At 40.0% G+C, this 144179-nt stretch overlaps 1 protein-coding gene across 1 annotated transcript; it reads left to right on the top strand.

Moving 5' to 3' along the window:
• Positions 1-30151: 30151 nt before the first annotated feature.
• dnajb14 (DnaJ heat shock protein family (Hsp40) member B14) lies at positions 30152-116594 on the top strand. The gene is made up of 8 exons (XM_051897005.1): positions 30152-30404; positions 63826-64003; positions 102088-102233; positions 102341-102517; positions 103945-104030; positions 113783-113892; positions 115961-116133; positions 116282-116594. The coding sequence occupies exons 1-8, from the start codon at positions 30269-30271 to the stop codon at positions 116404-116406; spliced, it is 1131 nt and encodes a 376-aa protein (XP_051752965.1). The 5' UTR covers positions 30152-30268; the 3' UTR covers positions 116407-116594.
• Positions 116595-144179: the final 27585 nt, after the last annotated feature.

The raw sequence follows: 144179 nt of genomic DNA, 5'->3' as shown, positions 1-144179 counted from the left end.
TTGTTTTAACCGCTTGAGGTACTAATGTCAGCATCCTCTCAGCCTCGACGGCAAACATACTACTGTTCTCCACTAATGCAGCATCTAGTCAACAAACTAATTACTTTATAATGATATGAAAACATGTATTGTAGCTTACACTGTATAACATACCGTTTTGTAGTCTGTTTTAAATTCGTTTTTGAAGTGTCCCGTTCTGTGCAGCGCGCAGCCTCACGTCACGTGTCAAAACAAACTCTACGAGGCATCAGTGATAGTTTTTATTTCGCCTCTAGAGGCCGCTCTTGTACTGTATAATTAATGACAGCGCACTCTTCTCAGCCACTCCAGCAACGAACGCAAACCGGAAAATGAGATCAACCGCGGTTGTGCGAGCACTTGTTTGCACATGCTTGCTTGCAGTCTGTGTTCTTCCGACTTTATTTTGTAGTAAGTAACGAAAATGTATCGGAGTAAAAGTATACATTTTATTTATAAATAAATACATTTATTTATAAAATGTAGTGGAGTAAAAGTTGACAGAAATATAAAAACTCAAGTAAAGTACAGATTCTCCCAAAAAAGTACTGTAACGAATTATTATTACTTCGTTACATTACACCACTGAAAATATGTAACACAGAACATTCCCTAAAAATGCATTCAGATATGTTGTACATGTCTACAGTTCTCTGGGGTTGTATGTATAATTGTTACTTTGACTTTTAGCTACGTGTCGTTCAATATATACCGTGGTGACGTCCTTTACACGTGCATTTATAGTCCATCATAACCCTCTATGCAATCCTTATTAAATTAAATTTAATTAAATTTGTGCTTAAACCTCGGTTAATACTGCAATAATTAATTTAATTGCTCCAAGTAGTTTTTAAGAGGTTGTGAATAGACGTCCACTGATGTCCTTTAAGAAAGCAGGAAATCTTTATGAAATACACAATCATTTGTATTTACATCTTGTTTAATGACAATTATATTCACAAAGTGCCCTGTGTGGTTAAGTGATTGTGTGCACTGCATTTTAGTCATTATTCGACCCATTTTCCGTACATTACAATTTTGTGATTTTATTATTTATATGAAATTTATGCATATACATATAAAACGGATATACAGGTGCTGGTCATATAATTAGAATATCATCAAAAAGTTGATTTATTTCACTAATTCCATTCAAAAAGTGAAACTTGTATATTATATTCATTCATTATTGTCACGAATGTGGCTCCCTCGGCCCTTCCTCCGGACCACCGGAGGGAGCCATCACCGGAATACTGATCAGTTCTCATTCGGACTACGTTTCCCATGGGCCCTCATTCCTGGGACTGATTGCACACACACCTGCACCGCATTACACTCACACTATTTAAGACACACACACTCACACATCGCGAAGTCTTGATTTGCCTTGGTGATCATTTCTGAGCGTTTTTCTGTGGACTGTTTACCTGTTATCGATTGGACTGTTTATTCCCTGCGACCCTTTGCTGCCTACCCTGATCTTTGCCTGTTTCTTGGACTGTGATTGTTTTGCTGCCTGCCCTGATCCTTGCCTGTACCCTGATTCTGTTTGTCTGCCGCCTGCCTCGACCATTGCCTGTCCCTGTTTATGCCTCTGCCTTTGCCCTGTCTATGCTGTAAGTCCTTTTAATAAAATAGCTGCAAATGGATCCACATTCTGTCGACCCATCATTACAGAAGACTTCGCCACACAGCGATCCAGCAGCCCTCATGCAGATTTCATCTGAATTAACTGCCCAGGCCAACCAGCTTGCGGTGCATCAACATCAACTCAACCGCTTAACTTCCCTTACTGAAGAGCTGGTGAAGACACTTCAAGGCCTCCGATTCAGTCCTGCCGAAACCGCCACGCCGCCGCCCGCTGCTCCCGCCAATCCAGGCTTCGCGGCCTCCCCTGCAGTTAATCCTCGCCTAGCGCTCCCAGAAAAGTTCGACGGCACTCCAGCCAGATGTAAGGGGTTCCTTCTCCAATGTTCCCTGTTCATCAACCAGCAACCGTCTCTGTACCCCACCGAATCCAGTCGGATATCATTTGTGTGTTCCTTGCTCACTGGCAAAGCACTGGATTGGGCCACCACGGTGTGGAGAGATGACAGCCCCGTGTTTTCCACTTTTCAAGATTTCTTGCGAAACTTTAAAGAAGTCTTTGAACATCCCGAAGGAAGCAGAAGCGCTGGCGATCAGTTACTTTCTCTCAGCCAAGGTAAACAAACAGCAGCCGAGTACGCGCTGATATTTCGTACTCTGGCCGCTCAAACGAACTGGGTTGAGGACACTCTAAAGCTGTTGTTCCGAAGGGGTCTAGCACTGGAACTGCAGGCCGAACTCGCATGCCGGGATGAGGGAAGTTCGCTCAACGCTTTCATTGAACGTGCCATTCACATTGACAACCTACTACGAACCCGACGCCCCGTCCGGCAATCCTCCTCAGCCAGTCCCGCTCTGGAACCCATGCAACTCGACTATACCCCACTACTTCCCGAAGAGAGAGAAAGGAGACGACAACTACACCTGTGTCTCTACTGCGGCCAGGCTGGCCATGTCAAGATCAATTGCCCCGTACGACCTCAGTCTTCCAATCCCAAAGCGGTGAGTTCTCCACATCACTCTAACTACTCTTCCAACTGCTTCAAAATCCCAATTCAAATTACCGTTAATGGCCAAAATCTATCCACTCACGCCCTACTGGATTCTGGAGCCGCTGGGAATTTCATGTCAGACTCATTCATCAAAGATCATAACATCCCTTTAACAGACTGTAATTCCCTGTTGACAGTGGAGGCGCTAGATGGGAAGCCCATCGGTGGAGGCAGAGTAGTCCATATCACCGCCGAGCTCGCTTTGCAAGTAGAAGCTCTTCACCATGAACAAATCCGCTTCTATGTTATTCACTCACCCAACAACCCAGTGATCCTTGGTCTACCATGGCTCAGAACCCATAACCCTCACGTTTCCTGGAAAGAGGGCCAGATTGTGCAATGGGATGCTAACTGCCATAAAAGTTGCTTGAAACAAATCACCCCCCTGCCAGTTCAAACTGCTTCACTCCACGATTCTGACACCGGAAAACTTAACATACCCGAAGTATATGCTGATCTGGCTGTGGCATTCAGTAAAAACAAATCCACTGAGCTACCTCCTCATCGACCCGGTGACTGTGCCATCGACCTGCTGCCTGGTACCACGCCTCCCAAGGGCAGGATCTTTCCCCTGTCACAACCCGAGTCGGCAGCAATGAAAACCTACATTGAGGAGGAACTAGCCAAAGGGTTTATCCGCCCGTCCACATCACCAGCAGCATCAGGGTTCTTCTTCGTGAAGAAAAAAGACGGCGGTTTAAGGCCCTGTATTGATTACCGTGGATTAAATGACATCACCGTTAAGTTCCGGTACCCTTTGCCTTTGGTTCCTCCAGCCCTTGAACAACTCAGACAAGCCGCATACTTCACCAAGCTGGACCTCCGCTGTGCATACAACTTAATCCGCATCAGAGAGGGGGACGAATGGAAGACAGCCTTTTCCACAGCCACTGGTCATTACGAGACCCTCTTCATGCCGTTCGGGCTGTCCAACAGTCCCTCTGTTTTTCAGTCCTTCATTAACGACGTCTTCCGTGACATGCTCAATCGCTGGGTCATAGTCTACATAGATGACATCCTCATCTACTCCAACTCTTTTGAGGAACATGTTCAGCACGTACGGGCGGTACTTCAAAGACTGATACAACACAACCTATATGCAAAAGCCGAGAAATGCGAATTTCACCAAACCTCCACAACCTTTCTGGGTTACGTTATCAGCCGTGAGGGTGTGGCCATGGATGACAGTAAGGTGAGGGTGGTACTGGATTGGCCACAACCTCGCACACTGAAGGAATTACAACGGTTCTTGGGGTTTGCCAACTTCTACAGGCGATTCATACGGAACTTCAGCGGCGTTGCAGCCCCATTAACGTCCATGACCAAGCGGCAGTCCTCACGTCTCATCTGGTCCTCTGAGGCAGTACAGGCTTTCCAGGAGCTAAAGGAGCATTTCACTTCAGCACCCATTCTCCGTCACCCAGACCCTGAACTCCCTTTCATTGTAGAAGTGGACGCCTCCAGCACGGGCATAGGGGCTGTCCTTTCTCAGTGCCAAGGTAACCCAGAGAAGATGTACCCGTGTGCCTTTTATTCAAGGAAAATGTCGGCGGCTGAACGTAATTACGATGTGGGCAATCGGGAATTACTGGCTATGAAGGCAGCACTGGAGGAGTGGCGTCACTGGCTGGAGGGAGCAAAACATCCGTTCACCATTCTCACAGACCATAAAAACCTGGAATACCTGCGTTCCGCCAAGCGTCTGAATCCACGGCAAGCTAGATGGGCCTTGTTCTTCACACGCTTCCAGTTCTCGGTAACTTATAGACCAGGCTCTAAGAACACCAAGGCAGACGCGCTGTCACGGCAGCATGAGGAGATGGAACGGACCGAGAACGCAGAGAACATAATCCCTGACACTTTACTGCTTGCTCCAGTTCAATGGGACATTATCACAGAGATCACACATGCTAACGAACAGACCGCTCCTCCTCCAACATGCCCACCTGACCGCACCTGCGTCCCAGCACAGCTCCGAAATAGGCTACTTCATCATGTGCACGACTTCCCAAGCTCAGGTCACCCAGGTGTCACAGCCACCTTCCACCTGCTACAAAACCGGTTCTGGTGGGACTCTATGCTATCCGACACCACCCGCTTTATCTCTAACTGTTCACTCTGTCAGACCACCAAAGCATCACATCAAGCGCCAGCTGGTTTGTTACAACCGCTACCCATTCCCCAACGTCCCTGGTCTCATATCGCCATTGATTTCGTCACTGATCTCCCCGAATCCCAGGGCCACACCACCATTCTCACAGTCATCGACCGACAGTCATCTCAAAAGCCTGCAGACATATACCACTGGCCAAGCTACCCACAGCATTCGAAACGGCCGAGCTTCTCTGCAATTATGTGTTCCGTTTCTATGGACTACCTGAGGACATTGTGTCAGACAGAGGCCCACAGTTCACATCTCGAGTCTGGTCCTCCTTCTTCAAAAACCTCAATGTCAGCCTCACTTCAGGGTACCATCCAGAGTCCAATGGCCAAACAGAGCGCATGAACCAGGAATTAACACGTTTTCTACGCACCTACTGCCAACGCAACCAGACGGACTGGAGTCGTTATCTGCTCTGGGCGGAGTATGCCCAAAACTCCCTACAGAAACCCGCCACTAGTGTCACGCCCTTTCAATGTGTCCTGGGCTTCCAGCCTCCATTATTTCCTTGGTCTGGGGAACCATCCAATCTACCATCTGTCACTGAATGGATGCAAAGAAGCGAGGAAACCTGGGACAAAGCTCATCATCACTTACAACGCGCCGTAAGAAGACAGGAGATGCAGGCCAATCGTCACCGACGTCCCAATCCCCAGTACGCCGTGGGTTTGGCTGTCCACTAGAGACCTCCGGCTAAGGCTTCCATGCAGAAAACTCCCAGTCCCAGGTTTGTAGGGCCCTTTCAAATTATCAAACAAATAACTCCAGTATCATTTCGTTTAGATTTGCCTGTTAATTACCGTGTCTCTCCCACTTTTCATGTTTCGCTGTTGAAACCCGCCGGGGTTCCGAGAGGGGAGCCAGAGGGAGCCGAGGTCCGCTCCCCCCCCTCCCTTGTTGATCGAAGGCGAGGAAGCCTATCAAGTACGAGAGCTGCTCGATTCCAGGCGCCGGGGTAGGAGACTACAATACTTAGTCGACTGGGAGGGGTACGGCCCGGAGGAGCGATCCTGGGTCAATGCGGATAATATACTGGACCCCTCACTCACAGAGGAATTTCATCGGACGCACCCGGAGAGACCGGCCCCTCGACCATGTGGTAGACCCCGGCGTCTGCTTCCTCGCGTCTGGAGCCGCTCACAGGGGGGGGGCTCTGTCACGAATGTGGCTCCCTCGGCCCTTCCTCCGGACCACTGGAGGGAGCCATCACCGGAATACTGATCAGTTCTCATTCGGACTACGTTTCCCATGGGCCCTCATTCCTGGGACTGATTGCACACACACCTGCACCGCATCACACTCACACTATTTAAGACACACACACTCACACATTGCGAAGTCTTGATTTGCCTTGGTGATCATTTCTGAGCGTTTTTCTGTGGACTGTTTACCTGTTATCGATTGGACTGTTTATTCCCTGCGACCCTTTGCTGCCTACCCTGATCTTTGCCTGTTTCCTGGACTGTGATTGTTTTGCTGCCTGCCCTGATCCTTGCCTGTCCCTGTTTATGCCTCTGCCTTTGCCCTGTCTATGCTGTAAGTCCTTTTAATAAAATAGCTGCAAATGGATCCACATTCTGTCGACCCATCATTACAATTATACAGAGACTGATAAATTTCAAATGTTTTTCTTTTTATTTTGATGATTATAACTGACAACTAAGAAAAATCCCAAATTCAGTATCTCAGAAAATTAGAATATTGTGAAAAGGTTCAATATTGAAGACACCTGGTGCCACACTCCAATCAGCTAATTAACTCAAAACACCTGCAAAGGCCTTTAAATGGTCTCTCAGTCTAGTTATGTAGGCTACACAATCATGGGGAAGACTGCTGACTTGACAGTTGTCCAAAAGACGACCATTGACACCTTGCACAAGGAGGGCAAGACACAAAAGGTCATTGCAAAAGAGGCTGGCTGTTCACAGAGCTCTGTGTCCAAGCACATTAATAGAGAGGCGAAGGGAAGGAAAAGATGTGGTAGAAAAAAGTGTACAAGCAATAGGGATAACCGCACCCTGGAGAGGATTGTGAAACAAAACCCATTCGAAAATGTGGAGGAGATTCACAAAGAGTGGACTGCAGCTGGAGTCAGTGCTTTAAGAACCACTACGCACAGACGTATGCAAGACATGGGTTTCAGCTGTCGCATTCCTTGTGTCAAGCTACTCTTGAACAACAGACAGTGTCAGAAGCGTCTCGCCTGGGCTAAAGACAAAAAGGACTGGACTGCTGCTGAGTGGTAGAAAGTTATGTTCTCTGATGAAAGTAAATTTTGCATTTCCTTTGGAAATCAGGGTCCCAGAGTCTGGAGGAAGAGAGGAGAGGCACACAATCCACGTTGCTTGAGGTCCAGTGTAAAGTTTCCACAGTCAGTGATGGTTTGGGGTGCCATGTCATCTGCTGGTGTTGGTCCACTGTGTTTTCTGAGGTTCAAGGTCAATGCAGCCGTATGCCAGGAAGTTTTAGAGCACTTCATGCTTCCTGCTGCTGACCAACTTTATGGAGATGCAGATTTCATTTTCCAACAGGACTTAGCACCTGCACACAGTGCCAAAGCTACCAGTACCTGGTTTAAGGACCATGGTATCCCTGTTCTTAATTGGCCAGCAAACTTGCCTGACTTTAACCCCATAGAAAATCTATGGGATATTGTGAAGAGGAAGATGCGATATGCCAGACCCAACAATGCAGAAGAGCTGAAGGCCACTATCAGAGCAACCTGGGCTCTTATAACACCTGAGCAGTGCCACAGACTGATCGACTCTATGCCACGCCGCATTGCTGCAGTAATTCAGGCAAAAGGAGCCCCAACTAAGTATAGAGTGCTGTACATGCTCATACTTTTCATGTTCATACTTTTCAGTTGGCCAAGATTCCTAAAAATCCTTTCTTTGTATTGGTCTTAAGTAATATTCTAATTTTCTGAGATACTGAATTTGGGATTTTCCTTAGTTGTCAGTTATAATCATCAAAATTAAAAGAAATAAACATTTGAAATATATCAGTCTGTGTGTAGTGAATGAATATAATATACAAGTTTCACTTTTTGAATGGAATTAGTGAAATAAATCAACTTTTTGATGATATTCTAATTATATGACCAGCACCTGTATATCCGGTCACGATTTGAAGTCTGAGTTGTAACAAATTTCACGATTTAGCAAAATCCTGCGATAGGATAGAATATCTCTCGAGAGAGCGTTAACGCATTTTCCCGTTTTTTTCTACGACGACGTCAGAAGAGGAGTAGAGAGGACATGACATGAGGAGGGCGCTTCATTGTGATGAATTATTAAAAATCTACTGTTGGGTAAGTACATTTTGTATTATTTTATTAATGTGGCTGAGTTTTGCTTGTTTGACACGAAGGAACCGAAAGAAATGATGCGCACATTGTCAACTGAAATGTAGTTTGAGTTTGGCTAAAATTAGCTAGAAGGCTAAAAGTTAATAGGGTTAACATTAGGCCTTACCCTTAAAAGAAACTCTGCTGGCATGAGTTCGCAAGCATAGACCACCATATTGTCTCTACACTTGAGTTGTGAAATTGGTGGGAAATTGGTAGCAAAATCACCAAGCCCCCAAACTGTTTGCGTTCGCTGAATTTCGTGTCGCTGCCTAAAAAAACAGTTACATCTAAGCTGAGCAATTTCGTGCTACTGCAAGAACATAGATAGTGTAATAGATCAGGGGTTCCCAACCCTGGTCCTCAAGGACCCCTGGCCTAATTGTTTTCCAATTATCTCTGCCCTACCCACTGCTGGTTACCTGGATCAGATCTATTCAGTCAATCAGAAGCTGGAATTTCATTTCAGATGAGGTTGGAGTGGAGGAGGGCAAAATGAATTATCTTCCAGCTTCTGATTGTCTGAACACACCTGATCCAGGTAATCAGCAGTATGTTGGGTAGGGCAGGGATAGTGTGAAAACATGCAGTGCAGGGCATTCGAGTACCAGAGTTGGTATTCCCTGTAACAGATGGTGGGACAGGCATAGTAGAGGTGCTATTGTAACTGCTAGAACTGGAATTTAAAACAAGAAGTACGTTTAATACTGTCGAGCCTTATGCTCTGCATAAACACAAAAAGTGTGACATTCAGTTTAGAAATTTTTTTAGTTATGTGTCTAGGTGTGTGTACATATTAATGTACTGAATTTTTCTTTTAGGATTCCAAAGGAAGGTGTTTTCCATGCTGTTCGGTGCTGAACTTCAGTGAATAGCTGGCATTCTGGACCCTGGCAAGTCTACATCTTCTATTGAGATCGGATTCAGAGAGTGACCTAAAATCCTTTAAAGAATACAACATAGCTGATGAAAAGAAGTGGATCAGCGTAAGTTTGAAATGTGACATAAAGAATATGTATGAGTGGGTGTCTCCCTCTCTCTCTCTGTATGTACATACACACACAAAGAAAGAGATAGAGAACTGTGCCATTTTTAAAAAATCATATTACATTATTTCGATAGTGCTGTCACATTTAGGTTCAGGAAATGTCCAGAGTTGGTGGATCTTCTGTCATGAACAGGTAAGTATTTACCTTGCATTGTTTGTGTGTATTGCTGCATAATATTTCATTAAAATTTTTTATGATTGCCACAATAAGAAACCCAGCCTTTGATATTACTTGAATTCAGGATTTAATCTGTCACACACCATTATATCTCCTTAAATACATGCCTGTTTTCTTGTTCAGAATTTAAGATGTCCGTACTGACTCAGACAGTCAGCTAGACTGAAAACAAGAAATCAAAATATAATTCCAGTGTAAGTCATGAATGACAGTCATTACTTGTCACAAAAACTGTGTACATGGATAAGGACATAGTTCTTAGCACTTGTTACATGATAGATGAGTGGTTGTGAAAGTGTATGTTTTAACATTGCATGTAATTGACACACTGTACATTACTGTTAATTGTAATATTGACCTTACATGGAAATTTTTCTGAGGTGAAGTAATCCTGAGTAATTTCTTTCAAAGAGTCATGTCAAATGTCTTAATGGCAAATTCAATATGAGGAGTGGTGGCCAACTTGAAAAGAAGCCATTGAAAGCTACAGCTTTATACTATATAATTCAAGGTAATTTTGGCCTTGTGACATTCAAAAAATCTCTTGTTCCTTGTCTATTATTTATGTAATTTTTATTGGTACCCTTTATCTATTCAGGGGAAATTCTCTAAAACACCACCTGTCTTTATCAGAAATGTCCTGTTCACTTTCACATAGTTACACACCTAGTTAATAGGGCTGTGTATTGCCAAGAATCTGGCAATACGATACGTTATGGGGTTACGATACGATATATTGTGATATATTGCGATACTGTAAGAAAGGCAATATATTGCGATATTTCTTGTTTTTTTTAGAAAGAGGATCTAATTTTAGAAAAAACTGTGATAAAGAACACACCACCATATACATGAAACCTGACAAAATATTTTATTTAATCAAGACAGTATTATTTGCATGTATATCACAAATCACTATTTTGTGCAATAATTAAAGGGAAAATAGTAAAGAGACTGCAGGATTATTTATGTGTATATGTTTTAAAGGTTCACAGAATAGCAGAATAGTTTTTAATTTCTAAAGTATTTAACAACAGAAAGTGCATAGTCCATTCCATGACTTTTTCATATTTAATACTGTAAAGCTGCTTGCTTTAAAGTAGTCTTTCATATAAAGAAAAAAATTTTTAGTACTTTATTTATAGGTATATTTTATAGTATACAAAGAAAACCAACAAAAATAAACATAACATTCCACAATACTTCCCATTTCCCATTTCCCATCGTGCGGCTTTGCTATAGGAACACATAGCTAACAGTACAAAGACATCAGACATTCAACACAACAGATGTGTAGCAGCACTGTGCATTTACAAGGTATAAAGTACATACATTATAAAAAGTATAGCAATAATAAAAATAATTAAGAAAATAAATAAATAAATGAATGAACAACTCAATTAATAAATGAAAGGACTCAATGACCTTATATCTGCCTCAAACTGCCCAGTTTTCCAAAGTTGTAACATGAAAGGTTTTAAAACAAAAAGTAACATATCATCAGAAAAAAAAAAAATCACCTCACAAACAAAATATAAAGAAAAGAATAATATAAAATATGTAGGTGCACATGTGGTCAGGTGTTTAAGAGAGCCCTCCCTCTGAAAATTGCAAATCATCAAAATATACTAAGAAAGGTGACCACGTTTCAAAAAACTTGCTTTTAGAACCTCGGACAGTGAATTTGATTTTTTCCAGCTGGATATAATACATTACATCTTTAACCCATCTGCTATGTGTTGGGGGCTCAGGTTTTTTCCAATGAAGAAGAATTAAGCGTCTTGCCAACAGTGTGGTAAAGGTGATTACCTTATATATTCTTTCCTTAAGCACAGTATTTTCAGGACTAGTACCAAAGACAGCTAACAGGGGGGTCAGGGTCAATAGAGACACCATACATATCACTAAAAGATTTAAAAATATCTTTCCAAAACCCCTCCAGTTTTGGGCATGACCAAAACATATGGGCTGTTGTGGCTGGTGAGAGTTGGCATCTGTTACATGCAGGACTAATAGTAGGATAGATCCTAGCTAATTTTGAATTTGTGAAATGCAACCTATGAAGTATTTTAAATTGGATGAGGGCATGCCTGGCACAGGATGACGATGAATGTACTTTGTCTAAAATACCACTCCACTCCATATCAGTAAAGTCTCTACCAAGGTCAAGTTGCCAAGAGTTTTTGACAAAATCTGTGCTTTGTGGACCTATGGTACTTATAAGAGAATATATGCGGGAAATTAATCTTCTGCCCTCTGGTTTTAAATCCAGCAATGAATCCATAACTGAAGGAGCAGGTAATTCAGGAAAAGACTTAAATAATGACTTAATAAAACTCCTTATCTGCAAATATCGAAAAAAAAAAAAATTGTTTTGGGCAGAGAGAAATTGTGTACATGCTCCTCAAAGGAACAGAAAATACCATTAAAAAATAAATCTTTCAAAAATCTAATTCCCTGCCCCTCCCATGTCAAAAATGCAGTGTCTGTATAGGATTGGGGACATAAACAATTAGAGACAATGGGACCAGCACTTGAGGCAGTCTATAAGCCAAAATGTCTCCTAAACTGCGACCAAATTCTTAATGTATGTACAACTACTGGATTAGGTGATGTAATGAAACTCTTTCCTGAAATCGGAAGTGGTGCACAAATCAAGGACTTGAGAGAAAATTTGGTACATGCTTCCTCCCCTTGCACCCACACAGGAACAGATTGCGAGTCCCAAACTGGCATCCAATGCACTATTTTTTTAATATTGCTTGCCCAGTAGTAAAATAAAAAATGTGGCAAAGCCATCACTCCATGGCACTTAGGCTTCTGCAAAGAGGATTTTCCAATACAAGGGGATTACAAGGGGATTTTCGAATAACAAGGGCGAAAGCGGGCAACCCTGCCTTGTCCCTCTCTGTAAAGAGAAGTATTCTGAAAATACATTATTTGTGCAAACAGAGGATAATGGGGTGGAGTATAAAAGCTTAATCCAGGAGATCATATCTTCAGAGAAGCCAAATTTTTTGAGAGTAAAAAAAAGATATAACCATTCAACGCGGTCGAATGCCTTTTCGGCATCGAGAGAGACAATGCTTTCTGTATCCGAGTGTGAGTGAGTATACATAACATTAAACAAATGTCGGAGGTTGTTAAAGGGGTTGTGACCTCGAATAAATCCTGTTTGGTCATTGTGAATTATTGCGGGCAAGATAAAGTGCTATTTAAATAAACATGCCTTCACTGAAGTGCTGAACAGAGCTGGTGCAAACATATCCACATCGCTATGATCAGATGCTTTCTTTCTGCTGTCATTTTTGTTGTGTTTATTTTGTGTGCAGTACATGTTACATATTCTATCGAAACGCCTCTCAGCAGTGTGAATGGCGTCGGGATGTTAAGTGAGCTCTCAGATTCAATACGTTTCCCGAGTATTGGATTTTAACATGGTCTATTTTGCAAACAACATGACTCTCTTGTCCTTGTGGTTTCTTTATAGTTGAAGCCAAAATGAATCCACATGAGCTCTGTACACCGCGGTGAAAGCCGGAATAATTTTATCATCTTGTGAGCTGGGTTTGCTAATGCTAACGCCAGTGATGCACGCGCCTTGTGCTTCCCAGTGTCAGTTTACGTTCTAAGATAACATTGCCATGTAGCGACTAGTGGTCGGGATTAAACCAAACACAAAGCCATGAATCTTGGAAGTAAATAAATAAATAAATATCGATACAGTATCGCCAAACATAATATCGCGATATTGACGTGTATCAATATTTTCTAACACCCCTACTAGTTAAGGGTCTTTCTCAAGGGCACCACATTGGTATTGAAGACAGAGGGGACAAATGCTGTTTTTTCACTAATCTAATGCACATTTAATGCAGAACATCTTTTGATTATTGTACAGTAAAATAACATGTAATACATGTTGATTACCTTTTTCTAATGCTTCATTTTTGAAATGGACACAACTTGTTCCATTGTATTTGAAATTTAGTTGTAGGACCATAAAGACATTTTCAAAATAAGTGCATGTCATTTACCTCAAATTTTGCCTTTGATTTTTTTTTCTACTATTTTTAATCTTAAATAATCATTTTCTCTTCCCTCAGATGCTGTGAAGCCCAAATGCTACAGACGCAGACATTGATGCAGAAATGGCAGAACACCTGAAGCATGCTCCGGGAAGAGCTGAGGGTGGTGGATATAAAAATGAGCCATAAACAACTTTCACAGACTCTACTGTGTTAACCATAATCCATTATTTTTGTTGTTTACTTGTTTGATTTATGGCTGTTTAACAGTAAGGCAAGACTGTTTGGAAAAATATGTAGTACTGCCACAGCTCTGACTTCCATGCATCAATGGTGGAACACACGAATCACTTCTGGAAGAGCTGGTGGTCGTGGACCAAGAAAATGAGAGTAAATATTTTATAATTTTTTTTTTTTTTTTTAAAGACTCTAAAATATTTACACGTGTTAACTATCATCCTGTACTTTTGTTATTTTCTTGTTTGATTAATGGCTGCTTAACATTAATGTAAAGCTGATATACAGGTGCTGGTCATATAATTAGAATATCATCAAAAAGTTCATTTTTTTATTATAAATTATTTTTAAAAATGAAACTTTCATATATTCTAGATTCCCTACATGTAAAGTAAAACATTTCAAAAGTTTTTTTTTTTTTTTTAATTTTGATGATTAGAGCGTACAGCTCATGAAAGTCCAAAATCCAGTATTTCAAAATATTAGAATATTTCCTAAGATCAATCAAAAAATGGATTTGCAAAACAGAAAAGTTCAAGTTCTTTAAAGTATGTTCTTTTGTGCACTCAATACTTGATCGGCAGGACATATTACAGCAAATGACTTGCTCCTAGCACAAATTACTGCATCAGTGAAGTGTGGCATGGAAGTGATCAGCCTGTGGCACTGCTGAGGCACTATTGAGCCTTCAGATCATCTGTATATTGTTGGATCGACTGTTTCTCATCTTTCTCTTGAAAATATCCCATAGATTCAGGTCAGGCATATTGGCTGGCCAATAAAGCACAGTAATATCATGGTCAGCAAACCACTTGGAAGTGGTTTTTGCACTGTGGGCAGGTGCTAAAGTCCTGCTGGAAAAGGAAATCAGCATCTCCATAAAGCTTGTCAGCAGATGGAAGCATAAAGTGCTCCAAAATCTCCTGGAAGATGGCTGCATTGACTTTGCACTTGATAAAACACAATGGACCAACACCAGCAGACGTCACGGCCCCCCCAAATCATTATTGACTTCAGAAACTTCACACTAGACTTCAAGCAGCTTGGATTCTGTGCCTCTCCAGTCTTCCTTCAGACTCTGGGACCATGATTTCAACATGAAATGCAAAATTTTCTTTTATCTGAAAAGAGGACTTTCGACCACTGTTCACTGTCCAGTTCTTTTTCTCCTTAGCCCAGGTAAGATGCTTCTGACATTGTTTCTGTTTCAGAAGTGGCTTGGTAGTCCTTTTCCTGAAGATGTCTGAGTGTGGTGACTCTTGATGCGCTGACTCCGGCTTCATTCTACTCATTGTGAAGCTCTCCCAAGTGTTTGAATCAGCTTTACTTGACAGTATTCTCAAGCTTGCGGTCATCCCTGTTGCTTGTGCACCTTTGCCTACCCAATTTCTTCCTTCCAGTCAACTTTGCATTTAATATGCTTTGATACATCACTCTGTAAACAGCCACCCCATTCAGTAATGACCTTCTGTGACTTACTCTCTTTGTGGAGGGTGTCAATGATTGTCTCCTGGACCATTGCCAAGTCAGCAGTCTTCCCCATTAGTGTGGTTTCAAAGAACAAAAGATACCCGGAATTTATACTGTAGGGATGGTCATTTAATGAAACTCAAATGTAAATATTCTAATATTTTGAGATACTGGATTTTGGACTTTCATTAGCTGTACGCTCTAATCAACAAATTAAAAAAAAAAACCTTTTGAAATGTTTTACTTTACATGTAGGGAATCTAGAATATATGAAAGTTTCATTTTTTAAAATAATTTACAATAAAAAAATGAACTTTTTTTACGATATTCTAATTATATGACCAGCACCTGTAGTAGCAGTTTAACAAATGGAAGACATTTTTCAAAAACGTGATGTTCACAATAAAATGTGTTGTGCTAAATTAGATCTCTAATTTTTGCTTAAGTCCATAAATAATGTGTTATTGTTTGCGATGTACACGTGATTAAAACAGTTTATAGATGTTCAGGTCTGACTGGACTGATTTTTAACCTTTTTAGGACTTTTAGTGTAAACTTCAAGACATAATTGATTGCCTTTCACGATGTTACACAATGGGTGTATGATTATTTTATATGCAGGCTTATATATACACACACTTAAATTATGCAGCAAAACACCTTACAAACATCCAGAAGATAACACTGTAACAATGTTCAAAGTATATAGAAGGAAGGAGACAAGGTCAGCTTGCTGAGACTTGTGTGTTTATTGGTATTTTTACTCACAAACAAAAGTCGCGCTAACAGCGCTTTTAAATCAAAGTCAATCTCTCTGCACAGCAACACTTGCCAGCTCTCCAGAGCTTCCCGCAGATGTCCACACGAGTCTTCAGCTTCTCTCTCTTCCAGCTTCCTGTTTCCAGCTGGCTTTATCCGGTCTCCCCATGCCAATTACTGCAACGAGACACAGGTGTATGTCATCCAGCACTTGACCTACTTACTCACCGCTTGTCAACTGTTTCTCTCTCCCATTGCAGACTTTGATGAGCCACGGCCCCCTCGCCACATAACCCCAACCACCAGGGAGCCATCCAGCCTGCAGCTTCCCCCTTATTTGTTATAAAACAACACATATTTTTCAGAGAGCAGGGGAAAAAGCACTCCTTACTTTTTTGATGTCCTTAACATGAATAGCAGAATGCAATAAAGTTGAAGTCTAAAAATCTCTCTCTCCAAGTAACTTCATGCAACCGCGCTGTGAAAACTGAGACAGAGAGGGTGGATGAAACATTGTTTTGTCCATGCTAACTTTTATTTCAAAGCATAAATTTAAAAGTTTAAATTACATCTTTTAAAAAGTCTTAAGTCAAATCTTCCTAGAAGACTGATTATCTGACTTAAAACCTAAAGTATAATTTTTATTTATCAGTGTATGTGTAAAATGTTGGGGTCTCACACATTGTGTAACATTTTCAATAATTCCTTAAGAAAAATCACCACACATTTTCAGAAAGAGAACATGTGATGTCTCAGGCTGGTTCTGTAAAAGGAACTTATCTCTATTTTAAATGAAATGATTCTAAATAAATGTGTAACATCAAACATAATGCTAAAAAAAAAATATTTAAACAAATTAAACATAGTTTAGTTTTGGCTAAATAATTATAAATATGAAAACACCTTTCATTTTCAGAGAGCTGAAGAAGTAGTTCTTGATGATAAAAATAAAAAGTAAATAGTTTAAGTTGTATTATAAACAAAACACTCCCAGATCTGTACTGTACTGTATCGGGATAATATCTGATGCCCTACAGTTGAAATGATTTTGCCTGAATTTAACCTAAAGTATTATTTATATGTATGTAAATAAGTATTCCATGTTTCAAAGTTTAAAGCAAAAACTTTATACTTTATCTAAGATACTTAGTCATCTTAGATCTCAATAATACAAAAAATATTCAAGCAACATTTTTGCCCATGAGACACACAATGTTTTAAGAAATCTGTATGTTTTTAAAATAAACTGCAAATATTTAATTTGATTTTAAAAAAAATCCAAAAGTGAAGGTGTCTGTGTGTTTGAAGCCTCACAACTCGCACATAACTCAGAACGAGGGCTCAACATCACATGCTCTTGTTTAGTTTAAGTCATATCTTTAAAGGTCCCATGGCATGAAAATTTCACTTTATGAGGTTTTTTAACATTAATATGAGTTCCCTTAGCCACATGAGTTCTAGCCCCCAGTGGCTAGAAAAGGCGACAGGTGTAAACCAAGCCGAGTATCCTGCTTTGCCTTTGAGAAAATGAAAGCTCAGATGGCCCAATCTGTAATCTTCCCCATATGTCGTCATACGGGGAAAGGTTACCTCCCCTTTCTCTGCTTTGCCCGCCCATGAGAAAATGAGCTACTACCGTGCGAGGCGAGCGCAATATTTTTTTTCCCTCGAGAGACATCAAGGCTTGCATACGAGCGAAGCATGGCAGTTGCTCAGTGTTTGGATGTACAAATGAACACCGAAGTATTTTTTTAGTTCCTTCATCCGAGCCTATGAAGAAACAGTGGGTTAATTTTATTTTATTTTTTACGTTTTACAGCAGAAACGACTTTTGCAGTTATCTGCTTTTGCTAAAAACAAACTTTTAATATATATATATAATAAACAAACTTTAAATGAAATTTAATTTTTTAATTTACCTGTATTTTTTGGAGTTATTATTAGCCTACTGGAGTTTTTTTATGCACAATAAAAAACATGATTTGTGAGAATTAAGAAAAATGGAGTTAACTGTTTTTGCAAATGAACTCTTCATATATATGTATACACGATAGCAAATCAGAGCAACATGAAAAGCCAACAACGTAGGCTAGCATTAGCTACATGATAATAACTGTAACAGCATACATAAACCAACTAAAGTACCGTATCCAGATACAATATTTCAAACTAACCATTCGGACACGTCCTGCTGTAGCCGCTGAGTTACAGCTTCTTCATCCGGTGCTTCTCCATCCGGATCAGATTCTGGGTCAAACTGAAAAGCTTGAACAAGTATCTATGGGCTTTACCCCAGGGCCGTGCACAGACCTTTTGAGGGGCATGTGCTGAAACTGAAAAAGGGCAAAAAAAAAGTGAAGACAACGTTGTACTTATTCAAACAACAAGATATTTATTTACCGTTGCAAGACGTTCTGCTGCTCTGCTGTGGAACTTCAGTTCGCTGCACTCAGGGGGGCGGAGTCAAGAGGTTTGACTGACAGTTTGAGCGGATCCAAAAAGATTTTGTCACAAGCTCTTTTTAATACCTTTAATTGGCTAAATATATTTGTAAATCAGACAGACAGACGTAAAGGGTAACCAATAGCATTGATTTATTGAAGAAAAGAAAATAAAACACCTCCAAAAAAAAGGGCACTTCGGAGTGTAAGGACAAAAAGGGCATGTGCTCTGCACAGGTTGAGCCCTACCTGTGCACGTGCCTGCTTTACCCTATGGTTTTACCTGATCTCTGATCAGTTTTATACATTTGTAGATGTTTTAATTAGACATTAGAATAATTAAAATGAATAATGGTAGTTATTAATCTCTTATTTGCCTGTTTAGCTTGAGCCATGGAACAGAGAAGCCCTGAAAATTGATAAAAGAACACATATTATACAGACACTCTATATTTAATCTTATTAGATGATTAGTTAATTGCATAGATTTTACTTTCAATAAAACTTTTGCAATACATTTGTAAAAGGTGTTTTTATGCATGTTTGGCCTGAGTTTTGTTGCATTTACACTGTTCTGACCACTAGGGGTCACCGTGGAGACGGGTGTCAGATTGTTTCGAAGCCTCGACACATTACGGCACATTTGCTTCAACTGCTTCAATGTTTCGCGAAGCTTCAATCTGCCCATTTTAAAATTTTATTATTGAATTCCATTTTTATTTATTCCTTCTATCATATTGTTCCATTCTTACTTCATATACTTAATACATTCAAGAATCACATGAGGTACCACATAACCAAATTTGGAAGTTTCCCTGTAATTTTACGTGTGCTCTTTAAATTTGAATGACCTTAACATTATTATATTATGAATAACTTATTCTTTACTTAATTTACCTATACATTTTATCTTTTGATTTATTTTATTTATTAAGCCGTAAAGAAATCTACCCCTTTCCCCATTATTCCACTTTACTTGCCATTCTTCACTTACTTTACTCCAAATTAAAACCTTAATCTTTGACTTACTTAATGGAACTTGAATGAACTTGTGGAATGGTTTCTCGCTTCAACGCTTGTTTCGCTAATTTATCCACTTCTTCATTTCCCTTTATTCCTATGTGTGCAGGAACTCATATAAAACTGACTAAAATATTATTTTGAACAATTCTTGACTGCATTTGTAAAATACTAAAGAGAATTTCTTGGTGGCTAGATTTAAAAGATCTCAAACTCTTTAAGACTGATACTGAGTCAGAACAAATTAAAACATTCCCAGGTTTATGTTCCTCCACCCACTGCAATGCCAAGAGTATTGCTACCATTTCTGCAGTATAGACTGCCAAATGATTTGAAGTTCGCTTTATTCTATTGATTCCACTGCCTGGAACTAAAAAAGCAGCCCCAGCTGTCTGATGCTCTGGATCTTTTGATCCATCTGTATATACTTGTATATACTGGGGATATTGGTTTCTGACATGCTGAAAATGCAGATGGCAGGTTTACTTCTCTTTCTGCTTTTTTGACTTCCAACAGATGCAAATCTGTTTGAGGTGTCACATAAACCCATGTTTCATATTCCGAATTAAAACTGTTGGGCTTACCTTGATACTATTTACCTGCATTTCTTCTGCATATATTTTACTACTCCACACACTTTTGCTTTCCAAGAAATATGCAGATAAAGTATCATTATTTTGCTTATTACCTATATAATAATGTTTCAATGTATCAGTGTGTTATTTAATGCTAAGTTAAACAGGAGTTTGTTAGGAGTTTGCTTTTTTTATTTTGCAGGGTTTTTTTTTTTTTTTTTTTGAGGTGGAGGAGTTAGCTATTACAGCTTCCAGTTAATTATGCAGACAATAAGATAGGACAAAATAAGTCAAAATAAAGAGTTGTCTTTTAAAAGTTGCCTTTTATTTATTAATATCACACTATAGGTTAAAAAATAGGCTACATAAAACTACAATACTGTTTAAAAGCATTTATTAAGTGGAAAAAGGTCTGGAATATAACCATTTCATTTTACACGGAATTTCCCCATTAACGTTGATATTTATGTAAGACAGGCTTTTCTTTTATTATTCAGAATGAATTGGCTCTATAACTCTCAATTTTCACCTACAGCTGGTGTGTGGTGAGTTCACTGGCGCCGTTGTTCTGTGGCTGCCGTCGCATTATCCAAGTGGATGCTGCACACTTGTGGTGGTTGAGGAGAAGACCCCTGATATGATTGTAAAGCGCTTTGGGTGTACAGTAGTACATAAGAAAGCGCTATATAAATGCCTCATTCATTAATTCATTCATTGCTAGTGGTGGGAAACCAAAGCTGTCTGAAGCCAAAAAAAATGGTTCATTACTCGAAACTTTTTAACACTGTGCACAATAAGGACATCTTGTGGTCAAAACGTGGAAAAGCTGCCTTTGTATGGAGCCAGAATAGACTATAATTCACACACACAAAAAAAACATGATTCACATATGCGTAGCCAATTTCACATAGCCTACATGAAACTTAATTCACGTGCACATAAAACAATTCACTTGCATGAGAAAAAATACATTTACAAAAAACAATTCACGTGCGCAAAATAAAATTATGTTCATAAAAATACATTTCACAAATGCCAAACACAATTCATATTCAACTGTGCACAAAAAGTTGTGAATGTTCAAAACTTACGAGTTTTCACATTCACGTTTGTATCGCCTTAGATTTGTGTGTGTGTATTTTTGAGACCTCCCTGGCAGTGCACACCTCCCACTCTGGGCATTCGCACTCTTTAGCCAATCAGATTGAAGCTTATCAATCGACCAAACTATAGGCTTGTTTGAGATGCGTCTAGCCTCGCCTGAAATGTAGGCGAGATTAGGCGGCTGAGTGAGAGGAGTGAAAAAAGTGCAGGCAAAACAGACAGTTCTCTGTTCATGTTCATAGACATGTTTTTATATAGGCCTATATTTTTTATAAATGACAACAATCACATAACCCATAGAGAGATCGCACTGTCAGAGAGTTTGGGAATATTCGCACATTATTTTTACACATAAAAACATGATATTAGAGTTTTAAAATCAAATATTTTAAAACAGATCAATACATCACAGTTGTTTAAACCAATAAGCATAAAGCTGTGTCGTCATCAAGTCGTTTCCCATCGTGCTTTTGGTCAGCGCAGTCGGTGGAGAGCAACTGCGCTCGACCAAAGAGCTTAGAACCCAACAGGCGACACTTTGATATTTTTTGGGTAACAGCCACAAGATGGCGCTCCGGTAGCGCGGCCGCCATTATGGGGTGAAAATATTAACTGGACCATAGAATCCTTCACATCCTACGCACCCAAAATCGGTGAATTTTACTGCCAAATCAAAAGCGCAATAGAACAGTTTTTTTTAATTAAGTCACCAGTAAATTGTATGGCTCCCACAGTAAATGTTGTATTGTCTTATATATGTTTCATTTTACCAGTTGTGGAATCCAACCATTCAACCATCTGACATAACGTAGTTAGCCTACTTTATCGAGTATTTCCATTTTATGCAACTTTACTCATTTATTAATAGTAAATTAATAATTAATACATTTAAGATCATGTTTGCAGCAAACAATATATTTCAGACCAAGTGGAGTAATAGTAATAATGTCTAGGTCTGAATTGAAATATATATATTGTACGTTTTAATGGATCACGCTACAAACATAACGATCTTATAATACATGATGCATTGCTGTGTCTGTTATCGCACAATTCCCACTTTTTGACACTTTTGCTTTAGCGGACATTAGACAACACTGCAAAATCAAGCTGTTATATTCATATATTTATCGTCCAACATTCCCAGTTTTTCTGATGCATGTCCTTAATTTAATTTCATATGTTGGTAATATTTCAGTGTTTATAAGCCTTTTAAAGAATTTTAACCCAAACTGACTGGGTTTCTAGAGAGCAAAGGTTTTGTGAAAAAAGTGGAAGACTTAAAAACAGAGTGTGTAAAATAAACTGTAAAAAGGATTTGATGATCACTAGTGATAGTATTTTATTCTGTGTTGTCATCATTCAGGTCGGATTTCAGCCTTAAAGTACTGTTTTTTTTAACAAAGCAGCTGATATTGCCATAGAAGTGGACTGCCGACTCGCTTTCAACCCAAAATGGCGGAAACGCTGGGCGCCGGTGTTTCAATGGAACGTTCTATTAAGTGTCGCTTCTTGTTAGTGTATATTCTTTGGCTCGAATGCAGAATCCGACGAGGCCGCCTCGCCCTCGCGAGAGGTTTTTGACACACGTCTATGGGGGGCGGAGCGTGCCATTGATTACCAACCATAGACTGTAAAAAAAGATGGACGACGCGACGACGCGACGCCGCTTCCTGCCATTGTAATGAATTGAATGTAAAACTTACGACGATGGGTGTTGACATGTTACGCAAAAACGTCAGTTTGGAGCCTGGGCATGCGCAGAAGGAATCGTCAGTGGAGGCCGGAGGCGGAGTCGCGGTATCAAACTTCTGCCCAGACGACTGCGTCATCATTGATGTATTTTAAATAGGCTTTTATATAATATATAATTTATATAAGTTATACACAATTTAAAATTCTACCTATAAAATAATAGACTATTCTGTTTCTAGAGCAATAATATTTTTGAAACAGCAAATTCAGTAGATAAACTCAATATAATATGCCACTAGAAACAACTCTAAAATGTAGAGTTTAAAACTTAAACTAAACGAAAACTAGAAATGTTGCCTTGTCAATGTCATTTCGTTTCCCCCCTGAATTTCAACCGACGAGATCATTATCTTTTCATTAACCGACATGGTAAAATAAAATTAGAATTAAACGAAATTACAATGGATACGTGTCTGTGACCCATTAATAAAATCCCAGGGGTTTAGTTTTAGCCTACATTAACAAATTGCAGAACAACAGAACATGAGGATTCATCATCATCATCATCATCATCAGGCACCTGCAGCGCTTCTGAATGGAGAAAAACAGGATTAAATCCTATAAAAGGAATAAATAGCATATGCGCAAAATTTATTTCACCTAAATAATAAACATATTAACAAAATGAAAGGAACAAAATGCGACAAGTAATGGTCTAAGCTATATCTATATGCTGAGTTTCGGTTCATTTTTGAGAAGTTCACAGAAAGGAAACCGAGACGGCAGAAAATTCTTTTTGTTTTCTTTATTTTACACGCAATATTTTGTTTTTAATTGTGAGTGTACAAAAATAGGCCTATTTAACCCTTCACAGATTCGAAATGTGTTACATAAATGTGACCATAAATGTCTGAGTATTTTAATTTTTTTCCGCTTTTATAAGAAAATGTAAGTGATCACGCCGGCGTATCACGCGCACACACAACATAATTTTTTTTTTTTTTATGACTGAGCACTGTTCTTAATTCACTTACCCAGCAACATCACCCAAAAAAAACTATAATAAATAGCTTAATGTATTCAGTGACATGTTTGACCAAATATAGCCTAACTAAAGCTTAAATATAATAATTCAATTTATTGCATCAGACAAATCGAATGCAAGCACATAAGAACAAATAAATAAGTCTACTAATAATAATTAATGCAACACACCTCAAACGAGTGTGTAACCATGCAATATATTTGTTAATTTCGTTGTGCTAACCTTAAGGGTTTTTATGCCATTGCAGCATTGGTTTGACCGTCGAGCTCGTCTCTGTTGTGTTTTATTTGTTTAGCTGCTTCAAGCCAAGCGCGCACTTGCAGTGTTACCATGGCCACTTATATGCATCTTTGGGCTTGTTAATTTTTTTATTATTATTATTATTATTATTATTATTTTCCATATTAAGAGGTGAAGGCCTTCAGCTGGAATGGCCCTTGTGCCGGTATGTCCTTAAAAAAGGAGAAAAGTCAGCTGTTAATGCGGTGCTTGCGCAACAGAGGTGGCCGGAGGAATGGCCAAGCTTCAATCAGGGAGACGGATTTGTAATGCTTCCTCCAACTTACGAACATTTACACCTTAAAGCTTCCTTTGGGCAAAATAGGAATAAAGGTAAAATATTATCATAAATGTTATCCACACATACATTATCCAGACGTTAGTCCACATGTACGTTATTCAGGCGTTTATCCACACGTACGTTATCCAGGCGTTTACCCACACGTACGTTATCCAGACGTTTATCCACATGTACGTTATTCAGACGCAAAGTAAAAAAAAAATATACTTTCTCAACTACGTCGCCGCCATCACCGCCGCGCACTTTGAGCGCAGCTCCAACACGTGACCGTGACGTCTAACGTCTCAAATCTTACGTCTGACGCCTGAATACTATGGGATTTTGGCCAGACGGCTGGCGAGCGTATACACGTTAGTTCTCCTCTCAGTTTGCTAAGCAATCATCAAATTTTGTAGAAATCACCCCTCATAGTCGTTTATATATTTACCTTGCTAACTAAGCAATCAGTCGTGTCGATCGTCGCGTACCTTGCCGTGAGGAGAAGCCGTGAATAATGACGTGTGATAAGAAGCGTGACACTTTCGTCGCCCCCCTTCTCGCCTGAGAAGCTGCGTGAGAAGCTACGTGACGTCTGCGCCGTGACATCTTAAGTAACTTTTGCCAGTTGTTATTTTGTAAATTGTCTGAAGTTCTGTAAATTAGTGTTTTTGCTTTGTTTTGAGCAAAAAAAAAAAAAAAAACATTTAACATTTTAGCACATCAAAATCGCTGAATATTTCTCCATTCCTAATTTTGTTTAAATATGTTGACGAAAACATGACCTACACCATTAGCCAATCAATGAACTGACATTAAAAGATGTGCTATTGCTTAATTTGAAAATGCCTGGGCTTAAAGTCCTAAAATGACAACCAGAGACAACTAATCAACACATCTCTCCTCTCATAAACACTACTGTACAGATAACGACAGTATTATCCAAGTAAAACATGTTTTTCAGAGTTTTGTCCCCCATAGAAACCCTTTATAAGAAAAGTGCATGATGCATTAAAGACAGTTAAATTAAAAGACCAAATTCGAAATTAAAAGATTAATTCAGAGTGCAAGCAATGGCCTATTATCAAGTAAACAGTTTAATCATGTAATATTTTAATAGAAATTATAATATAGTAAGCTATAGCCTATATAATACTGGAAAAAAGAAATACACAGAACAATGTCATATTAGTTAAGACAGCATATTAAAATAAATAAAAATAATTATTCTTGGGATAAGCATTTCACATATGTCAATGTACAGTAAAACTATATTGTCAGAACATGGTTAAAGAAATTTAATTACATTTAAATTTAAATACATTCAAAAGTATGGAAACAGATAAGCTTAAAAATAAGGAAGATAAGCTTAAAATATTCCTTATCCTGTGGCTCCCTCTATTGGACAACATTTTCAGGTGAACCTCTTTCAGATGAAATGCTGATCGAAGAAATTGCTGTTAGCTTCTCGAGCATAAATAACTGTAGGTTTATTGGCTTCGATGAGTCTGAGACTCCCGGCCTGAGATTGTGTCCCAGACGGCAATAAATAATTTGTGAATATTTGTAAATATTCATGGCTTAAACAGCTGGAAAATTGACTGTACTGCAGTTCTGTGGATGTTTTTCCCAGGCAGGGTTATTATAGTTAACTAACAAAAACTAAAACTATTAAAACATTTATGCTAATCGAAATAAACCTGAATATAAGAAAAAATAAATATTAGTTAAAAAACTTAAACTAAACAAAAACTAGAAATGTTGCCTTGTCAATGTCATTTCGTTTTTCCCCCCTGACTTTCAACCGACAAGATCATTATCTTTTCATTAACCAACAAGGTAAAATAAAATTAGAATTAAACGAAATTACAATGGATACGTCTGTGAACTGTTAATAAAATCCCAGGAATTCTGTAATGTAACAGAAAAACAGCAAGACTCACTTTTGATGCATTATGTGTCTTGTGACGGCTTCATAAACAGACCAGAAAGATGGCCTAAAAGAACATTACAGTTTTAGTTTAAACACTCATGTAGTAGGAGTATCATTTGTTCATGTTTTCATTATTTCCTGGGAGTAGCTGCATGTTTGACCAAACTCAGAGAGCAGTCTTTATCTAAAACTGTACATATATACAAACTAATAAAAATTGTAAACAGTGTCATCTGCTAGTGGAAAAATTGCATTTACAAATTACAATCTTTTGCAATAGATCAGAAGAGAGGATTTCTGTATTATGTTTACATTATAGCTAAATGTATCTTATATGTCGTACACACATAGTAAATTGTGTACGTATAATACCTGTATAATGATTGTTTGAATTTCTTCTTTACAAGGGTATGCAATGTTATAGCTCTCAAATGAGCTTGCATTACAACAGCGTGGCATAGACTCTAACAAAACTGTATACTATAATACACATATTCTTTAACGTCATGCTGTGATGTTGAAAGAAATGATTCATTAAACAGAATTGGTTTTGTCAAAAGTTCAGTCATACATCTAAAAAGATGTTTAAATGAATGATCTGTGTTCATCACACATGTGATGATTTGCAAAAACCTACACTGAAAGCAACCAGAGAGGAGTATTCGGCTAAAAACATATACAGACCGACAAATAAAATGCTACCAGTGATCTTGATAGTCTTTATAATGTGACTAAGACTAGTGAAGGGGGTAAAAATGCCTTTCACAGTAGATCAAGAATGGACTTCTGTATGCAGTATAACACTTTTCTTACATGATGTCACTGCTTTCTTAGTTACTAGGCCTCTTGAATTTAGATGTGAGAATTTATTGTGCTCTCATAATTTGTACAAAGATCATGAGATGTATCTATAGGTTTACTACAGTGTGTAACTTTGATTACCCTCCTCAAACTGAATGAAATCATAGCTTTCAGCTTCTGATCTAAAGCTTTACTGAAACCTTTCAAATGGTGTGAATAATGGGTACTAACGTACAAATATCGTATAATACATGTTGAAAGTGTGTATAATACATGTTCACAAGTGAAAATGACCTATTCTTTTCTTTGTTTATTATGAAGCTTCAGCAAGATCTTTGTATCGCATGATTGTAGCATGTCTGAAACTTTTAAATAAGTCCTATTCCAACACCACGGGAAAATAATTTTTGTCTAACAGTCTGTCAAAAGAAAAAAATAATCTGGTTTAGTCGTATTTAAAAACAAACAAACAAACAAAAAATCTTAAAAACATTGTGTCAAAAGTATTTGGTAGCGTAATATTCTTGTTTCATCATGTATTAACTTCATATTTATTAGGCTGATAAAAGTAGTATGAACCCTTGTAGAAATAATAAAAGCACATTTTATAAAACAATGAATGGCATTGTGTCAGAACAAACGGGTATGAATATATGTTTGCTTTTAACTTTTTATTCATACTTTAAAGCAAGATTATCTTTAAAAAATGTAATACAGTATTTGATTTTTGGTAAAACTGTCTTACATATGTAGTGTTTTCACCCATTGTCATGAGCCTTTGGCTATCCTTAATGGTTTCATTGTGTGAGGAACTGTGTAATATCTAATTGTTAAAAACACTGCAGCAAATTTGTCAACATTATTCTTTTGTTGTATATTTACTAGGAATTGAAACTTTATAGAAATAAGAAAAGCAAAATCATATAAATCTATGAGACATGCGTCAACTAAAAATAAATAAATAAATAAAAATGCAAGTTTAAATGTATGGTTTTTAAAACACAAAGAAACATATTTAACAGATATACTAGGTTTTAACAGCAAGGACATTTTCTACCACAGAGTCTGTTGCGGACATGCCTGGTAGGGATTTGGCCTAATCTTTGGTTTTTAATGGAAATTAAACAATCGCAGGGGACCGACTGACCCTGTGGAGTCACATCTTCTGAAAGACCCTGGCATGTGTGGATTCACTCAGTTGAAAAAATGTTGTTTGTAGGGTCACTTTAAATCATTGGGGGTCAAGGGGCATCCTTCCTGTTAATGTCATCAGTGTGACACAGATATTTCTAAAATTGTACATATATTTTTGAGTAGATAACCGATATTATATATTTTTGTATATTTTCAACTTGTGCCTTTCTAGATCATAGATACAGAATGTCAGATGCAGAGTTCAGGCACAGCAAAATAGTATGACAACATATGACCACTTTTTTATTTGAAGTTTAAAGTAATATCATACTTTGAAATAAGATGAGTAAAATTAAATATTCACTCAAGATACATTTTTTCATGGGAGCAACACAGAGGAACATCTGATCTCTCTCTGAAAATGTGTGATTTTCTTAAAGGTCCCATGACATGCTGCTTTTTGGATGCTTTTATATAGGACCTAAGTGGTCCCTAGTACTGTATCTTAAGTCTCTTTCCCAAAATGCAGCCTTGGTGCAGAATTTCAGCCACTACGAGCCAGTCCCACAATGAGCTTTCCTTAGGACGTGCCATTTCTGTGTCTGTAGCTTTAAATGCTAATGAGGAGGAGAGAGGCGGGGCAAGGTGAAGGTTGGGTGGGTGGGTGGGTGGCCTTAACCAGCTTGCAGCCACGGTACCATTAGTGATGGGCAGATCGAGGCTTCGCGAAACACTGAAGCAGTTGAAGCAAATGTGTCGAGGCTTCGAAACAATCTGACACCCGTCTCCACGGTGACCCCTAGTGGTCAGAACAGTGTAAATGCAACAAAACTCAGGCCAAACATGCATAAAAACACCTTTTACAAATGTATTGCAAAAGTTTTATTGAAAGTAAAATCTATGCAATTAACTAATCATCTAATAAGATTAAATATAGAGTGTCTGTATAATATGTGTTCTTTTATCAATTTTCAGGGCTTCTCTGTTCCATGGCTCAAGCTAAACAGGCAAATAAGAGATTAATAACTACCATTATTCATTTTAATTATTCTAATGTCTAATTAAAACATCTACAAATGTATAAAACTGATCAGAGATCAGGTAAAACCATAGGGTAAAGCAGGCACGTGCACAGGTAGGGCTCAACCTGTGCAGAGCACATGCCCTTTTTGTCCTTACACTCCAAAGTGCCCTTTTTTTTGGAGGTGTTTTATTTTATTTATTTATTTTCTTCAATAAATCAATGCTATTGGTCACCCTTTACGTCTGTCTGTCTGATTTACAAATATATTTAGCCAATTAAAGGTATTAAAAAGAGCTTGTGACAAAATCTTTTTGGATCCGCTCAAACTGTCAGTCAAACCTCTTAACTCCGCCCCCTGAGTGCAGCGAACTGAAGTTCCACAGCAGAGCAGCTGAACGTCTTGCAACGGTAAATAAATATCTTGTTGTTTGAATAAGTACAAAAAAACTGTGCTTCTTTATATTTTATCATGCAGAATGTAATGTGTGCGTTTTAATGTGTGTTGAGAGGGACATCCCAGTGGATCACAGTGAAGTCAAACATCTTCAAGCACATGGCTCACAGAAGATTGCTGTTGTAATTAGTTTTAAAGAAGCCCTAAAACCCTGTATATCTATTATCTATATAACTGTCATTAATAGTGAATAAATATAAAGCTTTTGAGAATATTATTTTTTGTTATTTATTTGGAATTTCGAACTGTTTTGAAACGTTTCGAAACAGTGATGAAGTATTAAAGCCTCGTTTACTGAAATCACGTGACCTTGGTCGTTTGATACACGCTCCGAATCACTGATTCGAAACAAAAGATTCATAAAGCTTCGGAGCTTCATGAAGCAGTGTTTCGAATTCGGCCATCACTATTCTACAGTCCGGAGCAAAAGGTGGCGGTAATGCGCCTATTACTCTGGTTTCCAGCCACCGTTGAAGAAGAAGAAGAAGAAGGAGGAGGAGAAGAAGAAGGAGGAGGAGGAGAAGAAGAAGAAGAAGAAGAAGAAGAAGAAAGCGAAAGTGTTGTTCTGAATCGCAAACTGCTGTTTGTCAGCTGATGAAATGATGGAAGGAAACCGGGATGAAGCTGAAAAATGTTTAAATATCGCTGCTAAAGCCCTCGAAGATGGCAATAAAGACAAGGCTTTGAAATTCCTCTACAAAGCAGAAAAACTGTATCCAACCAAGAAAGCAAAAGGTAAATTATGAATGTCTTATTTACAAACGGCACATGACCTATAGTCTAGCAGATAGAAGCTAGCCGAAGATCTGTTTATCTTTTTTAAATGTTATTTACAAAATCAAGAAATATACTTAAACGCTATTAATACACAGCATATGGAGAACATAAACATAATAATAGACTATCAGTTAACATATGTATACAATTCCATAAATACGTCATTAATACACATAGGTTAGCAGAGGGTCGGAACACAAACACGCATCGAAGTATCATTAAATAACACACACACACACACACACACACACACAGACAGAGGAATAGGAATAGGTCATTTGTTGTTTATTGTGTTTAATGATGAAAAATGACAAATAATAATAAAGTAATCAGGACGTGTAGGGTTGCCAACTTCAAAGGAAGATAAGGGACAATCTTGGTTCTTTATAGGAAAATAAGGGATACTCAAAATATTTGTACTGTGCCACATAGTGTATGTCACTTCAGTGTCTGCAGTTGAGTATGAGTATAAAGTTTTTTGTTGTTGCCTGAATTAAATACTAAAATTATTTTCGAACATAAACCATTGTTTTGCTTAAACAATTTATGCACAACTTAACTATAAAAAGAATTATTATATAGAGCTACACCGATGACCCATGCAAATATGTGTACAAAAATTAAATAAAAAGTCAAAACATTTATATATCCTTGTATCCAAATATCCTTTGTTTGATTGGAAAGACAAGAGGCTACTTATTAAATAGGCTATTAAATAAAACAATGGAATGGCATGAAAACATAACAGGCCTTACAACAACTTGCAATAACATGTGATATGAACATTTTACATTTACATTACAGTTATATTCCATTCACGAGATATGATCAAAATAAAATATCAGATATTCTATATCAGTTTTCTATTAAAATGAACTTGCACAAAGGCCAAAAAAATAAAAAAGTCAAAATCTTCCAGAAGCTCAAATGTGCTGCGTAACCAATCAGGTTCATTCTCGTGTGTTCGCATTTGCAAGATCTTTGTTTTTCGTGCATCATTCAGGTTTGGTTGAGCTTTTTTGTTTTTGTTCGCTGATCAGTGTTTATATGCGAGTAAAAGCCTAAATTAAATCTGTTCATCTTAGAAAGGAATTGAGTCTCTTTAGAAAATTTGGACTAAACCACTCAATTCATATGGATCAGTTTTCAGATCTCTTTATGAACTTTTTGAAGAGTCAAGTTGGCAATTGTGTCGGCTGTCAATGGAGCGACAGACAGCTCTCAGATTTCATCAAAAAGATCTTCATTTGCATTCCGAAGATGAACGAAAGTCTTATGAGTACGAATTTTCATTTTTCAACTAACCCTTTAAAACCAGGGATGTGAGTACTATCTGAAAAGTGTGGGAGATGCATTTTAAATAGGCCATCAACCTCCCTTATTTTATTTATTTTTTTCCCAAGGTACATATAATTTGAAAGCCTAACAATTTAATGTCTAAACATCAGTCAATAAAGCATTTTTTTTTTTTTTAAAAACAGCGGCATTTCAAAATTAGAACCCAAATGTTGCAACCGTAGAGAGTTAGGGGCCGTTCACACAGAACACGTTTTTCCATTCCACTGCAATACTTTTACAGACGTATTGGACCATTGCGCTCATGTCTTCTGCAGCGTCTGATGAATGACAGCGTTCTAAAAACGCAGCCCTCAAGTTAAAATAAGTTCAACTTTTAAAGGGGGGGGGGTCTAATGCTACTGTTAAAGAGTTGCATTCTTATGCTAAACATGGCCAAAATTTCAAAACACGAGTTTGACATATGAACGGAGTATTTCTGTGCCAAATACACTCCTTCCGGATTCTGATAAGTTTTCTTGAGTATGGCCCTGTATCACATCATAAAGGGCGGAATTTCTTGTATGGGCACTTCTCCCTGATAAGCATGCGCACACATCACCCAGAGCGAGAGCAAGAGCACACCCATCAACACGCTTTGTTCGTGTTATGGAGGCCGAAAAAATTTTGAACAGTGTCACCAAAGAAGTGTGTTTTTGGTTGTGAGGGAAAGATAACCTTTTTCAGCTTCCCAAAGAACCCAGCATTAAGGGAATAGTGGATGCAGTCTGTTTTTCCGGGGTAGCAACGTAGTTGTGCACGTATGTTTGTTTGCTCCCGGAATTTCGGTGACAAATGTTTTGTAAACAAGTTCCAGTTCGACGCTGGATTTGCAGATCCCAGTTATAGATCCCGGTCATGAGTCAGAACTGCAGGCGGTGAGTAAAACTGCATCAAATGTCTGTGTTTTGTTTGCAATTGGCACGCAAGTGCATATAATGTAAACAACACGAATGTTTTTGTTTCCTTTTTATTTATAATGATGTCGCAGCTTGCAGACGATCACTACGCAAAAGCTGTGCATGCTCGTGACTCTAGCTCTGCCAGCGGCACGCCTCCAGGAGCTCAGCTTTTTTCGGAAAGAGTCGGTACAGCGTATCCATATTTTATAAATATGATAAACAAAACTAAAGACTTTTCTGAGATATGAAGGATGCAATACTACTCTGTAGGTACTCAAGATTAACATGAGATTGGCGGAAACTGTGTGTTGTTATGTACCCTTTAAAGAACGTGTTTCAAAACCTTGCATTTCCCCCCATTCCACTGCCCTCATCTTGCGTTTTTTAAAGCAAAAACGTGTTGTGTGAACCAGCCCTTACAGAGAATTAGTAGGGTCTGCTGCCTCCTGCTTGGTCTTAAAGCCTTCCTCGAAGGGCTATGTTCGCAAATCAATGATTGTTCAAAAAAAGTCAACGAAAGTCAACTGCGAGAGCAGTGCAGCACCCGGAGAGTTTACAGAGCGTTCATGCTTGCAACGGGGGAAGCATTATGAATGAAGTTTAGGCTACTTGACAACAACAGTTCATATCAATATCTTAACCAATAGAAAATAGCTTTAAATAATGTACATTTACCAGCACACATCAAGCTTTTCTTGCGATCTTGCCGTGTACAGGTAATTTTTAGACAAAAGAAGCGCATTCAACGTTGTTGAGCAAACTGTTTTCTGTGTTAAGGAACAATATCTGCCTGTATAAGTGAATGAAATGGCGCTTATATATTTCTCAGATCCAGCTGATAATCACTTCCTTTGATTCTAGACGTCTGTCAACTTGACGCTCACATAAAACGATCACATTTTAATGATGCAAAAGATGCGCACGTTCACACCATGTGAGGGATATGAAAGGCTGAGGCTTAGAGTAAAATAATGCAGTTACAAGGTGTGTATAATTTAAACTACTTTATTAAATAACTCACAACTGATTGGCACTAACAGTAGCTGCTGTTCAGTTCTCGTGCTGCTGCTCTTCTGCTCTCTTCATGAATTCTTCCCTCTCTTCATTAAAGCTCCAGAGTCCAGGATTGCCAGATATCAAAATAAAGCAAAACAAGCCCCTTAAACCACAATATAATAAGCAGACATGGCAAAACTGTACCAGGGGAACAAATATAAACAATATAACTAGTATTACCAATATCCTACAAAGTTAAAAGGCACGAAATGTAATATTATGAATAAAATAGTTTAAAGCTCTGTAACTTTTGGCGCTCTACCGGTTGATAACTGCATGCGTCTTGCAGAAGAACATTGTAGCTGGAGCTACTTCTCTCTGTTTATGTCTGACGAGTCATGGAGGTACTGTGCTGACCCGACCGGTCTAAAATAGTCCCAATATAAAGACTTATTATTGGTGTACTGTAGTGAATCAGGATAAGACAAAAACAAGGTTAGGAAAATGGATTCGTGATGTACTCGCTCATTGTATACATTTTTGTAAATTTTGAACACACACACACAAAAAAAGTTACGGACAGCAGCTTTAATATAAAATATTTAGATATTATAAATTGATTGATTTATAATATATAAATATTGCACTGCACGTTGGTTGAACTAATCCTTTAAATTAAATGAATCATTTCATTTCCTTTATTTTTTTTTTTCCAGTTTCATTTTGAGTTCAAATAAAATTCAAAGTTCAGAATCAAATCTAAAATCAAATCTATACATATAGTCCATATCAAGAGTTGAGACCCCAAGAATCGATATGAATTGAATCGTGAGATTCCAAAAGATTCCCACCCCTACTATTTACAGCATGGTTTTGAAGCATTGATCAGTGTAGCCAATCACAGGCATATCGGTTGAGCATGTGAACACAATGGTCAGTGCTGGTATCATCACATTTTTTACATTTCATTCCCAACTTGGCTTACTTTTGATCTTGTGTTGATCTAGGGTGCATTTCCCAAAAGCATCATTAGCAAATTATGGTCTCTAGTTCCGTCTTTACCAATACAGTACAACGATTGTTCCTGAAGAACATTATCAAACAACATTGCAAAGTTGTGTGATGGGAACTACAGCTATCGATCTTAGAAACATTGTTTCTTGTTAGTATGACGTGGAGTTAAATAGATCATACTATTAAGTAGGGCTGTGCGATAAATCGTAATTTATTTTTTGATTTCGATTATGAAAACAAGATAATCAACGTAAAATGGTTATTGTGCCGCTGCCACATTCTGTCCAGCATACCTTCCTTTCCTTCACAGTGGTGTGCTTTCGTTCCTCCCTAAGCCAAACTTAACATCAAAATCAGCCGAATAAGTGAGTGTTGTAAAATGCAGTCTACTGTTGCTAAACTGCGGGACGTGCTTGACCGTGCTTTAACCAGTGTTGTTAAAGTGCCCCTATTATGGGTTTTTTGGAAAATTACCTTTCATGTAGTATGTAACATGGCTACTGTAGTTGGTACTTTTGACAACTCTTGACAAATTTTACAGTTTTGGTTTAAGGAGCCTCTTGTCACTCTACTGCTGTTTGGTCTCTGAATAAATGTACTCAGAGGTTCAGGAGCCAAATTATTGATACACTTAAATAACAATTTGAGAAAACATAAATTGCTGAAGCTTTCAAAACTTAATAAATTATATTTCTTAAGAATGTGGCAGTGATGAAAGCAAATCGGTTTTCTATCCATAATTTTCATTGCTTGGTTGTAAAGTGAACCAATGCGCTTTGTAGCTGAGGGAGTTGCCTGGGCCCATGCTGTCAGCTATTCATGTTTGTGCTCGGCTAACGTGGGAGTTTACAACATAGCTGTGGGCCTGGTTCGCTTACATAACTGTTTTTTCCTCTGCGTTTTTATTATTATAATAGAGTGGAGCTATATCTGTATTGTAATAGGATGTTAAGATGCTAGTCCACGCTAACTAGTTAAAGTATTCTCTCTGTAAAGAGTATACACACCTATTGTAATGTCAAACAATGATAGGTAATAGGGCTCAAATTGATACGGTAAAATCAATGCCATCTTTTCTGGCCATACATTGTATACAATGTCTTGCGAATTGATAGCTGTCATTCAGTTATGACAATGGCCATTTTGTTTCCAGCACGCAGTCCGCGCAGTAGACCAATCACAAAGGATTGGGCCATCTGAACAATCAGAGCAGTGTAGGCTCATGGAAAGGAGGGGTTTAGAAAGACTGTTTCTTCAAACTGCTTCTAACAAATTGTTTTCGAATCATTGAGAACTGAGGTGAAATTAAATGTATATTATGAGAAAACGAAAGTGTTTTTTGACCTTGCATGCATGTAAACCTGTTGTAGGAGACTCCCGAAACAATATTAGGAACCTTAAAAAAGGCATAATAGGGGCACTTTAAGCTGCGAAGGAGATACTGTTCCCTAGGTGGCTTTCTGTGCTTGAGCTCTGAGACAGGGGCGGAACACGCATAATTCTGGGGCCACACTAAAAAAACTAAAGTCTTATAAGATTTTCAAAATTTGAGAGACCACAAACATGACAACAAGAAATCATAGATTTAACTGTTCACAAACAACCAAAGTCCTGCCTGTGAAGAAGGGAAATATCGAAAAATCTCTGGCATCAAACGTGACTTTAAAGTAAACAAACATGGTGGACAATCTGCAAGAAGAAATGGTGCCTATAGTGTATGGACAGCTTTTTACAGAAAATTAGTGGATGAAAAAATAAAAATATTTAGATGAAGTCGTGGAGACTGTGAACATGGACTTTACATGATGAGTCTTCTGTCAGCTCGCTTTCTGATTGAGTATTGTTTCGTTTCACGTGATAATCTCCAGGGTGTGCACGCGTTTGTCCTCTGCATTCCCCCCACACAACAGGATTTCTGATTGTAAATGTTCAACATGTTGAATATTTATGATTCGAGATTGGGGAGGCTCCAACGTTCTTCAAACAGATTCAGTCACTCTTAACACAACTCACACCACAAGAAAATCTGAGAAGATAATCTGTAGAACCATCAAGATAATTAGGACTTTACCTGGGATTGTCGGAAGGGGGAGAAATCAGTCCAAAATTGGCCCGAATATCTTGTTGTGTATGCCCAGCTTAAGGGAAGTATACTGTGGGCTTCAGATACGTGCCTAAACGGTCAAATAGCCTACACACAAATATGTCAAATTTTTTGGTAAGTGTCCTTGTAAACACAGTTGGTTATATCTTAAGTGAATGTAAACAGTTGAGAAAGAAAACGCATGTGTAACAGTATATTGGATCCGTGCAGCTCTTAAAGTGACTGCAGCCTAATAAATCTGCTGCAGTCATTATTGTTAATCAAACCACAAAAGACAAAGATAAAATCACTCACTGCTCTTGAATAAATAACTTTAGTATTTTTAAAGGGTTAGTTCATCCAAAAATCAAAAAATAATGTCATTTATTACTCACCCTCATGGTACTCACCCTCATGGTCAGGTACTAAAAACATATTTAAAACAGTTCATGCGAGTTCAGTAGTTCTACCTTAATATTATAAAGCGACGAGAATACTTTTTGTGCGCCAAAAAAACAATATATTTATTGTTTTTTTATTTTATAAGTAATGCAGATGACTCCTGCGCTTGTGATAGGGTGCATGTTAAAGGGGTCATATAATGCCACTTTTACAAGATGTAAAATAAGTCTCTGATGTCCCCAGAGTGTGTATGTGAAGTTTTAGTTCAAAGTACCCCACAGATAGTTTATCACTTAAATTTGTCACTTTTTGAGGGTGAGCAAAAACGCTCCATTTTTGTGTCCCTTTAAATGCAAATGAGCTGCTACTCCTAAGAGGGCGGAGATTCAAGAGCTCCTGTTAGCAGCGGCAATTACCTCAGACTCACTGAAAATATCAGAAACTGTTCAGCTTTTTATGATCAAACTGGAGTTGGACAATGATGGAGAGACTCAAGAAGAAGTGACAACATGTAGAATGCAACAGGATGTTTCTGAATGGTTAGTCTATGAATTTATGTAGCTGATGTGGAGTTAACTATCTTAAAGTTATTGATTGCATATTCTGTCATGATAATCTATAAATCGCTCGTGTGGGAACTGTTGTAAGATGCCTACAGAGTAGGGCTGGGTATTGACACAATTTTCACAATTCGATTCGATTTCTATTCACATGCTTTCGATTCGATTACGATTTCGATTTGATATTGATTATTTTAGATGTAGTATATCAGTTACAGTACATGGCAAATTTTCTAAAAAAATCTCTCAACTAATGCTGTAAACTACACATGGGAGTCAGTTGGTAGGCTACTACTTTACTATAATATTGAAGGTTAAAATTTACTTATTTATATACAAACACTTAAATTAAACTCAATTATGTTTTTTTATAATAAATAAAGCTTAGAATTACATAATTATATTTCTACTCCCTTTTTTTTTTTTTTTTTTTTTTTAAATATAAACATTTAAATCGTGGCTGTCATATTCAAACATGCATTCAATATTGAAGAAAATTATAAGGAATATGTAACGGTGCATAGCTATATTTATCAGAATGCTGCTCTCTATAGTTCATTTTTCTAGCTGACTAATGAGTTTATGGTCACTGAATATGTTTTTCTGAGGTAAATGTGACGTTACGTGACATTGTTTACAAGCTGTTTTATTGACGTCTTTCCGCGGTTGAAACACTGATTGAGGTATTACACGAGACATGATACTGATTTCAGTAAGTTGTACTGTATATTTTAACATACCTTCAGATGTTTAGTCATGTTTATTTTGCGCTGTAACTGGTATTAATGCGGAGGAGAGGATGTTCACATGTGCGCGCTGCCGCTTCTCTGTAACTGAGGCGCTACAGCGATCTGTCACGTCACATCAAACAGTGCCAAAACGGTATTTATTTTTTGATTCTAATAATAAGATGGACGTCATTTGAGACTTTGCGTCATATCAAAAGTAACAAAGCACAAAGATTATTGCGATTTATTGAATGGGTGGCGCGCTACATGTTCTGTTCATTCATCAACTGAAAACAGACTAGACTAATCGATTCTTGGGATTTAAGAATCGATATTGCTTCGTAAAAATGAGAATCGATTAAAATCGAGAAATTGATATTGTTTACCCAGCCCTGCTACAGAGCCAGAGAATAGATGCTGCATGAAGATAGAACAGGTATAGTTTAGTTTAATTATGGTTATAATTTGTCAAGTTGTCATCTTGCTTTTATGACATACTATTGCATTTGTGTTGCGTACTGTATTGCAATAACATGGCCTCACCCCATTGTTGCATGCTGGGTTTATGTGAATTTTAGGGTTAGTGATGTCATCAAACCTGGAAAGAAGCCAGTTGTTGTCCCTACCAGCCCTTTGTTGTAGTCCTTAAACAGAGAATTCTTTAAAAGAAAATATTTCCCTTTGCATTGAACTTTGAGCGTCCTAACTTTGCAGACATTGTTTATGCTCTAACAGCAACATCACACACTAACTAAAGTTAAAAAAGTGAAATCGCAATGAACCACCCCTTTAACTGATGGAGAGAACAAGCAGAGAGCCAGTGATGAAGTGTTTTCTGTGTTGACAAATCTTTTGCGACTTCAACAGCCGGGATTTGCACACAACGCGTCCATGACTCATTTGAATTGATTCATTTTAATGAATGGTTAAAACAACTGATCTGGGGTGTGTTTCCCAAAAGCGTCGTTAGCCAACTAACATCACAAGTTCCATCGTTACTAACATAGTTCAATGGTTTGGTGTTTTCCGAAACCATAGTTCAAACAAACGTTCGCAAACTGCATCACAAGCTTGTGTGGTTGGAGCAACAGCTCTCGAACTGTGGTTATAAGCATAGTTTCTTGTTTTTATGACGTTGACTTAATCATTATCTTGAGCAAAATAACCAAGCTGATATTAAGTGTAATGTATATATTTTATTTAGAATATATACAAATGTCATTTATGTATTTTAGTTTGTCAAGAGATTTTAAGCACTGTTTTTGAAGAGTGCCATGTGCGTACGTGCTCTGGTACGTAATAACAAGCCTATGATTGAATCTGGAAATAAAGCAAAATAATTGTGAAAAATGAGAATTAGTCCTCAGATTCCATGTCAGTAATTTATAGCAAAAAATCTAGCATTAATTCGATCTCAAACGGATTCATTTAAAGAAGTTATTTCTCCACCACCTGCGTGACATTCACCAATGTGGCTGAATGACAGGTTTGCGACAATAGTTTCGAGAAACAGGCGTGACTAGCTAGTTGATTTGTTCAACGATGCATTGTACTATGGTAGTGAAGCAGCGAGTTATGTTGTTGTACGAGTTCAACACTGAACTCACGAGACATCACTGTCTGAATCGGTATATAACATATAATGTACTCAGAACACCTCAGAAATGAGAACGTAAGTGTGCTTACCCCATTTAGCAAGAGTGGGTGGTAAGATTTAACCTTAATAATCCACAGTATTTTCAGGTTATTTATATGACAATATGTAGTAAATTACCTATAAAATCAGTTAGTTTAGACTGGACTGAGGTGAAACCAGAACAAAGCAAGTTGTTAGCTAGGTGCATTCAATTGTATGTGGTAGAAAATTAGACTATTAGTTAAAATAAACTTTTTAATGCTACTTTTTAATATTGATTATTAATATATATATATATATATATATATATATATATATATATATATATATCTATATATGCAAACATGCATGCAAACACATTTTATATGAGACAAGATACTAGACCTTGCATACAGGGCTAAGAAGAATCAACATATGATATAAGATAGTATGTCTCAACTTTTGGAGATGTGGCAACAAAAATGTTGGATGTTAGAAATCAATAGAGATATTAGAATGTTAAGAAAAAAATACATGTCATTGAGTACATCTTCAGGGCAAATGTTGACTAGATGTCTGAATAGGATATATGAACTATGAGTATATGATATCAAAAGATAAATATATATCAACCCTCGACACACACCTTGGCAATAGAATGTGTGTGTGTGTGTGTATATATATATATATAATACATCTCAATAAATTAGAATGTTGTGAAAAAGTTCATTTATTTCAGTAATTCAACTCAAATTGTGGAACTCGTGTATTAAATAAATTCAATGCACACAGACTGAAGTACTTTAAGTCTTTGGTTCTTTTAATTGTGATGATTTTGGCTCACATTTAACAAAAAACCACCAATTCTTAATAAATTAGAATACTTCATAAGATCAGTAAAAAAAGGATATTTTAAACAGAAATGTCAGGCTTCTGAAAAGTATGTTAATTTCTATGCACTCAATACTTGGTTGGGCCTCCTTTTGCATGAATAACTGCATCAATGCGGCGTGGCATGGAGGCAATCAGCCTGTGGCACTGCTTAGGTGTCATGGAAGCCCAGGTTGCTTTGATAGCGGCCTTCAGGTTATCTGCATTATTGGGTCTGGTGTCTCATCTTCCTCTTGACAATACCCTATAGATTCTTTATGGGGTTCAGGTCAGGCGAGTTTGCTGGCCAATCAAGCACAGTAACACCATGGTCATTGAACCAGCTTTTGGTACCTTTGGCAGTGTGGACAGGTGCCAAATCCTGCTGGAAAATGAAATCAGCATCTCCATAAAGCTTGTCAGCAGAAGGAAGCATGAAGTGCTCTAAAATTTCCTGGTAGATGGCTGCGTTGACTTTGGACTTCAGAAAACACAGTGGACCAACACCAGCCGATGACATGGCAGCCCAAATCATTACTGACTGTGGAAACTTCACGCTGGACTTCAAGCAACATGGTTTCTGTGCCTCTCCACTCTTCCTCCAGACTCTGGGACCTTGATTTCCAAATGAAATGCAAAATTTACTTTCATCTGAAAAGAGGACTTTGGACTAGGCCTGGGCGATAAAACAGTATCGATATTTATTGACGGTACGTCTTAATCGATAACGATAGAAAAAATGTTCGATATTACTCTCGATAGTTTCACTTAAATGCGTTAAAATGTAAACAGACATGAAGTTCGGTTGCATGAACAACTCTCAAGTTCGCTCAGTCCCAAACAGACGCGCTAGGAGTGACACGAAAACAAGCTGCTGTGGAGTTCAGTTGTGCAATCGCCACATGAGATCAGAACACACAAACACATGAAAATGAGTGCTGTACCTGCCGGCAACGAGGAGATTGTGAATAAAAAAGGACATATCAGCTTGTCAGTGTGGCAGTTTCATGGTTTCCTTACGTCTTACAGTTGATCTACTTCAAAGTTCATCTTGTTGTTTGCTTTAATTAAAAATGCATTGGTTAAATTCAAACTTTTTTTTTCTACTGTCCTTTTTATGAAAAAAGTAAATTTTTTTCAATAATTATTGATACCGAACAATATGAAACATTATATTGTGATAATTTTTTTTAGCTGTATCGCCCAGCCCTACTTTGGACCACTGAGCAACAGTCCAGTTCTTTTTCTCCTTAGCCCAGGTAAGAAGCTTCTGACGTTGTCTTTGGTTCAGAAGTGGCTTGGTACGTGGAATGTGACAGTTGTAGCCCATTTCCTGAAGACGTCTGTGTGCGGTGGCTCTTAATGCACTGACTCCAGCTTCAGTCCATTCCTTCTGAAGCTCTCCTAAGTTCTTAAATTGGCTTTGTCTTACAATCTTCTCAAGCCTGTGGTCATTCCTTTCACTTGTACACCTTTTCCTACCACACTTTTTCCTTTCAGTCAACTTTCCATGAATATGCTTTGGCACAGCACTCTGCGAACAGCCAGCTCTTTCAGCAATGACCCTCTGTGGCTTACCCTCATTGTAGAGGGTCTTCATTATCGTCTTCTGGACAACTGTCAAGTCAGCAGACTTCCCCATGACTGCTGTTGGGATTACTGACCTAAACCCAGTATTTATACCCTGAGAATGGTAATTTAATAGAACTTGAAATTAAATATTCTAATAATTTGAGATACAGATTTTTTGATTTTGATGAGCAGCAAGCTGTAATCATCAAAATGAAAACAAAAAAGTCTGGAAATATTTGACTTTGTCTAATAAATCTAGAATATATTTAAGTTTTACTTTTTGAATTAAATTACAGAAAAAAAAAAAAACTCTTTCACTTTTTCATGATATTCTAATTTATTGAGATGCACCTGTATATGTATATTTATGTGTGTGTGTGTGTCAAAGACGAAAAAAATAATGACTATAATACTTTTTTTATTTTTTTTTAAATTTATTTATTTTTTTATTTACCATGATTTAAAGAAAACACCCACTACAATGTCATTCAGTGTAACATTATTTATATACCAAAAAAATGTTAGGCATATTTATACAAGAATGATGTGATGACATATCAAAAGACTCTATTTAAGGATCACAGTGCAGCCCTCAAATACTAATTAATTGTAATTTTTAAATCTTCATACTTTGCCACTATCCTTCAAACCACTAGGTTTAACACATTTGTCAACAAGAAGTTTTTGTAAGGAAGTGAAAGTCATTTAAAATATAATAAAATTTAGTATGATCACACATTCTTTAATAAGAATTTACAGGTCAAAATAAGTATATTGTTGAATTTTTTACATGAATATTTCTGTTACACTGAATGACCATGGTTTGTTACTCTGAATGACATTTTGCCCAAAAGGGAGATAATATTGTCATTGTTTCCATAATTGCAATGTTTTTAGTATTGGTCTGTATCATTAAATTAGTTTTAATAATATTCCTTTAATATCATTTTGAATATAATAATTTAATAGTATTAAATGACAGTAGAAGCTGATGTTGAAAAATAAGCATTTTATTCTACTGTTCTGATGCTCCTGCCATGCTTGCTTAGCTTGTCACTTGATTTCTGACTTGCTCTGCCCAAAAAATTGCAGCATGTAGCTACGTTTATGAATACTTTTTGTTTGCCAACATAAATGATGTTAGGATGAGTATGAGTATGAGTATTCTTGGCCCATTCACACTAAGTATGATAACTATAATGATAAACATATAGTAAAAAAAAAAACATTCTAAATATAAAAGAATAGCAGAGTCTACACAACAACTATAATGATAGTGGCTAGAGGTCGACCGATATGGTTTTTTTTCTCTGGCCGATGCGATATTTAGAAATCAGGGCAGCTGATGGCCGATATATGATGCCGTTTTATTTTATTTATTTATTTTTTTGGCCGGTATGTTTGGCCGATTTTCTCCCCCCCCCAACACAAGCCTCAACAACACAAGCCTCTCCAATCAGTGCACTAAAAAATAATGTATATGTTAAATATTAAATACACAAAACAGGTAATCAAAAATCTAGACTTTGTCAAATAAACTTAGTAGTAACTTAATTCCTAGTAATAATACATGGCCCAACTTTTTAAGCACCTTCTCAAAACTGTTCTGAGGCATGCTTTTTTTTAATGTTTGTTGACAGACACTGCTTTAAGTCAAATGGCCATAATCTAAGTGATAACAAAATAAGAGTTCACCCATATTACACAGCCTGCTGCTCATAACTGCATAAGAGTGCACTGCCCACGAGCGATGATGTCATGGAGGCTACGTTGGACCCACAGACACATTTAATGAGTATATAAAAAAAAAAATAAATAAAAAAAAAATTTAATGAAGAAAGTTAATGTCCACATTTTAGCCAGAAGTTTCGTCTGAATTGCACGTGTTTCTACTTTCTCATGCAAATGACTTGTTGCACTTATGATAAGCATGGTCGGCATCAATTCTAGTAGGCTACAACGTAATTACGCTTTAGAAACGGTCTGTTTTCCCCTGCCATTGTTAGCTAAAGCTGTGTGTGAACAAGGCACGGCTGCAAAGTGTGAGTTGCCCCATCTCACACGCAGCCTCAGAGGGAGAGAAATTCTCCAATAATGTACAGAGACAGAATTAATAACATCAGAGCTTATCTATACAATGCAGGCTAATATAATAATTTAGCCACTGGGCATTACCAGGTTTTGGTACCAATGTCTACCTATAGCCTAAACTAAAGCTGGTTGAAGGCAATCCGCGAACAACAGCACATGTGCGAGTGACTTGAGTGCTTGAAAACAGGTTTGACTTGGCCCGAGCACCGATGGTGTGAGGACCCTATTGGAATTGCTCCGTTTATTATTAGCGCCCAAGCCACTAATGGCGCAGGGCCCTCTTGATCCCCTAAGAATTATTATTAGGGCCCGAGCACCGATGGTGTGAGGACCCTATTGGAATTGCTCCGTTTATTAGTGCCTGAGCACCGATGGTGTGAGGACCCTATTGGAATTGCTCCGTTTATTATTAGGGCCCAAGCCACTAAGGCGCAGGGGCCTATTGTTCTCCTAAGGATTATTATTATTAGGGCCAAAGCCAAAGGCTGAAGGCCCTATTGTTTTCTTTAGGATTATTATTATTATTATTATTATTATTATTTATTATTTTTTTCTATGTTTTTGGCACTTTTGGGGCCCTTAACATGTTTGAAAACTCTTGAAACTTTGCACACATGTCGGAATCCGCGGCCATCAGGGCCGGGCAGAAGCTGGTACCTGGGCGTGGCAGGGGGGCTCGACAGCGCCCTCTTGAACGGGGTCTGAAAACTTGGTCCATATATCAAACGCGCTTGCACGTATTAGTATGAAACTCGGTACACATATAGACCTCATCGGGCCTAACAACTTTCGTGCTCTAAGTTATACGCCAGTTCAACAGGAACTCAGCTATTATGGTTTGTTTGAAAAATGCATGCTCTGGAATTTGATATACTCCTCCTAGGTGATTAATCCGATCACCACCAAACTTGGTCAGCATGAAGTCAAGACATTGATGAAAAATTGCCAGCAGATTTTTGATATCTCTAACAGTTTGGCCGTGGCGAGGCAACAAATTTATGGTGAGAAAAGTGAATCAGGAAGTGTGTTATAACGTCTGCATACATTGATTGATTTTTATGAAACTTCACCAGTGTGTTGGTTGTAGGAGTCTGATCACATGGATGTGACTATTGTGAGTCAAAGTTATAGCGCCACCAACTGGCAGCAGGAAGTGTAACTTTCAAAATGCTTTGAGATCACTCTGTTATTTTTACCTGATGTGCTTCAAACTTCATCAGTATAATGTCAATACACAGCAGATGAAGACCTGTGACAGGATTTTTGATATTTTAAACACTGTTGTCATGGCAACGCATAAAATTTTAATATTCGTTTTGGAGGCTTTTGAGGCTCTTAGCATGCTTCAAATTGCATGAAACTCAACACACACACCAGCAGTGTCGTACAGTAGACATGGGCAAAACCGTAGAAACGGGCGGGGAGCAGGGCCTTTATAGCGTCACCTTTTGACAAAAGTGGGGGGGTTAGTTTAACCTACAGTCACCAAACTCGGCACACATGTTGCTCTCATTAAGCCGAATAACTTTCTAATTTACAGTCATTACCTCAGACCAACAGGAAGTCAGCTATTTTGGTTTGAATGTGGATTTTTTGAATAAACAGGCTCTGAATTTTAAACTACTACTTCTAGGGGGTTTATTTGATTCAGACCAAACATTTTTTACCATGATGCTATGATATTGAAGATGTTAAATTGAGAATGGATAATGGATATCTCGAACGATGTTGCCATGGTGATAGATTGAAGTAATGTCAAAAAAGGAAAACGGAATGACTCATATTTTCTATAAAAAAACACTATACACAATTAATTGCACGTATTAGTATGAAACTCGGTACACATATAGAACTCATCGGGCCTAACAACTTTCGTGCTCTAAGTTATATGCCACCCCAACAGGAAGTCGGCTATTACGGGTTGTTTGAAAAACGCATGCTCTGGAATTTGATATACTCCTCCTAGGCGATTAATCCGATCACCACCAAACTCGGTCAGCATGAAGGCAAGACATTGAGGATGTAAAATTGCCAGCGGATTTTTGATATCTCGAACGGTTTGGCCGTGGCGAGGCAACAAATTTATGGCGAGAAAAGGGAATCAGGAAGTGTGTTATAACTTATGCATACATTGATTGATTTTTATGAAACTTCAGCTGTGTTCGTTGTAGGAGGCTGATCACATGGATGTGACTATTGTGAGTCAAAGTTATAGTGCCACCAACTGGCAGCAGGAAGTGTCAATTTCAAAATGCTTTGAGATCACCCTCTTTTTTTTACCCGATTTGCTTCAAACTTCATCACAATAATGTCAAAACATGGCAGATGTAGACCTGTGAATGTATTTGTGATATCTTAAATATTGTTGCCATGGCAACATGTCAAACTTTAATAATATTCTTGAGTGTTTCTGAGGCTCTTAACATGCTTCAAATTGCATGAAACTCGACACACATCAATATTGTCGACCAGTAGACATGGGCAAAGCCTTAGAAATGGGCGTGGTGGAGGGGCTCAGTAGCGCCACCTTTTGACAAAAGTGGGGGATTATTTTTACCTATAGTCACCAAACTCGGTACACATATTACTCTCATTAAGCCGGACAACTTTCTAATTTACAGTCATTAGCTCCGACCAACAGAAAGTCAGATATTTTGGTTTGAATGTGGATTTTTCACACTCTGTCTCTCTCTCTCTCTCTCTGTCCTGCCCCCCTCCCCCATCAGTCTCTCTCTCTCTCTCTCTCTCTCTCTCTCTCAAGATTCAAGATTCAAATAGCTTTATTAGCATGGTAAAAGAAATCTTTACATTGCCAAAGCATTAATAACACTGTACAATAAAAATAAATAAATATATGTAATAATGATGAAGAAAAGAAAATAAGAGAAAAAAAAAATCTAGCAATAAAATAGAAATAAAAAAATAAAAAATTGCAATAAAAATGTTCAATCTTATAATATTTATAGAAGTGTCTCTAGGCATATAGTGAGTGTGTTGGTAGTTCTGTCCCGCTGGAGTCTCTTTCGTCGTGACAGGACCTCACATATCTGGCGGCCAGGTTTGAGCTTGCTGGGCTTTCTCCTAGCAGGTATGAGAGTTTGTCCATATTTGGTTTCTGTTGGAAGTCTTTGTGGGGAGTTGTGAAATGGGGATAGAAAGTGTCCCTAATTTGTGCACATATAGGGCAGGATGTCAGAAAGTGTAGTTCTGTTTCCACTTCATTCTCTGTGCAGTGGGGACACAGCCGGTCTTCCTTTGGTAGCCAGGTCTGTCTGTGTCTGCCTGTCTCTATGGTGAGATTGTGTTCACTGAGTCTGTACATGCTCAGGACTTTTCTCAGTTTAGGGTCGCTCACTGTACTCAGGTATCCTGCTAATTCATATTCTCTATTTAGGGCCAAATAGCATTCCAATTTACTTTGTAGGGCTGTTGCGTCTGTCCAATGTTTTAGGTATTTTTCTTTTTGTGTTTTGATTATTTGGTTTGGTCTGGCTAAGTTTTTATCAGTGAAGTGTGGCATGGAAGTGATCAGCCTGTGGCACTGCTGAGGCACTATTGAGCCTTCAGATCATCTGTATATTGTTGGATTGACTGTTTCTCATCTTTCTCTTGAAAATATCCCATAGATTCAGGTCAGGCATATTGGCTGGCCAATAAAGCACAGTAATATCATGGTCAGCAAACCACTTGGAAGTGGTTTTTGCACTGTGGGCAGGTGCTAAAGTCCTGCTGGAAAAGGAAATCAGCATCTCCATAAAGCTTGTCAGCAGATGGAAGCATAAAGTGCTCCAAAATCTCCTGGAAGATGGCTGCATTGACTTTGCACTTGATAAAACACAATGGACCAACACCAGCAGACGTCACGGCCCCCCAAATCATTATTGACTTCAGAAACTTCACACTAGACTTCAAGCAGCTTGGATTCTGTGCCTCTCCAGTCTTCCTTCAGACTCTGGGACCATGATTTCAACATGAAATGCAAAATTTACTTTTATCTGAAAAGAGGACTTTCGACCACTGTTCACTGTCCAGTTCTTTTTCTCCTTAGCCCAGGTAAGATGCTTCTGACGTTGTCTCTGGTTCAGAAGTGGCTTGGTAGTCCTTTTCCTGAAGATGTCTGAGTGTGGTGACTCTTGATGCGCTGACTCCGGCTTCATTCTACTCATTGTGAAGCTCTCCCAAGTGTTTGAATCGGCTTTACTTGACAGTATTCTCAAGCTTGCAGTCATCCCTGTTGCTTGTGCACCTTTGCCTACCCAATTTCTTCCTTCCAGTCAACTTTGCATTTAATATGCTTTGATACATCACTCTGTAAACAGCCACCCCATTCAGTAATGACCTTCTGTGACTTACTCTCTTTGTGGAGGGTGTCAATGATTGTCTCCTGGACCATTGCCAATTCAGCAGTCTTCCCCATTAGTGTGGTTTCAAAGAACAAAAGATAACCGGAATTTATACTGTAGGGATGGTCATTTAATGAAACTCAAATGTAAATATTCTAATATTTTGAGATACTGGATTTTGGACTTTCATTAGCTGTACGCTCTAATCAACAATTTTTTTTAAAAAACCTTTTGAAATGTTTTACTTTACATGTAGGGAATCTAGAATATATGAAAGTTTCATTTTTTAAAATAATTTACAATAAAAAAATGAACTTTTTTACGATATTCTAATTATATGACCAGCACCTGTATTTTCAGTCAGACATGTTTTGGTTTGTGTAGTCAGCTCTAAGACCAATTGGCCGAGGGCGTTTCTTCCTGGTGTCAGCTCTTGGTAGTTCAGGGCTTTGTGATGGAGGGTCTGTTTATCACTATTTTTTAGGTGGGTATGGAATTTAATGGCCCTTTTTTGAATTGTGATTATAAGTGGGTAAAATCCTAATTCTGCTCTGCAGGCGTTATTTGGGGTTTTGCGCTGTACTCGTAGCAAAACTTTGCATAGTTCGGTCTGCAGAGTCTCTATTGGGTGTTTGTCCCATTTAGTGAACTCTTGGTTTGTGAGTGGGCCCCAGACTTCACACCCGTAGAGCGCGATGGGTTCTATTACTGATTTGATTATTTTTATCCAGATTCTGACTGGGATGTCAATTTTGATATTTCTCTTAATAGCGTAAAAAGCTCTCCGTGCCTTGTCTCTCAGGTCGTTCTCTCTCTCTGTATGTGTGTGTGCGTGGGTCTCTGTCTGTCTGTGTGTGTGTGTGTGTTTGTGTGTGTGATCATATGGGCACCAACTGCTGCAGTAAATGTGGTGTATTCAAATGGATTTGAAATAGTCCTTTTATGTTTAACCGTTTTAAATGCCTATTGCCCGCCGTGCGCAGTTGCCGTGAAGCCACCGGGGTGGGCGGTGCCACCGTCGCTGCTTGCGGCTATATTTATTATTTTTATTTTTTTCCCGTCATCCGGGGCTTTTTGGGGGCCTTAACATGCTGAAAAACTCTTGAAAATTGCCACACATTTTGGAATCTGCGGCCATTGGGCAGAGGCTGGTATTCGGGCGTGGCAGGGGGGCACGCCCCCTTGAAAGAAGTCCGAAAACTTGGTCCATATATCAAACACGCTTGCACGTATTAGTATGAAACTTGGTACACATATTGACCTCATCGGGCCTAACAACTTTCGTGCTCTAAGTTATACGCCACCCTAACAGGAAGTCGCCTATTACGGGTTGTTTAAAGAACGCATGCTCTGGAATTTGATATACTCCTCCTAGGCGATTAATCTGATCACCACCAAACTCGGTCAGCATGAAGTCAAGATATTGAGGATGTGAAATTGCCAGCCGATTTTTGATATCTCGAACGGTTTGGCCGTGGCGAGGCAACGAATTTATGGCGAGAAAAGGGAATCAGGAAGTGTGTTATAACTTGCATACATTGATTGATTTTTATGAAACTTCACCAGTGTGTTCGTTATAGTCTGATCACGTGGATGTGACTATTGTGAGTCATATATAGTGCCACCAACTGGCAGCAAGAAGTGTCACTTTCAAAATGCATTGAGTTCACTCTGTTATTTTTACCTGATTTGTTTCAAACTTCATCAATGTAATGTCAATACACAGCAGATGTAGACCTGTGACAGGATTTTTGATATTTTAAATATTGTTGCCATGGCAACATGTCAAACTTTAATAATATTCTTGAGTGTTTTTGAGGCTCTTAACATGCTTCAAATTGCATGAAACTCGACACACACAATGTTGTCGACCAGTAGACAAGGACAAAGCCTTAGAAACGGGCGTGGTGGAGGGGCTCAGTAGCGCCACCTTTTGACAAAAATAGGGGGGTTATTTTTACCTACAGTCACCAAACTCGGTACACATATTGTTCTCATTAAGCCAGACAACTTTCTAATTTACAGTCATTAGCTCCGACCAACAGGAATTCAGACATTTTGGTTTGAATGTGGAATCTCACACACTTTTTCTCTCTCTCTCTCTGTCCTACCCCCCTCCCCCCTCAGTCTCACTCTTTCTCTCTCTCTTGCTCTCTCTCTCTGTGTGTGTGTGGGTCTCTGTCTGTGTGTGTGTGATCATACGGGCACCAACTGCTGCAGTAAATGTGGTGTATTCAAATGACTTTGAAATAGTCCTTTTATGTTTAACCGATTTAAATGCCTATTGCCCTGCGTGCACAGTTGCCCTGAAGCCACAGGGGTGGCGGTGCCACCGGGCTTGGGCCCGCTGCTTGCAGCTATATTTAGGGCCCGAGCACCGATGGTGTGAGGACCCTATTGGAATTGCTCCGTTTATTATTATTATTATTCTTCTCCAAAGTGAATCGCTTTTTGGAGGGCCTAAACGTGCTCGAAAACTCATGAAACTTTGCACACGCGTCAGAAGTGGTGAAAATTTACGTCTGTTATGGGTTGCAGAATTAGGCGTGGCAAAATGGCTCGATAGAGCCACCTAACGAAGTGCCCCTCGCGCTACATTTCACGTAGATTTTGAAATTCGGTACACACATTTAACAGCCCAATACCTACAAAAAAGTCTCTTGGAGCAAAATCTGAAACCGAACAGGAAGTCAGATATTTTGAATTAACTTGCCATTTATTGCCATTTCCAGACGTTGTACTTTAACGAACTCCTCCTAGAGCTTTAATCAGATCAATGTCATATTTGGTCAGTCTAATCTAAAGACCTTTGCGACATTAAATTGCGAAGATCTTGACTTTTCGCTGAAGGGTGTCTTTGTGGCGGCCCCACAAAGTTCGATGTTTCGCCATGAAATACGAAGTTGTTGTAACTCTGACATACAATGTCCAATCTGCCCCAAACTGCACATGTTTTATTAGAGTCCTGGCCTGAAGACATCTACATGGCAATATTCAGTTACGGTCATAGCGCCACCTGCGGGCAACAGGAAATTACATGTTTTACACGGTGATTAACTCCTCATACAGATTTAACCAGAACCACATCATATTTGGTCAGTCTAATCTAAAGGCCTTAGCGATGTTAAATTGTGAAGATCTAAAGTTTTCACTAAAGGGCGTGTCCGGGGCGGCCTGACAAAGTCTGATGTTTCGCCATGAAAGAGGAAGCTGTTGTAACTCAGGCATACAATGTCCGATCTGCCCCAAACTTCACATGTGTGATAAGAGTCCTGGCCTAAAGACATCTATATGCCAATATTCAGTTAGTTATAGCGCCATCTGCTGGCAACAGGAAATGGCATGCTTTACAATGTAATTCACTCCCTGAAACACATTTTAATATGCCAAGAAGTTCCAAACATACTAGAAACACGTTAAGTCATGCAACACTTGGCTGAGTGCTAATGTTTGCGATTAACGACACGAAACAGGAAGTTGTTTTAACTCAGGCATACAATGTCCGATCTGCTCCAAACTTCACCTGTTCGATAATAGTCCTGGCCTGAAGACATCAACATGGCAATATTCAGTTATGCTCAACGCGCCACCTGTTGGCAGCAGAAAGTCTGGCACTTTGAAATGACTTTGCCATAATTCTCCTGTATTTACTCGATTACATGCATGTTGCCCACTGTTCACTGTTTTCCTGACTGCCAACGAGTGGCGGTGAGCCCGGGTGCGAGGGCCCTTTCATCGCTGCTTGCAGCTTTAATTATCATTATTCTTCTCCAAAGTGAATCGCATTTTTGAGGGCCTAAACGTGCTCGAAAACTTTGCACACGAGTCAGAAGTGGTGAAAATGTACGTCTGTTATGGGTTGCAGAATTAGGCGTGGCAAAATGGCTCGATAGCGCCACCTAACGTAGTGCTACATTTCACGTAGATTTTGAAATTCGGTACACACATTTAACAGCCCAATACCTACAAAAAAGTCTCTTGGAGCAAAATCTGAAACCGAAAAGGAAGTCAGATATTTTGAATTAAGGTGTCGCCCGGGTGCGAGGGCCCTTTCATCGCTGCTTGCAGCTTTAATTGTTGCCTTAATCACTGTGGTTGGTATCCAGCTGAGTTGATGTCATTTGCCGCCGTTGTTTTTTAATGATGAATTACTTGCATTGATGGGAATATCCAGTCTGTACTCTTACATGGCAGATGCAAATGCACGCATCCAATTCATATCAGATTTTTTCCATATATGAATGAGGCCTGAAACTGATCTGAGAATATCAGAATCCATGTCCTTTCTTCCTGCTTACATGTTTGTGGGTCATGTCCCATCTGTGCCATATGAGAGGAAAAAATTCAGAATTGTAATGTAAACGTGGCTTTAGACACTTGAAGTTGTAAATGATTGATTAGTCTTGAACCAATCTTTAAATGTGCCTAGGCCAGGGCTGTCCTTAGGGCAGTGCAGCCGGTGCGACCGCACTGGGCCCAGCACTTGAGGGGGCCCCATGGTGAATGGACCTAGTCCCCACCACCACGTTGGCCAACTGATAAGAGCCGTCAGTTCTGTTGCATATGTGAAACATCAGACGGCAAATGAAACGAAAGTGTAACGACCGGACCGCTTATCAGCTCGGAGTAGGCATCGCAGCGGGAGCTCAGAACAGGTTTACTTGCGGGCTAATCTCGAGCATGTGAAACCGTTACTATGCAGCGGTAGGTGATTCAGTGAGGAAGCATTTGAATTCGCCACAGTATTAACCCCTTAAACTGCTGTACCGCTGGTGGTAACCCCAAGTGATGTGTAGTCCTTCTAAAATGGAGTAAAGTTTGATCTTTTTATTTTGAACAATGATGGAGCTATACTTAACCCATCTTCTGGGGTGTCTTCTCAGCAGCATAGAAAACAAAAACAGCTCCTTATAAAAAATGAAATGTAATATTGTAGTAGTTATAAACAAATACAAAGAAAAGAACAATTTTGTTTTTATGTGGAATGTTTTTTATTTTTTATGTGGAACTCGGTGTGTTTTTTTTTTTTTTTTACTCAATTTTTAAGTTTTTTTTTTTTTTTTTTTTTTTTTTTTTTTTTTCTTCTCCATAAAAATGGGTGACCACATTTTCTGTGGACAGCATAGATCTGCTTGATGTAACAATGTCACCTGCAGTGGAAAACACCCTCTCACTAGGGACAGAGGTTCCAGGCACATCCAAGTAACACCGTGCCAACGTGGCAAAATGAGGGTATAAATGCTCATGGGTTTTCCATAGGGGTGGGAGGAAAAAATCGATGAATCGCGATTTTCTCTCCAACGATTCTGGATTGATTTAGAGAATTTCAGAATCTATGTGTTTTAGAAACACCTGTATGCTGCTTGCTTCCAGTTCCTCACACACATACACACACACACACACACACACACCAATCGAACCTTCTATAAAATAATCTTTCATAAAGTTCGGAAAGGTTGCAGTGAATTACAAGGACATTCGCGGGCTTCATTGCACAGGATGCGCTGTGAGAAATGTGTGCTCTGCTTGTTACGCTTACAGTGTGCGGTCTTGCCCGCCGTTATTTTCCTTAGAAACGCGCTACAAATGCATCAAATGCAGTGGGCTTATATATTAAAAATATGAAACTCACTGACTGCTTTCAATTTCAAATTCTTGCGTGCGCTTTGTGAAGGCCGCTCGTGTAGACAACTGTGTGCAACTCTGTGTAAGTGGTTAAATGTACTTGCATCTCAAAATAGTTTTATGATGCGAAATTAATGTAAACACAGTCAGTTATGTCTTTAGGGATTAAACAGACAGGACAAACCACATCTTATATTTCAAAATAGATCTGTGCATTAGTGTGCATGCAGCTTATTAGATCTCCCGCTGTCTATGATGTCATCAGTAATAAACAACAGTAAAGCTGAGAAAGAGAGAAATCACTGCTCTTGAATGGAGAACGTTCAGATACTCTTAAATACTCTTCAAATTCACTCTTTGTTTATTGCTTGTAATATGTTTCTTTGTTCTTGTTTATTATTTACTACGTGCTTTTATGTTTTGAAGCTATAGTAGTTTATAAGCCTATAATTCTTAACATGCAATTGTTTTAATTACATATTTAATTAAATTTAATTACATATTTAATTAAATGATAATAATAAAAAGATTTTAAGATTTTCAAGTCTATTAACTAATTAATGTATAAGAAAAAAGTAGTTCAAGAATAATTTTGGAATCAGATCGTGACTCACGGAATCGGATCAGATCGTGACTCACGGAATCGGATCAGATCGTGAGGTGCCTAAAGATTCCCACCCCTAGATTTCCACCATGTCAGTGGATCTGCATTTAGGAGAATACAGTCCACTGCCCTGAACAATAATCTTAAACTAGTAAAATAAAATGACCAGGTGTTCTACTAAGACTGGAACTGATTGAAGAGTTGTGAGGCAGATGCTCATAACCCATAGCATGGGATTCACTACAAAAGGTTAATATAAATCACACATAGGAATGTTATACACAGTGACATGGAATACAACAGTACAGAACAAATTATAATGAACACAACATCAGGATGTATTCACAGTGTCAAAAAGTGTTGAGATGAAAACATAATAAAAACATAATTCCATCACAGGTATGCAAATAATTAATCAAAAATATAGTAAGCAGCAAAATATAAATAGTACCTTTTATTCAGTGCTCACAATCTCTGTGGTGAGAGCATCATAGACTCTCAGGTGAGTGGGAGCATCCAAGTGTAGCAGTGACTTGAATCGTGGATCCAAAGCGGTGCTCTTGTGTAAGTAATCTTGAAGACCAGGTTCTGTGTATCTCTGCTGAAGGTCATTTCTGATGGCTGTTTTGACATCCCTCACTGCTGGGCTGTCATCATCAGACAGTACCATAGATTTCAGGATTATCATTTTCATAGGCAGGACCATGGACGCGGATGGAGAGGACTCAGTGCACATAAGGGTTGTCACAGTTTTCAGGGGTTTCAAAACTGTGATGACATTCTCAGCCAGTGTCATGTCGTTTTCAGACAAGGTCACAATGTCTTTAACATTTTTCTTCACAGCTTTGTCTGTCATTGCAGAATGCACTGCATCCTGCTGCTCAAGATATCTTTCAATCATATAATTACATCTAGTTGTTATATCTTGGATGAGTTTGTGAATAGGAAGGTGCAGCAACTCCTGTTTTGTCTTCAGCACATGGGCAGCTGTTGTGCTTCTGTGAAAGAAGGTAACAATCTTTCTGATCTTTGCTAGGAGGAGAGAGATCTGCTGCACTGCCATTGCTCTCTGAGATGCTAGATTAATGACATGGGCAAAGCACCCTATTTGTGGCCCAAGTCCAGCAGCTTCAACAGCATTAACTATATTCCTGGCATTGTCAGTAGTTACAGGAATAGTTACATTAGCTCGCTCCAACTTAGAACACTTCCACTGCTGCTGTCATTCCTTTGGCCAAATCCTTACTTGTGTGACTCTCAAGGGGGTGTGTCTGAAGAACATGGCTTTTCATCTCCCAGCTTTGTGTAGCCCTTGACGTCCAGCCGTCTGTTGTCAGAGCAACCTCTGGTGCTTCGGCCAATTGGTTCTCCATTTAGGCTTTTGTTTTTTTTGTACAAAGCAGGAATTGACCCTTTGCAAAGACCCGCCCCCCTACATAGTGCTGCTTCACAAATAGCATATATCAGTAACCCCCCAACAAAGCTGGAACGAGATGACAATACAGCCAAATGTGATGCTGCTGTGAGCATGAAAACATACTGGTGCTGTACTTTAATATGCTGAATGATTCCCATCAAAGCAGAAGAAAGATTAAATTATTTTTGCCCCCAAAACATGCAGATATATCGCCAAGATATATGTACTGCTGCTGCTCCAAAGAGCCATTAGAACCGCATGTTTGCTATCTATGTGTGCCTGGGCCTGCTTTGCCGAATGGCTTAACGCTAATGGACTATTGCTGTGTGCCTCGGTCGCTTGACCAGATAGCTCAAAACTAGTAACTTGGCTAAAACATTTCTTGTTTGTTTTAAGTATTTTTTTTAAAATACAATCTCATAACATTATTTAATGCAGTTGTAATTTTTCAGTGTAAATGTAATTTTATTGGTAACAGGCCTATAGTGTCTTATTATTCTAATTTAATTTATTGATTGAATTTAAGAATTTATAATGAAAGGTAATGCATACGTTTAATAAGACTAGGGGGAAAAATACCCTTTATAAAGATATATATATATATATATATTATTATAATTTTTCTCTCCAGACATGCAACTTTTGGACAAGCACATGTCAAGGCTTAATGTCGAGCCCTGCTTTAAGCATACTGTACCCCAATCATCCAGTGAAATATATTTATTTAAATCATGTATCTGTCACACTTTCAGGTGTGTGCGTAGCAAAATAAACAGATTGAAGAGTCAGACGGATAAAAGTCCAATACGAAGTTTAATCCAAACAGGCAAAGTAATCCAACAAAGGCAGAGAAACACACTATAACATAAACGTGACCAGACCAACACTAAGTGAACAGGAGGAACTTAAATACACAATGGTGATGAACTAAATGACGAACAGCTGTGATGATAGTGTCCATGGTAACAGATTAGTGGCAAAATCAAACAAAGGAAGACAAGAACTGAAGAATTAAAAAATAAAAGTCAATGAACAAAACTAAACTGAACACAATTGCCCCCCCTCCGGCAAGGCATGACCTCATGCTGTAACTGATAAAAAACAGAGGGATAGATGGAGGTGGATGAAGGAGTGGTGAAGGGATGGTAACAGGACGGCGAAGGGATGGTGTTCAGCGTCGACGGAGGAGGGCTGATTGATGAACAACAATGAAACCCCGGCGGCAAAGATGTAGCATGTCTGATGGCACAGATCCAGAGCGTCCCAGTGCCGACAGCCCACAGCGGAGTCTAGGGAAGGAGGAGCCAAGATGTATATGGTATGGCTGTCAACATCTGGGGGCCGACCGATGGAGACGAGGCCGATGGATCCACAGGTACAGACGGAGGGTCGATGGAGCTGAGCGTCGTCCCAGGTTCCGGAGACCTGGGCACAGCTGCGGTGATGAGCGCAGTACCCAAGGACTGGGCTGATGCTGGTGTGACCAAGGACGGCGGCGAGACTAGGTGACAAGGGAACCCGGTGGAGCCACTTGGCTGAGGGTTTTCGGTGGAGAATAGATAGTCTTCGGTGTAAAATATCTGACCTTGCTTGGGTCTGCCTCCTGGCCTTTTGCTGTGATCTTGTTGTGACCAATGAAAAGCATTGGTTGGGGGATTGGGGGGGAGCTAGGCATTTGTAGACTAGGAAGGACTCTGGAGTGGGCTTGTGGGCTGAAGAGGATTCTGGAGAGGCCTTGTAGGCTGTAGCCATCACTGGACTCTGATCACGGGCTGGAGCCATCTTGGTTGAGGGCTCAGGCGTGGCAGCCATCTTGGTTGGGGGCTCAGGCATGGCAGCTATCTTGGCTGAGGGCTCAGGGGCTGGAGCTGATGTGTGTGCAGCTCACACACACAATATGCCTGTGGCCATAATAGTCAATGCTTAATTTTCATGGTCTGACATAAAAACTGTCAGGACGGATTTGGAGATTTCACACTCAGGGAGCATTGTGATGATTAGATTTGGCAATGCTGTAAGCCTTTGAGTGGGTGTCGTGTCTGGGGAAGACTCACATGTGGAGACAAGGACAGAAGGGGAGTACGAAACTGCTTCATCAGCGGTATAGGACGATCCACACAAACACAATGTTATCAATGAACCTCTTAAAGGCACATGTGGTGGCAGCAGCTGGTAATTTCCTGAAGAGTGGATCGTCTAAACTGCTCCAAGAGATGGTCTTGAGGGTAGCATCATTCCAGAGTACCTGGTTGGAGAGATCAAGGAACTCTTCGATGTAATACTTTCTTGGGCGGTGGTCCTGGAAGATGGAGAGCAGCAGATTAGCAGGGTCAATTAGGATGAGGAGAATGCTCATTGTGCTGCAGTCTGTTAAGGGTCCAGTCTTCTGTTACAGAACTGAGGGACCTGGAGACAGAGGAATGGGTGTCAGGTGATTTATTGTGCAGCAATGAGCATAATCAACAGACAATGGACAAAAACATGGGAGAGGAGAACACAGGACACAGACGCTGGAGAGGATCGCTGGAGATAAATGCTGGGGATGAACACTGGAGATAGACACAGGAAAAGTCATTGGAGAGTTCGCTGGAGATAACACTGGAGATCACGCAGGAGAATTAAAAGGTCCAAACAAGTTCCACACATAAGGTACAAACGAGACTGAACGAGGGAAGACAATGTGAGTGAAGATATAGTGCTGTTGATGGAGATCGCTGACAGGTGCGGTTAATTGTGAAGGAGGTGCAGGTGGGAGCCAAGGAGGATGATGGGAGATGTGGTGAAGGAGTGGTGACAGAGACAGTGACTGTAACACAGGGTTAATTATCAATAATAACAATTCAACAAGTTGTAATGTCTAAAGAGATATTTAATTAGGTTTTAAGACCCAAAGATGATTGTGTTGAAAGACTTTCTTGTCACTAATTCAGCATTTTCAGCATTTTGTGGAATACAGGCTCATTTAAAATGTTCAGGGACCATACCTGGAGTGATGCCCTTAAATACAAACCTACTGTTAGTGGAGACCCATGAGAATGTGATTGTCAAAGTTGTGGATTCCACGTTCCCAGTCTTCGTAATGGTACTCCATTCCAAATCTTAAACATTTCTTGAAGTATGTGCTTATTCCTGAATTAAATGAAATGATTAGATACATAGATGGGAAAATACCAACATGCAGAAAGATATTTTTTTTTTTTTACAACACTTACCTTCATAGACACATGTCAGTGTCACAATCTTAGCTTTTGCTGTGATCTCTGAGGTCACTTAGAGGCAAGTTATAACTGCATTTCGCGCAAAACTTCTCTGGCACAATATGCTTTGGTGGGGGAGGACCAAACACTCCTCTCCAAAGATTTTCAGAAAGGTTTGATGGATACTGCTTCTTATCTAAGATGTACTTTAAAAATCTTTGCAAAAGTTTTTCACAAGTCCAAACGGCTTTTCCTTGCTGCCTTCTTGATGTACAACCAAGTTATCTTAATCTGGTCCAGTTGATTTGACAGATTTAAAAAGCAGTCTTTTTGTTTGAAAGAAACGCTTTGCGACATACTTATGTAGACATGACATCTGTGCATTAACACAGGAACAATGCCAGCTGTTTCTCTGGGCATCATACATAACCATTACCCTTTCCAATTGACTGTAGTATGAAGATTTGATCTCCAAGACAGACACATAATGCTTTTTGGGTGCTCCAGTTTTAACACCCACAGCAAGGGGGGCCTTTTGGTCTGCTGCCTCCTTTAGTCGGGCAAGACACATTTCTTTCTTGTTTTCTGTAAACCAACCATTCTGCTTTACAAGCTCAGTCAATGTGTCTTCCTCAAGATGACAGGTGTTTGAGGTTGTTGAACAATAGTCAAGTGACCTTAGGTGAGAACATCTAAATGCTTGATGCCCTCTCCTACCTGCTACGTCATAAAACAAAGACCAATCATCCAGCTCACATTCATTTGGACCTCTCAGTGTTTGCTTTACATGGACAGGAACAGGTGTCCCACAGAAATTTTTGGCAACTGCAAAAATGCCATTCACTGCATCATTCACTACACTGGCTCACAAGATGACGATCAGCACATGTCCATTTTTTCAGTTGCATGCTTTCTTATTATGTGTCATTGTAAATTTTTGAAGTGTATCGTCACATTACATTAAGGACATAAAACAAATTTTTGACTTGTTTTAAAGGGTCAGTTCACCCAAAAATGAAAATAATGTCATTTATTACTCACCCTCATGCCGTTCCACACCCGTAAGACCTTCGTTCATCTTCAGAACATAAATTAAGATATTTTTGTTGAAATCTGATGGCTCAGTGAGGCCTGCATAGACAGCAATGACATTTCCTCTCTCAAGATCCATTAATGTACTAAAACATATTTAAATCAGTTCATGTGAGTACAGTGGTTCAATATTAATATTATAAAGTGAAGAGAATATTTTTGGTGCGCCAAAAAAATAAAATAACGACTTATATAGTGATGGCCGATTTTAAAACACTGCTTCCTGAAGCTTCAGAGCGTTATGAATCAGCGTGTCGAATCAGCGGTTCGGAGCACCAAAGTCACGTGATTTCAGCAGTTTGGCGGTTTGACACGTGATCCGAATCATGATTCGATAGCTGATTCATAACGCTCTGAAGCTTCCTGAAGCAGTGTTTTGAAATCGGCCATCACTATATAAGTCGTTATTTTGTTTTTTTGGCACACCAAAAATATTCTCGTCGCTTTATAATATTAATATTGAACCACTGTACTCACATGAACTTGCATTTATATATTTTGAAACTTAAAATAAGTATTATTAAAAAAAGTGAACAAATGTTAACTTTTGTCATTATTTACTGGCTATTAATGAACACCAATACGTAATGTAACAAATAAAAATCATTTGGTCTACTTATGCCCATGTACTACCACCCAGGATAAATGGGACTAAAGGTGACCTGTTGATGGGATGCGCTCCTCAAATTTTATTTTGTCCTTTGGACAAAGTAGGCAGTGAAATTTTGTGCAATGTGTCAAACACATTTTCACTGAAACATGAACCTAAAAAACACAATAACATATATGTCTGACATTTACTTCCAATTTCACAGACAAAGCTTAAGCTAGTCCTAGACTAAAATGCATGTTTGAGCTGTTTTAACTGAAAGCAACTTGTACTGACATACCTTAAAATATCTCAGTGCCATTGTTTTGTCTCAAGATGCACACCAGTAATGTTTTTTTTTTTTTTTTTTTTTTTTTTCCCCTAGGGTACGTTTATAAAAGCTACTTAAATGTCCTAATTTAACTAATGCCTAATCCTGGCTTAGTCTAAGCCCTGTCTGTGAAACCGGGCCTTAATTTACTGATTGTTATAAGTATTGATTTGAAAAAAAAGAATTTGGCTATTAAACCAAATGTTTCACATTACATTATATGGATTATATGCAAAATAGAAATGAGTAGATTCTAGAAATGGATTGCAGAAATATTTTTGCAAAAAAAGGTATTGTAAGACACAGTACAGATTGTAATTTGTCTGTGCTGCTAAGAACACGCTAATTTTCTAAATTGACTGTTAGGATACATTTTTCTCATTCTTTAACTATGTCAAGGCTAAAACATTGTACAAAAAAAAAAAAAAAAAAAGCCAAGGTACTTTTATACAACATGTAATACATTGTACAAGTCTAAAAACTGTTTAACAAACTTATCCCTTCAACTCATCGTTCATGGTGCTGAAAAGCCCGCAGAAGTTGTCGTTGTCTTAGTTTTGGCGGATCACAATGTGCATTACCGCCATGACATTAAATAAACCAATCAAAAGCCTCTGGAGGTTTGTACAGCCCACTTGGAGCTGGCTCCGACCTCCATTTATACCCATCTCACAATCTCCTCATAATCTCATAAAATCTTTTACTTTTAACATACATTGTTAGAATACAGTCATACACCTCTAAAACACACACTGTAAAAACAAAAAAAAACAAACAACAAAAAAAAAACAACAGCAGTGGTTGCCAGAATTTTTCCGTAAAATATATGGTAGCAACATTTTAGGTTTTACAGATTTGAACAGAAAAAAATGTGTTTCATTAACTGATGTAAGTTTAACAACCTAATGAAATACCAACATCTGTTTTGTACCTTTGTAATACACTGACAACCACCAAGAACAAATGGTGATGAGAAAGTCACATGATAAATTAAAGCTCATCACAAACAACTTTTCCACAAGCTGAGAAGGCATATACTAATATATAGAAGGTGCACGGTGTCATTCACACAAACACTAAACACCATCATGGTAACACACATAACATTAAAAAAATGCAATAAACATTAATTTAACAACATTAGACTTAACATAAAACCCTAGTGTACATAATTTTTTTTTTTTTTCCCAAATCCGTTATGAAAAAAGCTAATAAACAGTTATTTCAATGAATACATCAAATGTGAAGTATCACACAGGGATTTACTAACTGTAATAGATTACTAACTGTAATCTATTACAGTTATTCAACGTATAGACCCTTTTAGTGCCGACATAACAATTATGTCACAGGTTTAGCTGGAGGCAAAACAAAGGGAAAACTGGAGACAGCCAATACAAACCAGCTACATTTAAAAAACAAAAATTAGATGTAATACTAAAATACAAACAATTCTATGTAAATTAATAGTGAAAATTAAATTACAGCAAATATCTATAAAACAAAAGGTATTTAATTGTATAATGACAAAATGGAAAAAATTCTATATAAAAAAAATACAGACCATTACCTGTAAAATTACAATTATTTTTTACAGTGTAATATGCTGATTTGTTGGTCTGTGTTCATATGCATTTTTGTGTGACACATTTTGTCATCTTTTTATGGCATCGCTGCATTATAAGATTATATAAAAGGAGATCATCTTTGACAAATGTGTCTCAAGATTCTCATGTTCTGTTTTTTTTTTTTTTTTTTTTCTTTTGTGCTCCATCTTGTGTAATGAGTGAATACCTAATGGACACCAACATGAAAGAGGACTGTCAGCTCTAAGTCTAATGTAATAAGTCTAAGACATTAGTAATTATACCTCAAAAAAAAAAAAAAAATTCTTAATCTTTTCCTTTGACCCTGTAGATACATTTTAAATAACTGTTTAGCTTATCCATGAATGGCATTTTAATTTCCCAGTCAAATCTGCTATTTGCATTTAGCTAGTTGTTTTGTTGGCAGTGTTGTTGGAAGCCTTGCTGAGGAATGGTACTTCGGCAGGGAACAGCACTGCATACTGCAGGAAGTCATCAAATGGAACAGACCCTGGATCCCAAACCCAATATGAGGCACAGAAACAGGACTCAGCAGCAGATTTAACTAAAGGATTTACCAAAGAGCAAGCTGAAGGGGTACAAAGGTAAGTGATCTTGTGTATATATCATTAGGGCCCAAGCACTGAAGGTGCCGTGGTTCCTGTTGTTTTCTTAAGGATTATTTATTAATTTATTTATCTTTATTAAGATTTAGATGCTTTTGAGACTTTTAACATGCTTAAAGACTCATGGAATTTTGCATAGGCAAAAGATAGTACATGATCAGGCCTGGGGTGGCGAGGTTAGGTTCTGCAGCACCCCTTTTAGGCAGTCCATAAACTAGATACACTCACCAGCCACTTTATTAGGTACAGCCTGCTAGTACTGGGTCGTACCCCCTTTTCTACTCAGAGCATGTAGCCAGTTGATCTTTGCTGAAGTTTTCTTAATGAGAGAGAACCAGTTTGTCAAAAGACCTTTGATGAATGGAAAGACAAGGCTGCAGCCTGGCACAAACTTAGGGTCCTTAGAGGACTTTTAGCTCAGCATCATCTTCATGTCAGAATTTCTCAAAATCAGCTCGTGATCTTGTGATCATTGATCTTTTAAAGTGTGAAGATGTCGCACTCCGGGAGGTGAATGAGCAAATAAGGAGTACTTTCAGAGGGAAACTTTTGTCTTCTAGCAGGGTGCTTTACATTATAAAATTAGAGTTGTCAAAAGTACCTACTTTGGTACCTAGTCTGTACTGAAACTTTAAAAATGTGATGCTTTGAGCAGATTCATAAACATCTCTGATTGGCCATTGTGTTGACGCACTCATCGGATATGTCTGTGATTGGCTTCAATGATCAATGCTTCAAAAACGTTGTAAATATCATCAATGACGCTCTTCACCGAGTGCTTACACAGATACACACGGGAGCATTTGAAAGCAGGCATCTATTTCGGACTAGTCCACTGATAGACGTCTGCTTTCAAACACTTCCACTCCCGCTTTCAAATTCAAACACTTCCGTGTGCTTTCAAATACTCCCGTGCGTTGATCATTGTAGCCAATCACAGACATATCCGATGAGCACGAGAACATAATGGCCAATCAGAGGTGTTTACAAATCCGCTTAAAGCCTCACATTTTTAACATTTTAGTACCGAAGTCAGTTCTTTTGACAACTCTATATGAAGTTGGATTGGGTGTTAAGAGAAGAACCTTCAAGATTCTTATAAGTGTAGTGTCTGGACTGGATCAAGGTTATCAAATCAGCTATAGGCCTCAACAAAGCTTCTGACTTTTGACTTCTTCATGTAAATCACAGACCTAGCTCCAGTGCACCTGTACCAAATTACCCTGGTGTCACATTAATTACCTTGGCAGCTCCTAAGTGACTGCAAAGAGCTCCTAGAACACCCCATGCTGGGCACTGTTTCCATTTTTGAGACAAATGCTAAACTATTATTTATTGTAAGCTTTGTACTTAATCATCCTTCACATAACAGCACACTGCACAGTCAGGCAGGGGTCACGGGTGGTAAACGGCAGATTGTTTTACAGAATTGAATTGAGCAGATTTATGTTTGGTTGATTGTATTTTATTTTAATTATTTAACAGGCTGCAATATCAAGTAAGCAATGCAAGAATTTGTGTGCGCGCTCGTGAGGCGCCGGCGCGACCACTGGAATTTTTTTTCCTTCTAAGACAGTAAACTGTACTCCGTAATTTATGGTCATACAGGTAAAAGCAAGACATAATTCATACATTTACAAAAGACACTTAAATAACGAAAACAAGCAGAATGTCTGTTTCCTTTCCTAGATCTTTGGAGTGCGCCACAGAACCACTTTCGTTTTGTTAATCTGTAGACCTGATTATTTAAGTGAAATATTTTGCGTAGCCTATAGGCCTAAATATTCCCTTTTATTTTATATGTGTTATGTAGGCCTATAGTTTTATTCTGTTTTCTCCGTTCACAGAAGCGCTGCAGGTGCGTGATTTCACTGGTTTCAAAATGCACAACTACATGACATTCATTTTCACTTAAATGCTTGAAGGTTGGTGACATATATCATCGGAAAAACTAATGCCAGGGCATTGCCATTGTGACTTACCTAACCTATGATGACTTGACAGCTGAGCCTGAGCGCGTCAGCATGGGCATTTCACTCACTGTAGAGCCTGAGCGCAGGCATTTCACACACTTTGGATGTGTCAGCATCACATTTGCATAAGCTGTACTATGTGAATTCCTGATTGGTTGACTGCCAAATCAGAATATTAAACAGAACGATAAAATAACGTTATTAACCAGTTAATGGCCATTTCAAATTAGCGTTTCTGTTCAGAACGATTAAATTTTATTTCGTTTCCGTTTCTGGTTACGTTCCAAAATTTCGTTCGTTTCCAGTTTTCGTTTTCATTCCTTGAACCGGTTCAGAGCCCTGACAGACACACACACACTTAGAGAAGCTCTCTAAATTCAACTCATAATTAAGCTATCCAAGAATTTTATATGATATGTTCCTGTGTGTATGCATGTCCCTATGTCGTAATTAGCCTAGTTATGATTTGTAATTATTTTAGGATAAATTTAAATGCTTGTAACCATATGTAAGAATGTACCACTCTTTTAATGTCTCCCCACCCTAGCGAGTTTGGTCTTAAAATAATCCTCTCTGAATGCCTTAATTGATCATTTATGTTATGTTACGGTAAAATGCATTATGTTATTTTTACTATACTTTGGGTTAAAACTGTACTAATCATGACACTACCATAAACATGCAAATTAGGTCGTAAATGGAGACAAAGGGAATCCACTTCCGCTCAAAATACACACTCTGGATTGGTCAGTTTACCCAAGGAGAGGTGTGGGCTGATTTGTCCTTAAAATACAAGGTCTCTCATATCGTCTCTGGACTCTCATCGCTCACTTTTCTTCTACTTCTGCTGACGGGATGACCATCTTACAGCAAAACGTGCTTTCAAGTTGCCTCCGTTCAAACTTCCCGGCACGAAAGAAACCAACGAACTCCAGCCCACGAACGCACTGAATCTCCGTCTTGCATCCATCCACAACTGAGCACCAAAAATCCATGCAAGTATCGTTCTTATCGATCTTTAGATGCGTTAGGTTTATATGCCCTATTAAGGTTATGTGATTCTTTGCTGGCTCTCAAGGTTAATTTTTTGTAGGTTTTGCTATTTTTTTTTGTCTTCTCTCTCTGTCTTTATTTACTTTCGTTATCCTGTATATATGTATTCTTTGCTTAGATTTAGTTGTATGTATTCGTAGTTTCATGTATTAAAAATCCATTATATTCAAGCTCGATTGTCTCTGTGCTGCTCATAAACCAGGTCACTTTAATGTTTTGATTTTCGCTACATGCTTGTGTACTGTTAGTACTAGAATAGGAGAATTCTTCCTCTTGGCCAGAACAATAATCTCCTTTTTAAAAGTTGATAAAAAGATCACACTGGTAAGTTTGGTGGACAAACCGACCAGTCTTTTTGAAATTAATTCTAAAACTAATTATGCAAACTGATCTAGACCATATATATTCTTAATTAAAAAAATCTGTTATTTATATATATATATATATATATATATATATATATATATATATATATATATATATATATATATATATATTTACAGTGGGTACGGAAAGTATTCAGACCCCCTTAAATTTTTCACTCTTTGTTATATTGCAGCCATTTGCTAAGATCATTTAAGTTCATTTTTTCCTCATTAATGTACACACAGCACCCCATATTGACAGAAAAACACAGAATTGTTGACATTTTTGCAGATTTATTAAAAAAGAAAAACTGAAATATCACATGGTCCTAAGTATTCAGACCCTTTGCTCAGTATTTAGTAGAAGCACCCTTTTGATCTAATACAGCCATGAGTCTTTTTGGGAAAGATGCAACAAGTTTTTCACACCTGGATTTGGGGATCCTCTGCCATTCCTCCTTGCAGATCCTCTCCAGTTCTGTCAGGTTGGATGGTAAACGTTGGTGGACAGCCATTTTTAGGTCTCTCCAGAGATGCTCAATTGGGTTTAAGTCAGGGCTCTGGCTGGGCCATTCAAGAACAGTCACGGAGTTGTTGTGAAGCCACTCCTTCGTTATTTTAGCTGTGTGCTTAGGGTCATTGTCTTGTTGGAAGGTAAACCTTCGGCCCAGTCTGGGGTCCTGAGCACTCTGGAGAAGGTTTTCGTCCAGAATATCCCTGTACTTGGCCGCATTCATCTTTCCCTCGATTGCAACCAGTCGTCCTGTCCCTGCAGCTGAAAAACACCCCCACAGCATGATGCTGCCACTACCATGCTTCACTGTTGGGACTGTATTGGACAGGTGATGAGCAGTGCCTGGTTTTCTCCACACATACTGCTTAGAATTAAGGCCAAAAAGTTCTATCTTGGTCTCATCAGACCAGAGAATCTTATTTCTCACCATCTTGGAGTCCTTGAGGTGTTTTTTAGCAAACTCCATGCGGGCTTTCATGTGTCTTGCACTGAGGAGAGGCTTCCGTCGGGCCACTCTGCCATAAAGCCCCGACTGGTGGAGGGCTGCAGTGATGGTTGACTTTCTACAACTTTCTCCTATCACCCGACTGCATCTCTGGAGCTCAGCCACAGTGATCTTTGGGTTCTTCTTTACCTCTCTCACCAAGGCTCTTCTCCCCCGATAGGTCAGTTTGGCCGGACGGCCAGCTCTAGGAAGGGTTCTGGTCATCCCAAACATCTTCCATTTAAGGATTATGGAGGCCACTGTGCTCTTAGGAACCTTAAGTGCAGCAGAAATTTTTTTTGTAACCTTGGCCAGATCTGTGCCTTGCCACAATTCTGTCTCTGAGCTCTTCAGGCAGTTCCTTTGACCTCATGATTCTCATTTGCTCTGACATGCACTGTGAGCTGTAAGGTCTTATATAGACAGGTGTGTGGCTTTCCTAATCCAATCAGTATAATCAAACACAGCTGGACTCAAATGAAGGTGTAGAACCATCTCAAGGATGATCAGAAGAAATGGACAGCACCTGAGTTAAATATATGAGTGTAAAATGGCTGCAATATAACAAAGAATGAAAAATTTAAGGGGGTCTGAATACTTTCCGTACCCACTGTGTATATATGTGTGTGTGTGTGTGTGTGTATATATAAGTATCTCGCAGAAGTGAGTACACCCCTCACATTTTTGTAAATATTTTATTATATCTTTTCATGTGACAACACTGAAGAAATGACACTTTGCTACAATGTAAAGTAATGAGTGTACAGCTTGTCTAACAGTGTAAATTTGCTGTCCCCTCAAATTAACTCAACACACAACCATTAATGTCTAAACCGCTGGCCACAAAAGTGTGTACACCCCTAAGTAAAAATGTCCAAATTGGGCCCAATTAGCCATTTTCTCTCCCCGGTGTCATGTGACTCGTTAGGGTTACAAGGTCTCAGGTGTGAATGGGGAGCAGGTGTGTTAAATTTGGTGTTATCGCTCTCACACTCTCATACTGGTCACTGGAAGTTCAACATGGCACCTCATGGCAAAGAACTCTCTGAGGATCTGAAAAAAAAGAATTGTTGCTCTACATAAAGATGGCGTAGGCTATAAGAAGATTGCCAAGACCCTGAAACTGAGCTGCAGCACGGTGGCCAAGATCATACAGCAGTTTAACAGGACAGGTTCCACTCAGAACAGGCCTCGCCATGGTTGACCAAAGAATATGCTCAGCGTCATATCCAGAGGTTGTGTTTGGGAAATAGAAGTATGAGTGCTGCCAGCATTGCTGCAGAGGTTGAAGGGGTGGGGGGTCAGCCTGTCAGTGCTCAGACCATACGCTGCACACTACATCAAATTGGTCTGCATGGCTGTCATCCCAGAAGGAAGCCTCTTCTAAAGATGATGCACAAGAAAGCCCGCGAACAGTTTGCTGAAGACAAGCAGACTAAGGACATGGATTACTAGAACCATGTCCTGTGGTCTGATGAGACCAAGATAAACTTATTTGGTTCAGATGGTGTCAAGCGTGTGTGGCGGCAACCAGGTGAGGAGTACAAAGACAAGTGTGTCTTGCCTACAGTCAAGCATGGTGGTGGGAGTGTCATGGTCTGGGGCTGCATGAGTGCTGCCGGCACTGGGGAGCTACAGTTCATTGAGGGAACCATGAATGCCAACATGTATTGTGACATACTAAAGCAGAGCATGATCCCCTCCCTTCGGAGACTGGGCCGCAGGGCGGTATTCCAACATGATAACGACCCCAAACACACCTCCAAGACTACCACTGCCTTGCTAAAGAAGCTGAGGGTACCTAAACACTATTGAGCATCTGTGGGGCATCCTCAAACAGAAGGTGGAGGAGCGCAAGGTCTCTAACATCCACCAGCTCCGTGATGTCGTCATGGAGGAGTGGAAGAGGACTCCAGTGGCAACCTGTGAAGCTCTGGTGAACTCCATGCCAAGAGGGTTAAGGCAGTGCTGGAAAATAATGGTGGCCACACAAAATATTGACACTTTGGGCCCAATTTGGACATTTTCACTTAGGAGTGTACTCACTTTTATGGCCAGCGGTTTAGACATTAATGGCTGTGTGTTGTTATTTTGAGGGGACAGCAAGTTTACACTGTTATACAAGCTGTACACTCACTACTTTACATTGTAGCAAAGTGTCATTCTTCAGTGTTGTCACATGAAAAGATATAATAAAATATTTACAAAAATGTGAGGGGTGTACTCACTTCTGAGATACTGTATATATGTTTTTCTCCAAAACACGTTGGCCACAATTATTGGCACCCTTTTATTCAATACTTTTTGCAACCTCCTTTTGCCAAGATAACAGCTGAGTCCTCACCTATAATGCCTGATGAGTTTGGAGAACACCTGACAAGAGATCAGAGACCATTCCTTCATGCAGAATCTCTACAGATCCTTCAGATTCCCAGCTCCATGTTGGTGCTTCTTCTCTTCAGTTCACTCCACTCATTTTCTTTAGGGTTCAGGTCAAGGGACTGGGATGGCCATGGCAGAAGCTTAATTTTGTGCTAAGTGACACATTTTTGTGTTGGTTTTGATGTTTGTTTGGATCATTGTCCTGATGGAAGATCCAACCACGGCCCATTATTACATTTTTAGCAGAAGCGTCAGGTTTTTATTATTTTTTTTTTATCTGATATTTGATAGAATCCAAGATACCATGTATCTGAACAAGATGTCCAGGACCTCCAGCAGAAAAATAGGCCCACAACATTAAAGATCCAGCAGTATATTTAACCGTGGGCATGGGGTACTTTTTATCCATGTGTGCACCAAACCCATCTGGTGGGTTTGCTGCCAAAAAGCTCTTTTTGTTAGTTTCGTCTGACCATAGAAGCCGGTCCCGTTTGAAGTTCCAGTCTTGTCTGACAACTGAATATGCTGGAGATTGCTGGAGGTTTCTGGATGAGAGCAGAGGATTTTTCTTGAAACCCTCCCGAACAACTTGTGGGGATGTAGGTGCTGTTTGATAATTTTTTTTTTTTTTTTTAGGCTTTCTGAGACTCAAGACTCAACTAATCTCTGCAGTTCTCCAGCTGTGATACTTGGAGAGTCTTTGGCCTCTCAAACTTTCCTCCTCACCGCGCATTAGGACGATTTAGACACACATTCTCTTCCAGGCAGATTTGTAACATCTTTAGTTGATTGGAACTTCTTAATTATTGCCCTGATGGTGGAAATGGGGATTTTCAATGCTTTAGCTATTTTCTTACAGCCACTTCCTATTTTGTGAAGCTCAACAATCTTTTGCCACACATCAGAACTATATTCTTTGGGGGTTTTTTTTCATTGTGATGAATGATTAAGGGAATTTGGCCTTTGTGTTTCCTCATGTCATGGCTGGACAATTTCATGTTCATGATTACCCTGGTGTGCTAAAAAATTTAAATATGAATGGGAATATACTTCAGAGATATTTTAGTCATAAAAAATTCTAGGGGTGGCCAACGTGTTTTGGAGAAAATCATTTATATCGTAACGTGATTTTCCCCCCACTTTCAATTCTTTTCCTTCAATGAAAGGTTAGATTTTTGCTAATTTTATGAATTAAAGATCAAAAGGATAAACAATGCAGATTTATTTTTATAGTCATCTTTGATCATATTTAGCAAGGGTGCCAATAATTCTGACTACAACTGTGTGTGTGTGTGTATGTGTGTGTGTGTGTGTGTGTGTGTATATATATACGTGTGTGTGTATGTATGTGTGTGTAATATATATATATATATATATATATATATATATATATATATATATATATATATATATTTCACCATTTGAGCTAAATTTATACATATTTTGTTTGGTGGAGAATGCGGCAACGTTTTAAACTTGGTTTTGTGAGTAACTCAGTTTTAATCTATGTGTGTTTATTCAGTTCAGTACATTAACAGCTGCTATATTTGTCTAACGTTTTAGCCAATGTTAATAACTGTTTAAAGTAAACTGCAGTTTATAATTAGGGGCCAAGCCCCGAAGGGGCTGTAGCCCCTATTGTAATTGTTAGTTTTTCTTATTATTATTTTTCCCGGATGGGAGTCAATGGCAGCCCTATCAACGGAACATGAGAAAATGATGAAATCTGGCACAATTGTAGAGATGGTCATGAATAGTGATTGAACTCTATAGCGACACCACCAGTTCAAAAATTCACTTTCCTAAAGGTTATAACTTTTGAACCATTTGCTCTAGAAAAATTTAATTTAGTACATCTGATTAGTCTTTTCATACTGATGCTATCCAACATCTTACATTGTCTCCACCCATTACAGTAGTGGCCATTTTGAAAAGTACATTAATCAGTTTTTTCGCTACTCCTCCTTGAAATTTTGTCCTATTTTGTCCAAACTTTGATCACTAATCTTTGGCCTGAGCTGCGTAGAAATGACTCGACAGATTTTTTTTTATTCATCTTTCTTCAAAAGTTATGGTTCAGAGGCTGTATCTCGGCCAAACTTTGAGCAATCAAAACAAAAATTGGTACGCTTCATCAGAACCATGATCTGAGGGTCCATGCCAAATTTGAGAATAGTGCCACCTACAGGTCATGAGATCTGAAAAATGGCTATTTTGGCTAATAACTTTTGAACAATTTGTCAGAAAATCATGATCTTGGTGTGTATGGATTCCTTGGGTCATGCCGAATCCGAGGAACACAGCGCCACCTAGTGTTCTAGAGATATAAGGATTTTTGTAAAAATGCTAATAACTTTTGAAAACATTGCCCAAAACCTGTCCGTCATAATAAAGTAAATGGAAAAACAGTTTTTTTCACTACTCCTCCTGCAAATTTTGTCCAATTTTGTCCAAAATCGGCTCCGATGATCTTTGGACTGAGCCGGACAGAAATTACTGAATGGATTTTTGATATACCGTTCCCGAGATATTTGTCTCCAAATGTGACCTTGCTTGTGTCTTATGTTAGTTAGCTTAGCATGCTAACCAGTTGCCATTCTTTCTAATGTGGCTCTTCAGCTATCAGGTTAACCATAAGGTGCATTAGCATTAAGTTAGCTTAGCATGCTAATCTGGTTAACAAGCTAAGTAATATATTTTTGTGTTCTCATTCTCACACTAAAAGTTCTCTTCAGCAGCCTGGTGAAACTGCATCCTCAAGTAGCTCAATGTGTAAAGCCAGATGCCTAATAAGCACCTTACCCAAAAATTGTGGGTTTGAATCCAAGGTGGAGTAGTTTTATGAGTAGTTTTGATTCCTTTTTTACCTGGCTCAGCATTGTACTGATCTTTATTGCTCTTGGATTAGAAATAAATGTTTTTATTTATTTATTTATTTTTTTATTCATGCTGTGTTCATTTTCATTTAAACTTCTGTACATTCTGAGTTCATTCTCACCCGTAATTCTGAACCTGCTGTTTTTCATGTTCGTTTAATTTCTGCTGTTTTTGCTCTTACTGTTCTGCATTGTGCTACAGCATGATGAGCTGCTGAATGATCTAAACTAAAGTTATTAAATATAACATGCGGTACATTTTTATAAAAATTCTTAATTTTGAGTTCATTTTCACATGAACTACTGAACTTCAGCAAATGTGTGAAGACATGTCTGCCCAGTGGTGCAACAGGATGAGTGACAGGCACATGACCCAGAGATTGTGGGTTCGAATCCTGTGTGGGATAACTTTATACAATGTAATGTTGTGTCATTTTGATTCCTTTATTATCCAAGTAAGAATTGTACTAATCTTTATTCCTCTTGGATTAGACACAAGTGTCTTTTTATTCATTCTGTGTTCGCTTTCTCATCTGACCTTCTGTTCTTTTTGAGTTCATTCTCACCCATACTTCTGAACCAACTGTTTTTCATGTTTATTCAATTGCTGCAGTTTTTGCTCTTCCTGCTCCGCATTGCGCTACAGCCCCTTCAGGGGCTTGGCCCCGTATTGCTGCTTGCAGCTATATTATTAAAATTGTTTCCGTGAAGATGATGAAATCTCTTTACAGCACATATTAATATTATCACGATCGCCTGTTAAGAACGACAAAATCTTCTTTGGCACAAAAGGATCTGCCGAGATCTAAAAGATTGTAATTGTGATAGTTGCAGTAAATCAGCAATAATATCACACTGAACGTGCTCAAATTTGAATCACGACTGAGTTTAGGATAGGTCACAGTACCTCTGACTAAACACCAAAACACCAGAGGGCAGCCATTTAAGGCCCGGTTTCACAGACAGGGCTTAGGCTAAGCCAGGATTAGGCCTAATTTTAGGCATTTAAGTAGCTTTTATAAACGTACCCTAGAAAAAAAAAAACATTACTGGTGTGTATCCTGAGACAAAACAGTAGCACTGACTTATTTTAAGATATGTCAGTGCAAGTTACTTTCAGTTAAAATAGCTCAAACATGTTTTAGTCTGGGACTACCTTAAGCCTTGTCTGTGAAACTTGAGGTAAGTGTTTAACATGTCACTGTTGTGTGGGCTCACTAATGCCACCTTGTGGGCATTCTTCCTTAGGTCTGCTTTTCTTCTCACTCCGTTGTTATTTCATTTGAGTGTTTATTTCAATTGTCCCTTTGGCAATTTTTTTTTTAAAATTTATTTATTTTTTTACTTTTTTTTAATTATTATTAATTATTTTCATTTATTTCATTGTTATTATTATTGGGCATTCTGTCTCTGTTACCTCACATACTTATTTTAATTTGGTTTAAACAATTTTGGACTTAAATTTAATTAATCAAGTTTTCTCTGTTCAACCCTGGAAATTCATTTAGAGGAAGCACCCCACCTTGTGGGCATTCCCAGCTAAGTCAAATTTTCTCTCTCTCTCTCCTTTTATTTCATTTGAATTATTTTACTTCAATTTTTCCTTTTTCAGTTATTTTATTTTATTTTTATTCCTTTACTCTATTTTTTATTATTATTTGGTATCATTCTGTTGCTTAAGCCTATCTTACTGTTCACACTTATTTAAGTTTAGTGAAACAAGGTTTTAATTTAAATTTAAATTAAGTTTTCTCTGTGTCATCCATTGGCATTTGCTTATTGATAGTACTCCCCCTTGTGGGCATTCTCAGATAGAGAAGGCTTTGCTCTCCTTTCTCCTGTTATTCCACTTTGAATTGCTTTATTTCTGCTTTATTGCTTTATTTCTATTTTTCCTTTAGTTAGTTTATTCTGATTATTATTATTATCATCTTCATTCTCTTACCCTACACACTTAATTATTTAAATTTGGTTTAAACAAGGTTTAAATTTAAATTAACATTAAGTTGTATTTGTGTACTTGCAGGTAGTACTCCCCCTAGTGCTCTGTGGGGAAACAACGGTTGTCTCCAGGTTGGGTGCCAGTGAGTGGAGTCACCTGGCCTGACAGACCTGACACTGGCTGTGTGTAAATCTCAGACACCTCTGTCCTCGAACCATTGGCGACGCCACACAGATGACATCAGCAATTGGGCACTCCAGGTGAAGGAGTCAAGGGCAATTTTGGTTAATTACTCTGATTAGAGTTCTGCGCTGATGGAACTACCCGTTTGGAGTAGCTAGCCACTGAGGTAGCCTACTTTAAAGGGGTTTCAGGGGAAACCCAATTTTGACTCTGCAGTCTGGCCGATGACACGCCTCACCTGAGTACTGCCCAATTGTGCAAAAAAGTCATAACTGTTTGAGTGGTCGCACCATGGTACAAGGGGGACGAGGGGCCCGGGGACACTGCAGTCAAGTGTTTGGGACCATCAGGGAGGTTGGCATTGCCACTAAATCTCACCTGAGTAACCTCATTTCACCCCAGGCATAGTTAAATGGCATACAGCCCATTCACTTATTATAAGCCATAGAGTATTCTCTGGTCGTTTAAGTGTTTGGCCCATCCTTCCTTTCTTAAGCCATACCATCTTCCTAGGTGTTATAACTCGACAGCACCCCCACTCTGTCAGGCCTGTCATAAACCCTAGCCGTGATAGTAAGCTTAGGCTGTCTTCTCCCCTATATCTTTTCCTGTTTTTATTTTATTTTAATTTATTATTATTTTTTTTGTCTTCAATTGTTTTTGTTTATTTTATTCTGTTCTATTTGCTGTTCTGTTGTTTTGTGTCTTTCAGTTCACGTAAAGGCATAGCCTATGAGAGCCATCAAGGAAACCTGAATAATATATTGATGACCCAAGCAGCCAGAGTCATTAGATGACCCACTAGATTACCACCCATCAAAATCTTTATTTAGATGTGGTGCTCACCCACACAAATCATCCCCACCTGGCCATTCACGGCCAAAGACAATAGGTATCTGGCCGACATCCCACTAACTGTATGCACCAGTTAGTCAAAATCGCATGCAAAGTGTACATAATCAAGTATTATCGTAGCTTGTTAATTCTGCACGGACCTGCATTGGCCTTTTTGTGCTGTCTTTCTCTCGCCAACAGTAAGCCACTATGTCCCGGTCATCTAGTCCCGCCGCCCACTGGGATCATCTTGAGACCTGGCTGTGCGCCATGACCAACACGTTCCTGCCTAACGCCACCAGCGTCCTACAGCACCTGAGCAAAGAGCAGCTGGACGACGACTTGAACAGGCTGATGGCCCATGATCCAACCCAGAGCTACAACCACAAAGAATGAGCCAAGATCATCGGTGGCCTCGCCCACAACCTCATCGCCCAGGCACGTCTGAACGAAAAGAGCAACATCCACCTGGAGCATGAAGCAGCAGCACTCAAGCTCCAGGCCAAGGAGGCCCAGAGGAACCAGGCCCACACTCAAAGTCGCCTTGATCAATTACTCCTCGAGACCCAGGACTGGTGTGGGACAGATGGAATGGACCCAGAGCTACAGGAGGAAGTTGAGAGACTCAAATGCCCTGGCAGAGCTTCGTGTAGAGACAGAGCATAGAGAGCAGCTGGAGAAAGAATCCAGAGAGGAACTAAATGGAAAACTCCGAGGTCAAGCTCTCCTAGCAAGAGCAGAGATTGAACTGAAAGAAAGGGATGCTAAGGCCAAGGCCTGTGAAAACCACCTGCAGGCGACCCGAGCTGAGATCCTTGCTTTGGTACAACAAAGACACTATTTAAAAGATGAACTTGACACTGTTCACAGAGAACTGAAATATTCTTACAGACTGAAAAGTGACCAGAGAGGGGAAACGCACACCACAGAGTTTACCCTGACCAGTGGGCCCAGGCCTCCCAGTCAAGAGTTCCTAGTGCAGAAGGGGGGTGAAAGCTCACTGCTTAAGACATCACCAGCCAGCATCATAGAACCCCCGTCAGCAGCAAAGGGGTGGGAGCCTTTCCAGAAAATCCTTGTCACTAGTCACGGCATAGCTCCCAAAGAACTTGACAAGCTGGCCAGAAACATTCCCACATTCACCCCAAACCCTGCGGGAGGCCACGATGTGCACGGCTACCTGCACAACATATACTTTCTCTTGCAATCTGTGGCCAACATGACTACATGGGACAGATTGTATCTGCTCAGAATCACGTCTAGACCTGAGGTGTGTAGTTTCCTAGATCGACAACCAGAAATAGATGAATTGGAGCAAGGGCTCATCACCACCATGGACCTTAAACAGGACCGACTTGAACTCTGTTTCTCCGGAATCTGCATCTTACAGTGAGTCATCATCTAGGAGTCCTGGCATGTCCACCCAAAATATGTGGGACTTAGCCCATAAGGCCTACTAAAAGCAAAAAACTGCTTCTGAAAAGACTGTGAAAAATCCGACAATTTACCCTGTCTCTGATCACTGTTCAAAACTAGCCCTAGAGGGCGCACAAGAATTCACGCATAGCCACATGGTTGATGGCCCTTCAGAGGTGCAACGTTGAGGCATGATATGCCCGGAATCACAAGTCTGTGCTGGGAAATGGCTTGGCTACCTGCCAAAACTGCTCTTATGACACACCAGCTGTGGCTCTGGACGTAGAGGGACCCCAGCAACAACTGACCTGTCACAGATACTTTGAAGAGAATGCGTGCCAAGGTATGCACACTGCCTACGTTGATGGATGTCCCTACAACCACGAGGGCATCCTAAAAGCAGGTGCAGGTGTACCACAGCACTTCAATTTGGGTCCCCAGTCATCGCAATATGCTAAGGTAGCAGCTATTATCATAACCCTTCAAATTGCCTCAGCCCATAACATCAGATAACTCCTTATTTGCCAGACTCCACCTTCTGGGCTGGAAACAAAATGGCTTCAAGACAGCAAACAACAAGCTGGTCAAACACAACACCTGTTCCAAGCATGTGACGACATCACAAGAACACACAACATGATCGTCTACTGGAAAAAGGTGAAGGGACACTCAAAATAACCAGGCCTTGACAAAGACTTGAATGACCAAAATGATGCCCTTGCCTGGTGCACTACATGGCAATCTATGGTCACCTCCAACCCAGCCACCCACCCTTAGCGTGGTAGCCGTAACCCACAGCCAGTGAACTCTTCCTGAAACATTGCCCACCTCACAGCCACTTTCGCTGGCTCCATAAATTTCCAACGACATTGCTGACCTTCAAGCTTCTTACACCTCCATACAAGCTATTATAAACCATCTCTCAGACCCCTTGAACCACCTGATCATGGCATCTGAACTCACAGCTGCCTCTTGCCTCAGACAACTGCATGAGATCAAACATATGCTGCATGTGAAAGAAAACATTCTGTGGTATGTCCCTGATGACCTCACAAGGCTTGTGGTGCCACGGTGCCAAAGCGGGGGTCATGCTAATGTATGCCCACGATGCACAATGTGCCGTACACTATGGTACCAGAACCACCTACGAGACACTGAAACAAGTGGCATGCTGGCACGGCATGCAGCAAGATGTGGCAGAGTATGTCAGATGGCGTCTGGTTTTCTGCCAATTCCAAACAGCATACCCAAATCACTGAGCCCCACTGCAACGCAGATGAGTCACATTCCAATGGTCAGATAGACTGGGTGGGACCCCTGCATAGGTCGACGAGGGGCAACAATTATTTCCTCATGGTCGCGTGCCAATTCACCAAGTGGATAGAGTGTCTTCAAGCACCCAATGACACTGCCCAGACCACGGCATACCTCCTGATGAACCACATCTTCTCCAGGTTGGGACTGTCACTGAGAGTCAGTTCTGACAGAAGCACCCACTTTAGGCATCCACATTTGGAAACTCCTGGGTGTACAAGCTCAACTGCACATCAGCCACCATCCCATCTCATCAGGCCAAGTGGAACGAACCAATCGAACTGTGGTCAGCATGCTGAGAATGTATGTGTCTGCCAACCAGAAAGACTGGGAAGTGAAACTTCCTCTGGTGCTCATTTCCATCAGAGACACCCTGCATGAGTCAACTCATGTGTCTCCCTTTGAACTAATGACTGGGCGGCAGAGGACATTGCCGCTGCACCTGGGAGACTCAACCGGGAGACTCCAGCCTTGTCACAGCCTACACCACTCACCAGTACCTCGATGAACTACATCGGCACCTGAGAACATTTGCTTTTGCCCAACAGCTTCAAAAGAGTGCTAAACGCCAGAAAGCATATTATGACTGGAAAGCATCACAATAAGAACTGGATGTAGGTGACAAGGTCTGGTATTAGTTTCACCCAGCCGCCTCCAATTGGCTGTCCAAGAAATTTCTGCCCCACTGGATGGGACCTCATGAGATTTGTGGACAAACTAGTTGCGTACCGAATCCAACTGAGCTGGGGACAAAAAGAACCAATTTTCAAATGGGTCCATTGCAATGAGATTTAAAAACATGTGGCTGTTGGCAGAGAAAGACAGCGAGGGGCTAATGCAAACTAAACCCAGTTGCAGTCCTCAATGCGAGAAAACTGTCCTGACCAACTAGGGCCTTCAACCGCTGACCTATTGCCTTTCTCTCTTTTCTGTAACAGGATGTTGCTGTGGCTCACCATCATGTGCCTCCAGTCAACCGGAGGACAGCCTCAATCAGAAATCACCTCACCAGGTTCAACATCACCAACTGCAGGACCCACACCCAGAAAGTGTATGTCTACCAAGCACACTACTCCCGCACAGTTGCACAATACAGCTGGGCAGGTGTCCAATGGGCAGAGGATGCCCTCACTTACGCAGAGGCTGACGTCAAGTACATGCTCACCCAACTGGAGAAGATGACTGTCACACAAGCAGAATTAAGTGGACACAACCACCACACCAAACAGTTCCTGGGACCTTTGCTCGGAGCCGCCGCTGCTGTCAGAATCCTGTTCAACATTGGCATGTCTAGTGTCAACGCAGTGAACCTAGCCACAGTAAGTCGGCATGTGGCTGAAATTCAGACTGAGATTCCACAGCTTGGAGAACAAGTCGCAACACAGAGTGCAACCCTGCAGACCATCGGCAAATCATTGAAAGGCACAGTGGTGGTCCTCCAATACTCACAGTGTTCTGCTGAACCAAACTGCGAATTCAGTGAAGCAACTGTTTTCAGTCTTCCAAAATGATTTTGCCCAAACTCAGCTGGTCACAGCCCTGATGACACACATGCTGCGGGAGGTGAGCTCCTCCATTGACAGCTTGGCCATGGGTAGGATTCCACCATAATTTGGTACCCCTGAGCCTCGTGCAATCTTTGCTTTTCCTTCAGAGACAACACTGAAGGAATCCGTGGGTTGCAGCCCATGAAAAGCGACACACGCTGCCCTGCTGAGACCAAGCCTCGCACTCAAGTCATTGGAACATAAGCCAAGATTGTGGGTAATAGGTGGCTCATCAACACTCTCACTTGTACAGCCACCATACTATCAACATGACACTGCCACCCATGTCAGCCTGCTCAACCAGAGTATGTGGATTCAAGTACCCAAATTTGCTATCCTCCACCTCGATGATCTGGCATTGTACCATCTCCTAAGTGAAGAGTATCGGTCAGAACTGGAAATCCCATTCTTCTTCAAGAATCACAACTTCACCCTAGATCCAGAACTGGAACTGAGGATTGAGAAACGGGGGTCCCAGCTAATTGACATTACTCCCCTCAACACGGCCCTCCAAGCACTGTCCCGACTGCCCATCCTGACGAACTCACCTGTTGTCCAAGCTTGGATTGCTGCCGACACGGCGCTTTGCCTCTCTATGGCAATAGGATACACCCTGACACTGGGCCTGGCCTTCATCCTGTTTAAACATAATTAAATCATAACGCGTTATGGTTAATTATAATATAGATCGACCAAAGAGGGAATTATGCACATATATTGTGAATTATTTACAATTTTAATTAATCACATTTGGTTAGTTCTAGTTTAATAGTTGTTTGAGAAAGACTATCCTAGTTTGTCCAGCAAACCATCAGTTTTCTCATAGACTATTATAAAAGGAAGTTATTCCCTGGCCACAAGAATTAACTTCTTATTCTAGCATTAAACAGTAAAGCAGTTTTGCAGAATCACAACGTAGAAGTGATTGGGTTCTCTGAATGAGCAGCAGAAACAATCGAGCATGAATATAATGTATTTAATATATGAAACTACGAATACAGAGGCTATACGGCTACAAATACACATAGTACACATATATAGAAAACGAAAGTAAAGTCAAGAAAACAGGTGATCAAAGGAATGGCGAATTACAAACAGTTAAAACCTTTGAGAGCCAGCAAGGAAAGTCAGTTTACACAGAGCTTAAAGCTTGTGGAAAGAAGTTGTTCTGTACTTGCATAAGTTCAGGTGCTGTGGTTACTCGCCTGTCTGTAGGAGTTTTAGGGCGCGTGGTTTGGCGATTGGTCCTTTTCCAGGAGTTTCAGTTTGTGCGGCTGGAGCGATTGGTCCTTTTCCGAGAAAGGGTTCTTCGGCGGGACTTTCAAACAAGGATTTAACTTAAGAGTAAAATAACCGGAAAATAAAGAAGAGAGAGTCCGTCTCCTAGGTGATGGAGGATGACCAAGGCTTGACAAAATAAAAACTTGTGCGACGAAGAGACGCGTGCCATTGTGTTTTAAGGACAACAGACCAGAATGTCTCCTTGGGTACGTCAGCCTATGGCGATTTTTGGCGGGCAAACTTTTTCTTTGTCTCCATTTATGACCTAATTTGCATGGTTTATGAAGTGTCAGATCTGAGTACATTTTCTTCAAAGTACCATTAAAAATAGAAGAATGCATTTTACAGTAATGTGACATACATTGTCAATTAGGGCATAACAAAAGCTTTACAATGAGACCAAACTTGTCAGATGGCAAAGACATAAAAGGGGAGATACAGTTTATACTTGAATTTTATCGTTTAGAATAAAACTGATACAACTACAGTCATAGCTAAGCTTATATACTAGGGATACATACATGCAACTTGAAATACAATGACGGGTACACTGTGGCACAGTCATATTTGGAGGATAAATGTACATACAATCTCCATGTGTGTTTGTGAGTGTCTGTATGTGTGTGTGTATTGGGGTTGTGGCCGGTGTCTGTGATCACATGGCCCTTAGCCCCACCAGGGTGACTCTTTGAAGTCCCTGGAGCTGGTGAGAATATCTTCTTTTTTTCTTCAATGAGGTAACAAAGGTGCCAATGGGGCAATTGGTCCCGGACTTGCCGGATCCGATTTGTGATTTACACGCACAGTTCAGGAGGCTAAAAGCATTCTGAAGATTCTAAAGTTGTGTAGCGTCTGGATAGATCCGGCTAGTCAATCAACTTTGGACATTTCAGAATGCTTTTAGCCTCCTGAACTGTGCATGTAAATCACGAATCGGCTCCGGCAAGTCCGGGACCAATTGCCCCATTGGCACCTTTGTTACCCCAGTAAAGAAAAACAGAACACATTCTCACCAGCTCCCGAGACTTCAAAGAGTCACCCTGGTGGGACTAAAGGACATATGGTCACAGACACTGGCCACAACCCCAATACACACACACATACAGACACTCACAAACACGCATGGAGATTGTGAATGTACATTTATCCTCCAAATATGACTGTGCCAATATGTACCCGTCGCTGTATTTAAAGGTGCATGTATTTATCCCTAGTATATAAGCTTAGCTATGACTGTAGTTGTATTAGTTTTCTTCTAAACGATAAAACTCAAGTATAAACTGTATCTCATCTTTTATGTCTTTGCCATCTGACAAGTTTGGTCTCATTGTAAAGCTTTCGTTATGCTCTAATTGAAAATGTATGTCACATGACTGTAAAATGCATTCTTCTATTTTTAATGGTACTTTGAAGAAAATGTACTCAGATCGGACACTTCGTAAACCATGCAAATTAGGTCATAAATGGAGACAAAGAAAGAGTTTGCCCGCCAAAATCGCACCCTCATCATTGGCTGATGTATCCCAGGAGGCGTTCTGGCCTGTTGTCCTTAAAACACAACGACACGCATCTCTCATTGTCTCTCGATTGTCTCTCGCCATTTCACACACGTCTCTCCCGGACGTCTCGGCGACCGCGCTTCCATCACGCGCCCCCTCTCTTCGGGACGACCATCTTTTGGCAACAAGTTTCTTTGTCAAACCCTCTTCATCCGTCGCCCTAAGTCTTCTCTCTTCATCGCCTAGGAGACGGACTCTTTTTCTTTATTTTCCGGTTATCTTACTCTTAAGTTAAACCCTTGTTTGAAAATCCCGCCGAAGAACACCTTCTCGGAAAAGGACCAATCGCTTCAGCCCCACGCACCGAAACTCCCGCAGAAACACGAAACGACCACAGCACCTGAACCTATGCAAGTATAGAACCATTCTTTCCAAAGCGTTTTAAGCTCGATGTGTAAGCTGAGTTTCCTTGCTGGCTCTCAAAGGTTTTAACTGTTAGTAAGTTGCCATTCCTTTGATCACCTCTGTTTTCTTGACTTTACTTTCGCTTTCTATATATGTGTATTGTTTGTGTATGTTTAGTAGTATAGTCTCTGTATCCGTAGTTTCATATATTAAATACATTATATTCATGCTCGATTGTTTTTTTTGCTCATGCAACAAACCCAGGTCACTTTAACGTTTCGATCCAGTATCCTTGCTTTACGCATTGATGCTAGAATAGGAAGTCTTTCTCGTGGCCAGAGAAAAACCTTCCTTTTATAATCGGCTATGAGGAGCTAACGGTTTGCTGGACAAACTAATAGTTTCTCTAAATTATTATCAAACCAGAACTAATCATATATGTGATTGATTATAATTCGTTGTAATTAATTCACAATATATGTATAATTCCCTCTCGGGTCGGTATATGTATTATAATTAATCATAAAGCTTTATGATTTATTATATTCATATATTTCACCCATAAATTAATTAAATACCTGTACTGATTCGCTACAGTTGGCTGGCAGATCCGATCTTGCACAGACGCTACACCATGCTGGGCACAAAGGGCAATGTGGCCACAGACACATTGGGAAACTAATAACACAGATAACACAGAAACACACAGAGAAACTCTCTGAATTCAACTCATAGTTAAGCTATCCCAGAATTTAATATGATATATTCCTGTGTGTATGGATGTCCCTATGTCGTAATTAGCCTAGTTATGATTTTTAGTTATTTTAGAATAAGTTTAAATGCTTGTAACCATATGTGAAAATGTAAAACTCTTTTTATGTCACCCTTTCGAGTTTGGTCTTTAAATAATCCTCTCTGAATGCCTTAATTGATGATTTATGTTACGGTAAAATGCATTGTTATTTTTACTATACTTTGGGGTAAAACTGTACTAATCATGACAACACCATAAACATGCAAATTAGGTCGTAAATGGAGACAAAGGGATTCCACTCCCGCTCAAAATACACACTCTGGATTGATCAGTTTACCCAAGGAGAGGTGTGGGCTGATTTTTCCTTAAAAGACAATCGTCTCTTGTCTCTCATCCCTCACTCTTCTACTTCTTCTGACGGGACGACCATCTTCCAGCAAAACATGCTTTCAGGTTACCTCCGTTCAAACTTCCCAGCATGGAAGAAACCAACGAACTCCAGCCCACGAACGCACTGAATCTGTGTCTCGCATCCATCCTCAACTCAGCACTGAAAATCCATGCAAGTATCATTCTTATCGATCTTTAAATGTGTTGAGTTTGTATGCCCTATTAAAGTTATGTGGTAATTGTTTGTAGGTTTTGCCATTCTTTTGTCTTCTCTCTCTTTCTTTACTTTTGTTATCCTGTATATATCTATCTTTGCTTAGATTTAGTTGTATGTATTCGTAGTTTCATGTATTAAAATCCGTTATATTCATGCTTGATTGTCTCTGTGCTGCTCATAAACCAGGTCACTTTAACATTTTGATTTTCACTACATGTTTTTGTTTTGTTAGTAGAAGAATAGGAGAATTATTCCTTTTGGCCAGAAGAATAATCTCCTTTTTAAGAGTTGATAAAAAGTTCGTACTGATAAGTATGGTGGACAAACCAACCAGTCTCTTTGAAATTAATTCTAAATCTAATTCTGCAATCTGATCTAGACCATATATATTCATAATTAATTACATTCTTTCTGTGTGTGTGTGTGTGTGTGTATATATATATATATATACAGTTGAGGCCAAAATTATTAGCCCCCCAGGAATTTTGGAACATTTTCCTAAAGATCTTTCCAATGTTTGCAGCATTGATAAAACTTGATATAATCAAACATTCACCAGTGCTATTTAGTAGCTTTTGGTACATTTTGGAATATAAAATACAATTTTAGGCTTGCTTTATATCAAATATAGTGAAAATGGGGTGGTCAAAAATATTAGCCCCCATGTGAATTTTTGCTTTCAAAACACACCTAATTAATCAAACCGCTTTCAAACCACACCTGTGCAGTCAATTGGCTTCCTAACAACACCTGAGCATTCAATCAGCATAAAAGGACTCCAAGGAACAGGGCACTTCAACACATTATTGGGAGAGACTACTTTTACTCACCATGCCAAAGACAAAGGAAATCAGTCTTCAGCTCAGAAAGAAGATAGTGGAGGCTCATGATAAGGGGGAAGGCTATACTGCCATTTCCAAGCATTTCACAGTGTCTAGAACCGCTGTACGTTGCATCATTGCCAAGTAAAAGGAGACAAATTCTGTAAGAAACAAACCTGGGCGTGGTCGTAAGCGCAAGATTTCAAGAACTCTGGAGAGGAAAATAGTCAGAGATGTCAGCAAGATGCCCCGGACATCTGCCAAGATGATTGTTGCTGACACCTGGCCTCTTCTGGAGTTGATGAGGGCTCTTCATCGTGGTGGGCTTCAGGGCCATCGTCCCAGAAGAACCCCTTTACTCAAACAGCGGCACATCACAGCCAGACTGAGGTTTGCCCGTGAACATTTGAAAGGTAAAGACGAGTTTTGGGAGTCTGTGCTTTGGTCTGATGAGACTAAACTGGAACTGTTTGGGCACATGGATGTTGCTTATGTTTGGCGAAGAAAGGGTGAGGCCTTCAACCCTAAGAACACAGTTCCCACAATTAAACATGGTGGTGGGAGCATCATGCTGTGGGGCTGTTTTGCAGCCTCAGGCACAGGGAGCCTTGTTTGGGTGCATGACATCATGAAAAAAGAAAATTATTTTGACATTTTGAGGGATAATATGCAGAAATCTGCTCGTAGTCTAGCCTTAGGTCGTCGCTGGGTCTTCCAACAAGACAATGACCCAAAGCATACATCGAAATTGGTCCAACAGTTCCTGAAGGATACCAAAACCAAGGTCCTGGAGTGGCCTGCACAGAGCCCAGATCTCAATCCTATTGAGAATCTGTGGCGAGTGCTCAAAGTGAATGTCCATGCTCGGAAACCACGTAATTTGGACCAGCTGGAGCAATTTGCAATGGAAGAATGGGCTAAAATCCCTCAGGAGACCTGTGCCAACCTAGTAAAGAACTACTCTAAGAGGTTGTTGTCAGTTGTGGCTCAGAAAGGGTACACTATTGACTATTAATGACCAGGGGGCTAATAATTTTGGACGTTTCATTTTTGCCCTTTCTCGTTTCAACTCACTATTTCAATTAAATATCCTAATCAAACTTAGTGGACATTTTGTCTTTGTTATTTTGGAAACAAATACACTATAAAACTTAATGGTCATTTCCATCGAGAAATCAATAGTTTTGTCTAATTTCATAAGGGGGGCTAATAATTTTGGCCTCAACTGTATAATACTAAAGTTAGCAAAATGTGATGTAAATGGACTTACAGGAAATTAAAATTGCAGCTCATTGATACCACTATTGTTACAGTTCCCGTCTTTCCTGGACTCCATTTCCCATGATCCTCCCTGGCCCACACCTGCACTCACTCGTCCACTCAGCATTCACCTGCACCTGATACTCATCATCCACTCATCACCACAGATACTTAAGCACTCCACTCAGTTCAGTTCACGGTCCGTTCTTGTTTGCACGAAGGACTCCTTATGCTTACCTCTAAAGCTCTTACGATTCTTCCTGTCTCGACTCCAGCGTGTTTCCCTTATCCTCCTGTGTTCTCGTCTGTGTGTGAGTTTACCTATCATCGTGATTCATTCATCCAGCACTTCAACCAGCAACTATCCACGATCCACAACCCTGCAAAGCAAAGGACAGTACCATTATTTCTCTTATCACTTATCAAAGACTGCAACTGCTATTCACTGACCTGCTTCACTGTCATTTACTGCTGTCAGTCAATAAACTACCACCTACTTGCATTCCCGTTGTCTCTGATCTCCTCTGTCCTGTAACAACTATACATGTGATCTTGGTTTGCTATAGTGTTCAGTTTTGATCAGTCCTTCAAAAGAGTTTTAATTAATATATACTCAAAACAATATAAAAGAAAAATCATGAGATAAGAAAATTGGATATGTTTATACATTTCTCCAGTGGTTATATATAGCATGTATAGGATTAAAGAGTTTATTTGTGTGTTTAAAAGTAAAAGAAGTGAGAGTAAAACTCACTATCTAAAGTAAAACTCCTTTGGGTTGTAAAACAATCTTATCTTGCAGATGTGCCTGTGCTGCCATGGTAATCAGTGGCCTGGTGTTAGCTGCAGTTTGGGGGTGGTTCCATAGAACATGGTTTGCTTGTTGGGTACAGAGTATTGTGTATTATTTGTTGAATATAACGAATAATTGCATGTCTCATAGTAGATTCATGTACAGTGCACGTATACAATAGTTCCCATTCAGTCGGTCACGTTCGGCGTACGTCGGACAGACCGACGAATAGGAATCTCGCTAGAGAGGCCAATCTACTTCGAGTGTAAATACAACGAGCCAATGCACATTGGCATGCAATCATATGCATCAGCTGCTCGCCTCGCAGCGCGGGTATATAATGAGCAGCAGGCTGGTAAACGGTGCGCTCTTGAGCACTGAAAAGCTGTTTTGACAGCTGGTAAGAGAAGCGGCTTCAAGGAGAGAGTGCACACGACAGGCTGCACTTTTCCCTGTCTGTGCTGCAGCGGCCATTCCCCTGCGTGCTTCGGCACTTAAAAGAGTTCAGTCCCTAAAAGAGCTTACACAAGTAGATTCGCATCTTTTTAAAGATGTCGTTCTACTTGTGTGTTTCTGGATGCGGTCGTTACCTGTCACCGCGGGATGGTCACCAACGCTGTATCGCGTGCCTGGGCTTAAGCCACGCTGAGGCGGCGTTTGTGGACGAGTCATGTACCCATTGTGGGAAGATGACCGTCTCGGAGTTGCAATCTAGACTCCAGTTCCTGCAAAGGGGCAGAGTCCCGGTGCCGTTGCCTCGCTTCAATCCTCCTCAGAGGATTGCTTCGGGCAGCGGTGCTGGTGATCTGATGATCACGGTGAGCGCGCTTCCTTCGGGGAACCAACCCCCTAGGAACCCTCATCCCTCCTGCACTCCGCAGCCAGTAGAGCTGCCGGGGGAGTGCGGTGGACCACCCCAGAAGTGTGTACCATCCGTATCCTTCAGAGCTCCCCAAGATGATAGGATGTCGATCGCTGCATCGGAGGGTGAGCCTGACACTTCGGGGGATGATGATTCGGCGCAGCTGCCTCCTTCGGGAGTGACAACTGTGCCCGATTCGGACCCGGAAATGATGGCTATGCAACAGGGTTGGGCTCGTGTGGAATCCTCCACCCTGTCCCGAACCCTCGAGGCTGGATGATTGGTTTCTCGGGGTGGCCAGGGCTGGTTCTCAGCCCCCCACCCCAGTTCCTTTCTTCCCGGAGGTGCATGAAGAGCTCACTGGCACGTGGACGGCACCTTTTACTGCCCGAAACCGTGTCAGTGGGTCCTCCTCCCTCACCACCCTTGATGGCGGGGCGGCTAAGGGTTATACGCGCATACCCCCTGTGGAACGGGCCGTTCCTATGCAACTGTTCCCTAACTCCACCTGGCGGGGGGAGCCGTCTCTCCCTTCCCGGGCCTGTAAGTACTTGTCGGATCTTACCGGCAAGGCTTATCAGGCCTGTGGGGAAGCCGCCTCTGCCCTGCACGCTATGGCGTTGCTGCAGGTCCATCAGGCCAAGGCACTGAAGGACCTGCACGAGGGTGGTCATGATCCACAAGTTCTTCAGGAACTTCGTGCCGCGACGGACCTCGCGCTTCGTGCGACGAAGGTCACGGCGCGGTCAGTGGGTCGTGCGATGTCCACATTAGTGGTCCAGGAACGCCATCTCTGGCTGTGTCTTGCGGACATGAGGGATACCGACAAAGTCAGGATCCTTAATTCCCCCGTGTCCCAGGCGACGCGGTCGAGAACTTTGCCCAGCAGTTCTCGGCTGTACAGAAGCAGTCTGAGGCCATCAGTCATATCCTGCCGAGGCGGTCAGCTGCTGCACCTCCACCGCCCGCAGCTCCTCAGGCTGCTCGTCGCCGAGGGCGCCCTCCCGCGGCCGCCCCCGCTCCCGCGCCCCAGCAGCAGCCTTCATCCAAGCGGCACCGTGGAGCCGGTCGCGGTCAGGGTGCCCAGCCCGTCCAGCCCGCCCCCAAGAAGAAGGGCGGCAAGGCCAAGTCCAAGAGGCCCTAGGACGGGCGACCCGGAGATGGATGGGACTGCTCTTCGGGAGATGGTGACCGCACCACTCCTTCCCCCGGAGGAGGGCCGGGTGGAGAATCTTTTGTTTCCTTTTGTTTCTGTTCCGCCGCTGGCCCAACAGCCAAATTCTCAATAAAAGAGCAGTTTCCTTCATCTCTGGGTCCGAAGAGGGCTCGGAGAGCAGTGGGAGGGCAAGAACCTCACCACTCTCATCCCCCTCTTCTGTCGCCAGCGGACAGCAGCGAGCAGCGGGCAACCAAAGCCTTGACTGCTCCCTCTGTCCATCCGTGGAACCAGGTAAGTGTTGCACACCACACTGTGACGCCGCCTCGGGCCGCCTCGCAAAGAGAGCCCCCCGGGCCGCGTCCCTGTGTTCCACCTCGCTGCCCCACTGTGGGTACGCCTGCGGTCCCTTTGGTCCCGCTTGTACGGTCTCTGAGTGCCTGGTTAGCGCTCCCCAGTCCGTCTCGTTGGCTCATTCGGACCATCAGGCTCGGCTATGTGATTCAGTTCGCCCGGCGTCCCCCCAAGTTCAGGGGTGTCCACTTCACTGCAGTGAAGGATGTCGATGCCCATGTCTTGCGTGCGGAGATCGCGGTCCTACTGGCGAAGGACGCGATAGAGCTGGTCCCTTCAGCCGATATGAGGTCAGGGTTCTACAGTCCCTACTTCATTGTACCCAAGAAAAGCGGTGGGTTACGACCAATCTTGGACCTGTGAGTTTTGAATCGGAGCCTTCACAAGCTACCATTCAAAATGCTCACGCAGAAACGCATTTTCGAGTGCATCCGTTCCCAGGATTGGTTTGCAGCAATCGACCTGAAGGACGCGTACTTTCATGTCTCGATTCTTCCGCGACACAGGCCATTCCTGCGTTTTGTGTTCGAAGGTCGAGCATATCATTACAGAGTCCTACCTTTCGGGCTGGCCCTGTCTCCCCGCGTCTTCACGAAAGTCGTGGAGGGAGCCCTTGTTCCCATGAGAGAACAGGGTGTTCGCATCCTCAACTATCTCGACGACTGGCTCATTCTGGCACAGTCCCGGGATCAGTTGTGCGAACACAGGGATCTGGTGCTCAGACACCTCAGCCAGTTGGATCTTCAGGTCAACTGGGAAAAGAGCAAACTCGCCCCGGTGCAGAGGATCTCTTGCACACTGTGCCTTGATCAGTGAGAATCTTTTTGGGGATTCCCACTCAGGAGATAATACAAAACAGTGCACCCGCCACACTCTTTGCAGAGTTGGTGCGTAACGGATATGCAGTATATACACATATTAATGCTAAGGGAAGAGATTGCTAATCCGCTACTTGCACAACTACTTCCGCATTCTACAGCTCAGGAGTTTCCGGTCAGTGTTCAGTGCACCTATATATATATATATATATATATATATATATATATATATATATATATATATATATATATACAGAGAGCTTCTCATGAAAACACAGATTATTACTATGTTTTAGGGCTGCCAAATGTTTTTTTTTTTTTGTTGTTGTTGTTTTTAAACAATTAATCATATTCTCTGCATTAACATGAATTATCTTCAACTTTGTTTACAAATATATTTCCCTTCTAAATGTGCATTCTGGGTAATAAATAAATATATTTCCCCACTAACCTGCCGCAGTCCAGTTCTTGTCTTTTCATTAACATTGTTTTTCTCTTACTGATCATATTTCATACCTGTTGAATTTAAATTTTTTAAATGAATTTGATTGATAAACACCCTTACGAAAGTGAACCATGGTTTTACTATAGTAAAAGTGTAGTAACTATGGTGACAATGCATTATTACGATGGCTAGACTACTTTTTGTTACATTTACAATTGTACCGCAATCAAATACAAGTTAAAACTGACAAGCATCGCTGATTCCCTCCTGACAATCTGTTAACATATTGACAATCACTGTAAATCTGCTAGCACCATTAGCATCGCGCGCTAGCTGCTTTCTAACTGTAAACGAGCAAGAGCCTTCAAGACATGCACGAACAAGCCAAACTGACAAATAACAGCAGTATAACTTACATTTCATATAATAGATATAATTAATCAAACACCCTTAAGAAGGCAAACCATGGTTTTACTATAGTAAGAGTGTATAGTAACTTAGGTTAGTTTTCGTAAGAGCAGTATTGCTTGTGTGCGTTAATGCTCTTATTCCAGTGATTGAAATAGTTGAATGAATGTGAGGTAACTGCCTTGAAGAAAATTAATGATGTTAAATATTTAATTAATCTTAAACAGTAAATGCAATGACAGTGCAACTACTTTGAATATTAAGATTTTTGGCATAAATGTGTGATGTACATACAGTGAAATGTTTGTCAATGAAAAATGACAGAATAGTGACTAAAATATGTTAATACAAATAAATTTGTTAATACAAATAAGTCTAACTCGCACTGCAGTGTTGCGAATACTAGTTTAAAGTGCTGACACCGTGTGGTGAAATCATGGCTTATGTTGGCTTAAAACTTAAAAGTTCTGTTGAGTTTGGAAAATTCTGTACACGGTAATCATCAGAATATCTATTCTCCTGTCTCTGAATTTGTCCGGATTTTGAAATCATTCCAAGGACTCTCATTTTAAGAGCGTTTAGTCAGTTGGTTAAAATTATACACATTGAAAATTATATATAACCGGAAATAACTGAGCTGTATTATTTCAAACCGGATGTGCGTCATGAGGCTCAGTGCAAGTAGTCCATTGGATGAAGCGAGAGTTTAGTCCCGCCCCTAGAAAATCTTTTTTTTTTTTCTTCTATTCCCTTCTGGATTTTTCCACAAACTGAAATTTTGAACTGAATATTGAAGTTTAAGCTGAAACATTGAATTTTGAACTGAACGGAGTTATAGAACTTGAACTGGTACATTGTGATTGTTTATCTTATTTAATTTTCCATCTTAGATTTTCAGTTGAACAAATAATATATTGTTGTTTATATTATGTTTAAGTAAGAGTAAAGTAAAATATACATATCATTTTGATGGTTAATACTTAATATTGATGACTTAGTGGTTATTTCCCTTCTTGCTCTTGCTGTGTGTTCTTTATTTCCTCCAGAGAGTCAAGTCAAGTCAAGTCACCTTTATTTATATAGCGCTTTTTACAATGTAGATTGTGTCAAAGCAGCTTTACATTGATAACTGGTACATTGTTTGGCTGCACAGCAGCTCTTAAAGAATAGTGTCAATGCAGGCAGATCAAAAGCACTGTTGAATATCAAATGTCAAGTCAAGTGTCCCCAACTAAGCAAGCCAGAGGCGACAGCGGCAAGGAACCCAAACTCCATCAGGTGACATCAGGTGGCAGACAAGTGGCAAATTGGTGTTAAAATGGAGAAAAAAACCTTGGGAGAAACCAGGCTTAGTCGGGGTGCCAGTTCTCCTCTGGCCAACAGTGCTTTGTTACAATTCAGGTTGCTATCATAAGTCCAATAGGATCGCAACATTAAAAGTATTTATTTCAGTTCCATCCAATTGAGGATCGTATTCATCACGCCGGTATGGACGGTTGTTGAGGAACTGTGTCGTGGCTGTCGTGTCGATGAGGCCTTCACAGGGGATGATCTAGTTGACTCAATCTCTGCTGATACTTCAGGGCTGCGTTGTGGTCGTGTCAAGGTGCAGGTCCTTGGTCTCACCTGGATACGGCCCGGATCCGGTTGACTACGGTGAACCTCGGGATAAACAGAAAGACTAATATTAGCGTAGATGCCATTCTTCTTCTGATGTAACGAGTACATCAGGTGTTATAGGAAGTGTTCCCGGTTCCGGCTGACCTAATTTATGCAGCCTAATAATCCTTTAACGGATTTGGAAATATAAATTGGTAATGTGTTATGTGTATGCCAGGTTAAAGAGATGCGTTTTTAGTCTAGATTTAAACTGACAGAGTGTGTCTGCTTCCCGAACAATGCTAGGAAGATTGTTCCAGAGTTTAGGTGCCAAATAGGAGAAGGATCTACCACCTGCAGTTGATTTTGATATTCTAGGTATTATCAGCTGGCCTGAATTCTGAGATCGCAATAGACGTGAAGGACTATAATGAATTAGGAGCTCGCTCAGGTACTGGGGAGCTAAACCATTTAGTGCTTTGTAAGTAATTAGCAAGATTTTAAAATCTATACGATGTTTAACAGGAAGCCAATGCAGTGTTGACAGAACTGGGCTAATATGGTCATACTTCCTGGTTCTAGTAAGAACTCTAGCTGCTGCATTTTGTACGAGCTGTAGTTTATTTATCAGGCGAGCAGAACAACCACCCAGTAGAGCGTTACAGTAATCTAGCCTTGAGGTCATGAACGCATGAACTAACTGTTCTGCATTTTTCATTGAGAGCATATGTCGTAGTTTAGATATATTTTTAAGATGGAAGAATGCGGTTTTACAGATGCTAGTAACATGGCCTTCAAATGAAAGATTGGTATCAAAAAGCACACCCAGGTTCCTAACTGACGACGAAGACTTAACAGAGCAGCCATCAAGTGTTAGACAATATTCTAGGTTATTACGTGAAGAAGTTTTTGGTCCAAAAATTAGAATCTCTGTTTTTTCTGAATTTAGTAGTAGGAAATTACTGGTCATCCAATTTTTTATATCAGCTATGCATTCCGTTAATTTTGTGAATTGGTAAGTTTCGTCAGGGCGCGAAGAAATATAGAGCTGAGTATCATCAGCGTAACAGTGAAAACTAACGCCATGCTTCCTAATGATATCTCCCAAGGGTAGCATGTACAGAGTGAACAGTAACGGTCCTAGTACTGAGCCTTGTGGTACTCCATATTGAACTTGTGATCGATATGACATGTCTTCGTTTACTACTACAAACTGATAACGGTCAGATAAGTATGATTTGAACCATGACAATGCAATTCCACTAATGCCAACATAATTTTCGAGTCTATTTAAAAGAATATTGTGATCAATAGTGTCAAATGCTGCACTAAGATCCAGTAACACTAATAGAGAGATACAACCACGATCTGATGATAAGAGCAAATCATTAGTAACTCTAATGAGAGCAGTCTCAGTACTATGGTACGGTCTAAATCCTGACTGGAAATCCTCACAGATACCATTTCTTTCTAAAAAGGAACATAGCTGTGATGATACTGCCTTTTCTAGTATTTTTGACAGAAAAGTGAGATTTGAGATCGGCCTGTAATTGACTAATTCTCTAGGATCAAGTTGTGTTTTTTTAATAAGAGGTTTAATAATAGCCAGCTTAAAAGTTTTTGGTACGTATCCTAATGATAAAGATGAATTGACGATATTGAGAAGAGGGTCTATGACCTCTGGAAGCATTTCTTTTAATAGCTTAGTCGGTATAGGGTCTAACATACATGTTGTTGATTTTGATGATTTAACAAGTTTAGACAATTCTTCCTCTCCTAAAGCAGTAAATGAATTGAATTTTTCCTCAGGGACACTACAATGCACTATCTGACACGATACTGTAGTAGACGGTTGCATGGTTATTATTTTTTCTCTAATATTATCAATCTTGCAAGTAAAGAAGTTCATAAAGTCATTACTGCTGTGCTCTTTGGAAACATCAGAAGTTGAAGCTTTATTTCTTGTTAATTTAGCCACTGTATCAAATAAATACCTAGGGTTGTGTTTATTTTCTTCTAAGAGTTTAGAAAAATAGGCAGATCTAGCAGATTTTAAGGCCTTTCTGTACTCAATCATTCTCTCTCTCCACGAAATACGAAATACTTCTAGTTTTGATTTCTTCCAGCTGCGCTCCATTTTTCTGGCTGCTAGCTTTAGGGCCCGAGTGTGGTCATTGTACCATGGCATTGGATTAATTTCCTTAATCTTTTTTAAACGCAAAGGAGCAACTGAGTCTAATGTGCTGGAAAAGACAGAGGCAATAGTTTCTGTTGCAACATCGAGGTCTTCTAAGCTGTCTGGTATGCTAAGGCGATGAAAATGATCAGGAAGATTATTTATAAAGCAATCTTTAGTGGTAGAAGTGATGGTTCTACCATATTTATGGCATGGAGGCAGTTTAGCCGCCTTGACTAAATGTAGTATACACGAGACTAGATAATGATCTGAGATGTCGTCACTCTGCTGCAGAATTTCAACAGCATCAATATCGATTCCATGTGACAATATTAGATCTAAAGTATGATTACGACAATGAGTGGGTCCTGATACATGTTGTCTAACACCAATAGAGTTTAGAATATCTGCAAATGCCAATCCTAATGCGTCTTTTTTATTATCTACATGAATATTAAAATCACCAACAACAAGGACTTTATCTGCAGCTAGTACTAACTCTGATAGAAAGTCAGCAAATTCTTTGATAAAGTCAGTATTGTGTCCTGGTGGCCTGTATACAGTAGCCAGCACAAATGTCAACTTACATAATGTTACGTAAAGTACCATAGTTTCGAAGGAATTATATTTGAAAGACTTCTGACTAATACTGTAAATATTACTATAGATTACAGCAACACCTCCCCCTTTGCCTTTCTGATGGGCATTGTGTCGATAATCATAACCTTGAGGACTAGACTCATTTAAAGTAATGTAATCGTCCGGTTTTAGCCAAGTTTCTGTCAAACACAGCACATCTAGATTATTATCTTTGATAATATCATTAACAATAAGTGATTTTGAAGAAAGGGATCTAATATTTAACAACCCGAGTTTTATCATTTGTTTAGCGTTATTATCTCTATTTTTTATTTGTTGAACATCAATTAAATTTTTACCATTAAATGGGTTTGGAAGTTTTTTGTTTTTACTAATTCGGGGTACAGACACAGTCTCTATTTGAAAATATCTAGGTGTAAGAGTTTCTATGTGTTGAGAGTTATCTGAATTTTCTGACTTCTGTAACGTGAGGCAGCTAGCAGACGGTCGGTTTAGCCAGTCTGTCTGCTTTCTGACCTGGGCCCCAGTTTGTCATGTTTCAGTTCTAAGACTATGTGCCATATTACTAGAGAGAAGAGCAGCACCATCCCGGGAGGGATGAATACCATCTCTTTTTAACAGGTCAGGTCTGCCCCAAAAACTTTTCCAATTATCTATGAAACCTATATTATTTTGCGGACACCACTTAGACAGCCAGCCATTGAGTGATGATAATCTGCTAACTATCTCATCACTCCGACGAACAGGAAGGGGGCCAGAGCAAATTACTTCTCCTGACATTGTACTTGCGAGTTCACACACCTCTTTAATGTTAATTTTAGTGATCTCCGACTGGCGAAGTCGAACATCATTAGTGCCGACGTGAATAATAATCTTAGAGTATTTACGATTAGCATTAGCCAGCACTTTTAAATTTGCTTTGATGTCAGGTGCTCTGGCTCCCGGCAAACATGTGACTATGGTGGCTGGTGTCTCTATTTTCACGTTCCGTGTAATAGAATCGCCAATAACTAGGGCACTTTCAACAGGATTCTCAGTGGGTGTATCACTGAGTGGGGAGAACCTGTTTGATGTTCTTATTGGAACGGAAGAGTGGTGTTTTCCGCGGCTAGGCCGCCTCACCGTTACCCAAGTGCCCTGCTGCGCGGGCTCTACAGCCGGAACCGAACAATGTACAGAGTTCACTAAGCTAGTCGCATCCAAAACAGTATCTGAAGCCCTTGCATTCTTACTATCCTCGATTAAAGTTTGGATGCGTGTCTCTAATTCTGAGATTCTCTCTGTCAGCCTGACTATTTCCCTACATTTATGACATGTAAATCCCTCGTCGCTGACAGAGAGAGCTATGGTAAACATGTGGCAAATGGAACAGGTAGCAATGCTGGGAGAGGATGACATGACTCACCGTGTTTGTAGACTGATCCGACTTACCACAGCTGTTTGAAGAACGCGTTGAAAAAGGAGCGCGCGAGCGACTGTTAGCAGGTTAACAAGCTAGCGCTGCAAATGCAAATGCATTGTAACAGCGATTTAGATTCAAATATTACAAGCTAGCGATATATAAGGTAATAAAAAAATAAGCAACAATGAATAACAGTAAGAGATTCAAAACAAAGCTATACGGAGTTACAGACGCAAACCAATCTGAGCAGCGAGGCAGACAGGAGCAATCGAGTTAGGAGGAGCAATCCTAACTCGAAGTCATACTTAGTCTTCAGACAATGGTCCAAAATTGATTTAAATTGTGTCTTACAGCTAACCATTTACAAGTGTGTGAGCCACAAAATTTGAACCATTATTGTTTTCTGTGTAATGTGCTAAGGGTTACAAGGACAATTGTAAACTCAACACTGAGCTCTTAAATTAATATTTTAACCTTTATAAAATGATTGCAATGTTGCAGTTGCAGTCATAAGTTTAAACTACACCTTGCAGAATCTGCAAGGTAATGCTCAAGAAGCCAACACAATGCATTAAGAGCCAGTGGTAAACTTTTGATGATGGTGATGTGTACATATATATATTTTTTTTAAACATGTAAATATCTTAGCCTCTGAAGGGCAGTACTAAATGAATTAATACATTTTTAAACAAAATAAGAACAATTTACACCCCCTGGCTCATAATGGATGTTGCCTTCTTGAGCATCAATGAATGTTTGCAGCTTTTGTAATAGTTGTGTATGAGTCAGTTGTCACCAGTGTTAAAAAAGAGATCTCAAAATCATACAATCATTGCTGGAAAGGGGTCAAATATGCAAAAGATGCTGCACAGAAAAGCATAGAATGTGCAGGAGCTGGAGGATTTTTATGAAGAACAGTGGGCAGTTTAACTGCTCGGGACAAACAAGGGACTCATGAACAACTATCACAAAACAAACAAACAAACACACACACACACACACACACACACACACAAACACACAAAACAGACGTGGATCATCCAGGTAATGACACACAATATTAAAAATCAAGCGTATGTAATTTGTCTTGTATTTTGTCTTGTGGACTAGAGCACTGTTGGCCAGAGGAGAACTGGCCCCCTGACTAAGCCTGGTTTCTCCCAAGGTTTTTTTTCTCCATTTAAACACCTATTTGCTACTTGTCTGCCACCTGATGTCACCTGATGGAGTTTGGGTTCCTTGCCGCTGTCGCCTTTGGCTTGCTTAGTTGGGGACACTTGACATTTGACTTGACATTTGATATTCAACAGTGCTTTGATCTGCCTGCATTGACACTATTCTTTTAAGAGCTGCTGTGCAGCCAAATAATGTACCAGTTATCAATGTAAAGCTGCTTTGACACAATCTACATTGTAAAAAGCGCTATATAAATAAAGGTGACTTGACTTGACTTGACTAGGCCAGTAGTTCCCAACCATGTTCCTAGAGGCCCCCCAACACTGCATATTTTGTATCTCTTCTTTGTCTGACACACCCATTTCAGGTCTAGGAGTCTCTACTAATGAGCTGATGATCTGAATCAGGTGTGTTTGATTAAGGAGACATGGAAAACATGAAGTGTGGTGGGGGCCTCCAGGAATTTAGTTAGGAACCCCTGGATTAGGCTATATGTAAACATAATTAATTATGGCAGTACTAAATAAAAACATTTTTATGATCCTTCTTATTAAAAAAAAAAAAAGGTGCTGCAAGGTGCATGCAAACGTATGACCAAAGTGTAGATGTAACAAAAATCTTAACATTATTACATCCTGTCAATTATTTATTATTTTATTTATATATTGTCATCAGGACCTCAACTAGCTTCCTGTCAAACAAAAAATGGTTTAAATCGGTTTTCCCTTTGTACTGTAATTGCAATTAATAATGTTGGTTAATAGGATTTACATTAATTATAATTACTTTTTGTGGGGGGACAAATGCATGTCATGGATCTTTTTCACATTTCCGGGGTTCTCAGAAGCTTAAGTCATCATAGTTGGGTAAACTTCTATAGCGATGAATGGCAGATGACAGTAAATACAATTTTTGTATTTGCATTTGCTCTAATAGCAAAAGAAAAAAAACATGATAGTTTTTCTACGGCTTTCCAAAAGAGGGAAAAAATACAGAGAGATTGACTACAGCAGTCAGAAGAGAGAAATATGTCAAATCTGCCATCACTCCCTCAGCCATTGTATTAGAAACACCCTCGCAGCAGCATTAATTCGTTTTTTTTTTTTTTTTTTGGTAATTTATTGCCAAAGTAATATAACACAAAGTATATAGATATAAATTTATATTAACATATTTTATAAAATGAAAATAATAAAGACTTTACAAGGTTGTGTTGATAACTGGAAATGCGCCATCACAGTCCGTGAAAAGGGCCTACTTTTACACATCCAAACTGTTGTCTTCATGTGTCTTGTTAACAACCTTGAGGTGCCAAAATGTTGCTATGGTCATCACATTCTCATGTTACTATGGTTACGATGTCAGTCATCGTAATTTCATGACTCATACAGAACAATAATTTAATGGATTCACTCCCACATTTAAATGTTTTCACTCCTAAAACTTTGTAGTGTGAACATGACCACTGTTCCTCTAAGCAGTATGAAAAACAAAACTATTTTTTAAATTATCAATAGCGCTCCCTTTAAGCCGTCACTTACCGCATTCTGCACTCCGCATTATAAACAATGAAGCTGTCCACACTGCACAGTGACTCTTATTTACATTGCATCTAGGCTTTGCTGGTTTCAATGTGAGATTTTGTGCAAGTATAAAGCTTGTGCTGAACACATCCATTTTGAGCGAATTCTGCACATGGTTAATGACTCTAAAATGCCTCTGATTGGCCATTGCGTCTATGCGCTCAACATACATGTCTGCAATTGGCTACAATGCTCAACGCTGCAACAACACAATGTAAGTAGTTTCGTTTTAATTTTATAATAATACTATATTGTTTCCTCCAGTGCCCGGACTTGACTATAATCTGAAAATTGTCCAAGTCAGTGTCAAGTCCGAGTATGACAAGTCAGAGTGTGTGACAAGTCCGAGTTCATTCAAAATTATACTCAAGTCCAAGTTCGAGTACCCCAACTCTAGCAAGTACATTTAACCACTTACACGAAGTCGCACACAGTTGCATACATGAGCACTCTTTACAAAACACACGTGAGCATTTGAAATTGAAAGCATTTCAAATGCTTCACAGTCTTCTGTCAGTGAGTTTAATATTTTTAATATATAAGCCCAGTGCATTCCAAACGACATCAATGATTCCTTTGTAGAGCATTTGTAAGGAAAATACCGGTGGGCGAGACCACACAGTGCAAGCACATCCTATGTCCTTGTGAATCGGGAAGGGCGTGAGGGGGGGGCGTGTCCATCCCATCCTGTATTCCACCATGACAAATCTAGTCATCCTACTTTACTGTCATATTGAGCTTGAACTGTTTAAAATTGCTTAAACTGGCATGGCTTAAAAACACATGCAAATAAACTTTTGTCGGGACACTAAAAATAGAACTGAAATACTGGGGAAAAATGGGATGTCTGGTCACCCTACAGTAAAGAGAACTTGATTTTGTACTCGCACACTGTCTAACAGGCAGTTTTCTGTGTACATACTCGAAGTGCCTGCACAGAAAGCTCATGTCTACATGCCTAATTACATTGAGTGGCTGCCATATGATTGGCTGTTTAGATATTTGTGTTAACGGGCAGTTGAACAGGTGTACCTAATAAAGTGGGTGGAAAGTGTGTTTGTGTATATATGTAGCTCGGCAAAGCTGCACTTGATAGCTTGTTGCAGCCACAGTTGTAATAAAAAAGGTTTAATATAAAATAGATGTAACATTTAAAAACTGTTGCTTTTTGTTGTCTTTAGGATAAAGAAATGTAAGAATTACTATGAGGTACTGGCTGTCAGAAAAGATGCCAATGTTGAGGAACTGAAAAAGGCCTACAGAAAACTGGCTTTGAAATTCCACCCTGACAAAAACCATGCACCAGGAGCAACCGAGGCCTTTAAAAGTAATGCTGTCACTGAAACGCCATATCCAATTTTATTCCAATACATTGTTAAAAAGTTGATGTACATAAAATATAAAATAATAAATGCTATTCTTGTTCTTCTCCAGAGATTGGAAATGCATATGCAGTGCTCAGTAACCCAGAGAAGAAGAGGCAGTATGATGTAAGTGGAGGAGAGGAGCCCAGCAGCACTCATGGAGGATTTGATTTCCACAGAGGCTTTGAGTCTGATATTACACCTGAAGATCTTTTTAACATGTTCTTTGGAGACGGCTTCCCTTCATGTAAGCCATTTTTATATAGAAGTAAAATCATGTAAAATCAGTACATGTGTGGATTTTCTCCACACAGATGGATTAATCTGCACAGCATTCACTTTATAAATCCTGGTTAGTATGAGGGGCTGTATAGGGTTAAAGAGTGGTGGATGATATATTGCTACACACGAGAAACCTGTTTAAATTTGATTATTGCCTCTACCCCACGGTTACGCATGTGTGATGTTGCGGTGATATGTTGTCACAAAAGTTTATTTGCATGTGTTTTTAAGCCATGCCAGTTTAAGCGATTCTAAACAGTTCAAGCTCAATATGACAGTAACAAGCAACTCAATTTTGTACTCGCACACTGTCTGATAGGCGGTTTTCTGTGCACACACTTGAAGTGCCCACAGTCGATGCACACAGAAAGCCACCAGTCAATGCAGTATTGAGTTCTTTTTCATATCTTATTGTGCTTAAACAGTTAAAAACAAAAAGTTATAAAAAACACATTCAGTTATGCTTAGGTCAACATTTTTCAGAGAGGGTGGTAGCGACCCAGTGAGCATTCAGAGAACATAAGGGGTGCTGGAACAATCCATACACCCACCCACCCACCTCGACTTATCCAGGACTGAAAATATATGTCTTTTATCACTTACCGCATTAAAGGTGCAGTAAGAGATTTCTGAGAAACGCTGTTGATATTTGAAATCAACCCAAGCAAACACACCCCTCTCTTCATTGCTCCACCCTCAAAATGCATGAACACGCAATGCAAGACTGTGTCTCTTTATCATAGCTGAATGGAAGCAAAAAAAGGTTTTGCAAAAAATAAAGCAGAGGTGATGAATGAACGACAAGAAAAGAGCAAAGCATGAACCTGAAGTTCGCAAGATTATATACAAGCAAGAGTTTGTCGTTAATCACCAGCAGCACATCAGCTCCAGACAAACAATGACACTCAAAACTGTCATGTTACTATAGATATTATTACAACAACAGCTTATCTTGGTTCTGTGAAACATAGCAAAACCAGTGTTACTCACGTATGGAGTAGAAGCAACACAACCTCAGCATCCATTTTTAGGCCTTCCCGCTTTGGTCTCTCCCGTGCTGGAAAGCTTTTCTAATATTAATGCGCATCCTAAAGCTCTTGCTTGATCATAACCCTTCTTTTTCGAGTGATATTCCCTGAACTTTTCTCTTTTGTATTGTCTCTCAGCCATATCTCTTTCTACGGTCTTTCTTCAAATCTCCCTCCTGCTCACTCTCTCCTCCCCTATCATGAGTGTAGACGCCCCTTACTGCTGATTGGCTTTAAGAGTGTTGTGGTGCTCGGTCCGATCCACTTTTAACAGCGTTTCTCAGAAATCGTTTACTTCACCTTTAACATGTCAGGTCTGGTTAGGTGTGTGGGTAACTGAATATGTGATTTTGTGTTTTTTCAGCTAACACACATGAATTCACTAATGACCAAACATACAGTCACCATTCGGACCAAACCAGAGGAGAGAGAACGGAGGAGAGAGGAGATGTATGAGCATCATTTTTCTGTCTTTCTTAATCATATTAGAGACTTAGTAACTACTACGAGAGTAGAAAATGTTGAAATGCTGTGAATTTCAGATTCCTTTAGAATACGATAATACTTAGGGCCAGATTTACTAACAGCTTGCGCCAGTGCAAACCCTCTTTTGGCATTAAAAAACTACTGTCGGGATTTACTAATGACACACAGTGCAAAATTAGCGCTAAAAAGGTGTGGACTAAGTTGTTTTTCCAGCTGACCCTATTGCATATGTATTTGTACGAGTTTCCTTTTCAGATGCAAAATTTATGGGAGGAGAGTATTTAAATTAATCACTCAACGCAATTTACTAATGTTTACGCTAGTCAATTTGCTGGTATTTGCACCATTATTTAACGCCCCAAAAAAACATGTCTTAACCCATTTTGCGACATGGCTGCAATTGTTGCTGCTTGGAGGAGACTCAGCAGAGAACAGAGAGCATGTGGTAAAAGGGAGAAAATATTTTCCACTCGTATAAATTTCTTTGGAATGCCAGAGGAAGACGTTATCCAAACATATTGTTTGCCAAGCCATGTTGGCCTATACGTGTATGTGTTTGTCAGATTACATGTAACAAGTTGCGCCAGTGTCAATCTGCACCTGATGAGCATCAGCTCTGCTTATTTGCGACCCAACGCTAATTTGCACTGCTCTTGGTAGATTGCACTGGTCATTATGTAAATGATTTGACTGCATCTGTGTTCTTTAATTTGTGCGTCAGCAGTAGATCATGCGCAATCTTGCCACTCCCATCGGTGCATTTGTGGAATTGAGCTCTTGTTTAGTAAATCTGCCCCTTAATCATGAATAACATATGTATTTTTGTATGTAAATAACAATCAGAAATGGTATTTGAAATTAATAAGGATCAATAAATAAATATTGTTAAAAATAACATAAGAAATTACATTAATTTATTATAATTGCTTTTATTTGACATGCACAACACAGTCATTAACATACTGTCATGTGAAAAAGAAAGTATACCCTCTTTGAATTCTACAGTTTTAGGTATCAGGATATAATTAAAAATCATCTGATCCTTAGAAGGTCTTAAAATTAGGCAAATACAACCTCAGATGAGAAAGAACACAATATATTACACAGTATCATTATTTAACAAAAATAATGCCAAAATGGAGAAGCCATGTGTGAAAAACTAAGTACACCCCATGATTCAATAGCTTGTAGAACCACCTTTAGCAGCAATAACTTAAAGTAAACGTTTTTTGTATGACTCTCAATTCATTGTGGACGAATTTTGTCCCACTCTTCTTTACAACGTTATTTCATTGAGGTTTGTATGGTTTTGTTTATGCACAACTTTCTTAAGGTCATACAACAGCATTTCAATCGTGTTGAGGTCTGGATTTTGACTGGGGCACTGCAACACCACTGCAACACTTTTCAGTCATTCTGTTGTAGATTTGCTGGTGTCCTTTGGATCACTGTCTTGTTGCATGAACCAATTTTGGCCAAAATTAAGCTGTTGGACAGGTGGCTTCAAATTTGACCTTAGAATACTTTGATGTACAGTGTCGACTCAATTACTGCAAGGTGCCCTGGTCCTGTGGCTGCAAAACAAGCCCAAATTATCACCCCTTCACCAGCATGCTTGACAGTTGGTTTGAGGTGTTTGTGCTGATATGCTGTGTTTGGTTTTCTCCAAACATCGCACTGTGCATTACAGCCAAACATCTTCACTTTGGTCTTGTCTGTCCAAAGGACATTGTTCCAGAAGTCTTGTGGTTTGTTCAGATGCAACTTTGCAAACCTTCTTTTTTTAGAGAGAAGAGGCTTTCTCCTGGCAACCCTTTCAAACAAGCCTTGTTCAGTCTTTATCTAATTGTACTGTCATGCACTTTAACATTTAACATGCTAACTGGTGCCTCCAGAGTCTGAGATGTAGTTCTTGGGTTTTTTTTGTAATTTCTCTGAGTATAGCACAGTCTGACCTTGGGGTGGATTTGCTGAGACATACACTCCTGGGAAGATTGACAACTGTCTTGAATGTTTTACCCCTTCCAGATTGATTGGCAGCAACAGTTGCTTCTCTAAAATCATTGCTGATGTCTTTCTTCCTTGGCATTGCATTAACACACCTGAATGCTGAAGACTTCAGACAGCAAACTGCCAAAACTTCAGCTTTTATCGAGGTGGTCACACTTGCTGATTATCAATTAATCAAGGAATTTTCATTAGAAGCACCTCTCAATTCCTATGGAAGCAGTAAGGGTGTACTTAGCTTTTCACACATGGTTTCTTCTTCTCTTCTAGGCTAGGCTAAACTAGGCACAGCTGATGAAAGTAGCCCCAGATATTAGTCTGTTTTAGTATGCTTGTCTGTATACATTCAAGGCTATTTGTGCATTTTTAAATGTTGCATGCTGTTTCACACATACACAGAGTGGGATCTCTCACTAGTGAGGGAATGGAAAACCTGGAGATTGCTCAAAAGTTTGGAGGGAAAATCTGTCGCTCTGCCCATATAAGCTGTTCCAGGCCAACTTTCTGTCTTTGCATTGCTTGATGAAACCTTATATAAGCTTCAGCTTTTATTGGCACTATTTTTGTGTCTGTAAAAGAAATATATTAACTAAATGGCCAATATGTTGGAAATATTAGTTACTCTGTACTAATTTCTAATTTATAAGAACTATTGTATAAAAACAATATTACACTTGCAGTTGTTTTGTAGTTCTGAATATCATCACAGATGTGAATACCTGTAGCATGAGGCCGTGGCCATATTCAGTGTTGCTTAAGTGTGTAAGAGTGAGGTATTTATATAGCTGGGTGTTTTTGTTCCCGAATATCAGCTCAGCTGTTATAGACATGAAGCCACAGACCATCACAGCCATGCTGCTGATATTCAGAAAAAAAGCACAATTGTGAATATGATATTGCTTCTATACAACAGTTCAATAAACAAGAAGTTAATATTGAGAAATGTACATTTTAGAGATAATTTTGCCACTTTGTCTGTTTTTGCTCTGCCAGCGAAAGTAGTTTCAAACAAAGCCACAGCAAAATTAACACAGTGGGTTTGTTATTTGTTTCAGAATGCATCATATTGTTAGCAGTTGAGTGAATAATTGATAATGATTTATAAAGAATAAATCAGTGTTTTTGAACAATTTTGTTGAATTAATGTTTTAATGACTTAAAAGCCTAATTCGGACAGTAATTGTTTCTCACTTGAACGTCTGTAAAAATAAATTTGTATGGAACCTCAGTGATAAAACTCATGCATTCAGATGGCAATTTATTCAAGGTGGAGGAGTGAGTTTTGTGATCCTACGAACCCGGGAATGCAATGCTTATATGGTCAGTCACATGGTTCTCAGCTGTAAATAAAACGTCATGTGCTTGGAATAATAAGAACAAATTTAAAATTTATTTAAAATAATATGATATAATATCCTATTTATTATTTAATCACCCAAATATTTTGTTTAAAAAATAGGAAGATAGACACGCTGTAGTTAAAATGATTTTCTGTCTTGCATTTTATCTCAAAATAATGTGTCATTTTAAAAATGTGGAAATGAGCAGAAATAAGTAAATGCAACCTCTTATTTACATGAGGTAAACAAAAAGCTGCTTGGTTTATATTTTTAATTTATATAATTGTATATTATAAATATTTTAAAATTGTATGGCATACCTATTTCAAATGTTTACAAGCTTTTTTTTCCTTGTCTTTTTGTTCTTAACAGCTCCTACATGCTGAGATGGAGCAGTGATGAAATATTGTTCTTGTAAATACTTTCCAGTTACTGTACAGTGCTCCACAGTGTTCAAAAGGATTTAAACAGTGAAATTTTGAATTTATCTCTTCTTGTAAACTGATGTGGATTCAGAGAGCAATTAAATTATCACATGACCTTAGTGTTCGTCAAAAAACAGTAGGAGGGGGATTTTTACACGGTGGTGAGAGAAACACTGACACCAAACATTGACATTTTGGATTTGGATGGCAATTAAAATCACAGATTAGCTCTTGTAAATGTTAAAAATACCTTCCGTCTCTATGAGAAACAATTACCGTCCAAATAGGGCTTAACTTAACAACAATCACTTAACCTATAGACAACCATTATACCTACAGAAAAGGGTACTGAAAAATGCACAGACTGACAGTCTGTCTGGAACACACAAACACAGACAAGAAGAGTGATGCAAACAAAGAAAGGTCCCAGTGCGTTTGGACCGTTATTTCAGCAGTCTTGGAATGCTGCTCAACCAATCAGATTCCAGGACCATGACTAAATGTTGTATAATTCTAAATACAGACTAGAACTTTTCCCACTTACAATTGTTAAAGGGTTGGTTCACCCAAAAATGAAATATCTGTCATTAAGTACTCACCCTCATGTCGTTTCAAACCCGTAAGACCTTCGTTCATCTTCGGAACACAAATTAAGATATTTTTGATGTAATCCAAGAGGTTTTTTCATCCTCTGTAGAAAGCAATGAAATCACCACATTCAAGGTCCAGAAAAGTAGTAAAAACATTGTTAAAATAGTCAACGTGACTACAGTGGTTCAACCTTAATGTTATGAAATGACAAGAATACTTTTTCTGTGCAAAAACAAAACAAAAAATATAGCTGCAAGCAGCGATGATGGGACCAAGCCCCAGTGCCGCCACCACCACCCCGGTGGCTTCAGGTCAACTGTGCATGACAGGCAATTGGTATTTAAAATGGGTAAATGTAAAGGAATTATGTCAAGATATGAGACTCTTGCTCTTTCCCTTTTTGTCAATACTTTAATCGCTCGCCTTGGCAACACCATTTGAAATATCCAATATGCGATCACAGTTTAACATCTTCAATGTCTTGCCGCCAAAGTTTGGTGTGAATCATATAAATCCTGTAGGAGGAGTATTTAAAAATTAAGATTCTGATTATTAAAAAAAATTCACATTCAAACCTAAATATCTGACTACCTGTTGGTTGGAGCTAATGACTGTAAATTAGAAAGTTGTCCGGCTCAATGAGAGCAATATATATGTTTGGTGACTGTAGATAAAACATACCCACACACTTTTGTCAAAAGGTGGAGCTACAGAGCTCCCCCTCCACGCCTGTTTCTAAGGCTTTGCCCATGTATACTGGCTGACCACTCTGATGTGTGTGTCGAGTTTCATGTAATTTGAAGCATGCTAAGAGCCTCAAAAACACCCTAGAATATTATTACAATTTTATGTGTTGCCATAGCAACAGTATTTAAGATATCTAAAATCCTTTCACAGGCCTACATCTGCCGTGTTTTGTCATTATACTGATGAAGTTTGAAGTGAATCGGATAAAAATGAGAGGGTGATTTCAAAGCATTTTGAATGTGACACACTTCATGGTGCCAATTGGTGGTGCTATAACTTTGACTCACAATAGTCACATCCATGTGATTAGCTTACTATAACAAACACAGAGATGAAGTTTTGTCCAAATCAGTCAATGTATGCCGAAGTTATAACACACTTCCTGTTTCCCTTTTTTCGCCATATACTTGTTGCCTCGCCATGGCCAAACCATTCGAGATATCAAAAATCTGTTTACAATTCAGCATCCTCACTGTCTTGGCTTCATGTTGACCAAGTTTGGTGGTGATCGGATGAATCGCCTGTGTATCAAATTCCGGAGTGTGCGTTTTTTTCAAACAGCCCATAATAGCCGACTTCCTGTTGGGCTGGCGTATGACTTGAAAGTTAGCATGAAAGTTGTTTCATACTTATACGTGCAAGTGTATTTGATACACCCCGTTCAAGGGGGCACTGTAAAAATATGCATTTAAACTGGGTGAATGTAAAAGGAATATGTCAAAGTCATTTAAATACGCCACATTTACTGCAGTCAGCTGGTGCACCTGTGAATTTGAACCATAATGGCCACATCCATGAGATCATTTAAATTTAGATGAATATCTTGTCATTGGATTGTCATAGATCACTTTCAAATGAGTTATATTTTGAAGCTCAAAATTTTGTATTTCCAGTATTTATCTCAATGTCTTTTTATATTTTTATTAACCTAATTATTAACCTACCCAGTTAACCTAATTATAAAACTATATTGTCAGTGCCCTACAAATGAACTGGTTCTATGCCTTTATTTCGTAATTCAAATGTTCATAGAAAAAGTCAAGCCTTAAGGGATTTTTCTTTCATTCACAGCAATAAAAGGGTTAAACTGTAACCATCAAGAGTGAAATTGACTCACACACACACACACAGAAAGAGTGAGACTGAGAGAGTGAGGGGGAGGACAGACAGAGGGAGACAGTGATATTCAGAAGATTTAACAAGATTTTAAACAAAAAATAAAATTAAATTGTGACAAAGTAGTATTTTATAATGTTTAAATATATATGCAGATGCAGTGTGGAATAAATGGAAATTATTTCACTTTAAAACACTGTTTAACAACAAAAAAGATTTATCCAACCCTGTTTAAAAATAAGCCTTTGGTGCCATCTTTTGGTTATACAATATATTACATTTGTTTTCATTTCTTGTCCTCAAACAGAGCACTAATTTGATTATTTTTAAGTTACACATACTACATTGATTGAAAAAGAAACTCAAATGTGTTTTTTCTTCGCCCTTTCAGGGCTTGGGCCCTAATAATAATAATCCTAAGGAAAACAATAGGGCCTTTGTCCTTTCAGGGCTTGGGCCCTAATAATAATTCTTGGGAAAACAATATGGCCTTCGTCCTTTCAGGGCTTGGGCAATAATAACCCTTAGGAAAACAATAGGGCCTTCGCCCTTTCAGGGCTTTGGCCCTAATTAAAGCTGCAAGCAGCAATGAAAGGGCCCTCGCACCCATGCCACCGCCACTTGGTGGCTTTAGGAAAACAGAGCACGGTGGGCAATAAGCATTTAAGTATATAAATATAGGAGGACTACGTCAGTCATTTGTATTTGCCACACTTCCTGCTACCAGCTGGTAGTGATTTGAATATAACTAAATTTTGGCATGTAGATCTCTTCAGGCCAGGGCACTTATCAAACATGTAAAGTTAGAGGTAGATTGGACATTGTATGCTTGAGTTACAACAACTTCCTGTTTTATGACAATATTAGCATGCTTTAGCACTCAGTTGTTAGCATGTTTTAGAATGTTTCTAGCATGTTTAGCACTCAATTGCATATATAGTATGTTTCTAGTAGTGCATCACAGTGTTAAACACATCACTTCCTGTTGCCAGTGGGTGGCGCTATTGCTATAACTGAACATTGTAATGTAGATGTGTTCAGGGCAGGACTCTTCTCAAATGTGAAGTTTTAGACAGATTGGACATTGTATGTCTGAGTTACAACAACTTCCTGTTTTGTGGCATTGATCATTAGCACTTGGCCAAGTGTTGCATGATTTAACATGTTTCTAGCATGTTTGGTACTTTGTGGTATATTTAAATGTGTTTCAGGGAGTGAATTACAGTGTAAAGCATGTAATTTCCTGTTTCCAACAGGTGGCGCTATGACTTACTGAATAATTGCATGTAAATGTCTTCAGGCCAGGACTCTTATCAAACATGTGTAGTTTGGGGCAGGTTAAACATTGTATCCCAGACTTACAACAGCTTTCTGTTTCATGGCAAAACATCAAACTTTTCCAGGCTGCCACCGACACGCCGTTCAACTAAAACTCAAGATCTTTGCAATTTAACATCGCTAAGGCCTTAAGATTAGACTGACCAAATATGATGTTGTTCTGGTTAAATCTCAATGAGGAGTTAATCACAGTGTAAAACATGACATTTCCTGTTGCCTGCAGGTGGCGCTATGAATGTAATTGAATATTGGCATATAGATATCTTCAGGCCAGGACTCTAATAAAACATTTTATGGCAGATCGGACATTGTATGCCTGAGTTACAGCAACTTCCTGTTTCATGGCGAAACATCGAATTTTGTCAGCCCGCCTCGTACACACCCCTCAGCGAAAACTATTTACACAATTTAATGTTGCAAAGACCTTTAGATCAGACTGACCGAATATGATGTTTATCTGATGAAATCTCTAGGAGGAGTTTGTTAAAGTACAATGTCTTGAAATGGCAAAAATTGCTATGATTTTGCTCCCAGGGCCTTTTTTGTAGTTATTGGGCTCTTACGTGTGTCTACCGAATTTCATACTTGTACGTGAAACGTAGCGCTAAGGGCGCTTAATTAAAAATTTTGTAGGTGGTGCTGTCAAGCCATTTTGCCACACCTAATTCTGAAACCCATATCAGACATACATTTTCACCACTTCTGACATGTTTCATGAGTTTTTGAGCATGTTTAGGCCCTCAAAAATGCAATTCATTTCAGAGAAGAAGAAGAATTGACCGAGCAATTACAATAGGGTCCTCACACCATCGGTGCTTGGGCCCTAATAATAATAATTCTTAGGAAAACAACAGGGCCTCCACCCCTTTGGGGCTTGGGCCCTAATAACCACTTTATTCAACAAATTCGTCTCTCCACTGTCATTCTCCTATGCTATTTTCGTTGTAAGCACTTGCAGGTTCTACGTCAGAACGGCGACTTGGTATTAGTTGACGTCTGTTCACATGAGCAGCACAATGCATGCATGTGATGCTGACGCAGGAGCCAGCCAATAATGAGTCAGCGTTCGGACGTAAACACGGAGCACTGAACTGCGTTCACTGTCAACTGTGTACGAGTCTGACAGGGGAGTGACGAATTTGTTGAATAAAGTCGTTGTTTTGGTTTTGGTTTTGTGCACAAAAAGTATTCTTGTAACTTCATAACATTAAGGTTGAACCACTGTAGTCACGTTGACTATTTTAATGATGTTTTTACCACTTTTCTGGACTTTGAATGTGGTAATTTTGTTGCTTTCTATTAAGGATAAAAAACCTCTTGGATTTCATCAAAAATACCTTAATTTGTTTTCCGAAGATGAACAAAGTTCTTACAGGTTTGGAAAGACATAAGGGTGAGTATTTGAGTAATTTCATTTTTGGGTGAACTAACCCTTTAAGCATATTTCATTAGTTTTACTAAAAGCTATTTATCATGCTAAAATTTGTTTGAGTTGTCTGAATGAAGGGCTGGGTATAAATACAGATTTCCCAATTCAGTACAATTCCATTCCACAAGCTTTATTTCAGTGTCTGTTTTGCTTACATATGAATAAATAAAAGGAATTCTCTGATTTAGCTGGAAATATCATAGGCAGTGTTTCAGGCTGATTCAAACCAGTAAAACTTTTTTAACTATTCATTAGATGTTGCATTGTATGTTTATTTATTTTGTGTATAAAATAAACAGTTTTGTTTATGTTTCACATCCCGGGGAAAAATGATTTCTTTTATCATGGCACTGAAGATTCAACGCTGCTCAGAAACAACACAGAAAAATTAAAAAGAGAACCGTACTTGGTACATTATGAAAATATTAATTTTAAAAATGAACAGGGTCTGTGCACAAGTGAGTTAGCTCAGCAGGACAAAGTGATATCTGCAAGACAGAAAGTGTTGTACAATACGTTTTTACACAGCCACTGATAATAGCCACAAAAAAAAAAAAAAAAAAAACATTGAAATATCAATTCAATATCAGGGTAGTTCAAATAAATATCACAATTAATCTGAAAATCAATATTTTTACCCAGCCCTATTTGAATGATTCATTCTGTTGTTCTTGTTTTGAAGTAACACACAGATAATGACTGATACCGGTGTCTATTCTTCAGGGTGGGTACTCCATGTTTATTCAGCTGATGCCGATAGTTGTGCTGGTCTTGGTCTCAATCCTCAGCCAGATGTTGGTGTCCACACCTCCTTATAGCCTTTACTCCAGACCGTATGTCATAATACTTTACAATACATGCCTCATACTACCATACAATCTATGCTTTAGGTCATGTGTGATAATGCTTTATGACATATGCTTCAAAATACCTACAAACTTCAGACAGTATGTAATAACTCTGTTTGTGATATGGGGTTAGAAATGTGATGGGTTGCATGCCTGCAATTAATGGATTGTCTAACACTGTTGATTTTATTTAAACACTTTGTGTTGCTAGAAAGTTCAAAAGGCTGACTCTTATCTGACTTCATCGTATTGAAGCTTAAACCCTCCCTTTTCTTTGTGCAAAATTTCACTACTTGTGTGTGTGTGTGTGTGTGTGTGTGTGTGTGTGTGTCTGTGTGTTTGAGTTAAATATATATTTACTCCTGGGCAAAAAAAAAAAGAAAAGAAAAAAGAAAGGAAAAAAAGAGAGAGAGGAAAAAAAGAAATGGGCCAAGCCAAAAATGGCTAAACACTAAGCTTTTAATTGTCTTCATCACAAATTATTAGTTAGGAAATTAGCAGAATTTAAGCAAATGCACTACTTAAAAAGCCATTGCTGTCTGAGGAAAAAAAAAAAAAAAAAACATCAAAGACAGAATTACGTTATTGCCAGAATATGGGAAATTTGATTCAATGTGGTTCAGCAGAGTTGTGTGATGATGCTCCAGAGCAGTGTTTTGTGACAATATCTCCTGTCAAGTAGGGCTGTACTCAAGTCTACCTTTGTAAAGTCCATGACAAGTCCAAGACCAGGACTAGTCGAGACCGAGTCAAGACTCAGTCCAAGTCAAGACCGAGCGAATCCTAATGAGACAGTCAAGACAGAGACAGAAAAAAAAAAAAAAAAATCCTCTTCAAGACCCACATACTTAACTATTGATAATTTATGTGATGAGAGAGACAGCATATTTTCTATTCTAAGATAATCATTTTGCATTATTATTATTTGTAATGATCAAAAAGCATGTGCAGAGTAACAACACTGTAAAATCAAATTAGGCCAACAAGCAAAATAATCTGCAAGTGGGGTAAGCAAAATAATCTGGTTTTTTATTTGAAATAAGATTATTTTGCTTACCCCACTGGCAGATTATTTTGCTTGTTTTAAGGAAAAACTCACTTAATTTTGACTTATTTTTTCTGAAAACAAGACAATAATTTTTACTTGTCTAGATAATGCTTCTTGATTAAAGAATTTTTAGATATTTGGACTAGAATCAAGACAAAAAGCATTTTTTGCAGTGTATAAGTAGAATACTTTCAAACATATAATAATAATAATAATAATAATAATAATAATTCAGCAGCTTGTCTGTTTAAGTTTAGCATGTGCAGGATGATGATGCCAATCACATCAGCCAATGTGTTATTATAGGAAATAAATAGAAACGTTTGCTAATTTAGTTGTTATAGCACAAAATGTAAAATATTGAAAGAGGAGTAAGTTGGCCCCCTTGGATAAACTTTTACAGAAAAAAAATACTTTTGATATAATTCTTATTAATATTTATATATTTTTAAAATATTAAATTTTTGTAAAATACTAAATCAACTATTTTAAATTTTATTTTGACAAATTAGATAAATAATTGAATAACCGATGACAAAGCAGAATCCGAGTAAAAGAGATTTGAAAGGTAAAATTATTTAATGTCATCTTACCCCAAGGATCTAATTATATCTTTTTAATAAATACTATCACTACTGATGTGTCCATAAATCCCTCATTAACAAACAGATACAAAAAAACTATTCAGATGATTTTCCAGAGACACAAAATTAGATCAGTTAACCTCAAAACTGATTCAGCTGACTAAATCTCACAAATGTAGATATTCAGATGAAATGAACAAAACTAAAAATAGCATAGCCATTTATCAAAAGTGTTGAGATGAGATTTTGGGCATCTTACCTCATGTTACCCTAATACCTAATATTAAGAAAGAAAATCTGAATATATATATATATATATTAGGGTTCTAGCAGTTTATACGCATGTACCCTTAAATTCTGAATTTTAATACTGTGCCTTAAAACTGTGTAATGTTTGTGATCTTTGCTCCTTCACATCTAGGTCCACAGGACAGACTGTTAAGAGACAAACAGAGAACCTGCATGTGGACTATTTTGTCACCAGAGATTTCAAATCAGAATATAAGGGCTCAGCTTTACTAAAGATTGAGAAGAATGTAGAGGAGGATTATGTTTCTAATGTGCGCAACAACTGCTGGAAGGAAAGACAGACAAGTATGTGTCATTATTTCATTTTTACCATCTTATTGTTCTGTTAAGGGGTTTATATGCTTTGGTCTTAAATGCTTTGAGGTCATAATAAAATTAATTTGAAACCATATAAGCAAATGTAATATTTTTTACATCATGTCATCCCCTTCAGAAACAGATCTGCTGTATGCTGCTAAGGTCTACAGAGATGAAAGACTACAGCGAAAGGCTGAGCTCATGACCATGGAGAACTGCAAAGAGCTGGACAGATTAAACAACCTGTTCCGTGGTGGATAAACCTCAATCTGAAACTAAGAGACACTTAAGAATATAAGACACCATGGTATAAATGTATTGTTTGGTTGTTGTTGTTTTTAGTTTGTTTTTTAAAAAAACATTCTTATACAAAAAAAAAAAGTTAAGTCTCTCACCTTCTTCTGAAATATGCTTTGCTCAGAAATAAATTCAGAAAAAGATCATTTTTACCCAGCACCATCAATCCATTTTTTTTTAAATCTGTCTCTATTATGTCTGACTTTACTAAACAGTGAGAAATGGGCCTAGAAGTTCTATACTTGAATCACAACCTTTTTTCTTTCTTCTTGACTTTGAACCCAAACTTGCATTGACTCCATGTCAATGTTGTTCTCCTTGCCAAGTTTTAACAGTGCTACTAACTTGAAGAGATCACTATTTTGAATCTTAATGAAGCTTAAATTGATGAAATATAAGCTTTTAAATAGAGGACTACTCCGTTCTTATTCGGAACAAAAATTATGATATTTTTAATATCATTCAATTAAAAGTCCACACAACTAAAAATTTCACACATTGAAAAGATACCATAAAAGTAATCCATATGAATCAAACATACAGAACCGCATTAATATAGGCTTTTAATCATTTATAAACATTAAAAAAAACTCACTTACATAGATTTGACCAAATATGGTAAACATGGAAGCAAAACCATGCTTGCTTGATGTATGAGGTCAAACATCTTTGGTTCTTGCTCATCAAGCAAGCACAGTTGAGCTTTGATTAAACATCTCAATTCAAATTGATTATTTGGTAACACTTTATAACTCTTGCTATGAATCATTAGTTAAGCATTAGTAAATAACTAATTCATCATTTATAAAGCATTGTCCCTACAGTAATAAATTAATAAAAAGAACAAAATGAACAAAGCATTTATATCTGTATTTATAAACTGCTTACTAATGTCTAACAAAGTTTTATAAATGATTAATTAGCTATTTGCTAATGCTTAACTAATGATTCATAGCATGCAGTTATTATAAAGTGTTATCAGTCATTTTAATGATCTTGTATTAAAAGTTTTAGTTGTGTGGACTTTCAATGGATGGACAGAAATGATGAAAGAATACAGTACCTTCACTTGTGTTCTGAAGATAAACAAAAGTCTTATGTGTTTGGAACCACATGAGGGTGGGTAAATGTTGATAGAATTTTCATTTTTCTTTTGGTGAACTATCCCTTTAAAAAACAAAATGGTTTTTCTTTGTTTAATCATTTATCTTAAATTATTCTCCTCCCTAAAATTCTATTCATTTAACACTGCTGTGATGTGTTCTGTGTTCTAAGCTGTTATTTTTGAGATATAACATCAGTGACGTACAAAAGATAAGTAGCACATGCTACTAAATTGCCTAATTACACCTAGTAAAACAAAATGTTAAAAGTATTCATAGTCAGTGTTGGGGGTAACGCATTACAAGTAACTTGAGTTACGTAATCAGATTACTTTTTAAATTTACAACAAAACACTTAAGTTACTTTTTAAAATAAGTAACGCAAGTTACTTTGATTTCCCCTGCATTGACTGACAGCTCTCCTGTTGAGAGAAATCATAAGTGCAGCATCATGGTGTGTGCTGTGTAAACATGATGGTTATTATAGGCTGAACTAAGAGTGTTGAACTTCTCCTGCATCCTATTCTTCTTCAATCCAGAATCGCAGCACAGTGGAAGTTTTGTTTGAGCTGCGCCCTCTACTGTACAGGCATGAATTTGCCTTTTTCTTCAGCCTGAGGCTTATTCATTACAATTTTGTTGTGAAAGGGCCTTTACATTTGCCAAAAATAGAACTTTTTTTTATGTTATTATAAAACAAATGAGCAAGCCCAGCCCATGTGAGAAAAAGTAACGCAACACATTACTTTCCATAAAAAGTAACTAACGCAATAAGTTACTTTTTGTAGGGAGTAATGCAATATTGGAATGCATTATTTTTAAAAGTAACTTTCCCCAACACTGTTCATAATTGTCTGAAAAAAAAAAAAAAAAAAGCTTTTACAGTGGTGGTCATAATTATTGCCACCCTTGGTAAATATGATCAAAGATGACTATAAAATTAAATCTGTATTGTTTATCCTTTTGATCTTTAATTCATAAAATTAGCAAAAATCTAACCTTTCATTGAAGGAAAAGAATTGAAAGTGGGGGGAAAATCACATTATGAAATAAATGTTTTTCTCCAAAACACATTGGCCACAATTATTGGCACCTTTTTATTCAATATTTTTTGCAACCTCTTTTTGCCAAGATAACAGCTCTGAGTCGTCTTCTATAATGCCTGATGAGTTTGGAGAACACCTGACAAGAGATCAGAGACCATTCCTTCATGCAGAATCTCTCCAGATCCTTCAGATTCCCAGCTCCATGTTGGTGCTTCTTCTCTTCTCAGTTGACTCCACTCATTTTCTGTAGGGTTCAGGTCAGGGGACTGGGACGGCCATGGCAGAAGCTTCATTTTGTGCTCAGTGACACATTTCTGTGTTGATTTTGATGTTTGTTTTGGATCATTGTCCTGATGGAAGATGCAACCACGGCCCATTATTGGATTTCTAGCTGAAGCGGTCAGGTTTTGATTGTTTTATCTGTTGGTATTTGATAGAATCCATGATGCCATGTATCTGAACAAGATGTCCAGGACCTCCAGCAGAAAAATAGTCCCACAACATTAAAGATTCAGCAGTATATTTAACCGTGGGCATGGGGTACTTTTTATCCGTGTGTGCACCAAACCCATCTGGTGGGTTTGCTGCCAAAAAGCTCTTTTTTTTTTGTTTCATCTGACCATAGAAGCCAGTCCCGTTTCCAGTCGTGTCTGACAACTGAATATGCTGGAGATTGTTTCTGGATGAGAGCAGAGGATTTTTCTTGAAACCCTCCTGAACAACTTGTGGGGACGTAGGTGCTGTTTGATCATTTTTTTAGGCTTTCTGAGACTCAAGACTCAACTAATCTCTGCAATTCTCCAGCTGTGATCTTTGGAGAGTCTTTGGCCACTCAAACTCTCCTCCTCACCGCGCATTAGGGCGATTTAGACACACATCCTCTTCCAGGCAGATTTGTAACATCTTTAGTTGATTGGAACTTCTTAATTATTGCCCTGATGGTGGAAATGGATATTTTCAATGCTTTAGCTATTTTCTTACAGCCACTTTCTATTTTGTGAAGCTCAACAATCTTTTGCTGCACATCAGAACTATATTCTTTGGTTTTACTCATTGTGATGAATGATTAAGGGAATTTGGCCATTCTGTTTCCTCATGTTTATACTCCTGTGGAACAGGAAGTCATGGCTGGACAATTTCATGTTCATGATCACCCTGGTGTGCTAAAAAAATGTAAATATGAATGGGAATATACTTCAGAGATATTTTACTCATAAAAAAATTCTAGGGGTGCCAATAATTGTGGCCAAAGTGTTTTGGAGAAAAACATTTATTTCATAATGTGATTTTCCCCCCACCTTCAATTCTTTTCCTTCAATGAAAGGTTAGATTTTTGCTAATTTTATGAATTAAAGATCAAAAGCATAAACAATGCAGATTTATTTTTATAGTCATCTTTGATCATATTTACCAAGGGTGCCAATAATTAGGACAAATAATTTTTGCAATAATCCTCCTTGCCAAACCTTCTTGCAGATGATTTATTTTATATAAAATCACAATTAAAGTACCTATTTAAAGTTGCAGTATGTAATATTGACAGCTAGTGGTTGAAATGGGTACTGCAGTCCAAATTCAAAATATTGGAGAGGGTTGTTTCTCCCACCCCTCCTCCTCTGACTCGACTTAGTTGATGAGTTGATTTATTCACGTTTTAATATACCTCTGGTCATAGTGCTTTTTACATGGATGCCGAGGCTTTTTAGGTCTGGTAGAATCTGCGATCTCTGACCTAGTTTGTTTGCTGGCTTCCGTGGCTACAATAAACTTTGTTTTCCACCAAATTGCAATTCGGGGTGTCGAAATACTATTGGGAAAATTGGCAGCGGGGGAGGAATCACACATACCAAAACAAAAACAGACATTCCGACATGTAACGCACATTTCCAAGTAGAATAACTGGCTGTAGCACTGTTTTTTGGAGAAACAATTATGTGAACTTAGCATGTTTCCTAAATTCTGTGCTTTAGTACAGTCAAAAAAATTACATACAGCACCTTTAAGTGTTCCTAACCATAAAATGCTAAAAAGCTTTTTTTTTTCTTTTTCTTTAGTTTAAGTTTTCCCCCCTTTTTATTTAGTTTATTGTTTAAATTACAAGAAATTTAATTTTTATTACCCCTGGAATGTATGTTGGTCAAACCTGTGTTGCTATTAATACCATAATAAAGTGATATTACACTAGTGATTTCCCCCCCCCCCCCCCCATTCTATTATGTAATTAAATGGTACATGTTAATAATTATATATGTTGTATGTAAGTTGTCATTCAGACAATGTTTTTATCCAAAGTAAATTACATTATACTGGTGACACTTTAGTTTAGGGTCCAATTTTCACTATGAACTAACTAGTAACTATGACTTCTGTCTCAATAAACTCCTAATTATTGTTTATTAATAGTTAGTAAGGTAGTGGTTATGTTTAGGTATTGGGTAGGAATAAGGGATGTAGAATATGGTCATGCATAATAAGGCATTACTATGTGCTTTATAAGTATTAACAAACAGCCAATATCCTAGTAATATGCATGCTAATAAGCAACTAGTTAATAGTGAGAACTGGACCCATTATAGCTATTACAAGAACAACCCCACGGTGCAGCCTGGGGTTAGATGCCTAGTTCAAGGTAAGGGCACAGTGTCTAGTTCAGGGGTACCCAATCCCTGATCAAACACAACTGAATCAGCTAATTAAGATCTTCAGGAGCGCTTGATAATTACAGACAGGTGTGTTGGATCAGGGTAGGATCTGAGCTCTGCAAGTAGGCAGATCTCCAAGAACAGGATTGGGTACCACTAGTCTCTTCTGGTTTCAGAAGCTCATGTTCCACATTGTGACTTTGTTGAGAGCATGTGGCTTCGGTTGTTGGTTCCTTTACCATGTGCTCTTGTATTTCTGGTGTGTTGTGTTTCCGTTTGAGCAAATGGCTTATGATTGTATTCATTGCTTAATAGGTAGCCAATGTAGAGATGATAAAATTGGGGGGAAAAGATCATATTTTCTTGACCTAGTAAGAACTCTAACAGCTGCATTTTGGACTAACTGTAGCTTGTTTATTGAAGATGCAGGACAACCACCTAGTAGTGCATTACAATAATCCAGTCTAGCTTTTCTGCATCTGAAACGAGTAACACATTCCATAGCTTGGCAATGTTTTAAGGTGGGAGAATGTCTCGGTTACTATTGTAACCCTTGTTCCCTGAAGGAGGGAACAGAGACGTTATGTCAAAACTGAACTAATGAATTGGGATTTCGCCTGAGAGCCCAATCACCTTTGAATGCAAACTAAACGAGCCAATGGACATTGCCGTGCAAGATTTGCATCCCGCGCTCTGCCCCACGAAGCGCGCTTACATTCACACATTCAAGTTTGCGCTGAGGAACTGTGACAATGTGTCCTGGCCATTCAGCGGTGGTACAGCAATTGTGGTGACGGGACGTTACGTCAGAGCTGAGCTGACGAATTGGGATCCCTACCAAAATGCCACAATTGCTGCCCCTTCCAGCACCCCCACCTGCTGGGGCGGAGAAAGGACAGGGCCTAACGCAGAGAGAGTGTCGATCACTGCTGTTCCTTCTGACCAATACAGTGAGACTATTGAATAACACTGGGAAAGTGTACCTATGAAGAGGGACGCTACAGAGACCACATCCTGCCCGTAGGGAGGTATCATGTGGGAATTATACATATGGACTGGCCAACAGGGCAGTGCTACATATGGAAGGTGTCTGTGGTAGATTCAGCCTAGCTAGGGTGAAGTCAATACTGAGCAGATCAGACTTCAGGAAAAAATGAAATCTACAGTACTGACCCGGGATGCTGGCCTGATGTCATTCAAGCCAAGTCACCTTTATTTATATAGCGCTTTTTACATCGCAGATTGTCAAAGCAGCTTTACATTGGTAACAGGTAAATAATTTTGGCTGCACAGAAGCTCTTAAAGAAAATGGTGTCATTGACCAGCTTAAATAAAGTAAGTATTGATTCATTCCTTTGTAAAAATCAATAGTTACTGATTTAGTTAATTTGTCTATATATCAGCACTGGAGAAAACAGTGATGTCATCGTCCAGCTCAGTTCAGTTCGCATACAATAGTGTCAATGTAGGCAGATCAAAAACATTGTTTAATATCAAGTGTCCCCAACTAAGCAAGCCAAAGGCGACAGCGGCAAGTAACCCAAACTCCCAACAGGTGACAAACAGGTGATAAAATGGAGAAAAAGGAGAAACCAGGCTCAGTCGGGGGGCCAGTTCTCCTCTGGCTGACAGCGAACAGTGCATAATTATTATAATAATAATTATTGACATACAAGGCCAAAATTATTGGATTGGAAAAGGACCAGTGCCATGTCAGAATCACAGCTGTGATTTTTCTGCTTCTGAAAAACAATATAAACACCAAAAATTAGCATTTTCAACGAGACTTTTCAGCCGAAAACTTTAAGCACATTATCGAAGTGTACTTTTTTTCACCTGGGAATGCAAGCACCTTGATCTTGATCTCTCAAAAGCTATGGATTTGGTTGCATCTTTTTAAGGGACTTTGTTGCAGGATTGAGAGGCCATTTTGACAGTTTTGAAACAGCAGCGAAGGAAATGTCACCTACTATTTCACAGGCCTACAAAAGTGACTCCCAGAGAAAGCGAACGCGTAAAAAACATGCAGATGAACCAGACAAACTTTATCAAGACTAGGAGGTGTTTGGTAGACAGAAGTTTATTGCAGATGTTTTTAATGTGAGAAATGACTTTAGCTTGACAGAAGAAGTGAATCATACAAAGAGATCACTAACCTTTTCACATTCTTGAATAATATCCATACTCTCTTTGATCAAGAAATTTCAACAGAAGTACAATACAGACTTACAAGAAGTTTTTGCTGACAAGATTGTGCATTTTGCAAAAAAGAAAGACAGCATCAGCCAGGAAATTGCTGCAAGCAATAAGAGCAAGGGACCTTCAAAATGCATTTCCAAATGTGGACATAGCCTTGAGAATATATCTCACCTCACCAGTCACGAATCCGTCAGGAGAGCGCTCCTTCTCAAAATGATCTTTCATTAAATTTCGATTGTGGTCAACAATGGCACAAGAAAGACTGAGCCATCTAACACGGATGTCCCTGGAATGCAACATTGGATTTTAATGATATCGCTAAGGATTTCTGCTCCACTAAAGTTAGAAAAAAGACTATTTAATGGTAAGACCCTATTTAAAGGGATAGTTCACCCAAAAATGAAAATTCTGTCATCATTTACTCACCCTCATGTTGTTACAAATATGTGTGAGTTTCTTTCTTCTGCTGAACACAAAAGAAGAATGTTGGTAACCAGACAGTTGATGGCACCCTATTTACTTCCATAATAGGAAAAATACTATGGAAGTAAACAACTTGAGGGTGAGTAAGTAATGACAAAATTTTATTTTTTGGGTAAACTACCCTTTAAAGTATTCATGGTAAAGTACTCAGTGAGGAAGTATGACTGTGACGAGTCAGAAGTGTATTGATCCATTAGCAGTTTATTGACAACAAGGGTAGTACAAGAAACACAAACCAGTAAACAGGCAGAAGGTCGAGGCAGGCAGCTAGCAGCATAAATGTGAACAGGCAGTAAGTCGAGGCAGGCGGCAGACAGGGATAAACAGTAAACAGGCGAGGGTCGAGGCAGGCAGCAAGAATCAGAGTCCAGATAAACAATCCAAGTCAGTAACAAAACAGCAATACAGAATAAACGCTCAGAGTTGACAACCGTGGCTAATCAAGACAACCGTGGCTAATCAAGAGTGTCTTTTATAGCGGAAAAGTGGGTGAATGATTGGCGGCAGGTGCATGAGTAATCAGTCCCAGGTATGTGGGTTCATGGGAAATGAAGTCCAATACAAGCTAATACTCAGGTGATGGCTCCCTCTGGCGGTTTGGGAGATCTGGTGCAGGAGACTCGATTGTGACAGAGCCCCCACCCTGCGAGCGGCTCCTGACGCAAGGAGGCAAGCGACGCCGGGGTCTACCTCTGGGTCTGGGGGCCGGCTTCTCCGGGTGTGTCCGATGAAACTCCTCAATGAGTGTGGGGTCGAGAATGTCCTTGGCATTGACCCAGGACTGTTCTTCCGGACCGTAACCCTCCCAATCGATCAGGTAATGAAGCACCCCGTTGTGGCGTCAAGAATCGAGCAGATTTCGGACCTGATACACCTCCTCGTCGTCGACCAGCAAGGGCGGGGGTCTCTGATTCTCGGTACCCGCGGTCTCCTGACCCTCTGTCGGACCGCCAGCAGGTTTCAGCAGTGACATATGGAAAGTGGAAGAAATACGATAATTAGCAGGGAGTTCTAAACGAAATGAAACCTGTGTAATTTGTCTAATAATTTTGAATGGCCCCACATACCTAGGACTGAGCTTCTTGCATGGGAGTCGAAGGTGGAGGTCTCAGGTGGATAGCCATACCCATTGACCAGGAGCGTATTCGGGACCGGGGCGGCGATGACGGTTGGCCTGATCCTCCCGTCTCCTCACTGCTCTCTGAAGATGAACGTGGGCTCGATTCCAAGTCTCCTCACTGCGTTGCAACCATTCTGTGACGGCAGGCACGCACTTGAAAGGAGTGAGACCTGTGGCTGGCTTTTGAAGGGAGTTTTGCGCATATTCCGCCCACATGAGATATGTGCTCCAGTCGGTCTGATTGTTCTGACAGTATGTTCTGAGGAAGCGGGTGAGCTCTTGGTTCAAACGTTCAGTCTGTCCATTAGATTGTGGGTGGTACCCGGAGGTAAGGCTGATGTTGACATTGAGGAGACGGAAGAAGGCTGACGAGACCCTGGATGTGAATTGAGGACCCCTGTCGGATACAATATCGTCGGGTAAACCATAGAATCTGAAGACGTAGTTGCATAGAGTCTCTGCAGTTTCCAAGGTGGTGGGTAACTTGGGCAGGGGAATAAGGCGACAGGACTTAGAGAATCGGTCTACTACTGTCAAAATAGTGGTGTTACCGAGAGAGTTGGGGAGGTCAGTGACAAAGTCTATAGCAATATGCGACCACGGTCATTGAGGTATGGGTAGAGGTTGAAGCAAGCCGGCTCGTACTTGGTGTGATGACTTGGAGGTGTTGCAGGTGATGCACTGTGCAACGAAGCGAGCAGTGTCCTCAGACATAGATATCCACCGGTATTTATTCTTGAGAAGATGCAGCGTTGCTGTGATACCAGGGTGTCCTGAGCTCGGGCTGTTGTGGACGTAATGCAGCAACTTATCTCTGTATTGTTTGGGTACATACGTGAGATCTGGAGGGCATTTGGGAGGTGGAGGAGTCTGGGTGTTGGAGAGGTTAATTTCTGTGGAAATGTCCCATTGGACGGGAGCTACAAGCAAATTCTCTGGGATAATTGTTTCCGTTGTGTTGACGTGCTCATTTTCCTTGTGAATTCTGGACAGAGCATCTGCTTTGGTGTTCTTGGAGCCGGGTTGATAAGTGACAGAGAAATGGAAGCGGGTAAAGAAGAGCGCCCACCTGGCTTGGCGCGGGTTCAGACATTTAGCAGACTTCAAATATTCCAGGTTTTTGTGGTCGGTTAGGACGGTGAAGGGCTGTTGTGCACCCTCGAGCCAGTGACGCCACTCCTCCATAGCTGCCTTCATTGCTAATAATTCACGGTTTCCCACATCATAGTTGCGCTCAGCCGCCGAGAGCTTTCTTGAAAAATAAGCACAAGGAAACATCTTGTTTGATGGCTCGTGTCGTTGCGAGAGAACAGCCCCAATTCCCGTGCTGGAAGCATCAACCTCCACGATGAACGTACGACTGGGATCCGGGTGATGAAGTGTGGGTGCGGTTGTGAAGCGGTGTTTGAGCTCACGAAAGGCTTGAAGAGCTTCAGGAGACCAGGAGAGGGTGGTTGAATTCCGACGAGTCATAGAAGTTAAGGGTGCCTCCACAGTGCTGAAATTTCTGATGAACCGACGATAGAAGTTTGCAAACCCCAGAAAACGTTGTATTTCCTTGAGTGTATGGGGCTGGGGCCAGTCTACCACTGCTCTCAGCTTCTGATCATCCATTGCCACTCCCTCTTGACTGATGACGTATCCCAGAAAATAAGTTTTCGTCTGATGAAACTCACATTTTTCTGCTTTTGCATATAACTGGTGTCGGATGAGCCAACGAAGCACAGAGCGGACATGCTGAATATGCTCCTCCATGGTGTTTGAATAGACAAGGATATCATCAATGTAGACCATCACCCACCAATCTAGCATGTCTCTGAAGACGTCATTGATCATGGATTGGAACACGGACGGACTGTTGGCAAGGCCGAACGGCATAACAGAGTAGTCATAGTGTCCAGTGGATGTGGAGAATGCTGTCTTCCATTCGTCCCCCTCCCATATGTGTATAAGGTTGTAGGCCGAGCGCAGATCTAACTTAGTGAAATATTTGGCATGGCGAAGCTGTTCCAGGGCAGCAGGAACTAATGGAAGAGGGTACCTGAATTTCACAGTGATGTTGTTGAGTCCACGATAATCAATGCAAGGTCTGAGACTTCCATCCTTCTTCTTAACGAAGAAAAACCCGGCTGATGCTGGTGAGGTGGATGGCCGAATGAAACCCTTGGCTAGCTCCTCCTTTATGTACTACTTCATAGCATCAGATTCAGGTTGCAACAATGGGAAAATTCTTCCCCTGGGTGGTGTGGTACCAGGAAGTAAATCTATAACAGTCCCAAGAATGGTGCGGCGGTAGTAAGGAGGCTTTGGTCTTACTGAAGGCCTCGCAGAGATCTGCATATTCACGTGGGAGTCCAGGAATGTCAGGTTTAGCTTGGGTGAGTGTGATGGAGCTGACCGGAATGGGCGACTTGTAAGTGAGACAGTTCTGGTGACAGGAGGTGCTCCACTGAGTGATCTCACCCTCTCTCCATGAAATGTGGGGGTCGTGTCGGCGTAACCATGGTAATCCCAGGATAAATAGGTGAATGGGTGAGTTGATAACGTAGAACTGGAGAGTTTCATGGTGAAGTATGCCAGTCTGCATCCGTAGGTGATCGGTGATGTGCGTGATCTGACCCTCTCCGAGCGGCCGGCTGTCTAGCGCCTCCACTGCCAAGCGAAAAGTACAGGGCGTTAGAGCTAGGTTATGTTTGACAGCGAATTCTCTGGATATGAAATTGCCAGCAGCCCCAGAATTTAATAGGCCCACCACCGCTATTGATTTTCTGCCGCTGAACAGTTTGACTTGAATTTTAACACAGGAGATAAACTGTTTGGGTCGAGGCTGTCCACTCACCGCTTTGGTGTTACTTGAGGTTGGTTAAACAGGGCATGATGACTTGTAGTGGCCAGATTGACCGCAGTACATGCACAGGTAGTGTTGAATTCGGCGTTCTCGTTCCTCTGGTGTCAGGTGAGTGTATCTGAGCTGCATGGGTTCAGGACTGCAGTAAGGGAGAAGAGTTGAAGTAAGAGTGGGGTGTACGGGGCGACGTGAATGCATTAAGTTGTCGATCTGGATGGTTAACTCCATAAATTCGTTCAAGGACCGCCCCTCGTCACGACAGGCCATCTCAGCCTGTAGTTCTAGACCCAGACCTCGTCGGTATAATAGCTTTAGGGTGTCCTCAATCCATTCTGTTTGTGTGGCCAGGGTGCGGAAGGCCAACGTGTACTCAGCTGCAGTGTTTGTGCCCTGAGTCAGAACGAGCAGTTGCTCACCCGCGCTTCGTCCGCTGTTGGATTGTTTGAACACCTCTCTGAATCGTTGCATAAAATGATCGAACGAGTGAAAGCTGGAACCATCAGATCTCCAAACAGCAGTAATCCAATCAAGGGCCTTCCCCGTAAGTAGCGAACAGACAAAAGCAATCTTACTTGAATCGGTGGAATATAAAGTTGGTTGCTGGTTGACAAACAGCGAGCACTGTAGCAAAAAGCCCTTACACCTGCTGGATTCCCCATCGAACTTTTCCGGGAAAGCCAGTCGTGGGTTAACAATGGCTGGTGGGGTTTCTGGTGGATGGCTGGGCGTTGGGCGTGGCGCCGCTGGTGGCGTGCTGGGTTGCAGGTTGAGGCCTTGTAGTGATTTCACCAGATCCTTTGTCAGGGAAGTAAACCGGGCTAATTGATGTTGGTGAACAGCGAGTTGGCTAGCCTGGGCAGACAGTTCGGTTGATAACTGCATAATCGCTGCTGGATCGCTATTTGGCGAAGTCTTCTGTGACGAGTCAGAAGTGTATTGATCCATTTGCAGTTTATTGACAACAAGGGTAGTACAAGAAACACAAACCAGTAAACAGGCAGAAGGTTGAGGCAGGCAGCTAACAGCATAAACGTGAACAGACAGTAGGTTGAGGCAGGCGGCAGACAGGGATAAACAGTAAACAGGCGAGGGTCGAGGAAGGCAGCAAGAATCAGAGTCCAGATAAACAATCCAAGTCAGTAACAAAACAGCAATACAGAATAAATGCTCAGAGTTGACAACCGTGGCTAATCAAGACTTCACATAGAGCTGAAAGTGAGAGTGTCTTTTATAGCGGAAGAGTGGGTGAATGATTGGCAGCAGCTGCATGAGTAATCAGTCCCAGGTATGTGGGTTCATGGGAAATGAAGTCCAATACAAGCTAATACTCAGGTGATGGCTCCCTCTGGCGGTTTAGGAGATCTGGTGCAGGAGACTCGATTGTGACAATGATAGAAGTATGACAAATGTTTTGTTGATTTTGGAAACCTGTTTGTTTGGATTTCATATCTGGAGTTAATGCATTCATGTTTTTAATGTGTTAAAAAGCCTGGAATATTTAGTATGCAGACTTTTGCTTGTATAAAATGGAGATTTGTGAAAATATAAGAATAATAACAATAACAAATAATAATTATTGTGGTAGAAGACACTGTGGCATGGAAATCAAATGAAATCGGGCCCTTGTTGTTGCTATAGCCCCAGGGCCCAATATGTTCTTAATCCGGGCCTGGTGCTGAGGCTCCCCTCGGTCAGGGAGTAAAACAACTGGCTGTGGGACGTGTCCGGGGAAGCAAACAGATCTACCTGTGTGGCCCCGAAGCATCTCCAAATCAGCTTGACCGTCTGAGGGTGGAGTTGCCATTCTCCCAGGAGTGTGGGCTGTCATGAGAGTTCGTCGTCTGCGCGATGGAGCTCGCCCAGAATGTGAATGGCGCGAAGCGACTTCAGATCCATCTGACTCCAAAAGAGGAGATGCAAGGTCTGACCATGGGCTGAAGGTTTAGAGGCAGGCCAGGGTGACTGTCACCCAGTGCGTGCCGCATTGCCATTCCCATCTCGGGACTCGGCAGTGAAGCCAGTGCTAAAGCGATCTCATATGAAGCAGCCCAAGCGGCGTGACTGCAGTTGCAGATGCCATATGCTGCAGGAGCCTCTGAAAATGTTTCAGTGGAACCTCTCTCCTGCCCTTTAATGAATTCAGGCTGTTCAGCACTGACTGAGCACGTTTGATTGTGAGACGTGCTGTCAGGTGGAACAAAGTCCAACTCCATACCGAGAAAAGAGATCCTCTGCACAGGGGGAGAGTATGCTCTTTTCCCAGTTGACCCAAAGCCCCAGATGGATGAGGTGCTGGAGCACCAGGTCCCTGTGTTCGCACAACTGCTCTCACAACTGGGCCAGTATGAGCCAGTCGGGACAGCTCGAAGGGGAGGACTTTGTACTGATATTCTCAACCCTTGAACGCAAAATGCAGGAACATATGTCGAGGCTGAATCGAGACATGAAAGTACGGGTCCTTCAGGTCGATCACTGCAAACCAATCTTAGGGTTGAACGCATTCAAAAATGCATCTCTGCGTCAACATTTTGAACGGGAGCCTGTCAAGGGCCCGATTCAAAACGCACAGGTCCAAGATCGGTTGTAACCCACCACCTTTCTGACTTAAATATCAGCTGGAGGGGCCGGCTGTCCTTTGCCAGTAGGACTGCGATTTCTGCTCGTATGAGAGAAGCATCCTTGCCCAGCACTAAGGTGAACTGAATGCCCCTGAACTTGGTGGGGCTCCGAGTGAACTGAATCTGACTGAGCCAGCGAGACGGCCTGGGAAGCGCTAGCCAGGTCTCCAGACACCGTACAAGCAGGGTTAGAGGAACCACAGACGTACCCGCAGTGGGACAGTGAGGTGGAGCACAGGGGCCCAACTCGGAAGGCACAGCATCCCGGAGTGGGGTCTGAGTGTACAACACTCGCCTGGCTCCAGGGTTGGGTAGGGGGTGCGCCAGAAGGCATTGCGTCCTCGAAATGCACACCACTGCCAGCTGGCGATAGGAGAGGGGGATGAAAGTGGCAAGGCACAACATCGCACACTGTCATCCTCGCAGTGTGCAGAGGAAACTGCTCTTATTTTGAAAATTTGGGTACTGAAAGAACAGAAAGAAAAGTCAACGAAAGATGCTCTGCCCAGCCCTCCTCTGGGTGAAGGAGTGGTGCGGTCACCATCTCCTGAAGAGCTGATTCCTCCATCACTGGGTCACCCGTCTCAGGAGCACCATTTGCTCTGACGTTTGGCAGGTCTGAGACAGGCTGCGCCGTACTGTGGCCTGGGTGTAGGATGCTGCTGTGGCCGTGGGGGGGGTTTCGTCATAGCGAGGGTGGAGAAGGCCTGGTTTTGGGCAGAAAAAGGTGCCTTCCATGATCTGGTAACCTCTTCAAGCACTTCCAGAAAGAAAGGCACTGGGGTGGGAAGCTGTTGATCAGTGTGCACTGCCCCAAGATACCAGTCGTTCAGCCTTGAGCGTTTGGGACACGGTGGAGGTCTCCACTTGAGCTCAACACTGTCAGCGGCCCGGGAAAGCATGGCCGTCAGCTCTGGGTCAGACTCAATCAATGTTACTCTCCCCAAAGGGTGACGCAGCTGAATCTTCATCCCTGGAGGACTCTAGCCCACCCTCCAATGCAGAGATCGGCATCTGATCCTCCGCCGGAGCCCTGAATGAAACGCTAGGTCCCTCATGAGAAGGACCACCAGTCTCACTCGGAAGCTACACAGCTTGCGATGAGCTAGAGGAGTGGGGGGCCCACGGACATGTACTCAGTGGGAAAGCCCCCACTGTGATCCTCAAGTCACTCTGGCTATTCACCAAAGTAGACCTCCCCCTGGTGGAGGAACTAGATTGGGGCAAAGCAGAGGGGACTTCACCTCGTTTGATGGGTACATGACTCATCCAAAAATGCCAGCTCAGCATGCTTAAAGGGTTAGTTCACCCAAAAATGAAATTTCTGTCATTAATTACTCACCCTCATGTCGTTCCAAACCCGTAAGACCTTCGTTCATCTTCAGAACACAAATTAATATATTTTGATGAAATCCGAGAGGTTTTTTTTAATCCTCCATTGAAAGCAATGAAATTACAGTCATTCAAGGTCCAGAAAAGTAATAAAAACATCATTAAAATAGTCAACATGACTGCAGTAGTTCAACCTTAATATTATGAAGCGACAAGAACACTTTTTGTGCGCAAAAACAAAACAAAAATAACGACTTTATTCAACAAATTCGTCTGTCCCCTGTCATTCTTATACGCTATTTTCGCTGCAGAGCTTCTGTGTTTACGTCTGAATGCCGGCTCAGTATTGGCTGGCACACCAGTATCCATTGGCTCGTTGACGTAATGTCAAACTTGACTGACTGAAAGGGAACACTGTTTTTGTAACATGGGAAATATTATTTTCAAAATACAAGTTGCTGTTTAATATAACACCCAGTGCCTGCTTGCATAAAGCACCTTATGTGTAATTTTCCCTTAAGATTGCCCTTAGGTTTCCCTTAAACTGGCTATTGCAGAAAATAACCTTGAAGTGTTTCTTATTTGTTACTAAGTATTAAGTGTGTCTTTAGGTGAAAAGTCATAAACCCCTAGAATTTTCCCGTGCCACGGCACACTAGTGTTTAAATAAAATAAAATAAAATAAAATAAAATAAATGCCATACAGTTAAGAATATATTGTCGCTGTCAGGCGGAAACCTTGTGTCTCCATATTTCGTCACTTTTGTTTTATTTTATTGTAGCATCTGGACCAATCAGAAATATATTATAATCAACAAATAATCTATAATATCCCTCACCCTACAAGCAAACCATTTTCTGAACCACCCCCAAACTGCAACTAACACACAGGCAGAACCAGGTGTCTAGATACAGGATACATGAAGACTGATAAGACTTGTTTACGACCCTAAGGAATTTGCAGAGAGTTGTGACTCTCACTTAATTGTTGTTGAGAAGGACAAATAAACCCGTTTAATCCTTTATATTCTATATATAACTACTTGAGAAATGTATAAACATGTATCCAATTTTCCCCTCTCATGATTTTCCTTTTATGGGTTCGGCCTATGTAATAATTTTCTCTTTTGAACTCTTTTGTATTAATGTTTCAGAGTTGCATACAATGGTTAACTAAAATCAGCATGTTTGGTCTCTATGAACTCCAATCTTTGTTCTCAATTTGTTAATTTACATTACATTTTGCTAACTCTGTGACACATTGGTATTATAAGAATCTAGAAGGTTCATCTCTCAAACACCCAATCCAATGTCTTATGCTAATATCCTGCTAGAGGACAAAGAGTCGTAAAAGTTCCCTCCAAAGGAACAACTCCTTATTGGCTCAGTCACCTCCAGAGGGTGTGACATCTTCACAGTTTAAAAATCACTGATCACAAGATCATGTGCAGTTCCTTTTCTGATAAACTCTGATGTAAAGATGATGCTGAGCTAGAAGTCTTCTAAGGACCCCCAAGCTTGTGCCAGGCTGCAGCCTTGTCTTTCCATTCACCAAAGATCCTCTGACTCCAACTGGTTCTCTCTCATCAAGACAACATCAGCAAAGATCAACGGGAGCCTCCACAAATTGCATCAGGACAGTTTAATTCAAATATGTGAGACATGCAAGTGTCAAACTTAGTCTCATTATTTGATATATTAAGTATCCTTACCCCTTTTAAAGAAGGGTGTGATAGAACTAAACTGATGGTTTGCTCAAGGCTGTTGATCTGCTGAATTTCAAACAATGCTATAACTTCTTGCTTTCCTGTATTCTGCTTCAGCTCTCTTTCCCTTGGTAAATTGTATGCATGTATGTGTATGAAAGTTAGAGTAGTTTAAGTGTTCAGTCTAGTTAATAAAGTCTTGTTTATGTCACAAGTAAAGTTGTCCATGTTTCATGCTCATATACTGGAGTCCCTAATCATTCTCTGAGTAGTACCGTACATTAAGAATGTTATTTCCCATAGCCCGGAAATGAACATTTCTTAGATTTAATAAACAATTCACTGGACAAACAGGTTAATTGATTGTAATATTAATTTTACTACTTCAAGTTAATTCTAATAACTGATCCAAATATTTATAATTAATAAATATTTGGGGGGCATGGAGAGATCGGAATGGGGGGCGCAAATTGTTTTCAAGAAAAAAACAGACAGGGCAGCATTTGGGTACTCTGTGTATTTTATTGCTTTTCAAGTACAATGTACATAAATAGGGAAAAACTCGCTCTACATTAGAGGTGTGCGAAATCAGGTTTTTTGATCGTAGACGATTAAAATGTCTCCACGATGTACTTTTAAAGAAATATGGTAGTATTGTGCTACAGCGCACATTCTATCAATTGCAGTTCTGGCGCCTCCATCCCAATACTGTACAACACGACGTATATTCACATCACATTAACGCAGCGGTAGAGTTACACTCACGGGACACTGCACTTATTCGCAACCACAAAATTGTTTGCGCATACATCCGAAGCACATGTGCACCAAAGCCTGTACCTGATTACTGGACTAGTTATCGATCGTGTCTGAGACTGTCAAATACACACAAGGTTTACATAAACACAGTTGGTTATGTCTAAAGTGAAATTAAACAGTTAGGAGAAAATCGGATGCGTGTCTGTAGTATAGATGCATGCAGGTCTTAAAGTGACAGCAGCCTGCCGCTTGTCCTTAAAGGGATAGTTCACCCAAAAATGAAAATGTTGTCATTATTCACTCACTCTCATGTTTTTCCAAACCTGTATAACACAAAAGAAAGATATTTTAAAGAATGTGGGTAACCAAACAGTTGCTGTTCCTCTTTGACTTCCACAGGGAAAAAAATAGGCTACTATGGAAGTCAATGGGGACCAGCAACTGTTTGGTTTCCCACATTCTTCAAAATTACTTTTATGTTCAACAGAAGAAAAGAAGCTCACTCAGGTTTAAAACAACTTGAGAGAGTAAATGATGACAGAATTTTCATTTTGGGGGGAACTATCCCTACTATTCCCCACTCTGGAGTCGGGAAACGCGCCGGCGCATTTTTCTGGATTTTTTTCACATAGCAGCAAAATCAACTTAAAATACTCTGTCATTTTTTGTCATAGAGACAGAAGTAATATATCAATTGTCTTCTTTTATTTGTGTACACTCACAGTAAAAACTAAATGTTGTGCTTTTTGCAAAATAAAGAAAACTAACATGATGCGCGACCTGTCATCTCTCTCTGAATTAAGTCTAATCTGATACTCCCTCAGAAAATGAACTGTAACTTAGTGAATACTTATCACACAAACATGAGACATATGTCTAAAGAAATGTTGAAATGTCAGGTTTTAAATCACGCAAGTCAAATCGAAAACAAATATTCTCTGTTTATGTAATCTGTTTGAAAAGAGAGACATGTCAGTTGTTTTGCGAGTCAGCTCATTATCCACTAATGCAGCTATGCCCACGGAGCGCAAGTGCTTTTCAGACGCAAATTCTGAGACGATCAAATCAACAGAGTGAATTCCACTTTCGTCAGCTCAGAAAAACACATTAAGCTTGGTCAGTTTCATGTACTTTTCATCGTTTTGAGATGCGCTAAGGAGTAATTGTAAAAGGATTTACCTAAATAGGAAAAGCATGACTGGATTCAATTCCATTTCGAGGATCAACTTGCAGTGGATTGTGAAAGGTAATTTTTTTTTTTATCCCTAAATTATTTATACTAATCGCGATATAGACTCGTGTTTGTCAATATTAAGCCGCAAAAACACTGTTTAAACATGAATCCTGCATGTTCTGTGTCTCTGTGTGAATGATTATTGGCTTTTCTCAAAAAATATTGCTATACTAAGATGAGTGAAATCGACTGAAATATGCAATAAATACTGAAATAAAATGTGTTAGCAACATATTAAAATGCACATTAACAGTTATAGGCTTTATAATATAGCAAATAAGATACATAAAATGTCATAGCAATATGAATGTCTAGACAATATTTCTTTTGGCCTGTTTTGGACAGATTATGAAGATTTTACTGTAAAATAGCCTATATAGTGCCACATCAATGAAGCTTTTGTTCGCAAGGAATGATGAAAGCTTTGCATCACAGAAATAAATTATAAAGTATATTAAAATAGAAAACCATTATTTTAAATTGTAATATTTCACAGTATTGTTTTTTTTCTGTATTTTTGATCAAATAAATGCAGGCTTGATGAGCTTAAGACTTTTTTCAAAAATGTTATAAATAGTAATGTGTCAAATCTTTTGACCGGTATTGTAATTAAAAATATAGGCCTATAGAAAATCTTCTTAACATGATGTGCAATAATACGTGCATGCATGAGATCACAAAAATCATGTTTTCTGTTAAAGGTGCTCTTAGCGATCCTGGGCGGAGTAACTTCCTGTTGACGTTCGAAGTGTTGTCAAACAAAACAGAGGCTAGCTAGACCCTCCTTCTTTCTCCTCCTCCCCCTCCCCTCCGTGCTTCCTGAAACAGTCATGAACGCGCATTTAAAATCATTCTTGTCGGTTATTGGCCTGAGCATGTTTATTATGTTTTGCGGTCCAGGCTGCACCACTTTGTTTTTATTGCCGTTTTTGGAGCTTGTGGCGACTACAGAGACCGCGTTTTTTACAGTGTGTTTAGGGGACAGGCAGCTAGCGGATAGTGAGGAGATGTTTGCTGTATGTGACAAAAAATGTTTTGGCCTAAAAACATGTGACATCGCTTAGAGCACCTTTAAGAGTGGACATTATATTAACGTTATTACAATAGCTGATATGATCCTGATATCAGCATGCTCACAGAGGGTTTTTTTCTTTTATCTCACAGATTTGAGAATCATAGCGACCAGATATTTGCCCACATTGGACTGCACGAATATGATACTGAGATCACTGACTGGAAGCAGGAAAGTTCTTTTTCTTCTTCTTCTTTTTCTTTCTTTTTTTTTTTTTTTTTTCTCCAGTGCAGAAACACCAAATGCCAGGTATGTGATGTTCACTTATATCTTTGAACAGGATTTATTTCCAGGTATAACTGTGTACTCAAGATGTGTCTTTGACTCTCATTTATATAGTTAATTATATTTTAAATAAACTTCAAACAAATGATATATTTTTTTTGTCATTGCATTCTTTCTTAGTTGACTCAGTCACATTCATGACTGAATGGCTCATTATGTGGCTCATTAGGGGCAGGGTCTTAATCTCCTCAGGTGTGAATCACAGCATTATTCATGAAGATTCACGCATCTTCACATACAGTCTGTGTAAACAAAAAGTGTCTTAGAAATTTAAAATCAATACATTGTTTTATGTGTCTGAGTAGGCAGGATAATTTCCATATCATTTTGAAGCAAAAACTCTAGACTAAAATATACAGTTCCCAAAAGTCTTGTGAAAAAAATGTTTGTATGTATTTTGAGGCCTTATTTCAGTGACTTATTTTTTTGTTTTTTAAAAAACCACGCATATACGTAATTCTCTCAAAAATACAAACATGTACATACTTGTTGCTCACATATTATTGTACCCTAGTTTCTGCAGAATACAGTGTAATTAGACTTTTGTCATTAATGTTTATAAACAACTGAAAAAAGCACAAATGTCAGGGCATGTCAAAACTACACCAGGACCCCAAATCAGCCTCAGACTTCAGAGTGTTAATGTTAATAAAACAACAAAAGACAAAATAACTCACTGCTCTTAACTGAGAACTTTATTACAGTAGCTTTAATAAGAATCAATGTATAATTTATACAGTGAAGTACAGTGTTTTATTTTTATATTTGTTTATTCAATTTCTTACATGAATACTATACTGTTAAATACACCTACTGTAGCTGAAAAAATAAGCCACTGTTTATTTCATTTGTATGCCAGGCTCCAACACCCACCAATCACAGCGCACTCCATCTCCCGAGTACTGATCACACGCACCTGCACCTCATCAGCACGCTCATCACCATCAGTATAAATTACACTCACACACATTCAGTCACTGTCCGGTCTCGTTCGCATCTAGACTTACCTACATGCTTACCTCAAGGGCTCCCAGCGATCTACTTACCTGTCTCCAGCGTCTTCTAGTCTCTCCTCATGTTCCCAGTCTGTGTGTGAGTGTCTCCAGTCTCCAGCAAAGTGTGTTCTCCATCGTCTTCCAGGATCCTCACCTATTCAACACAAAAGGACAGTATCATCTACTCTCATCTCACCATTCACCAGCAAAGTTCACATTATACTCACCTGCATGTCTGTTTACTCTGCTATTGTCTAATAAACTACCACCTCTGCCATCTTCTGTCTCCGACCCTTCTGTATTGTAACAGAAGACCGGACCAATACCGCTAGACAACAGCATGAGCCACCAAGATCCATTCCAAGAGCTCGTTGATGCTTTGCGCCGAGCACTCACCGTCAACCTGACTTCACCTCCACCAGCGATCACATCCATCAACACAACCACCACTACTTCACCTCCCATGCACGCCAGTCCCATGGCCAAACCAGCACCCTACTCTGGATCGGCGGAGGATTGCAGCGGATTCCTTCTACAATGTGCGCTGGTCCTGGAGATGCAACCGCACTATTATCCCACCAACACCTCTAAGGTAGCGTTCATAATTTCACAGTTACAAGGCAAAGCACTTCAATGGGCCGATTCCATCTGGTCCCAGAATAACCCTGTTACCCAGTCCTACTCTGGTTTCGTCGCTCATTTCCAGGAGGTCTTCGTAAAGCCTGCTACCGACTCTTCAATTGGTGAGAAACTGTATAATTTGAAACAGGGCTCTATGTCAGTAAATGATTATGCTTTGCAATTCAGAACGCTAGCAGCTTCGAGTGGCTGAAATGAACAGGCTCAGATAACAACCTACCGTCAAGGTCTGGACCCTCGAGTGCGGTTGCATCTCGCTGCATACGAGGACTCCATCGGGCTAGAAAGGTTTATCCAACTCTCCATCCGCTTCGCCACTCGTATGCAGTCGTGTCTTGAAGAACACCAGGGCCAGCCACTGTTTAACATCGCTCCCCGCCGACCAGAATCCGTCAGCCTTCCAGAACCAGCCCACGAACCCATGCTCCTGGAAAATTCCCGGCTCTCCCTTTCTGAACGGCAGAGGCGGCTGACCCAGAATCTGTGCCTGTACTGTGCTTCTCCTGGGCATGTTATCTCCACATGCCCAATCCGTCCTCCTCGTCCCATGGTGAGTGCCATCATTCCCTCGATAACTAAGATGAAACCACTCACCACTGTTGTAAACCTGGAACAGTTACATCTGCTGGTTCTGGAGGAATCCACCGCTGACGTGATACTAGGGCGTCCCTGGTTGGAGCAGCACAACCCAGTCATCTCCTGGAAGACCGGCGAGATCCTGAAGTGGGGCGACACATGCTTCTCCAGCTGTTTCTCTGAGCTTCCAGTTCCTCCGTCTCCTCTTCCTGAACATCTCTCAGTCTGTGCCACTTCCATCGAGAGCCCCATCGAGAAACGCTCAGTGGACGTTCCATCGTGTTACGCCCCCTTCAGTGACGTCTTCTGCCCTCAGCGAGCTTCCAAGCTGCCTCCACACCGGCCATGGGACTGCGCCATCGACCTGCTTCCAGGTGAGTCAGTGCCCAGGGGAAAAATCTATCCCCTGTCAATCCTGGAGGAGAAGGCCATGGAGGAATACATCAAAGAGGCCCTGGTGCAAGGTTACATCCGCCCGTCTACTTCCCCTGCTGCTTCGAGTTTCTTCTTTGTGGCAAAAAAGGACGGAGGCTTGCGGCCCTGCATCGATTACAGAGCACTAAACAGCATCACCGTCAAATTCCGCTACCCCCTTCCTCTCGTCCCAGCTGCCCTGGAACATCTCCGTAGTGCCACTGTCTTCACCAAGTTGGACCTCCGCAGCGCCTACAACCTCATCCGGATACATGAGGGGGACGAGTGGAAGACCGCCTTCGTGACACCCACCGGCCACTATTAATATCTTGTTATGCCGTATGGCCTGGTCAACGCCCCCTCCGTATTCCAGGACTTCATCTATGAGGTGCTCCAGGAGTTCCTCCACAAGTTCGTCTTGGTGTACATCGATGATATCCTCATCTACTCCCAGAGCTTGGCCGAACATCGCCACCACGTTGCGGAGGTCCTGCAACGCCTGAGGGAGTTCCATCTCTTCCTGAAAGCTGAAAAGTGCTCCTTCCACCAGCTCTCAGTGCAGTTCCTTGGCTATAACATCGACAGCAGTGGTATCCGGATGGACGAGAGGAAGGTGGATGTCATCCGGAACTGGCCCACTCCATCAACAATCAAAGAACTCCAGCATTTCCTCGGCTTTACCAACTTCTACCGCCGCTTCATCAAGAATTACAGCTCCATAAACGGTCCACTCACAAACCTGCTCCGCCACAAGCCCAAGTCTCTGTCCTGGACAGCAGCTGCCACCACCGCATTTGACACCCTGAAGGAAGCCTTCACCACCGCTCCACTCCTCGTCCACCCTGATCCCAACCTACCCTTCGTTGTGGAAGTGGATGCCTCCACCACCGGAGTTGGAGCGGTGTTATCTCAGCAGCAGGGGACACCAAGTAGACTCCACCCATGTGCCTTCTTCTCCCACAAGCTCAACCTGGTGGAGACCAACTACGACATCGGCAACAGGGAGCTACTCGCCATCAAGCTAGCCCTTGAAGAGTGGAGGCATTGGCTGGAGGGAGCCAAACACCCCTTCCTTGTACTCACCGACCATAAAAACCGAGAGTATCTCCGAGCAGCTAAGAGACTAAACCCCAGACAAGCACGCTGGGCGTTGTTCTTCACCCGCTTTAATTTTACGAACTCCTACCGTCCCTGTGTCAAGAATGTCAAGGCCGACGCCCTGTCTCGCTTACACGCTCCAGAAGAAAGACCAGAGGAACCAGAATCCATCCTTCCTGAAACCCTCATCGTCAGTCCTATCTCCTGGTCAGAAGAGACCATGCCCTCCTCCAATGCCTCCGCCAACACTCTGTCGGGTTGTCCACCGGGTTTGCAGTACACCACCAGAGCACAGCGCACTCCACTCATGCCCACACATCACTAGGCACTGGCCACCCGGGGGTCAATGAGACCCTCTCGTTGCTGAAAGAATGCTTCTGGTGGCCGAACATGGCATCTGACGTCAGAAGGTATGTGCAGGGTTGCAAGGAATGCGCCATCTCGAAGAGCCCTCGCCACCTTCCAGCCGGCAAGCTCCTTCCGCTGCTCTCTAAACTACAAACCCGATTCCAAAAAAGTTGGGACACTGTACAAATTGTGAATAAAAAAGGAATGCAATGATGTGGAAGTTTCAAATTTCAATATTTTATTCAGAATACAACATAGATGACATATCAAATGTTTAAACTGAGAAAATGTATCATTTTAAGGGAAAAATAAGTTGATTTTAAATTTCATGGCATCAACACATCTCAAAAAAGTTGGGACAAGGCCATGTTTACCACTGTGTGGCATCCCCTCTTCTTTTTATAACAGTCTGCAAACGTCTGGGGACTGAGGAGACAAGTTGCTCAAGTTTAGGAATAGGAATGTTGTCCCATTCTTGTCTAATACAGGCTTCTAGTTGCTCAACTGTCTTAGGTCTTCTTTGTCGCATCTTCCTTTTTATGATGCGCCAAATGTTTTCAATGGGTGAAAGATCTGGACTGCAGGCTGGCCATTTCAGTACCCGGATCCTTCTTCTACGCAGCCATGATGTTGTAATTGATGCAGTATGTGGTCTGGCATTGTCATGTTGGAAAATGCAAGGTCTTCCCTGTAAGAGACGACGTCTGGATGGGAGCATATGTTGTTCTAGAACTTGGATATACCTTTCAGCATTGATGGTGCCTTTCCAGATGTGTAAGCTGCCCATGCCACTCGCACTCATGCAACCCCATACCATCAGAGATGCAGGCTTCTGAACTGAGCGCTGATAACAACTTGGGTTGTCCTTGTCCTCTTTAGTCCGGATGACATGGCGTCCCAGTTTTCCAAAAAGAACTTCAAATTTTGATTCGTCTGACCACAGAACAGTTTTCCACTTTGCCAAAGTCCATTTCAAATGAGCCTTGGCCCAGAGAAAACGCCTGCACTTCTGGATAATGTTTAGATATGGCTTCTTTTTTGACCTATAGAGTTTTAGCCAGCAACGGCGAATGGCACGGTGGATTGTGTTCACCGACAATGTTTTCTGGAAGTATTCCTGAGCCCATGTTGTGATTTCCATTACAGTAGCATTCCTGTATGTGATGCAGTGCCGTCTAAGGGCCCGAAGATCACGGGCATCCAGTATGGTTTTCCGGCCTTGACCCTTACGCACAGAGATTGTTCCAGATTCTCTGAATCTTTGGATGATATTATGCACTTTAGATGATGATAACTTCAAACTCTTTGCAATTTTTCCTCTGAGAAACTCCTTTCTGATATTGCTCCACTATTTTTCGCCGCAGCATTGGGGGAATTGGTGATCCTCTGCCCATCTTGACTTCTGAGAGACACTGCCACTCTGAGAGGCTCTTTTTTATAACCAATCATGTTGCCAATTGACCTAATAAGTTGCAAATTGGTCCTCCAGCTGTTCCTTATATGTAAATTTAACGTTTCCTGCCTCTTATTGCTACCTGTCCCAATTTTTTTGGTATGTGTAGCTCTCATGAAATCCAAAATGAGCCAATATTTGCCATGACATTTCAAAATGTCTCACTTTCAACATTTGATATGTTATCTATATTCTATTGTGAATAAAATATAAGTTTATGAGATTTGTAAATTATTGCTTCCCTTTTTTATTCAAAATTTGTACAGTGTCCCAACTTTTTTGGAATCGGGTTTGTACTTCAAACTGAAAACCTTTAAACTTCCTGTTCAGACTTTCTCAAGCCAACTTCAAAGTTTGTCTTGACTAACTTTTTTTATCTAGTTTAAAATGTTTGCTAATGGGGATAAATTTTGCTCAGGTCAAACATTTGATGTAATACTACACAACATCAGGGCAGGTATGAACCACACATACACACGCACACAATTCAAAAAGTTCATTGAAAAAATCATTCTCATTCTTTTAAAAGATTATAAATGAAATGATTATAAATTAAATATGTGATTATCTATGTCAGAGAGATGTTGTAGTAAGACGTCTGGATACTGCACCGGATTTGCACGTCGTGTAGACGTACAGATATGGTCCTGAACCGACTGACGCAATAATAGGTGCATCCCAATGTTAAGGATGCACACTTCTAAGTGCCCTAAGGGGGCGAGGCCTTTGAAGTGTAGGATGGTCGAAACAACAAAACACAACACAACTGCACAACGAAACCATCCCAAAAGTAACATAACAGCACAAGGGTAAAAGTAGCCCAATTCCAGACATGGCAACAATGACCCGAGCGGCGTTACATGGCCTAGCAGCTGTGTGACAGCTAACAGCGGACATTTTTTTAAGGGATTTTAAAAAGACAATTGGATGCAGAAAAGTTTTTTTTTTTTTTTTTTTTTTTTTTTGCTTTTTATGACTTTTTATTGGATTTTGACATGCTTCAATGTCAGTGACGACGGGACACCGGACCATATGAAGAGTTTGGTTCCAAAACGAACAAATAAAAAAACAAAATTGAGTTTCCACCAAAATCAGTATTGTATCTGGTCGGTATTGAAAAGTCATTTATTAATTTTGCGCCAAATGCTATTTCAGTCATGTTATTCTGTCATGTTTTCTCCCTTTCTTTCCAAAACGCGACAAACGCCACTCTCCTTTCTCTGCAGAGTGTGATATATCCGCTCAACCAATCACAGCGCACCATTCCCACACACTGTAAACAGTAATGGCGGTGCTCTGAATACACCCGGCATCCTAGTTTTCCTTATCTGCTTGTACTTTGTGATTAACAAAAACAGAAAAATTCATAATTTTGACGGCATTGATGAACCTGTGGTGGTTTCTGCGGTGGGGAAGAAACGTAAGCCATCGAAATCAAATCATTTACGTGAGGAGATTAAGAAGATGAGGCACTCGAGTCGGGAGTAGGAAAAATGCCGGCTGTTGCTTGTTCCACGACAGCATCAAACTTCTGTCACGGTCCCCAAAACTGAATCATGGACAGTTTATAAAAGCCGTTTTTAATACCAATGTACTCGGTAAATGTGTTTATTTTAACCGTGCGGTGGCGCCAGATAGTCTTTAATCGGTAATGACAAACGGAGACATAATTAATTTATGACATTAACAAGATGACTCGTTGAATTCATTTTGGGAGCGACGACTGAATGTATTTTTAATCAAATGCCTGTATATAAGATTAGTATT

Source organism: Ctenopharyngodon idella, chromosome 1 (genome assembly GCF_019924925.1).
Source record: "Ctenopharyngodon idella isolate HZGC_01 chromosome 1, HZGC01, whole genome shotgun sequence".
In the NCBI taxonomy this organism is placed as follows: Eukaryota; Metazoa; Chordata; class Actinopteri; order Cypriniformes; family Xenocyprididae; genus Ctenopharyngodon; species Ctenopharyngodon idella.
This window is presented reverse-complemented; position numbering and strand designations above follow the sequence as displayed.

Coding starts and splice junctions, on each gene's coding strand:
- dnajb14 (XM_051897005.1), top strand. CDS start 30,269: ATGATGGAAGGAAACCGGGATGAAGCTGAAAAATGTTTAAATATCGCT. Junction 102,234..102,340: donor AGCAACCGAGGCCTTTAAAA/GTAATGCTGTCA, acceptor GTTCTTCTCCAG/AGATTGGAAATGCATATGCA. Junction 102,518..103,944: donor TGGAGACGGCTTCCCTTCAT/GTAAGCCATTTT, acceptor GTGTTTTTTCAG/CTAACACACATGAATTCACT.